The sequence below is a fragment of the Helicoverpa zea genome, chromosome 8 (assembly GCF_022581195.2).
Source record: "Helicoverpa zea isolate HzStark_Cry1AcR chromosome 8, ilHelZeax1.1, whole genome shotgun sequence".
NCBI classification, from domain to species: Eukaryota; Metazoa; Arthropoda; class Insecta; order Lepidoptera; family Noctuidae; genus Helicoverpa; species Helicoverpa zea.
Genome location: NC_061459.1, coordinates 5,084,515 through 5,228,693, shown reverse-complemented (window position 1 = coordinate 5,228,693; position 144,179 = coordinate 5,084,515). Strand labels below are relative to the sequence as shown.

The 144,179-nt window shown below is 36.2% G+C and overlaps 7 protein-coding genes across 10 annotated transcripts; 6 read left to right on the top strand and 1 right to left on the bottom strand.

The window, feature by feature from the left end:
* Window positions 1-13,665: 13,665 nt before the first annotated feature.
* On the top strand, window positions 13,666-21,878 carry LOC124632425 (gamma-aminobutyric acid receptor subunit beta-like). Its single transcript, XM_047167264.1, has 10 exons — window positions 13,666-14,094; window positions 15,811-15,908; window positions 16,626-16,693; window positions 17,460-17,605; window positions 18,378-18,535; window positions 18,996-19,111; window positions 19,317-19,485; window positions 19,568-19,819; window positions 20,041-20,229; window positions 20,837-21,878. Exons 1-10 carry the CDS (start codon window positions 14,009-14,011, stop codon window positions 21,013-21,015), a joined length of 1,461 nt encoding a protein of 486 aa, XP_047023220.1. The 5' UTR covers window positions 13,666-14,008; the 3' UTR covers window positions 21,016-21,878.
* A 1,549-nt stretch (window positions 21,879-23,427) lies between these two features.
* LOC124632240 (sorting nexin-25) lies at window positions 23,428-61,335 on the bottom strand. Of its 3 annotated transcripts, XM_047166999.1 has the most exons (18): window positions 60,518-61,335; window positions 60,135-60,442; window positions 59,879-60,051; window positions 59,554-59,740; window positions 58,480-58,729; window positions 57,964-58,173; window positions 57,527-57,701; window positions 57,075-57,235; window positions 56,501-56,674; window positions 55,873-56,007; window positions 55,619-55,759; window positions 55,391-55,521; window positions 54,864-55,006; window positions 54,421-54,571; window positions 53,917-54,050; window positions 53,250-53,398; window positions 46,878-46,942; window positions 23,428-23,663 (listed from the first exon to the last, which is right to left on the bottom strand). In XM_047166999.1, the coding sequence occupies exons 1-17, from the start codon at window positions 60,746-60,748 to the stop codon at window positions 46,886-46,888; spliced, it is 2,910 nt and encodes a 969-aa protein (XP_047022955.1). In that variant the 5' UTR covers window positions 60,749-61,335; the 3' UTR covers window positions 23,428-23,663; window positions 46,878-46,885. The 3 variants fall into 3 exon arrangements, with proteins under 3 accessions (XP_047022955.1, XP_047022954.1, XP_047022956.1); XM_047166998.1 differs by lacking the exon at window positions 23,428-23,663 and having other exon boundaries at window positions 44,386-46,942; XM_047167000.1 differs by lacking the exon at window positions 23,428-23,663 and having other exon boundaries at window positions 44,386-46,942; window positions 58,486-58,729; window positions 60,518-61,334.
* Window positions 27,166-44,244, top strand: LOC124632244 (low-density lipoprotein receptor-related protein 4). Its single transcript, XM_047167003.1, has 34 exons — window positions 27,166-27,329; window positions 27,601-27,789; window positions 27,862-27,992; window positions 28,216-28,420; window positions 28,875-29,004; window positions 32,001-32,107; window positions 32,278-32,437; window positions 32,649-32,799; window positions 33,014-33,336; window positions 33,475-33,661; window positions 33,784-33,937; window positions 34,025-34,234; window positions 34,381-34,562; window positions 34,765-34,928; window positions 35,123-35,260; window positions 35,345-35,450; window positions 35,654-35,804; window positions 35,886-36,047; window positions 36,233-36,448; window positions 36,621-36,810; window positions 36,934-37,024; window positions 37,112-37,274; window positions 37,430-37,563; window positions 37,667-37,754; window positions 37,844-37,949; window positions 38,040-38,343; window positions 38,461-38,777; window positions 38,853-38,976; window positions 39,053-39,147; window positions 39,233-39,476; window positions 39,556-39,814; window positions 39,924-40,118; window positions 40,292-40,470; window positions 40,825-44,244. The coding sequence occupies exons 1-34, from the start codon at window positions 27,275-27,277 to the stop codon at window positions 40,945-40,947; spliced, it is 5,733 nt and encodes a 1,910-aa protein (XP_047022959.1). The 5' UTR covers window positions 27,166-27,274; the 3' UTR covers window positions 40,948-44,244.
* On the top strand, window positions 47,301-50,208 carry LOC124632243 (vesicle-associated membrane protein 7-like). Its single transcript, XM_047167002.1, has 4 exons — window positions 47,301-47,671; window positions 48,973-49,165; window positions 49,374-49,432; window positions 49,573-50,208. Exons 1-4 carry the CDS (start codon window positions 47,468-47,470, stop codon window positions 49,963-49,965), a joined length of 849 nt encoding a protein of 282 aa, XP_047022958.1. The 5' UTR covers window positions 47,301-47,467; the 3' UTR covers window positions 49,966-50,208.
* Window positions 61,336-61,485: 150 nt separating the features above from the next.
* On the top strand, window positions 61,486-63,435 carry LOC124632241 (pyridine nucleotide-disulfide oxidoreductase domain-containing protein 1). Its single transcript, XM_047167001.1, has one exon. The coding sequence runs from the start codon at window positions 61,877-61,879 to the stop codon at window positions 63,290-63,292; it is 1,416 nt and encodes a 471-aa protein (XP_047022957.1). The 5' UTR covers window positions 61,486-61,876; the 3' UTR covers window positions 63,293-63,435.
* Window positions 63,436-65,467: 2,032 nt separating this feature from the next.
* On the top strand, window positions 65,468-72,167 carry LOC124632320 (vesicle-associated membrane protein 7). The gene is made up of 5 exons (XM_047167110.1): window positions 65,468-66,034; window positions 66,121-66,349; window positions 68,682-68,749; window positions 69,196-69,441; window positions 71,905-72,167. Exons 1-4 carry the CDS (start codon window positions 65,831-65,833, stop codon window positions 69,352-69,354), a joined length of 660 nt encoding a protein of 219 aa, XP_047023066.1. The 5' UTR covers window positions 65,468-65,830; the 3' UTR covers window positions 69,355-69,441; window positions 71,905-72,167.
* A 2,671-nt stretch (window positions 72,168-74,838) lies between these two features.
* Window positions 74,839-141,908, top strand: LOC124632692 (proton channel OtopLc). 2 transcript variants are annotated; one of them, XM_047167635.1, is made up of 10 exons: window positions 74,839-74,923; window positions 75,831-76,168; window positions 114,444-114,698; window positions 118,421-118,573; window positions 128,467-128,584; window positions 129,801-129,912; window positions 131,530-131,709; window positions 132,898-133,058; window positions 133,902-134,064; window positions 138,024-141,908. In XM_047167635.1, exons 2-10 carry the CDS (start codon window positions 75,945-75,947, stop codon window positions 139,028-139,030), a joined length of 2,373 nt encoding a protein of 790 aa, XP_047023591.1. In that variant the 5' UTR covers window positions 74,839-74,923; window positions 75,831-75,944; the 3' UTR covers window positions 139,031-141,908. The 2 variants fall into 2 exon arrangements, with proteins under 2 accessions (XP_047023591.1, XP_047023590.1); XM_047167634.1 differs by having other exon boundaries at window positions 74,839-75,100.
* The last annotated feature ends 2,271 nt before the right edge of the window (window positions 141,909-144,179 follow it).

The following is a 144,179-nucleotide window of genomic DNA, read 5'->3' as shown; positions in this document are numbered from 1 at the left end:
CTAACTTTCTATCTAATCCGAACTATAAGCTAACCCATTTACTCCATTGCGGTTTTGAAATTCCTGGTTTAAGAAATTCTATCTTCATTTTCTAAAAAGTATAATATTATATTATCTCGTTTAATTTTAAAACTACGTTTAAAAATGTCACTGTTCTTCCACCACTAACCGTTCAACAGGCTGTCTTTTAAACAAAAGGAAAACAAGACATTAATATGACGTTGCTTTGTAAAACATTTTAAAATTCCCGCAGTCTCCTCTTGGCTATGTTACGGCGTCATTTTACACAATATTACGCTAAACTTTATTTTCTTGACAAAGGACGAAGTGGGTTGTATGAAAAATATGAAAAATGCAGTTGAGGTAGACGAGGGGGGTAAGATTTATTTCCTGTACTTAAATAAGCGGTGCTGCATTCAGGTGGCAGTGAGGTGTGAACGTGCGGGAGTTTCTCAAGAGCAGTTCAACAAGCTTCGCCTCGTTATGGCGCAGCTATCGGATTTACAAGAGATTTTAAAGTCTCCGGATTAAGTATGCTGAATACTGGGCCGTGGAAAACAGTTGTTTGGCTCATCTGGCTCGAGCTGTCTGGATTTGTATTTACATTTTTAGTACCGTGATTGTTCTTGTGTTAAATGCTAAATAGTACAGGTCTTTCACTTACTATCCAAAGACCCTGAGCAAGTGACTTAATTAGAGATGAAATAAACAAAATCAAAACTTTACAGTAAGGCCCAAGTCCATAATCGCTGGCAACTTTCAAGTCTGAAAGAAATCTAACCTCAGTTCTATAAATATGTTACCAGTTAAAAGTCAGCTAAGTGATAATGAATCGTTAGTAGTGGCTGTTGACATTGACTAACATCATCTCAGCGGTCGATAGTTGGCAGCCCGTCAAGTTTGCCTCGTTTTGCCCTTGCGATAATAAGTAGGTACTGAGCGCAGCCTCGATAGAGACGTTACCTTTACGAGGACTCATGTTTTCATACATTATCTTGTCGTTGGCATATTTTGGACATATAATATTGGTTAGATTGATGAGTAGTGGATTTTAGGAACGGATGTGAAAGATCACATAGAGCGGCTTTCTATGTCAGTTGTTTTATGTGTCCAATAGTTAATGTTCTGATCTAGTCGTATGCTAATTTGATACCAAATACATAAAACTAGGAAAAAGACAATAGTATAGCTAGTAAAGCTAGACTATAAAATGATGATGTCACCTATTTAAATTCACTCAACACTCCAACAACAAATCCATGTTTATTCAAAGAATTGATATTTTAGTGACACCTCGTTTCGTCACCGAGTAAGGAAAGGGCTCTCGTAAATCTTCGGTCTCTTAAACATGTAAGTCGCAAGTTGAAAGGACCTTTCGACACGCATCGCCGGTCGCGATGAGCACGGTGGGATGCGATATTTTCACTTACCGTGTACCTATCTGTGACGGGAGATAGAAAGTGCTTTATTGAATCGCTACACAGTGCAATAAGCGTAAGTGACGTGGACATTATTATTGTTCTTAATGCACGCAAAAATATGTTTCATTACACATGCAATACATCGTAGTAATGTACAAAGTCGAGCTTAACCCAGAGTTGAGTTCTGTATTAGCGAACCTTAGAGTGATAGAGAGATTCGATAGGAAATGGTAGGGGACATTACTTATTATATCAACATAATGAGGCAATGAACATCTTTCATAGAAAATAATAAGGCGTTAGACTGATTGACGATAAACGTTGTAATTTTTCTATAAATATTATTGTATTTTTTCAGCAAAAAGAATATACGTTTATTGTTCACATGCCAGACAAATAATAATCGCTACGATTTGTTTGATTTAACTATCAAATAAATTAGGTAAATGTCTTGTGTCATGATTTAGTAGACTAGACGTAGTTACATAGTGATTCTGAAGAAAGCCAATTATTATTCTTCTCGTATTTTTTATTCGACGATGATGAATAGAGAAGTCTGTAAGATTTCTTTTGTCAAGATTTTAATAGAATTTAACAGCATTAGGTTTCAAAGTCTAATGATGATTTTATACTAAAATCTATTGGAGATAGTGTCTCTTACGTGTCAATGTTGAAAAGATAATTGGAGAGATCAATTACGTAGGTAAGCAAATTGATGAAAACTTTAACAATATTTTTAAGGAGGTTCGCATTGAAAGTATTGTGAACCGATCAGCTTCTTACATAAGGAGGGTATACTTACGTAGGTTCTTATCTGAAACGAGACAAAATCGTTGAAACATGATAACACTTTTTACTAGTTGCTTTCCTTGTAAGTTTTTTTGCCTATCTACACCTGAACAACTCTTCTCTGTTACCATGTACATTTAGCATATGGATGTACCTAGTACATATACGGGACTGAAAATTGAATGCCTTCATTTAGATAAATACTGCATCAATAAAAAACAAATACATAGAAGCCATATCAAGGGTACCATTTTACCCATAAAATTATCGTGTCTTTTCTTGTAATAACACTATAAACTTCTAAGTTGAGCTAAACTAATAAAATCCTTTTCAAATTAATTTAAAAATCTATTCAGCTTCATAAAGCTAAAAATAAAATTAAAAACAAATCTATTAGGATTTCCGCTCTATTAATTTTTAAGCCTGCATTTTCCGAGCTCCGGCGAAGGATTGTGGGGATACCTGTGTCCCGCGGCGACGCTCGTACACAAGCCGAGCTATGCAAGTTTAAATCCTGAACCGACTCAGTTTCTAATTCAAACACATCTCCGTTTCTAAAAGATTTTATTTTATTCTTGTTGTGCGATAGAATTTATTGTTAGAACAAATATTATTTTTCAATAAAAGAATAAAAACGGGTAATTTAAAGAATATTTACTTTAGTGTTTCCAATTACTCGTTTGAAGTTACATTACATTAAAATCTACATAAATACAAAAAGTTGCAACAATTATTATTAGCCAGTTTTGTATTAGTAAAATGCACAACATCCTACCATATTTTACGCCACAAGTTTATCTCAAAAAAGCTTGAGCCAGACTTTAATGATATTCGCATGACGACCTCTTCATCCCCACATCATATTTTTAGTACACAACTAAATCCGCACGGCACGAATATCGGTATTTGCGAAGCAATCAACAACAAGTAATGTAATAACAAATTACGTAATAATAAATCACGGACCGACGTATAAGATATACATGGGATGTGAGCTAGTACGTTTGGTAATGTTATTTCCCAATCTATCACCGAGGTAGTATTGTGTCCGAGGGGGTAGGTACGTAAGGGGTGAGGTGCGGGAGAACGTACGTAAGGAGTTCAACAATGAGCGATGTATGACATAGGCAAGATTCAGACATATACTTCATTATTGACGAGTTTTAGGAACAAATAAAATAAAAAAATCAAAAGAAAATCACAACCACTTGAATAAATTATAAAAAAAATATATGTATTTGAACTTCAAAATTGAGCTATTTCTTAAATGATTATAAGTTTTTACTTATTTTGTAATTTCAATGCAAATATTAAACCTAAAGTGGGATTTGAATCCAATGAATGAATTAGAATTAGTAATTCAAACTTTACATGCAGTGACCTGGCTGAAACCTCGGCGTCATGAATTTCTTTGTACAAAATAATTTATGAATACAACTTGTTTATACGTAGTCTCATCTATTATTGTGATAAGAAAAAGAGATAGACAAAAAATATAGTATAGAAAATTCTCAATAAGTAATATATAGAGTTTCAAGATTATTATACAATTATGTGGCCACAGAGTTGAGGATTAAGGAGCATCGTAACTAAATTGCTTTGCTAACGGCAAGTAAACGGATTAGGGGGGTTCGTATCATTAAACAGACGCCTAGCATAATGGCTGGTCCGTGCTACCCGGGGTTTAGTCAGACAGAGCGACTGGGAGCGGCTGTATCTATTCGAATGTAGACCTATACACGAGAAACTCCTTGCGCTAAATCTGAACGACATGTAACTCGTGACCTCTTGAATTGAGAACTGTAATTAAAATGTAGGGGTTTTCAATTAGTAAGTTGACCTAACTAATATAAGACAGATATACAAATTGGCAATAAGTGTATTGTATATACAGAATAAACGAAATAATGACAGATTCATATTTCGCCATGATAATGAACTGCTTGAAAATGTTTTTAGTTTCAGTAAAGTAACTTGCTCGTAAAATCGTTTAAAGTGCATCACAAACATAAAGATAACTACAATGTTTATGTAGTTTGAAAGCAAGACATGAATACATTTTTATACGTTAAAATGTGTGGACACATACCGGAGATTGAATCTTCAAAGTAAAGGTTAGCCTTTCATACATTTACATGGCAAAATCTTCATCGTAAACAACCTTATTTTAGAAAAATATGATTCTTTATGTACCACTAAACCTAGCAGAAAATACAAAGTCCGTAAATCAATTTCTATATAAAAATAATTTAGGCCAAAAGACTGTTAAAAGAACATTAACGAAAATAAAATATTCTAAATGCGAAAATGATGTTTGCTAATTACATCAACTTTTTTGGGCAAATATTAATTCAATATTCGTTACATTTTTGGAGAAAATTTTGTGGTAAATGATTGAGAAAATAACGTTGCCCTTAAAATTAGGTTACGTACATACATAAGTTGTCAAAGTATGATGTATGTTGATAGATAACTTCCGAAATGTCGGCTGACCGCAGTTTCGAGCGACATAATTCCGTGGTCAGCAAACAGTAGGTACCACTAACTAATGAAAAATTGACCATCGCAAGTTCGTGATCCGTAGGTTACACATTTGCTCTAATAAAATCAATGTTTCTTTTCACCAGTTTTCTTAATTAAACGCCGAAGTCTAAAGATTGGAAACGCTTCGTCGTCTACGGTTTTTCTAGTAACCCAAAGCTTGAATTATTTTTCTTATATCAAGATTGAAAAACGTAGGTATATTTCTTCCTCAGTAAAGCAAACAATATGTCTTCCTCGTTTGAGAAGAGCCTGTGCCTTGGAAAAGGACATTCTAAATGGCCAATGACGATGATTGTAACAAAAATAATGCTATTTTAACTGATACTCAGATTGGTTAATGTTTGTAATTTATTCAATTAGTGGTTTCAAACATAATGTTTAGCGGTTAAGGGATGCGATAGAGTTACAGGGTCGCGTCCCACAGGCTATCCATTCGGAAACGTGATCATTTAACTCATGATTTTAATTCTAATTTTAGACATTCTTATTTGTTTTATGGTTGACGACAAATTGTTAGTGAAGACAAAAATAAAATATCTATGTTATAAGAGTTACATGTTGAATTTAAAGTTTCTAGATTGAATAAGTTTTTATAAATCTTTTCATTTCTTGACAAATCTTTATCATCTAAAGTTGGCAGAAAACTTGCTTATAAGTAGGTAACATTATTCTTTATATGCAAAAAAACTTGTATAATAGGCATACTAAGCCGACTTACCTACAACGCTTGAACAAACAAAATAAACATCAAAGAGGGAACTGCTGACTGTTAACAAATAAATAAATACAACGAAACGGGAAATCAAAATCAACCGGTAGACTACCAGATAATGAATCTGCAAACACTTTCAAACATTCTTTTATTTTTGTTTCGGTAAAGTCAGATACAACATATTCATATACCATGTGCTTTGTACCAAGTATTTACGTAGGTACTTAGTAGTTGGGAATGTTCGTATTCTTAATTGACTTGGAATCTACAAATAATGGTAACGAGAAAGTTTTATGAGAAACATCAACCTAGTTTTACGAAACAATGGGAAAAGTAACAAGAATGTTTTTTTTTGCCAAAGTCTTTGTTAAACTACGAAATGTGTTAGTGATATTTGGTTTTTAGTCTAATGAAGTTATTTTAATTTAATATTAACAACTTGATTGACTTGCAAAGAGTAATATGTTTTTCATTCAACTTCAATAAAATACTTAAGTCGTGGATTGGAAATTGCGTTTTTAAGTCTGAAAATTAAAACTAAGTTTCGGTAATGTTTTTCCTGTTTTTTTTATCATATTTATTTTCTATAGTCGGTAATAAGATTTTCAGTAATTACTTGAGGTGAAAGGTTCAAATGGTTTAAAATTAAAAGGCGAAAAGAGTCACGTGTTTAATATTAAAATATATTAACGTAAAGGTTTAAGTTGAAAGGGAGCAATTTTAATAAGATTCGTGGCGTGTATATATTTATAAAGGTACGCGTAGAATATGAGGTGTAGAAGATCTTTGAACCATCTTCATAGCTTCATTTAACAATGTGCTACAAGATCAACAAAAATACTTATATACAACTTTATATTTATAAAAGGTTTATTTTTATACATATAAAAATGTATATATTTTTTTCCTTTTTGTAAGAGAAACACATCAAAAACATAACTCATTTCATTTTTGGTGAACCAAAATATTTTGGTCACATCCAAATATAAACGTCTTAATGTCGATATTTTTGAAACCTTTAAATCTCAAATACAAGCACGTAGAAACAGTTATGTGTCGAAGATAGAAACGTCACATTATCGCGAAGCTTAGGCCTTATAGGTTGCACATAATCTATGTAATAAAATGAAGAGTAAAAAAAATCTGTTTGTTTGTACAAGGCTCCAAAACTACTAAACCGATATTACTCTTCTCGAGTAACATACGCTATATTTCTTGAGGATACAGGCGGTAGTTCTCATTGGACGCGGGTGAAGCCGCAGGAAAACGGCTAGTACGTTATAAGGTACAGATGTTTGAAGGAACCTACATCATATCGATTATATTTTCATCTTCGAATATCTTATTCTAATTTCGAGTTGAGCAAATAAATAACAGACTTTCTGATTTGTAATCAAATATTTGTTAGCGATACGTTTCTTTACCATATTACGACTACCTAAGTATATAGGTATATCATAAGCATATATCATAATGATAAGCGAAGTAAGATGGAATCGTAATATAAACAAGAATATCTCAATAGATCAATATTTTGTACGCGAATACGACAGACAATACATTCAGGAATATCATACTTAGATGTGGTATGTATGGACCTACAGTCTAGTAGCTAAAAGCAATTTATACAGACAACCTTTGTATATTTACGTCATTTATTTTTATTTATAAATAAATTGTGCCGCATTTATGAAAGAAAGTACGGAGTTACAGTAATGCCCTTTGAAAGGATGAAGTCCCATCAATGTGTAGGTTGATACAAATATTCTAGAAAAGGACTCCGATTGTATAGTTGGCATAGTTAAAAATTGTTTGTTTCGCAAACGCTAAAGGATAAAAGGAAATAACTTGCGGGGCGTATAACTGAGGCCGGTATTTCAAATATTTATCAACAATCAAAATTCCTTTGTTCAGAATACCTAAATGAAGAAAAGTTTTTCCCTTTGTAAGTACTTGAAGGAAAAATAACAAAACTAGATTTGAAACCCAAACAAGATTTAAAGTATTATTGTATATTTAAATAATAGCGATCGTCTCGGCAGACTTCTTACATTGAATAAGTACCTTAAACAGTTAGGTAAAACTTCCTCGTGAATTTTCATCACGCTTTATGTAGTAGTAGGCAAGATCAGTAGTTTTTGAAATCATCGCAAGCATTCAGACAGACTGAGCAGAAGGCTGTTATCACATTGGTACTGATAAAACCGATTTTTTATTGTATATTTTCTTACTTAAAGGTAAAAAAGGTACTATTGCAGTAACACATTAGTAATGTTGATCTAAATACCTACAATGAAAAGTAAGTAGTTTAATTCCACCTTTTTAGTGCACGTACAAACTATTAAGTCCTGTACCAGTGCTGCTTATTCAGATGAGTTCAACTACACTGAATTTAGACGAGAATTAAAACGCTGACGCAAATGACTTAAATTAGTTTAAATGTACATATTTAAGATAGGACTAGGCGCAGGTGAAAGAGGGTATTTGAATAAGGGAAAAGTTATTAGGCAGCTGCTTTAAATGTAAAAAAAAACATAATACTTAAAAAAAGAACGCTGTTTTATTAGTATACAGAGCTTTTTCGGCAAAAGGTATTTGAAACTAGAACCTATCGCTAAGTAAGTTAATTTCCTTAAAATTAATTAATTGGGTAATTGACTGCCGCTTCTAATGAAAAATAATCCGGCCAACTTCTTCAGTATGTTATTTCGTGGATCTTTTAAGGTTTATTGGTTTTTTCAATTAATGTTTACCGTATAGGTATTATTTATCAAATTGCTTTTACGGAGAAATTTATAATAATTCAGTAGCATAAATTCACATAACAGGGAAAGTAGTCAAACTCTCATAATTACACATTTAATTACCTACACAAAACTAATCAAATAGTTTTAAACTCACTACCAAACTACTTTCAAATTGATTAAAGATTTGTTGGTAATATTGTCAATAGCTTAAAGTTTCTCGGTATTAGGTGCCTATTTAACTATAGTTAGCAAATCCTTAACCGACAAAATAGGCCGTTAATTGTACCAAGAAGCAATTAAAAGTTTTGCCGTCGCTCAGCAAAGCATACCTGCGTTCGCTTGACGACAACTACCGCTCAAATAACTTTAAACATAGTTACGCATACATAGGACTTTGTGTAGTCAAAAGAGCTAATACTTACTTTATATTTTAGTCATTTTAATATGGATATAAATTTATTTGGATAATAATATAAGCATTAGTTTGCAAGCTACAAGTTCATGAGTAGTCAGATAAGTGGTAATTAATTTGTGTTCGGTTTATAATTTGCCGTTGCGGAATAAGGAAAACTTAGATTTTGTTTTAGTCAATTTATGTAAGCAGGTATCTGAAAATGGTGACAATATCCAACGAGTAGATAATTGATAATTGACTAATTCTAGTCTTAAATGCCAATTATGATTTTGTAGTAAGCTTCATGTTGTCAGTCTACTCATGTATTTAAAGCAGTATAGATTATTTTTTTTGTAATATACGGTATAATAATAATTACATTTGCAAAATGAACTGAAAATTATGTAACATAAGACTTATTTTCTTCGAGGGCGTAGGCAGAGACTTTGGTAAATCTGCATTTCACTAGTTTTATGAGTAAAAAAAAACACTTTACTGGTAAATAAGGCACATAAGTTAATTATCTATACTTAAAAGAAAATCGAGAAGTATTCTTCTCATCCTCTTCATAAAATCAAACGTAAGAACAAGGACAACACTTGACTTGTAGTGTTAATTAAAATAGACGATTCAAAAAGGCATTGATTTAATTGAACACTGTTACCTACTTTATTAGGTACTGCATTTATTTTCCTGTAGCATATCAGAGGAACGTTGCTTAGTTTTAAGGACATGTTTATTTATTGGAATTGAGAAACCATTTATTTAATCGCCAGTTATTCATATGACTAGGTAAATAAAAAAGGCGAATTGAAAAACACCAGACGTTAAAAAAGTAAACAAAAGAATCAACACCTAATGCAGAAACTTTGTGAACTTATTCTAGAACTTACCTTAATGCAATGACGGTGATATAGGTGATTATCATTGTTGCAGTGTGTTTATATGTGGGCACGTTATTCATGAGTATGTTTATACGCGATAATTAGTTGTGTTTGTGCGCGCGGCGTGCGGCAAGCGCGAGCGTTTTGTTGGCGGTTCGCGCGCTCCGCGGGAACAGCAGCCTCCGACAGCCAGCACGCATGCGTACTCGCAACGCAACGTACCAACTACTGACCAAATTATTTTCCAGTTTTTTGGCAATTCCACCATGTTTGAGGCCTGAAGTTTTAGTTTTGAGTGGTTGAATATGAGCTTGTTTTAGTTTTTGTGGCTTTTTAATTAGTTTAATAAGCAAAATTAAATCTGTAAAAAGAGTTTTGAATTCAAAGAGCAAACAGGTTGTTTCTTAATTTAAACTAGGGACTCATAACATCTAAACTGAAATTGAAATTGAACATAACAATCTTACATGTCAAATATCTCAATAACATAGGTCGGTCTGATATCTGAAATGCAAAGCGGTCTCCTACAGAACAATGGAGTCCAAATGGGGTGATCCCTAAGGCGCTGGCTGATTGCTCCACTGCTGGACGGGGAAGCTTCGACTCTTCCACCTAATAGGATTTCTCAATCCGCTGAGCGATAGCTGGCATTAAGAAAAGCCTTCGTTCGAAATGTGCACGCGAATAGAATATGTTGAAAAATGATTCGATTGTAAACGTAAGCGGTGTGTGTCGATGTTAGACATAAATGCTTTATTGAATATTTGATGAAACAATTTGGGAATAATGAATTTTAAATGTGTTTTGGGTTTATTGGAGACCTTTTTAACGTAACCTAATATATGTTTTGTTATGTAAAATCTAAGTAAAATGAGATGTCCAATGTAATGTAATAGAGGTACACTAAATTATTTTTAAGTTGTTTACTTAAATAGCTTGGAAGAGTAAGTAGTTTAGTGTTTAGTGAGATGTCTAAGTAAACTGTTTTATTACAAAGACATAAATATTTACTTCTACAGCTTAATTTAGTCAAGTCGTAAAATTTCAAAACATTTTACAGTTCACTTAAACAAAGATCCAATTTCATTTCAATTGCGAAGATTGATTGAAACTGAATTTTCATTATATTGTCTCTGTTCCAACGTTTTATTAATTTCATTTTAAAATTTTCGTATGCTCGTGTCCGTAGCAAGCATTTCCAGTAGTTTTTTAAGATGAAGCAGAAATGTTGATGTTATATAATAGACTTATTTCTTATTACTATGACTTTTATGTGCAATAGTCGGCGTGTAAATAGTATACAAGTTTTCATAAAAATAAAGATAAATAATAACTTGAAATATTTTAAAAATATACTTTTATTTTTAAGTTAAAAATCTTTATTTGACGTCGTATTACGTTAGAAGCTTTATCTAGGAGTTCCATTAGCGCTGGCTGTCAAACGGCGTCTTTCGGCTGTTTTTATAAAGATTTATGCTGATCGGTACACTATTTACCTTCTTATAACAGTGTGTATATAAACCATGTATATTTGCGGAACAAAAAGCGTTGCTTAATATAGCTCTAATCATAATTATGTATAGTGAAAATGTAGTAAGAACTATCGTCGTAGCAACCGTGCTACGAATTGCTACGCAGCGCTACGCATATGCTACGAACGATCTTTCAATACAGAAAAAAAAATGGTAGGAAAAATGTACAAGGAAGTTCAATAGACTTCAATGTACGAACGAAACCTTCTATAAATTGCCATTCATTCGCACTCCAAAGTATTTGGCACGGATATATTTATAAGGCTCGAACCTCAGAGGCATTGCGGATGGTTGAGACGCCTATGGGCCACGTGACCTCAGAAAATAACATACAGCGTTGGCGATTTGAAACAAAACCAACACATCTGTGTGTGTAATGTGCGTCAAGGGACCAACTACTAAGGAAAATCGAAATATCCTCAATTTTCAATCAAAGGACTTGTTAGATGAGACGATTAATTAAATCAATTATGTTCGTGTAATAAACGTTTATTGGTAAATTGAGTAATGGGATCTTATTTGCTGTTAACACGATTCTTGTTTGTTTCATAGAAATAAATCAACGTTTTATTGTTTTGTGTTTGAGAGTAAAATGTGTTTAGCAGTGTTTAGAGATCAATCAATTATATCTTCCATAAAAGGTCTTCCATCATGTTCCAGATTAAGCTAGAAGTGCAGTAAAAGCTAGATTTCTCCAAGGGTTGCCAGTAGCTCTGCATAAAACAGAAACTAACCATATGATGAATAAATGAGTTGAGCTTATCAATGCATCGCCGAAAGGCAAACCCGTGCAGCGAGGAAAATTGTGTGATGATGAAGACTTCATATAATATAGATGAAGGTTCATACATATATCGTGAGGATTGAGACTCGGAATTATTTCATAGAGCTGGTCAGTGCCTCAAAAGTAGTCAAAAGTCATATTAGCATAACAATGTGATAGATAAGTAGTGACAAACAGCAATCAAATTCATAACATTGCTAACATTGAAAAATACAATGTCTGATCCCACGTTTTTTTGGTACTAACTTCGAATTATATTCTAGAACCGCTAGTAGTGGTAAAAAACAGTGTGTATGCGGCACGTCTCCGTTAAATCACCATCATTACGTCGGCCGATCTCGCGGCTCAACAAACCACTACAACGAACATTTTTCAATCCTTGCTAATGGAAGGTACTGCTCATATCTTGGGGTCACGCGCGTGAGAAACTTCTTAGTGAGGCACGACCAAAAACCTGCCAAAAAGATGCTCGTAAAGTATAGAACAGATATTCTATAGACATAGATGGTTTGCTAATGAGTGGTAAATCAAAACATCGGATCATTAGAAGTTCGCGTATTTGGACGCAGAACATTTTCGGCAATCGTAGCACTTCGTAGCATCTCGTAGCAACATCGTAGCACTCCTTTTGATTGCTCCACGATTCTGCAGAGGTCGGTCAGAAAACAACACTCATCATTATTATCAACACTTCTCTTGAAAGCAGTTTAAATATAGCGTCAACACTTGAGTATTCTACATCAATTTCTTTACCATTACCCAAGGATTAGCGATATGAAAACATGTCGGTAACTCAGTCAATCTCTGATATCCCTTATTCGTAAACTTATTCGACTGAAAAAAGATGAGATCAAACGAGATTGGGACACGAATACCTTTAACGTCGATGTAATATGAAAAATACTCGCTGTGTTAATATGAATTTGTATTTGCTTCATAAGCGTTCACGACAATATGGTTGCTACGACTTTTTGGAGTTATTTAATTTTGTTTTATTATATTGAAAAGACTTTGTAAGAAGAGCTCGCACTTAGAGTTAAATTACTTCTTAGAAGTTATTAAGTATTACTTACACTGTTTTACATATTATTAAGAATGGATTTATTGGCTGGGTGGACTGAAGAAAACGGTTTTTGAAACACATGCTGTATTGTGAATCCCACATGACTATCACATGCATACAACTATAATGATGTGACATGCAATGTATAGTGTGACGTCAAAGTGTTTATCGTAGGCTGCGAGGATGGAAGCGTGCGCCGTGTAATCTGCAGGCGGACGCGGCGGCCGGCCTCGCCAAATAACTTCCGCACTCCGTCACCTGTGCCGACACCGTGTGCCACTTTCTGCACCAGGGGTGATGACACACTGTGCCACTTTGTGTACCAGGAGTACCACACGTGTGCCACTTTCTGCACCAGGAGTACCGCACGTGTGTGTCGCCCGCTGTGTGCGCCCGACACAATGCTGCGGATGTTGTGTGCCTGTTGTACGCGTATGTATGCCTGTTTCGGCTTCTGAATTATGTTGATCATTATGTGTCACACATTTTTAGTCGAGATTTAATGTATTGTAATGTGTAATTGAAGGTGAGGGACAGCTTAATCAAAAAAGGTTCCCACGCTGCAGATTTCCATTCACTTACAAAAACTGCGAGGATCTCAGAAAACCTGTATGTAAACGACTTATTAGTTAGATGAAATATTGTATTGATGGAAAAAGTTCTTTCCCACATGTCGCAACACGCCGGTTGTAACGGAAATAGAGAACGGGGAAATACACGCTCCGCGAAACCGAACAGGAGGGTTGCTTCGACAAGCGGGGAAGCAGTACAACCTAAATATACGAAGATGGCAAATACAATAAGCGACAATTACAAGTACATTTTTTCGTACTTTCTTATAGAATAGTTTGTGGCTGTAAGTTGCGAAGTAATTCGCGCCAATAGCGAGTATGTATTCGCGGCGGGTAGCGCACGCGCGACGCCACTCCGCACGCCGCCGCCGCCGCGGCCGCTCACGCCTCACGAATACATCTCAGATCGCGATCGCGATACCTCGCTACTTTACGAAACATTGTCGTGGTACAATGCTGGATCCATGGCCGCTGTGAGACGTGCGAGTGCGAGCGCGGCGCGTGCCGGCCGAGTGCGGTGAGCGCGCGATGCGCGTGCCCGTGCGTGCTCGCGTCCCCGTCGCGCGATGAGCGCGCCCCGCGCCACGCGCTGTTTGCACGCGCAAAATGTTTTTCTGCTGCTGGTACAAGTTCTGCCATTCGCGATTGCACAGTAAGTATTATTGGCAGTATTAGTAGAAGTTTCGATTAAACTTGTTTGCAAATTAATAAATTATGTTAATTTTTTTATATGGGTAATCAAATATGTTGGGTATACATATCAAGCAATCATTTGAGAAAACAATTAAATAGTAAAATTTACAACTTACCTTGCCACAACGAAGTCTCTAAAATAAAAAATAGTTTTAAGTTTTATAGGCACAATTGGTATCAAAAGTTATAAAAGTTTAGCTGTAGGTGTAATCACTGACAGATTTTACTCTAGCGTCATTAGGAGAGCCGCAAATGAGAAAATGATTGACACAAGAGATCCTGCAGCCGTCGGCCGCATGTTCCGCCGCTCGATTATTAATATTTACCACTTTGTTTGATTTCTTTCTTTATTTGCGATAACTAGTAATTGTGTGAACAGTTGTTGAGTTTTTTTATATTAATATTGATCTTCATTACAGCCCAAATACTTACAAATTGAATAATATTGTACACAAAATACTTATCACATTCTTCTAAAGTTTTAAACGTAATTATTAATTATTTTATTGAAACGTACACAATATTTACTTACACATTTTTTTTATATTTCGCGATAAATGTCCTCCAAAACTAGAACCATCTAAGTAATTCACATAAACCAAAAACATAGTTACAGCTCAACTAAAACCAGTTCTTTAGTATTTCTAGCGAATTAATTTAATGCGGGGTTGGTCCGACCCCGCTAAATGCCAATTCAGTTGAAACCCTCACAAATCTCATTTAGATTGCCTTAGTGCCCGTAATTTCATGCAGATAGGCAAATGTTTTAGCAATGTAAATATCTGGAAGATGGTAAGACCCTTCGTATGGTTTATATGGAAATTAAATAATAATTAAGTTACAAAAATCTACCTCTAGCTACTTAGGAATTCATTAAGTTTTTATGAAAATGTTTTTTTTTCAAGAAAATAACATAAATTATTGTTTCGTTATGTTTCGTTCTTTACAAATACTGTAGTTATCGATGAATATTTGTTTCGCTGAAAAGAAATGTAGGAACGTGCCAGGTAGAGGTAAGACTAGGAAAATAAAACTATATAATTTTGCATACTTACCACAATCCATAATTATGTTTTTTTTGTACCACACTACTAGAACGTGATTTATGTAGCAAAATATTCTATGTTAATGTGACGGCTGAATGATAGCCGCATCATACTTTCAAAATAAATAAAGATGCTCTGAAATGTGACTTTATTCCAATGAAGATTTAAAGTAAAATAAGTTTGTCATTAGATGTACTAGTGTAATTTTATATAGAAATAAGTTTAGCAGCTCCAAACACTAAACAGCCATAAAGTCGCTTTTTTCTTTGGGGAGGAATACTTTTTTAAGTACGCACAAAAAATACTTTTTAGTCATTCCCTTCTGGTACTCCAAGCGTGATGTTTTAGGAAAACAAAGCTGCACGATGGATGGATTTGTAATTGTATAAAGTTGTATTTATATGAACATTTCAATTTAGAATTCATTTGATAAAACAGTAGTTTAGTAGTTCGAAGAGAAAACGTAAAGTTGCGTGCTTCGCCTTCCTTTCACGTTTTAAAATTGTCTTTCTTTTTCTATATTACGTTTATCTGTTCCAAAAATCCATTTAATTGGACATTTCTATGTCCAGACTTCCTTGTCCCAATGATGGGCAGGCATGTAATTAACATCTGTTGTATTGTGCCAGGCACGAGCGAACCACCATCGACCGCCTGGAAAACGTGACGCACACCGTCACGCGGATACTCGACGGCTACGACATACGACTGCGCCCTAACTTCGGCGGTAAGAATATTTAAAGTCAAAGGTTTTTATTTCATATAGACCTATTACAGGTGCTTAAGAAACGTCAAGCTAGTTGTGCGGTTCCAAAAAATGGGTATTATGGAGAAAAACCGGCAAGAAACTCCATAGACACTACTATAAAGAAATGTAATTTTGGATGATTACGGGAATATAACAGTCTTGTACCTATATTTATAGTGGCACGTAATAAATACTTAATAACTAAAAAGTTATATGACCAGCTAGACCTAATCTGTGTGAATTAATTTCTCCATTAAATAATAGTGAGCTTATTAAATGGCAGTGCCTGTGATACAAATGTTTCGAAAATGATCCGTTTGATAACTATACCTATTTCTGTTGAAATTCAATCATAACACAAATGGATTCTGACATCAACCACAGCTAGACCAGGGAATACCTATAATAGACTCCAAGCAATAAGGATTATGTGATCATATTTGCGCATTACCTATCTGCAGGCATACATCTTCATCCAATTTGGGACGTGCACTTAATAATATACGCTGTGTGTATAATGCATATGTTATAACGAGGCTGAAGATGTGCTCTCCGACTGCCACATATTACGACAACTGGACCATAATATTGCATATTATATTGAAATCTGCTCCGTAAACTCGGCCCGGCTCGATTTGTCAGCGGTTCCGTTGCATCAGTGTGTTGCTTCGTTGCATAAATGTTATTGCTTTTCAGGAGACCCGCTGTATGTTGGCATGGATCTCACTATTGCTAGTTTTGATGCAATATCAGAAGTGAATATGGTAAGTTATTTTATTAGAAATTGAAATCAAATGACTGAAATCTGATATCATGAAAACCATTTACAATATTCTGTGTAATTTTGTGAACACATTTGTTTGCATTGACTTCATGTGTGCATTAAATCTATCAGATGACCAAACACGCGTCAACACACACGCATTTAACTTATGTAAGACGACGTCAGCAGATTGATTGATAACGCGATCCACTCGAGGATGCTTTACTTGCGGCAGACGTTCACCTCCCGACACCACGACCTTGTCTGCACTTCTCCAGATTTGCTGAGGATGTTTTTTGGGTCGTATCAAGGACTTGTCTCTCGAGGAGGTCGTCCATCGTAATTCATTAAGCTTTTAATAGCTGTAGAAAGGGAGCAAGGCCGCGGTCACTTGACACACATCGAGGGTCGCCGGTGAAAGAGGGGCGGAGTGCTGCCTCAGCCAATCGATGCCCGCCTTTACTTTCTACCGCCACTCGCCGCCTGCCGACGCAGAGGTCACCGCCCACTCACCACTATCTTATACATACATCTCACATTTATAATCACATTTTCATAGATAATGATGTCACCAACTCATGGACATACTACCCTTATATGTTTTTAACAGAATATACCTACTCATATAATTAATTCACAACACTAGTTTTCCCACCAATCATTCGACGTTTCTTCATATCATCTCCGATCATCAAATTATGTGTCTCTTGTTCGTGTCAAGTGGGTCAGGGTTGAATAATCTACAAAGGATTCTCGAACACTTGCAGGATTACACAATAACCCTTTATCTGAATCAATACTGGAAGGATGAAAGGCTGGCCTTCGGTCTTCCGGACGAGGTGTTGACGCTCTCAGGAGATTTCGCCGATAAAATTTGGGTTCCCGATACATTTTTCGCTAATGACAAAAATAGGTAAGAAGTGTGATACGTAAGTACTATGTTACGTTAGCAACTTTCGTTCAGATTGAGATAATTAGTATAAAAATTACTATGTAGACAAATGAGAAGTTTTTAGGAACATTCAGGAGTTTCAGCACCTATGATCAAGATTTCTTCTTCAATTTATTGTAATTGTGAAGCTTTTTATTCATGAGTCACCTTCATTCATCCTTGAAAGATTAGCATAACATTATGCAGTCATTGTATCTAGTACTAGGTCAAGATATCTAGCCGTCATTCACGTTGTCTCCGATGCCTTGACCCAGTCACATCGGGACCACCAAGATTCTATAGCAGGTTTCGAAACATTTCCAAAACTTTGAAATGAGTAATATTTTTTACCAGAAAAGTTGTATGTTTGGGAATAAGTTTATATTATATTTATGAATGTAATGTAAACATTACAGACACGTAGGCACACCTAAATTAATGTGTATGAGACATAGGTTCCCCGTGCAAACAATATGAGTCATATGAATCGAGAGACTGTAATCTGTCAACCGATTTAATGGGCGCTGTCGGCTTTCAGTGGGTCGTGACGTACCTACGATGATTTCATATTCGTACTAGGTGTTCCCCTCACTTTAACCGTCACGTGGGATCTAATAAATGGACGAAATGGCTAAATAGAAGCCCAAAATCATCTCTGATCTCGTCTCTCTGCATAATAAATATAACTAATCTAGACCTTTAGCAAAAGAACACACATCTTTCATGAGTAACTTATTGTATCGTATGTTATCAGTTTCCTGCACGACGTGACGGAGCGCAACAAGCTGGTGCGACTGGGCGGCGATGGGAGCATCACATACGGCATGCGGTTCACCGCCACGCTGGCCTGCATGATGGACCTCCACTACTACCCGCTCGACAGCCAGAACTGCACCGTCGAGATTGAAAGCTGTGTGACTCATACACTTGTAATACTTCACCAGGCTGAGCTTGCCGCTTCGTGCTCGAACATCTCCGTCCCACATCGTGTCTTGCCGCAGACATTACATTCGTCCATAGACATGCTCGAGCTTTGTACAGCCTGTTGCCACTTTTCATTGAACATTTGTGGGAATGTGCTCTGTAACAGACAAATTCCTGCCTTGCCCATTCAAATCATGTCCCCTGGCGATGCAGCGCATTATATGTTTACGTTGGCAAAATTGGAATGATCGCATTGGCACGAGAAAAATGAAGCTATTATACGGTTTGGTAACTCCGGATGGTCTGTAGGGAGCTTATCACACGAATTCTAATAAAATCAGATTATTGCATGAAATTCTGACCTGTTTAGTGTATGTAACTGGTGTGATAAGTTGCCGTAAGACAGACCAACCCGAGGCAGCATGCTAACATATAATTCTGTATGCAGATGGATACACGGTGTCAGACGTGGTGATGTACTGGAAGGAAACGCCAGTCAGAGGCGTGGAAGACGCTGAGTTGCCACAGTTCACTATACTAGGACACGAGACTAATGATAGAAAGGTAAAACTAATACTCCTAACTTTTAAGATTTATTTGGTTCAAAATTTCATTTGGAAACTTACTTTAAAATAATTGTGTGCACGAATAAACCACGACACAAACTTCAAACTTAAACAAGTTGTTAGCGCTAGCATCCAGGTATTGGGGAACAATGCCAAACTTGCATTAAGGTAACCATGTAACCGCGAAACTTGGGACATTCCAGGAGAAGTTGGCGACGGGCGTCTACCAACGGTTGTCGCTTAGTTTCAAACTGCGCAGGAATATCGGCTACTTCGTGTTCCAGACGTACCTGCCCAGTATACTTATTGTGATGCTGTCCTGGGTTTCTTTCTGGATTAATCATGAAGCTACGTCTGCTAGAGTGGCATTAGGTAATTTTACAAAAATATACATTCTTAAAAACAAAGAAGTTATATTTTTGGTGGTATGCCTCTTATTTAATATAATTTTTAGGTATCACAACGGTACTCACGATGACCACCATAAGCACAGGAGTGCGCAGCAGTTTACCCCGCATATCATACGTGAAGGCCATCGACATCTACCTAGTGATGTGCTTCGTGTTTGTCTTCGCGGCACTGCTGGAGTACGCAGCTGTCAACTACACGTACTGGGGGGCACGGGCCAGGAAGCGAGCCAAGTTAAAGAACAGGGACCAGATGTCCACTAGCGCCAGTGTTGAGAAGGAATTGAAAAGTTCTGGAGGTAAAAATATGTTCTCATCTATAGTCAACACAAGGTAATCCACACCATACAATAATGTTGAACATAATTGACCAATTTTATATAAAGATATTTAGTTAAAAACCGTGACTTTGACAACAAACAAAATATTTGCCTAAGACACAGTAAGAAATAGTCCTTTTGATACTAGTAGATATACCTACGTACTTGATACGATGAACTTAATCTTACAATTTGTGCAGGTTCGCGTTCCCCTGAAGAGATAATCGCGCTCCGCGAGTGCGCGGCCAGCACGGGGCGCGTGTCACCCCTGCTGGGGCTGCGCTCGAAGCCGCTGCCGGCCGCCACCGGAGCTCCGCCGTCCCTGCGACTACAACGCGACCACACGCAGCTACGGTATCGGACGAGGCCGCATTCTAGGAACTCCAGAAGTTAGTAATAAATATAAATACGTATATGCATGGTAATTTAGCATAGATGAAGTAAGCTTGATAAAATCATAATAATCGAGAGAAAAGCCAACACGTTTTTAATACAAAAACTATTAGTCTGAATAGTATGTTATGATTAGAATTTGACTTAAGAGCTTCTAATATTTCGCCAGATTTTAGTTGTCTGTACAAGAAGTTTGTTTTTCCTCCTAACGTCCTTCAACGTGACCGTGGTCACGTGTTCTGAGACTAGCAACTCTAGATAGTAATAACCTAACCTTGGATGCAATCTCTTGTGATTGTTTAAAATGACGACTTCCTGGACTATAGTGTCAAGTAATCGGTATCTACTGTGCATTGAACTGATGCGACTAGCACAATTGTTTCCTTATAGACAATGGAAAATACCAGCCCAACTTGAACGTTGTCACCATTGTTGAACTGGACGCCCCACCTATATATAATACATAGAAGCAAGTGACTTGTTGTGAAAAGCCACAAAACCTGACAGGCTTTGTCTAAACGGATGTTGCATTAAGACTGCGCTCATTATGAACCCACTATATTTGCAGTTATTCAACAAATTAAATTCAGTTTTTTCTTGCAGATGGATCAACGGGAAAGCCGAAAGTGATGCACGCCCTCCGGCGAGGCGCCACCGTCATCAAAGCGTCTATGCCCAAGATTCGTGACGTGAATGTCATAGACACGTACTCACGAGTCGTGTTCCCCGTCTGTTTCCTCCTCTTCAACGCCGTCTACTGGGTCTTTTATATTTTCGATTGAATTTTCAAAAAAAGAATGTGTTTTAACTACTACCAATAAAGATATTGTCACCCTACTTGTAACTAATGTAAACGAATTTATGCGTAATGGAGTTATTAGTTTTACGTATACGTGAGAAAATAATTGTTGAAACATTATGAGAATGAATGTTAATATTTTTGAAGTCAATTATTTTTATTAAGTCCCATTCTTGATTTGAAGAGAATTATTAAAATGTCATCTGTAGTTTCAGTGTTATGTCTAAATGGACCATGGCAACAAGCCGGGACTACGCTAGGAAGCAGAAGAACAGATCTGAAAGATATGTATTCCGGCGAAATAAACATACATATAGTCCTACCCAAAGTACGTAACAACATATAATTAACCAGAGGTTATTTATAAGTATGTAAGGAAAGCATGGCTAACCTGTGCAATGTCTTTATTTCTGTTTTCGTATATTTGTGCGCATATTGACGTGCATTGATTTGAAAATGAATTAAATAGTAGTTTTGAATGTAATTAGAATAGAACGTCTCAATTTATTATAAAGAAACTGCCAATTTATGTCTATAAGAGAAAACTAAATATGAATTATCGTTATTTGTTTCTATGTGCTTGGAAGACAAAAGTATTAAAGATGGAAAAGCAATATTTTTCCTCCGCCAACTTGACGAACTTAAAAATAAATTAAGATAAATGTCGTTAAAGTATTTCGGTGTCGAATTAGATAAGTCAATAAAAAAACTTAATTTCCTAATTCAATTCTTTTTAGGATAATAAATGTAAAATAGCCATTTCCGAAATCGTTGTACATAAAATAAATATAGATTAAACGTGGTAAATTATGTAGTAGTAACATTGATGTTTATATTAGAGATATAGCAAGTTATAGCTTATATAAGATAATGTTGTAAAATAAATTTATTTAAAAAAGAAACTGTTTTTTTTTTGCTTGAGACGCCACGTTGAGAGAACCTTGAGGGGTGCATCTCTGTCTTCTGAAAACGAATGAGGACCAAATATCACCTTATGCTATTTTCAGTATCAGAGTGAAGAAAGAAGTTCCCTTAGCTGGCAGATTAAACCGCATTCGAAAAATTGTTATAGAATAAAAACCTACGCAGGTAGGTATTGAGTAGACAGCCGTGTCTGGAAATTTCCATCAACGGAAAATGGAAAATACTTTCGTAAAAATAAAAAATCAGAGGCTCCATCAGAGACAATAAAAAAGTCACTTTCCCTTTTTTGAGTGGCTAAACAAAAATTTTGAATTATGAAAACTATTTTTCAAATTTATTTTTTGGGGTTAAGATAATAATCGACGTAAATAATCCGATAAAAAGATATTTTTAAACGTAGACAATGCTTCGGCTCCGGCTGTACACATATGCCTACAGTACCTCTTTATACCTACATTAGTAGTCTAGATTACAGACAACAGTACTATATAGTGAACACATCATGCCAGCACTTTAAACCAGTGCGGGTATGAAATGTTACTGCCGTATCTGCCGTGAGACACTCAACAGCTGGCCGAAGCTAAGGTGGCAGACTTAACGCCATCTCCCTGTATTTTGCAACACGACTAGTAAAGCCTTCGGATAAAATAGGCTTTTGAGCCCGATCGCCATCTAACGTCGAGCTTTCGAAAGATTTCGCTAGTTCATAAAGGTCGAGGAAAGCTTTGCCCACAACTTCACAGGGCTTTTCTCTAAGTTTAGAGAAAAGCGTTGCGATGTCACTACTGTACTTAATACATATGAAAACCTTCTTTCAATTGAATTTCGAATTGAAGTTTTTTTTTAATTCAATTTATCAAAAAGGTTAGAACCGTTTGAAAGTTTTACAATACTGGCCGTAAATAATTTGAAAAAACGAAAGCAAAGATTTAAAAAAGAACTTATCTAATGGGCGGCAAAATAAATAAATATAAAAGTCAAAAAGTACAATACGGCTTATTTTAGTTAAAATATAAACAATTCGTGTGTACAGAATAAGAATATACAGTAATCAAGTAAAAAATGAAAACTTAGTGATTTTCAGAGTTGTGGTCAAAGAATACATTTTGCGGACATGGTAAGTTTCGGTGTTGATAGAAATTAAAGACTGATTTCCTTAAGTGTTTCTTCACAATTTATTATTTTAAATAGGTATCAGAAACAGGCAGAAATGGTCGAGATTTTAATTAATATTCACCGTTATGTAGATTCGAAAGGCTATTTTGGTGGATGTAGTCGTAATCATAGCTAGTCGTCATACCATGTTTCTTATTGTGTCTATTCGAGGAAATGGTTTTGTGTAGAAACAATTGAAGCCATTTAAATATTGCATTAACACACATTTTTGTTAGCCTTTATGTTTAACGTTGAGCCAAGATATAAACCCAAAACGGGTTAACAGAAAAACTTTGGCAGTGATGAAATTACCAACTATATTTATAAGCACTTTATTTTCATAGAGCTTTATTCACAGTAGGCGATACAATACAAATGTAGGGGAGCGTTGAAAGAGATTTTATATAGGCAAGGTAGCAAGGGGCGGCGGATTCCATTCATCGACGAGGCGCAGACTGCGCGGGGCGCCAGCGAAGGGGAGCGGGGAGGGACGAGGCTCCAGATCACCTAGTACCTATCCCAGTCGCGCGACGAGAGCACATCTGCAGGGAGCTCCGGGAACCAAAAAGAAAAATCAAACATTAAAACATTTTAGTGATTCTGGTGTTCACTGTGTTGTGTTAGCGCTGGTGCGGTGCCGATCTAAAGTTTCTGTGACAACTGTGCGTCCACTACCGGGATATGTCACATCCTTGCATGCGTTAAGGTACCAGATTATTTTGATTTTATATTTACGTGTGATAAAACATATGCGTGATGCATAGGATAGTCTAAATAGAATAGATGTGTGAATATTGATGTTAAATGGAAAGTCTTCAAAAAAATGAGCTTTCAGGACGACATAGTTGTTATTGTGCTGATATTCAATGATACAGATCTGGCCTGCGACTTTGAAGGGTTTTCCACATTATGGTGGAAGATCTGAAGGTTCTACATAGATTTTTCTCATTTGACGTCGTAGCCTGTAGTTTCATGGTCAGACCCGTGGGCGGTTGGAGGTGTTGAGTTTCGAGCTCTCGGAGGGCGCGGGGAGGTGCGCGGCGCGGGGGCGGGCGTGGGCACAAGCCTCCGCGCATTTCACCCCCTCCCTGTATTGATCGCTCAATTTTCAAACGTATTTCCTAAATACTGTCACTATAAAACATTAATATCTCCATGAATTGCAACTGCGCTAGAAAATAGATTCAGTGCTTTTAGAGTTCTGGAAGGTTACATATCAAGGGAGGTGAGTGATACATAGTGTTTATAGGTATATAGGTACAGACTTCTTCGTTAGATGGAACTGAACGTGTAGTCGAGGGCCATGATGGCGTTGTTGTAGTTCTACCCAGAATAGACCATACGTCTAAGATTGCTGCATAAAGTCAATCAAACTGTTGTCACCTATAAGCTTCTTAATTTAGGTTCAACTTGTTTAGCGAAATTAATGCGCCACCATGAACGGGATTAAGCGTTCGTTATTAGCATGTGACAAGGACGTATCAATTCAACCTATTTATAGATCCAAAACGATTTTAATGAGTTTGTTTGAAGTATAAACTTGTAATTAAATCCATTATCCATTCTAATTGTTATCAGCCAATAATATTGTAGGGATAGCATTGATTTGGGATATTGTGAGAATTTGTGGGACTTCTTAAAATGACCGTTATATTTAAACGTCTATAGGATGAATTGAGAACTAGATCTCAGTATTTAAACATACCATAAGGGAACTGTATACATAGGTATACTTAAATATAATATTAGTATTCATCGAAATTCTGATCGAGTATTTCATTAGAAAATTCGAAGTAATGGGTGTCAAAAAAGTATTTTTCTAGGCTTAAAACAAAGCCCAGGACATCCTAACTGCGTAGAATGCGCGGTTTCGTGCGTCGTGAATGAAAACCAGATCAACAAGTAGCTAGTAACATCTATAGCGCATGCGTCTCATAAAATCTTAACAATTTCCAATATGGCCGCTTTATGGACTATGACTTAATTTTTATAGCAACATGGAATATAAACAGAAATATTCCCTATTTATACTCAATCATATGTAATTAAACTATGTTTTGAATATAATGACTATAATGAAAATTTCCATAATGCTACGCGCCTACGTCTTTTCGTAGTTATGTAGTTCGTAGCCATGCTTTCGTAGGCGCTACGCCCTTGTCACAGAGTATGTGTAGGTAAAATAAACTAGTTGATTATCTGGTAAACCTACGAGGTATGTGGTACAGCTTATGCTTACCTACCGTCCTTGTAAAGGGTATGTGATAAGGCTTGCCTAAATCGTAATAAAAACAATGCAAGATGTAAACCTTCGTCGATGCTTTCGTTAAAAAGCTTATTTTTGAGAGTACACCTAGCGATATTCTAGACATTGATCCTGTAACAATACATTATTACTTTTGAATAAAGTTGCACTATTATCTGCAATGTTATTCAAACTGATTGAGGCTTAACGCTATGTGTAGATCCCAGACCATGTATGTTAAGTCTTTAGATGGTTAAGATGATTTCTATAAACAACTAAAACGTGTTAGTTATTATTTATTTCCAAAAGGAATATAGTATCGTCGGCTCATCTGTTTCATGTCTGCCACGTTTCACTTAGACTTTAGGTAGCATAGCTATGTATTTCCAAGCCATTTTTTACTTATCCCAGTCATTGTGGATATTAGCTAGTTCGGAAATACATGATAAGAAAAATCGATTTAACTATCACTAAAAATTTAAATTCTCATTCAGGTAATTAATGATTTCCTGAAACTAGTTTTTCTAAGTCATATGAAATAAGCCTCATAAGCGGTTGTTGAGATTAAAGTTTGTTTAATTTTTGGTTTATAGTAAAAAATAATAAATCCTCTGAATCAATCACATAAAAACTAACCACATGTTTCACTGTCTGGTTGATCCTAATAGAAAAAAAAAAACGCTTTTACATATCTTGATTTGGTTAACAAGGAAAACTAGCTGCACAAACACTTCTGTGGCCTAGCTGCAGAGTTCATTGTGCGTTAATATGATAGATATTACACATTAATTGTATTTGAGAAATGGTTGTGATATCTTTGCAACGCATTATTTATTATTACACATACATAACTTAAAGTAACTCGGCTACTATGTACGGGGATTTCCAAGCAGCAACCGTGATCATGTTTTACTACATAAATAAATACATCATCACCAGATTTTTCTATCGTCTCAGTGCTGGGCACGGGCCTCCTCTCACACAGATGGATTGAGCATTAATGACCAGTGACCAAGCTTGCTCGATAAATTTTGGATGAAAATCGATTTTCAACCAAAAATGCGATATCAGTAAACCGTTCCAACATTTGTGGAGAAAGTATAGAATGTCAATTTCTTCGTTTGTTTGTTGAAACGATGCTCAACATGCTCCGATAAGAACCTAACGTAATGAAGGAAATTCAGGAATAATAATCATTATTTAAGGGGCCAACATGGTGTTAAAATTCCAAAAACCCAATCATGAAAAAGTGCGACTCTGGGTATAATTCATTCATTGCCTACCTAAGTTGAGTAAGATCCCTTCTCTTCTAATACAAGAAAAAATATATTTATGAACACAATATAAGACGTAGGTCCCAGCTCACAGCTGATCTTTCTTACTTCAGTTTTATCATATTGACCTCACACGTTACGTACTATTTATTTATGTGAACCTGCATTTTGCGCACAACATATATACATTTTGTAACATACATACTTATCTACATAAAATGGCACGACTTTTCACAAATGAAGACTTTATGCATGTAGGTATTATACATATGTAGATGTTTTAACTCACAAAAGCGGGGCAAATACAGTGTCTTTGTATGACTCTGAGACGTGGTCGCTACGGAGCGCTCCTGACCCAAGATCCTATAACACACACAAGTATGGCTCATCCGCTTTCGTGAACCTACTTATGCGAACATTAATACCTGTATCTGTAAGCTTACATCCAAAATTAAACGACCTAGCGATAGCACAAAGGTCAAAAAGCTTGCGGTGAGTGAACATGAACATGTGCATCTGTGCGGCAGGGTGAGCACGTTGCGTGGGCTGCGTGTGACACGTCATGGTGGCCCCGTCGCGGGTGACAGGCCGCGCGGCCAACCACGTCACCTAAGCGCCAGGTTACACGCGCCGCCACCACAGCCATGCCTGCGCCGCTCCTCGTGTACGTCACCTGCATCACCCTCCTCTGGCTATGTGGTATGTAACACCATCATTTCCTACTTGTAAACTAGATCCTGTAAAATGGTTGATTTACCTGATCATCAATCCATTATAATCTACTGCCATCGAAATATATTGGCATCTGCTCTTTCCTGGCGTCCTGGAACTATTATAATCGTCAAATAAATTCTTTACATTAAAAATATTAGGTTCTGATTGACAAAGAAATTCAAAAATTTTAAATTCTAGTTCCTGCTGAAATTGCTCTTACGAGCTAAAATCCATGCTTGACCTTATCTTTGAACAGTAGAAGCGGATGATACGTCGCCAGGGTTGGGGCGTGCGCGGCCGGCCAACGGTACTGCGGAGCCGCCCGACCTGCGTTCGCCCATGGGTCGGGTCCCGCCATACCAACCACCAGCTATAGGGCTCGGGATCATACCTCCGCCGATTTATGTGCCGCATAACCCGTATACACGCGTCGAGACATGGCACCGTAAGTTTTACAAACATAAATAAAATTAAAATAAAATGTCGTTGGAACTTACGAAGGTAATATTGTCCATAGACCGTCCGCCACATAAAAACATGCACAAAGTTTCACCCGCTGGCGAAGATCCTGATATTGATTCTCATCATGAGCATGTCATAGAAGACGGTTGTCACCAGCCATGCCCGAAACAACACTTCTCGTGCCAGGTATGTTGTTATACTAAATACTTTGTGACGAATAAGGATTTACAACATCTTCAATTAAATTGGTCATAACATCTCAAGGAATTGTTATTCTAACTTTAATATAAATCTGGCCGCTAAGCAACAATGCACAGAAGCTGTCAGGCAGCGAGTGCTTGAGTGCTATGCTCGAGGGTAAAGTCAAAATAAACTCTCGTTCTCCTTTTAGACAACGATTTCCTCGCAGATATCATGTACCTGTATACCGATGGACAAACGCTGCGATGGCAAGGCGGAGTGCGCAGGGGCGGAGGACGAGAAGGGATGTGCACCAGCTTGTGACGAGAACCAGAACAGAACGCTCTGCCATAGCACCAGCGTCTGCATCAAGCTGGACTGGTTCTGTGATGGCGATAACGACTGCGGCGACTACTCCGACGAAACCGGCTGCGGTAAGTTATTTAAAGCAAGCATTCAGTTTTTAAATATATGCTATCTAAATCAAAAAGAGAAACAATACCAGCATGCCATATCAAAAGGTGCTGTATGAGGAACGAACCACGTTAAAACTACGTGGTCATAACGTGATAGGTGTTATTTCCATATTTTTTTGAAGTTTCTACGGCTTCGATTCTCAAGATATAGAGGGCTCTCTACATACATAGCGTGACCTAAGTCCGGAAATAGGAGAATCCTATCACTACTTTGTCAATTGACACATGTTATCTTAGTAATATATATTTAGCAATCTTCAAAAATGTTGTTTACCAGTGTCTACGTTAGAAATATTTAGATCCCAACGATTGCATAAAACAGAATGCAGTTTTGACGGAACAGGTTTATAAAGTTTTAAACGCTTTGGTAGTTGATTTGATTTATATACAATAATGTGCGTTATTGTACTAGGTGGTACAGCGAACTGTTCAGCGCAACAGTTTCAATGTGCCAACGGACTGTGCATTCACAAGGACTGGGTGTGTGACGGCGACAACGACTGCCGAGACAACTCTGATGAAACCAACTGCACTAAGGGCAAGTAAGTGGCAAGACATTTATTTTCTTAATAGATTTTAGACTTTCAGGGAAGATTTTTCACAAAAGTAGATCACCTAATCTCATCCCAATCGGTTAGGGGCAACGTAGATAAGAAAAACATACAATCGAACATTGAAACAGCAACGGACAACCTTACAGTTTGATTTGTATTTTTAGTAAAGGCATTCTTGTGAGATTGTCATTCAAGAACTGTGTCACAAGACTCCTGATTTTTGTATTTGTTGTGTGATTTAGGTATACTTGCACGCACAAATGCCGCATATTTAGGAGATTGATAGGTAAAATAAACTCAAGTTTATATTTGACTGCAATGATGTTCTTCACTTCACGTGAGTGGTCTCCGATTGAGCTGATCCTTGGTAAGAAAGATAGTGCACAATCAGGGGCTTCCACTTTTCTCCGGAGTATACGCATTTATACCTATATCCATAACCACGTCATCCTACTACAAAATTACAACTAATCTGTATAAGCCAATCGACGTATCGACGCCATCACTTTGAATCTATAATCCCGTCATTCATAAGTAGATGTAAGATGTTCAGCGTCCCCCATAGAGCTACGGTAGTATACGTCTATGGTGTCCCCCACTGACAGATGACGTCACAGGGTATAAACCGCCAGATTAACTGCGTCATTGCCGTTCACGAACCAAGGAGACGTGGCTTACTAGAACCACTAGAACTAAGCATTTGAGAAAACTTAGGAATTTTATATATTAAGTAATTTTTAGTTGCAAAACAACTTCGCAATGATTTTACTTAGCAATTATTACCGATTTATGCAGTAGGTTCACCTAATATCCAAAATAAGTAGTGTTAAATAGATTTCTCTCCTTAGAAAATAATGATACCTTGTATAATAATGTCATCAGCAGCTTTGTAAGTATTCCGTTTTTTCCGAGGCTGGAGTTTCCGTGAGTGGCATAGGGTTCGTATGTTAAGGTATACCTACCGTCCACTAAACTAAGTACTAATAAAACGATAACGATAACGATTTCGAAAAGAACACAAATGATGTTCTCGCCGAAAAACAAAAACAATAACAGATCTATTTACAAAAGTGTATTTTTAACCTAATTAGGTATCGAGTTAACTGTAGGCGGAAGTTTAGCTAGCTACATAGTATATGCTACTAAAGCTGGGAGGTTGGATCCCATCGTTCTACGGTAGCTATGCGTCCTACGTGCTTATGTATTTATAGCTCGTGATTGGTTTGCAGCCCACACAGGGTGCTACAAAGCTAATGCATTGATGTTGATCGCAGATCGTGACTTATTGAGATGTTGATAATATTGCATTCAATGTTATGAATGGATATAGTCTAATAATGCTATTCCAATGATTAGACTAACAACTATAGTTTCTTGACAAGCACGACTCTTTGAAGCATACACTTCTCAAATGGATTTTGGTGAAACTTAGCAGTAAAGTAGCTAATACATTTTATCCATGTGCATGGTTTCCTCGGGAAAGCGAGTAAAACTAGGGGTGGAAGCTAGTGACACCAATGTTTGTACAGTATTCACGTTTAGATCCATCGAGAGATCAAACCCGCAACTGGCTTAGGTATATTCTACGATACATATGTAAGGCTGTATACAAAATCTTTTAAACTGAATTTTCTTACGTCGTTTAAAACGTCTTCAAGAGGATAACCGCACATATAGGAATATAATAACTTATTGCCAATGATGTGCAGTCTTTAATAATACGAACCAGGTTTCTTCAAAAACTAGCAATAAATTGTTTTGTTGGTCGAGAATGTTATGTTACCTACTTAGGTATATACTTTATCTGCGCTTGGTAGGTACTGACTTCCTACGTACTTTTATACATAAACATCCGACTTATCGCTTTATTTTGATACCAATGACATAAATAGGTCTCCTACTTATGATTCATAACCTTTCAATCAATAAACAAAAAACACATGCCCGTATAGGTATATTTTTAGAACTTATTTTTCTAGATTTTCATAGAAACATTTTAATGCCCATATTTATTTGTTCCACGGACATTAAGCCATAAGCAGTATTTCTACAAATGCAGTATTGCGGTAGGAAAGACAGAAAACTATCATCTAGAACAGTCCCATAGACCATTTAAAAAGTTAAGGCGGGACTTTCAGGATTTTATTTTACAGTGCTCGCTACGGGCTGTAGCGGTCGGTAGATCAATACGTCGGGGCTGGCGGGTAGGGTGCGCGGGGCGAGGGGCGACGGGGCTGGGAGCAGGTTACCATGGCGACGCCTACGCTCCCTGCGTCCCTAGAAGGAGACTCGCCCGATATATCCCAGTTCCGTGGGCGGGCTCATTATAGAACAAAATCATCGACGTGATTAACATTACTGGTACGCCTACAGCAACTTAGTGACGCTAATGTGACGTATGAACGAGAATAGGTTTTCTTTTTACTGATTGACAACAAAGTAACTGTCTACTTATAATAACGTTAAATGCTATTTACGGGAATCTAGCATAATAAGTCTTTACGAGATAGGTACGAGCACATTTTAATATTAGGTGCCCAGTATGAAACAAAGTCGAACGTCCATAAAGGTTCTGTTCAGTACTCGCGGAACTTTCTGGAAGTTGATACGGTTTCAAAAATTAACCACGTCTTGTCCTATCAAAGGTTTCCTTGTAGCTGGCAGTAGTTTAACGTCGCTTCCTCCTAAACAATTTTAGGAAGTATGCCTTTTTGCGGTTTTGATCTACAACATTAGGAAGATGAAGCACATGGTATCCATATTTTATTTGCGCTTTACCGAAATAATATCGCAGTCTTCTCTCGTCTACTTTCAAAGAAAGTAATCTTAGCCAATCTTGATGATTTTTGAAGTAATTAAGATGCTCATGAAAAAATACCCACGTATTTAACTCACGATTGCATTATTGTCTTTTGCTAGGTCATATACAACTGCTTCATTTATGCACTATCGTGGTATTGCACAGTTTATCTCCTTGTACACAGATGTCGAGACAACCAGTTTATGTGCACGATCGGCGAATGCATTTCGAAGCACTGGCGCTGCGACAAGGAAGCTGACTGTGCTGATAGCTCCGACGAGACAGACTGTCGTGAGTATATCAACGTTTTATCTATGCCACAGTCACAGGTTAATTTAGGTAATGAGGTTTTATTAATATGAATAAACAATGTTTGAATAGTGTCAAGAGTTTCAACTTTATTCTGACTTCTTTTTTATAATCAATTCAAGATTCTTAAGAAAGTAATGCTTTGTTATCAGCCGTGGATCTAATCCGTTGTGGCGAGAATGAATTCCAATGTGACAACAAGAAGTGCATTCGTAAGGACTTCCAATGTGACGGTGACAATGACTGCGGGGACTGGACGGACGAAGACTCTTGTCCGATGCTACCTGGTAGTTGCAATGCTGGGGAGTTCAGGTACCTACATGACTAATTCATATTTAAGAATTTTTATTTGGCAAATAGTTGAATATTGCAAAAATACACCCAGCATAGTCCACTATAAAAATTGATGAAAATGTTTGTGTTGTTTTGATCAGCAAAGTAACGCTTCACTACTTTTAGCCATTTACAGAAAAAGTTCATTTATTTACTCACAATCGAACACGTATGGACGTTACTAATACAGATGCAGTGACGGCAAATGTATCCCGGATCGTTGGCGCTGTGACACTGAGAGGGACTGCGCGGACAGCGGCGACGAGCTCAACTGTGAACCGAACTCCATGCGCAACTGCACCGATGACGAGTATACATGTGCTGATCGACGATGTATTCTGGTAAGTGGCAAAAGATATAAAGGTATCTAATTGTATATAAAACATATTCGGAGGTATAACGAAGTCATCTACATAGATGGAAACTCATCTTAACCCTCACGAATTTATAACAGCAAACAAATACATTTTTAAAAAGCACCGGAACTCTCTTGATGGAATGTTCTTAAATAATAAATTGGTTAAAGAATATATGAGTGCCTTCTTTTACAAACAGAAAACCTGGCTCTGCGATGCTGTCCGTGACTGCACGAACGGTGAAGACGAAATGAACTGCGAAGTACATTGCGAAGAAGATCAATACACTTGCAAAACTCAAGACCATCTTATAAGCAGCGCATTCAGGAGTTGCGTTAACCGCAAGCATGTTTGTGATGGCATGAAAGATTGTCCCGAAGGCGATGATGAAGATAGATGCCCGGTGAAGAGAGCTTGCACTCCGGAAGATAAATGTGACCCTGATATGTGTATAACGACGTATGACGGACATCAAGCTTGCACTTGTCCTTTGGGATTCCTCTTGGACTATAACAATCACACGTAAGTATACTGAATATATCAACATCAACATTTTACACAAGTATAGTTCGAAAAGATTTGAACGAGATATAGGTATTCTCAAAACCTTTAACATGGAACACTTATAGGATACATACTCATGAATGTTTTCCTTTTCAGTTGCCGCGACATCGACGAATGCATGTACGAACAGGATCCTGTGTGCTCTCAAACTTGCTCGAACACTGTTGGAAGTTTTAAGTGCGGTTGTATGACTGGATATGTTCTGAGGCCTGATGGAAGATCTTGTAAGCCCACCGGAGAATCACCTACGTTGCTCTTCTCGAATCGAGTTGGTATACGACAGGTAAGAACATTGAAGCTTTGAAGATGTTGGAAGTCAACAAAATAAAGAATTAGGAATTAAAACCTACATACAATAATATGAAAATGATACGAGTATAAACTCTAAGTGAATATTTTGCACAGGTTTGGCTAACAGGGGATAACTACATGCCAGTAGTGAAAGGTCTTCATAACGCCGTCGCTTTGGATTACCATTACGAGAAACAGCTTGTGTTTTGGACCGAAAACAATCTTCGAGTTATCAGAGTGGCTCAAATGAATAACAACAATTTGACGGGTAAGTATACATTTTCTATTAAATGGCTGATTATAATTTGGCAAGTTCCAGAAGAATATTTTTAACTTAATTTTAATTTCTATGTAGATGTTATAAGATGGGGTCTGGAAACACCAAGTGGAGTGGCAGTCGATTGGATACACGATTTGCTTTTCTGGACGGATTCCGGTACTCGAAGAGTCGAAGTCACAACGCTTGAAGGAACTCAGAGAGCTGTCATTGCTGCTAATGATTTGGATAAACCGAGGGCTATTGCTGTACACCCTGGCGATGCTTTGGTGTTTTGGACTGATTGGGGTAAGGATCAACGAATGAAAAATCTACATAAGCACATAATAACAAAAGCCTTTTCTTTCCAGTTGTTTTGTGTCAACAAACACAACTGAATACAATCTTCAAAATTCTCCATGATTTTAAAATTAAATCTATTGAATATTTTTTAGGTCCCAATCCGAAGATAGAAAGAGCCGATATGGACGGCAGCAGGCGAAAGAGCATTATTGTAGATAAAATCTTCTGGCCTAACGGACTGACTATCGACTACACAGAATCTAAGATATACTGGGCGGATGCTAAACACCATGTTATTGAGAAGTCTTCGTTTGATGGGCGAGATCGGAAGAAGGTATGATTCTTATATATTAACTTACTCTATTTGAATATCTTCGGTATAAGTACAATATTATCGATACAGAATAGTTTTCTTATTAGCGCGTTTTTTGTATCTTCTTTTTTATGTTATGCAGACATACAAGATTAAGCAGTTTTGCTGTTCATAAATTGTATGTATTTGCAGTTTTGTTTTCACGCATTATTTCATTATTTAGGTAACCAACAAAGGTCTCCCTCATCCCTTCGCGCTGACACTGTTTGAAGACGCTATCTACTGGACTGACTGGCACACTAAGAGTATCTCCACTGTCAACAAGAACACCGGCATGGGCATTCAGACTGTTCACGCTGGCTTGAATGTTCCTATGGATATTCATAGGTAGGTTTATATTATGTAGTGGTTCTAGCTTCATTTCAGAACAGTCCGTTTTGTTATTTGAATCTTGATAATTAAATAATTAAAGGTTCTGACAATAACGCATCTATCAAGGCAGCCACAACTTATGCAGGTGTTTTTCTCATTATTTCATTATAACACTTAGAAAAATTCTGAATTTTTATGTATTTCAACAGCTACCACCCACTGAGACAGATCAAGTCCTACAAGAACCGTTGCGGTACCAACAATGGCGGTTGTTCTCACTTCTGTCTTCCGAACAGCAACGACCACTCCTGCCGATGTCCCGTTGGATTTAATTTGAATTCTGAAGGGTGACTTAAAATTCCATTAATTGACATTGGTTTAAATAATAAACGCTCTTGTAAGAGTTCTAATTTTTACATTATTTCTTACAGCCGTATATGTGAACAAACTCCAGAGAAACTTCTCCTGTATGCAAGAAAGAAGGATATTAGATTAAAGCAATTGAATCCAAGGAAACAAACCGACTCTTTAGACATGGTAAGTAGTGAGTAGAGTCACAGTTTTGCAAAATTGATTTCGTGCATCACCGTAAATGTATCATGTATTAATGAGGGCGTGGCACAAAACACGGCGACTTTAAATATTGCGCTTGATATTTTCGCTTATTATCATGTGCAGTAGCTAATTTCTGTCGTTACAACACCTTGTACTGGTACTAAATGTTATTTTTGTAAATACAGGTGATTCCAGTTGAGTCGATAAAATCAGCCGTAGCGTTGGACTGGGACCACAACACCAACTCCATATTTTGGACAGATGTGGACAAAGATACCATCAACCACGCCTACTTAAATGGATCACAGCAACGTGTCATTGTGGGGTCTAATTTGAGTAAGTTGATAAAGATTTTCAAGAACTTTACTTAGGCTCATAGAAGATTTTTTGATAATATTAAAATATTTTTTCTTACAGTCTGGCCAGCGGGCTTAGCATACGATTGGCTGACCAACAAGTTGTATTGGACTGATGGTGGTACCAATAGGATTGAAGTGGCTAATGTTGATGGCAGCATGAGGACTTTACTGGCATGGGATAATATCGACAAGCCGAGAGACATAGTTGTGGATCCTAAAGGTAGGGTAACAAAAATAATGTACCTACATCTTGTACTAGTTTTACTCGATTATAATAATAACTCGGAGGTCATCTTATAAATTAGCAGTGAAGCAAAAAGAGACAATAAGCGACCATATAGTTGGCTTGAATTAAATAATGTAGTCAAATTCAGATATTTTATTTTTTGGATGTCTTGGTCCTAGGTGGTGTAATGTACTGGTCGGACTGGGGAACATCTCCTTGCATCGAACGCGCAGACATGGATGGTGGGAATCGACGCAGGCTTATATTCGGCAACATGACCTGGCCTAACGGACTGGCTTTAGACCTTAAGAATAGCCGCATCTACTGGACAGATGGAGGGAATCAGACTATTGAGTATGCTAACTTGGATGGTACTGGAAGAACTATTCTGATTGGTGAGTTACAAATACATAAAATGTTAATTTAGAACGATATTTATTGTTATAGTTAGAATCCTTAAAGATGGCAATTATTGGATTTCGTTTGCGAAACCTATATTAGCATCATATACCTGCGAATTTCACAGAGGTTCAACACACATGATGTTAATTTATTTATTTCCCATAGGCCAACACCTGCCTCACCCATTCGGGCTAGATCTATTCGGCGACGAGGTGTTCTGGACGGACTGGGACACCCAGTCTATACAAGCGGCTAACAAGTATACCGGCAAGAATCGAAGGACCCTCGGCGCGGGTGTGGCTGGTCTGATGGATGTACGGGTCTTCCATAAGGAACGGGTTTCTGGTATCAACCGGTAAGGTTCCTTAACATAATATACAATTGAATTTTGTTATGTCTGTTGAAATAATGTCTGTTGAAATGGAGTATTATTGCAAAAAGAGTTGAATAATTTATTTAGCCTGTACTTTGAAAACAGATGCGGCAAGAACAATGGTGGATGCTCACATCTATGCTTGTTGAAGCCTATGGGAAAATCATGCGCTTGTCCTATTGGAATTAAAATTGGTGTAAGTAGCATCAAAGACTTAATAGTCTGACAAATATTGCATTTATCATTGAAGAACTTTACCAAAATAAAGTATTCACATTTACAGAAGGACGGTAAAACTTGTGCCGATGGACCAGTGAACTACTTGATATTTGCTCATCGCGTGGACATCCGAGTGGTGTCATTAGATGTTCCCTACCTCATCGATGTACCACTCCCACTGCCTATCCTCAAGAATGCCTTTGGAGTTGATGTGGATCATAAGACAAGTAAGTTGTAACATCAAGTATTTATCTCGTTAGCGACAATAAAATTACAAAAGACAAAGAAGAAGAAAATATAACTAGTAGGATTCGGATAACTGAATTCCTTGAATTATCAAATATAACTAACAATCATGAAGCTAATAAAACTGCATTTTCAGGCCTCATCTACTGGACGGACACTGGTGAAAGGAAAATTCAACGAGCTAACAGGGCTGGCAAGGACATCGAAACTATCATCGGTAAAGGGTTGCATACGGTCGACGGAATTGTTATCGATTCCACTGGTCGCAAGGTGTGTGTTTGTTTCAATTGAAAATATAGGATTCCTAAGTCCCAAGAAAAAATATGTTTGTTGTGTAAAAGACTTTGATTCACAGGAGATGTTTAATTTTCAGATCTACTGGACTGATGGCGGTAGAAACAGTGTTGAAGTAGCTGAACTCGATGGCAGTAACCGCAAAGTTCTTGTATGGACTCGTTTAGGTAAATAAATACATATGTACCTATCTAAAATAAAAAATATCACACTCTTGATAAAATATTGACCTAATTATGAAATTGTATTGCCGCAGATTCTCCTCGCGCCATTGCACTGCACTACGAGTATGGGTACATGTTCTGGTCAGATTGGGGAACATCAGCTAAAATTGAACGAGCCGATATGGACGGAAAGAACAGGTAAAACAAGTTTCTTGTTAATACGAACATAAAGCTTTACTGAAAAACTGAACTAAGTTACTAATAAAATCTATTTTATTACAATTTAAGGCGCGTCATCGTCGACAGCAACATCAAGTGGCCAAACGGTCTTGCTATCGACAAAATTGAAGGTCGTCTCTACTGGAACGATGCTAAAGTCTTGTCCATAGAAAGTTCAGACTTCAACGGGCACGATCGTCGAACTATACTGAGCAACGTCCCATATCCTTATGGCATTGTTATTGTGGGACAACATGTATACTGGACTGATTGGAGGACTCAAGCTTTGCATAGAGCTGACAAGGTCAACGGCAAGAATTCTATTATCATCAGGAAGAATTTGGAAGGACTTATGGATATCCGTGCAGTTCAGGTACACAATTTTGAATTGATTAGTTTAATTTTAGATAGGCTGCGTTTAGACTTCTCAAGCTTTCCTAGAAGTGGTAAACATAAACAACTGGAATACATGATTGATTTTTCTTTTTAGGGTGAAAGAGAACTTGAAAATGCTTGTGGAAATAACAACGGTAGATGTTCACACTTATGCCTGAGATCTCCTCAAGGCTTCACATGTGCTTGTCCAACTGGCTTGCTGTTCAATAGCAGCGACCCTAAGACTTGCAGGAAATACCCAGAAAGTTTCTTATTCTTTGCCACGAAGACCAGCATTGCACTCATTTCATTCGACACTCCGGAACAGTGGGATGTGGCTTTCCCAATCAAAGTGCAGAATGCCGTTGCGGTAGATTTCCACTGGGAACGCAAGCTTTTGTTTTATACTGATGTCGATATGGATGTAATCAGGTAACTAACTTCAAAATTCACAAAAGTATCATTTACCTAGATAGAATTAGAAAATAAAGTTATAAATAATTTCAGGTCAATAAATATGATGAACATGAGCGAAACGAAGGATGTCATCAAAGGCAATATGGGCATTCCAAACGGGTTAGGAGTAGATTGGATCGCAAATAACATTTATTGGACTGATAACGAATACAAGGTAGAAAAATATGACAGCGAAATTCTCACATAAGTACCAAATAAGAATCCGCATTAAAACCAATTTTTCATTACAGGTTATTGAGGTTGCACGGTTGGATGGATCTTCTAGGAAAACTTTGCTTAGCAATCTAAGTGAACCTAGGGCATTAGCATTGTTCCCTGCTAAAGGGTGAGTAGAAAAGATTAAATAATTGCCAAAACATATTTATTCATCTTAAAATATGAGGTTTTTAATGTAATTGTTATATTCTCAGATACCTTTACTGGAGCGATTGGGGTCAAACTCCTTGCATTGAACGAGCCTTCCTAGATGGCAGCCAACGCCAAGTTATAGTGATTCAAGATGTTGGGTTCCCTAATGGTATAACGATCGATTACAAAGACCGGAGGCTGTACTGGACGGACGCTTTGAGGCATAGAATCGATACTTCCGACTTGAATGGACAACATCGAGTGCAGCTTATACCAGAAGCTAAGAATCCATTCGGAATGACTCAGGTAGAACTTCATTTTCTTTTACGGAATTTGGTCTTATGGTTTCTATTTTTCCTGTACTTATAGAAAATTTCTATTGCAGTTTAACGACTACATCTACTGGACTGACTGGTACAAGAAGGCTGTAATGAGAGCTGACAAGAAAACCGGAAAGAACGTAACAGCTTTGAGAACTGACTTGGAAATGACAATGGAAATAAAGGCGGTGTCGCCTGATAAGCAACATGGTTGGAACCCTTGCAAAGAAGATAATGGCGGATGTTCTCATCTCTGCTTCTTTAGGGAACACGATTACATTTGTGGTTGTCCGGAAGATCCAGATTTGAGGCCTTGTTCAACTGGTAAGAATTTCGGACCCTATGACCTATTACGGGAAAATTATGTACTCTTGTTTAGACTTCTGAGGTCTCAAATTATTTGTGTTACTTATTTTTCATTTCTTTTTCTTAGTGCCCAAGATACGTATAAACAACAAAATGCCGGCTCACTACCCCTCGTTCTACGACTACACGGACATACAAGAGGACAACGGTATACCGCCGCTGCCCACTGCCGTTCCGGACACCAGCACTGGCGCCATCATCATTATGATCGCGATCATGGCCTTTATTATACTGGGGATTGTGGTCATTGCTTTCGTTTGTGGTAAGTTAAGAGCCAAAATGGTAGATTAGGTAAAACAGATCAACTCTTATAATCTCAAAAAAGGGAGAGGAGATATTGTTCTTAAGTTTTATTCCTTCCCTTTTTTGCAGTCCTCACTTGGACCATTACATAATGCCCAGACAATAAGAGCTTATATATTTTCTTCTTCACAGTGAAAATGAGTCGGGACCGCGACGGAGACCTGAAAGAGAATTACCGCGACTCAGGGGGCCACATTTCGTTCCACAACCCCAACTACAGCTGCAACACCGGCGCTAGCGGCGGCAGCGCGGAACAGCTCGAGCGTCGACCCAACCGCTTCCAAGGCATCTTCAAATATGACAAGAACCAGGTAACATAAATGCATTCAGATTCCTCTTTGACTCTATATTCAGCTGTGTATTTTTTTTTATTTATTCAAGTCCTGTTAAGTTTTAACCTCTTTTACCGATACTGCACTAGGCTCCCACACTGAACTGAGAATGGTCTCAATGGGAATTCGCAGCGTTGGGAACCAATGCGATTTACTCCTTGGTGTCGGGAATCAGTTCGCAACTTCACCCTTATACATTTTTATTATACGACGTCGCACCACAGTTTTGTGAGTGAGCCGTCTTATCAAAACCCTCTTCTTGAACGAAATAAAACTCCTTTTTCAAGTTAGGTGTACAAGGTTGAGTGTGTTGGTAATATAAGAGTTTCTCAGGAGCGCGTGACGAACGTGTACATCCCGGAGGGCACGAGCTTGTTGCCGCCGCCGCCGCCGCCGCCGCCGCGCCCCGCTACGCACGACGACTTCGAACCCGTCACGTTACACTCGTACGCTTAAACTGACACCAACTCGCGACGGAATTATTGCGAACACCACTGACTTATGAACAAGATATCATCTGCCAATGTTCAATTTTTACACGGAGACGCGATATTGACACTACAAATCATGCCATTTGGTAGTCGTTTTCTAAACTCACGTTACAGATTGTGCGATGTCGACTTCAGTCGATTTCTGAAGCGCGGGCTTAGAAAATAATTCTAGATGACATTCTAATTCTCGCAAGCCGCATTTATCCGCGTGCCTCCGTTTACAAGTAAGACATTAGACGTTAGGTGCGTCAATATCCACATACCATCAGTTTGCGTCATCAGGTTCATCGATTGGATTACGCTATTGGATGAAATATCTCCACGTGAGAATCCTACGCTGTAAATACTGTGGCTGTAGCATTAGAGTGCTAGAACTTTGTTCACCTGATGACAGATTGATGGTGTCTTGATTTGTTGCTTTATGTGGTCATCGAACCAAATTATTTGTAGAAAAAGACAAAGAAACAGCACAAATAATGACTTTAATGCTCCAAATAGCGCATAATAATGTGCGGATTAATTAATACCCTTGGACGATTTATGCCAAATCTACGAATATGATCTTATTAAATGTTAACATTAGGTTAGGAACATTACCATCATTAACAAAAGTATGTGTGAAAAAGCGATTTAAAAAATCAATATTTTGATTTTTATTCATCATTCTGATATATTTGTCAATTCCAGCTTTTATGAAAGGGATGTCAACTAGGTATTGTAAGATCACTACGTAGACAACTACAGTGGGAGCTGATCTTTAAATATAATGATTATATTACGTATCTATATCTACTTAGATTAGATCATAGGTACTAGATGGTACAAGTGTAAAGTTACAATACGTCATGTCAACATTCCAGTCGTTCGATAATTATTCCGTCAAATCACTCATGAATGTTATTTGATAGGGAGTTACACATACTACAATATTTATATGAGATATGATTATTGTTATAGTTGATAGGGATAGGCAAATGTTTAGATGCATAGCAAGTCTGGACGATTTCTTGTCATATGTAAATAGATGTATCTATTTGTAATAAATTTAAAGGGAAATTCCCTAGGTAATATATCGCTGGACACCACCCAAAGGGTGTTTGTAAAGTGGAACTGCGGTATCATGCTCCACCTGGCGGCACAGTACAATACTCGCATTTACTCAAAAGGGGTATTGTGTGCCGCGGGTAGGATCTAATCTCAGCATGATATCGAAGTGCAAGAGGAAAGATAATAAATTCATTAATATTTATTATTTTTGTACAAGTCAACTGTCGTTCGTTTCCTGCGGCTCACGGGGAAGACCGATAGTGACTTTTATACTATAGAACAAAGTTATATCTAGTTACATCGTAAGGATACATGTACCGAGGTTTGGGATCATGTGCATGTCCATGTTGCTTATAAACGATATCCTAAATTAATGTTTACTCTATTATATATAACGTTTAATTTAATTTGTAACGTATCTTAAGGCACAAGCATACGTTTATAAGTAATAGGACACGACCGAAAGTTTCTTTATAGCGAGGGACTGATTGCTGTAAAGTGGTATCCTGACCTCGATTACGTTGGGTGCAGTTAGCAGTTTGTACTATAATAAATACGTAGTAATAAACACGGGACATTTATACTATCAAATGAACATTCCAATAATCTTTTGAAATCCAGTTCTTATCACGTTTGAATACAATCCAATCTTAGAATAAATTCACCAGGTTTATAATGGTGACAATAAAATATCAGTGTAAATAGTTAGTTTTAATTACCAATTATGTTGACCGACCGAAATGATATTGTAAATAATAGTTTATTTATACTTTGTACGTTACACGAAATGAAGCTGATTTTACGTTGAATGAACGCCCACCGACGCGGGCTCGCCTCACACATGTTCGTCTCATATCAGAGTAATTCATTTAGTACCTAATTAGAATTAATGTTATTGATTAAAAGCTTTTATTTTACTCTCTAATCATTTAACATCGATAATAACGAATATCGAAAGCCAATCTATTTACACGTTTTTATTGAAATTATATTTTATTCCGTTACATAACTGGCAGAATGACGACATACTAACTGGAAAAAGTATAAAGTTTCACAGGGTGTTTTAATCTAAGGTAGAATTAGGACGGACGTCAGCGGATACAAATCCGGTAAACAAATCTCGATATTGATCTAAAATTCTTTAATCAAATTACTTTTAAAACACCAAATGTGCAAAGGAAAAATATTTTTCCGACTTTCTAAATACCTACATGTTTTTTGTCGATATGAAAAATGCGTTTAACGAAAGTTCCTTTTTTTGAAATGATAACCACAAACAAATGCATTTAGGCAAAAAGACTTTTAGTATCGAGTTTATGTATATTTAATTTGATATGTATAATATTTATTTACTAATTTATTAAGTATACGTCTGTATGTGTTGTTATAAAATGTCTAAGACTACTCAAACAATAATAAAGTATAGTATGTTTTTTATATTGAGTTGCATAACTTTCTTATGGGTACTAACTGCATATAATTGAGATATCATGCAAACAATCCGGCCTGTTTCAAGTTACTAGATTACCATGTCATACAATATGAACTACAATAAAATGTTTTTGACTCTTGCAATCCTCTTTTACGTCGGTTAGTTTTTTTAATATTTTATGTAACAATTTCCAATTATGTCTAGATGGAGACGATAAACATCCATTCCAATTCTCGAACGAATTAAAGAGGCTTGAAAGAATTATTTCAGATTCCTAATGTTTCATAATAGTTTTAAGATATATTTTATGTACATTGTTTTGTTACATAGCTCGTAAGGGATGGGAAACTAATATAGTGAGTGCTGTGATACCGGATGCTTTGAAAGTTGTAGTGTGGGTAATCAGCGATGGTTATAATATTATATACATATATAATTATTATTATATATAGATTATTTTACGTTACGATATCCTATCGTTTACTTTATGTCATTGTAATATTATACGGACAACAAGACACCAAAGATAGTCAACAATAAGTGTGATGTCGATCCTCATGGTACAGTCTACCGAGAATTCTAAAAAACAAGTGCTTTGTGTGCCAAAATTTAAAATTTTCAGTATTTTAACAGGCATGATTGGTTCGGAAATTAGTATTATTAAATTAATAGTTAATTAATTAAACAGCTTTTACACCTTTGAAGCCTCCTTTTATAGAGGTGTTAAAACTGTTGTCAAATTTATTATTGTACTGACGTAAAGAATAGAAATTATCCCAATAACGTGTTTTTTTATTTACCAAACCTGCATGCAAACCTACGCTTAGTAACTTTATTACTACGTGTAATTACATACGCACAACCTTTTTTAAGAAAAAAAGGGGAACTCCTAACGCAGATTGAGCGATAATAAAATAGATAATATAAAATACATGTACTAGTTTATTTCATATTAACAGCACAGTTACATACATACTCGTCGTTACACTTAGTTAACAACATGAAATATAACACTTAATAGATATAGACAATAGGTTCACAGGTTACAGAAGAACCTTGTTTATCTGATGTCACATTAGGTAAGTTTGGGAAGTGTCACAAAAGGTGACAAGCTAGCAACATTATGACATCGGCAAAACAGTGACAGAACAGTTCAAAAGGATGACGTCAGATAAACAAAGTTCTCCACATAAAAAGGTATTAAAAATAGACAGTTTTACATAATACTTTACATGAAGTAGGTACATCATTAAAAAAACTGCTAAAATATAAATTAGTTTATCATAGATTAAAAAGAATTAAATAAGGTAATGTCATGGCAAATAAAATAAGCAAGTTTTGAACAACACTTATTAATGTGATTTTAAGTCACACTGTATCTATTTAATTCAAACTTTCAATTTATCTATCCTAAAAATATTTTTGGTAACATAATTCGATAAATTAAAATTATTTTTTGTCATGAACTAATATTTACAAATTAATAAGATCTACTCATATCACTTACCAATAAATTCATAATTATTTTTGTCATTCGATATAATCTTACAACTTTTTAAATACTTTATGGTCACACTTTTACACGCATTTTCAAGCAAATAATAAAACCTTTAGCACTGTCATTCAGAATGTAAAAGTACAAACACCAACCAGGTATACATATTATTTAAAGACAAAAAATCTGGAATTGACGTAATAAACGTATAAAATCTTAGACCTGTTTGTACCCAACTGCCGAAGAAGGGTAGTAAGAGTAATATTTGTAAACGTATTAATAGTAGAAAACCTAGGGCAAGTGTGTAACAAATAGTTTATGCTATGCGTTGGAAAATATAATGCTAGCACAAAATCAGTTTTAAACTGCTAATATCTATACTAATAATTTTAAATCTATCTACATTTATGTCACTTGGGATTACGTACATTGGAATTCAAATAAAAATAACGTAGGACTAGAAGAGTGGGAGGTTTTTAAAAGCTCCATAAATATGTAAGGAAAGCTAAAGAAAACAAACAACCTTCAAAATACACTAAGAACTTTCAGTACCATAACCTGACAAAAAGTATTAATCCTTTTTTAAGGGTTTCTGGATCAATGTTTGAAAAAGACAATGGAAAAACTAGATCTTAACTGAGATTTCTAAGCTGACGGCATTTGTCGAACTTTCTAATTATATCACCTACCGAACACGTGGTACCTATTTACCGAATTAAACCTGAATTTAACTAATTATGTTTGTTACAACACCACAACCAATATAAAGTATTTTATTTCACACATAATGGAATGCACAACACATGGAAACTTGAACTAACCAAGTCGCTGAAAAAAATAAGGGAATGCCCGTAAACATGCAATACAATATGGCAATTATGTGATATTTCCATAAATGTACTTCTACAAAAAATGGCTTTATGTACATAGTAATATAGAAAAGTTGTTTTTTGAATTGATCACCTTAGTACCTGTATTAGGTATATTTAGAAAATTCAGCGACCCAAGATTCAGGTACGTGAAATACTTTTTAAAGTCACAGATTTGAAATATCGACATAAGTTTATTTAAGTAGACATTTATAGTTCGATGCATGAACTTATATTACCTCGTTAGACGTGCATTCTTTGGCACAACACTAATAAACAACGTAACATTCACAAAAATATAAACTTTTTTACATTTGTCATCATAAATTAGCGATTAGCAGTAAGCTTAATTAATGTAGACTAAACTACAATTTTATAAATTAATCAGAGTATATGTTAGGCGGGTTAAAACTAAAATTCTTTCCTCAGACGTCACTGGTCATTCGAAAGTTGTTGATGTACTAAGCAGAAAGTATAAATAGTTATGAAATAAGAGGGACACAGTAGCGCTATGTTATCTTTATGTTAATCGAGGTATATGGAAAAAATCATGAGATCAATATATTATTTCTACCTACTAATCTTACGGTTACTGTTCCAATACGTTAGATATTGATCTACCTCTAAATGACCATAAAGACTGGCAATTCATGATTAATTACAAAACTGTATTATTTAACATGCAACAACATTAAAGAGGCAACATTTTTGAAAGATGATAAAAAAGTTCCATTCTGAGAGTCACTTTTGGCCATGTTTTTATATGTCCTTCAAATAACGTTGTTACATAAAATGTATAATATCAAGAGCAACATTTTCAGATCTGTAAAGTTTAAAATTGGATTCGAGGTTTCAAAAATGGTGATATACGTTTAAAAAAGATATGTGCAGTCATTTCGAAGTATCCAACAAGGTAAAGACTTATTCAAAGTTAAAGGAATGCCTCTTGAAGAGTAAAATATCGTATATTTTCGGTGTGGGTCTCCTTTGGATGTGATCCCTGTAAGATTATAACTACACTTTGATACATCTATTGTCATGGCTAGTCTTACCTACAGAGTTATTGATAGCGTTTGAGCTCAGGGAACACTTCTAGAAGTACCAGTTCGAACAGCTCCTGAAACGAAAAAAAAAAACACCATTAATTACACTTAGGCTGAATGATTTATCGCGCAAAAACATGAAATTAGTCCGAAATAAGATAAAAAAATATATGAACAAAACATCTCTTTACACCAATAAACAATTCTTTCAATCTTAATTTGGCGAAAGAAATCTTCAAACATACATAAAGTCCGTTGTGGACGGGCTACACGCGGTCACCACGTCTTCCGCACACTTGTCGCGTCATTTCACATATATCAACTACAAGCGGCGACATTTTTAGCGTGGAAGGCGCACATTTAGCTACATAATGACACGCCAATAATTTTAGATCGCGCGGTATTTGTATGATACGGAGGCGTTTCGCGTCGGACTGTGGAGTTTATGCCAGTATTATCAGTCGCGGTTTGCAAGCTTGTTGCGGTTAATCTTACCGCTTTGTTTTACGAAATATTAAATCCGAATTTTATATGGTGACTTATGAACAGTGAACTACAATCTTTATTTAACGTGTCTATTAACATTTATATCAGTAGAAATGCCTATAGTATTCAGTGCAGTGAGTTATGACAGGAACATAGTTGCGAACTTCGCGTCCTGCGATGGCAACTTTACAGAGATTGCTGAGTGTGTGCTGTCTAAGTTGCCGGCGTGCAACAATAAGATGACATACTCACATGGAGTATATCTACTGCACTATATTGCTGAAGACAACTATCTTTATTTCTGTATTACAGATAAGGTTAGTACTGAAATTACCTATTATTGCTATTGATATCCATCTAATAAGATGGGCTTCAGCTGCAAAAATGCTGTAATGCATAAACTGTGGCATGGTAAGAATAAACCATTTAGTTTAGATTTTTAAACTGCAAATATTAGTCAATTTCTTTGTCCGATTTTAGTTTATTTTTTGGGGAGCGGGAGAAACATTTAGGTACGTCTGAAAAACGCCTGTGAATTATGCACCGTAATTTAAACACCGATTATTTTGACAAGCGGAATAATCAATAAAAGTCAATAATATTTTCGAATACTTAAGTTTGAATTCATGAGATCAGTAATACGTTCGTACATTTTTATTAATGTTGTTTGTCAGCAAACACCCACTCAAAATATTATAGACATACTCTATTTAAACGCAGCTCTATTTTCGTAACAGAAATCTCGATTTCACATATAATTTCTGTAATTTATCAATACTTATTTATTTTCGAAGCCATTTAATGGTTATTTGCTTTAGCAATTTATTTTTATAGAAAAAAGCTATTTCTGTTTATATTCATTCATCGCGTTGGTTCACGACCTTCCTAAGATAAATACCGTATGGTGAAAATATTTTCTTCTGTTTATGAGAACCAAAATATTGTAGGATTGTTAAAACGATAGTTAAAACATTCTGATTAATCAAACTTGTATAAGATTTTATTGGTAATAAACGAGCCCTCTTCCATTTAGACCAATCTTATCCAGTACACTTCTTATTCCGAACTCACCCATGATCGTCTTATATTCTATGAGATAATGAGCGTAACGCACCGAGAAAAAGATACACTAAAAATAATAGGTTAACTAAGAAAATCATAATTGAAATACATCAAAGTAATTAGTAACAATTTAGACAAAATTAATTAGTAGGGACAAACCCGTACGGTGGGCTGGTGCCAAATATTTGTAATTGTCTTGTCACTTGTCATTCGCAGTAGTACTAGGATATGGTTGATCTATGAGACAGCTGTCAATTACAGGCTCAGCCGAGCGCAACGTGGCCGGGTCATGTTCAGAAGCTGGCTACTAATTAGTTGGATATGCTTCTGTAACTACCGGTAATACGGAGGCCATATAATATATGATCAAGAAGTATTCCTTGTGGTCAGAAAATAAATTGATTGAAAACCGACGGATACCGTAATCGATATTCGACCTTCTTAAACAACCAAAAAATATCGACATTAAGTTCATCCACCATGTTCATTAATATAGTATAAAAAAAGTTTTAGGGGTACCTACATGTTATTCAATCTGCATACTTTCAATATACAGCTATGCCAGCGATCGAGAGCATTTCTGTTCCTCAACGAGATACAACGAAGATTCATAACAAGTAAGCAAACCATGGAAGACTTCACGACGGTATTAGCCAACGAAATGTATCGATACAGCGAAGATTACAGCACTATTGTCATAAGGAAAGGGGAGTTGGATGAACTTAATAGTATTGGCGTTGGATGCAGTGGTAAGGCCAGCTTTATTCTTAAACATGATATTATTTGTTTTCTGAACTGACCAGATTTTTGTTTGATGGTTGTCTAAATGTCCGTAATTACTTTATCGATGATTTGACATCAATTATAAGCCATTCATTGGCTATATTTTCGTCTTTAAGCTGAGTTCAAGACTACGATGATTTTTTAAATTCACGTGCATTCATTTATGTTTTCCAGAAAGTATTCTCGGAGAGAAGATTTTATACATAAACAATCCAGATATTATCTCATACAGCGTAAGTATTACTTTCAGACGCTAAACCTGTAATAAAATTCAGTTGTTCGAATTCTCTATGTTATTATCTAAAGTGAAAAAAGCTCAGTTTATACGCAGTTGCAGTCTACATAATCTAATCCTGATCGTTTATATTTTCAGACTGTGACGCACGTGAGCGCTACTCCTGGACTTTTGTCGATATCAGGCGTTTGTCCGACTCCAGAAGGAATTAACGTTGCCAACACGACTTCACAAATAATTCTGACATCAGAAGAAGCATCAGACAAAACCAAAGAAGTCAGAACAAGTCTAACAACAGACAGAATATCAAATGCGCCTCTAAATACTGCAAATACGTCACTATTAAGTCCCCTTAGAGAAAATGTACCAGTGATCAGTCCTAGGTTATACATAGTAATCATAGGCGTGATAATGTTAGTTATAGCCATGTCTGTGTATGCGTTAGGACCAATATCATGTGTAGTTGTTACGGGTATCGGAATATATTCCTTGATACGATCTTATGCCAATTCTAAAGATAAATTGGAATAGACTGAATTTGTATGTGGAAAAAGAAATTAATGAAACTATTGGATCCGTACGATAACTAGACGAATGATTTTTGTTAAGAAAGGCATTTATTTTTAAGCTTGCAAAGCTCTTAAAAAGAAGGTTCCAGTCTCCTTCGGGTTCTATAAACTTTTATTCTGATGAGTTTGTATGGTGTAATAATTTCAACAATATATGCTGTTTGAATGATTTCTAGCGACAATAAAATAATGGTGGCGCTGAAAAGCAGTTTCTATTTTATCCCTCATGAATTGGTCTAAACGCTAGCATATATTTTTTTCCCTTTAAAAGTATTTTTACTGTCAACAAAAACGTAACTATTCCTTCCAGCCCAAAGATATTCATACTATGTGAATAAACGATTACAGGAACGGAAAAAAACTCCAGCAATATTTTCGAACCTAGGCTAGAAAATCATAAATACTAAAATCTAAAAAAAAATATTTAGAACAGTGAAAGCGACACTGGATGCATGTAAAGTTGCCAAAAGATCGTATTTAAGTCGGTCACTCAAGACTGATACCTGTCTCTCTAAAAATATGATACCTTTGTAGTCTGACACTTATGAAGATTGATCTTACTCAAAATGTTAGTAGGTACGAAAGCTTCGCAATGTTTGCAAGACACGTACGAAAATGACTGCACATTGCATGCTTACAGATTTCGCACTGTTTGTAAACGTATCTAGTTCAGCTAAAAAAAAAACATCAACAACTGCATTTGGGAGCAAGTGTTTTATTTTCAGTGTGCTAAATAAAAAAACGCATTTGTGTCATTGCGTCGTGCTCTCATTTGTTTTTTAACGATAACTGTTTGTTTATTTATTTTTAGTTTTCACTCGTTATGAAGGGTTGACCAAACCTGGTCCCTCACCGAGTGTCAGAAGTCCAGGCTCAAGGTTTGCCAAAGAGCGATGGAACGTAGCCTTCTAGGTATTAGACGAACTGATCGTGTACGAAATACCGACATACGTTCCAGAACGGGAGTCGCTGATGTGGGTCGAAAGTCGGCAATATTAAAGTGGAACTGGGCCGGACACGTCAGCCGAATGCATCCGGAAAGATGGGCCACTATCGTCGCTCAGTGGACACCTCAGGATGGACACCGCAGGCGGGGTAGGCCCCGGAAGAGATGGCGTGACGACCTTGACGCCTATTGTCGAGACTGGTGGGCTCGGTCGAAAGATCGAGAAGTGTGGAAGCAAGATGGGGAGGCCTTTGCCCAGCAGTGGGACAGTATGGGCTAAAAATAATAATAATGAAGGGTTGAAGCTCTTTAAAGAGGTTCGTGTCTAAATAATAGTGACACGGGCCGATAGGGCAAGGCTACGTTTGGATCGGTACTCCTATGAGTGACCATCTATGTGATGGCATCAGCAAAAACATCTTTGGTAGAGTCACCTATAGGGCATGCAATTTCGGTAAATTAAATATTACCGGTAAAAATTCGGTAATTAAAATATTTTTACCGGTAAACCGGTAAAACGGTAATTTTTGTATTTTTTTAAAATGTGATATTATATCAATAAGATTGGGTAGTCTAAAAGCAAAACATTATTAAAAATACAAGGTGGTAAACATTTTTTGTGACGTGGGCCGTAATAAAAAAAAAACATGTCAGTACCATCCGTACGCGATGTCGTCGACAAAATGCAAGAGAAACGGCTGCGATGGTTCGGCCATGTAAAAAGGAGACCACCTGAATACATCGCCAATGTTGTGTACTCAATCTCAATATACCCGGTCAAAGGCGCAGAGGCAGGCCGAAACGGTGGTGGTTGAGTGTCGTAATGAATGACATGAAAATCTACGAACTCGAAGAGGAAGATGTCCTGGATAGATTGGAGTGGAAGAAGAAGATACGGAAAGTGGACCCCGTCACAAGACGGGATAAACGCTAAGAATTACCATGAAAAAAAATTTTTTTTTTCATTGGAGCCCTTTTTTATGGTAAATCGTAGGCATTTTATGGACCAGGGTCGCGGTAACTCTTTCGAACAATCCCGCAGCCCCGGCAGGCCTTGGCCCTGCGCGTGGAACAACTCGGGCCGCCGACACGGGTCTGTTGTCTATGCAGACGGAGGAACGATGAGCCACCCGGACTCACCGTATACAGACCTACGGTGGCCGAGAGTCGTCTCTCGATACTCGGCGCCCGTGGTGTCTTCCTGGTCCACTACAGCGGCTGGGATGAGAGGTGCGAACTCGCAGGCACTCCATCGTCTCCTTCTCGAGCATAACTGCTTCGCAGAAGGAGGCGACGGCTTCCCATTCCCTCTCGCTCCGAACCATGGCTTGAACCAGGGCCGGATGCGAGAGGTCGCTGCTGCCTATTGGCTTGACGACGACACGGCGATACCCTTCCCAGACAGTGCACACCTAGACTGTGTGCTCCACCGTGTCCTCAGAGCTGTCCGCATGGAAGTAAAGTAAAAGCCCTTGCTCAATAAGGTCATAGAGTAGGTAAAATAAGCATAAGCTACATTTTTACCTAATAGGAGCTGACAGCTATGAGGAAATTCAGAATAACCGAATGAATAAAATTTGTTTAGATATTATAAATTAAGATGAGAATGAAGATTTGTATCTAACCTAGAGATAGTTAAGGAGCCACATAAGTTTACTTTCCTAAAAAACAGCAACTTTAACACTCTTACAATATGTATATAATGTATGCAATATTACATTATGTTCAGGCTACATAATGAAGATTTGACGTTAAATGAACAATTGCTATATATTATCACAAAAACGTAAAAACCGGTAAATTACCGGTTACATATTATTTTTACCAGTAAATTAAAAATCGCGAAAATGGGCGGTTTTACCGGTAAAACCGAAACCGGTAAACCGGTATTGCATGCCCTAGTCACCTATCAACTTATGCGCTACAAAGAGTTTGTTTACTGTGTATGAGGATGCATAAAGAAGGTAGAGTTAGACGACAATAGTATATCCGCTGTCAGAGAGGAATGGAAGTGAAAATATTGCGACGAGCTAGAACAAATTATCAATAGCATCGGGATAGATCGAGATAGATCGTGAATATACCTTTCAGTAGGTACGAACGATAGATTACTACGAAGGTTGACTGACGGTTGCATTAGAAGATATAAAAAAAAATACTTTACATACATACTTGCACACACAAAGTTTCAGCCTTTATAATATAACGAAGGTCTGGCAGTCGCTGGCTCTTGGTCTAGGAGAACCATATAAGTTCTAAATGGTATAACATTTACATATGTATAGGTATGTAACACTTACATAGAAGAGCTGCTTGTTGTGCGTGGTGTTCTGCAGCGTGTAGAAGAGCTTGTGCGCGCCGCGCGCCGCCGCCTGCGCGCCCACCAGCGACGACAGCGCGTCCAGCACGCTCTCGCTCAGCTGCTGCAGCGCTAGCGTGCGCGTGTGCTCTATGATATAAACATACAGGATTCAATATCATTTCCAGTCTTTAATTAAAACTACATCTGTGTAAGACTAAAAGATTCTCGCAAGAAAACTAAAAGGATGCATTTTAGATTTGGAAAATATCGTGCGTGATGTTACGCCTGATCACTGTGGTTCAATATGCTACAGAATGAGGGCGCTTACGCAACAGCGGTTGGCCACTAGGCGGTTTGTTTCATCGGTCAGCCACGGCGAGATCGCGTTTAGCAGTTGGACCGCTCGAAGGCGCGTGGCCCATGAGCAAAATGAACGGGCCCTCGAGATATCTTGTGTTATGTATTTTTACTCCCAAAAGCAACGAAAGAAAAATAAAAAAGATTCTGAGGTACTGAATTCATCCTTTACTAGAAATACGCAACTAATTTGGCCTACTCATAACACGTCGTGCATACTTCTGTGGCGGCTCGCCACTGACTAACCGCCAGTGTACATACAAGATGGCGACTAGCCGCGATTAAACACATAAGCAAAATCTTCTCACCTTTATCTTGAAAGTTTCTATTAGAGGTGTTCTCCGACAGGGTCCCGCCCGGCCACCATGACTTCAGCACCACGCTAATGTAGTAGTGCAACATTTGTTCCGAGAACAACCACGTCACAGTTTCTTTGATTTGCCTGAAATATTTTGACAGGGTAAAAAACAAGTCTCGTTAGGTATGGATAAATCGATATCGGAAATAATATTCAAAGACATATTTAAATCGATACTCTACTATCGATATGATCAATAAGTTTCAATTAAGTAGCTGATGGATTAATAAAATAAAGTTTCTGGTGAATTTTACATTTAATTTTAAACATAACAAATAAGAACTCCCATCTAAAATTATAGCACTAACCTAGTGTTGTGTATATGTGTATCGATATTAATGCACTATTTACGTATGTCGAACACTTCGCTCAGTAACGCGTACAGCGGCTCCGCTATACTGTCGCGTACTTACTTCTGCCTTGTACACTATATCTTACTATTTATATAAGTAACCTGTTAATAGTCCTGCCGTATGTGATCTGCACGAAGGTGACGAGCGTCTTCCTGAGCCAGCGGAACACGCCGCGCATGTCGAACACTTCGCTCAGTAACGCGTACAGCGGCTCCGCTATACTGTCGCGTTCCTCCGCTATGGCGCCTGCACCTGATCACGTTCGATATAGAATAAGTTTTATGTATTAGGTCACCGAAGCACATGCTATAAACAAATATAAAGCGCAGTACTAACGGAGCAATTTTTTGTTGACGTTACTATCAACTTTTTAAAAGGTTTATGTATGGCAAAGATGCTTAAATTGCGCAACTCTAATTTGATAGTATATAAAAAATTAGTATAGTACGTATGTATAAAGCTAGTTGCGGCAATAGTTGTTCCATTTGTAAAGCCCCTAAAAAAAATATGTGGTTGAATAGCATGGAAATTAATCTTGACTTACCACGCAGAGATGTAGTCATAGCTTTGCTGGAGTTATCAGCTCCATTTCCATCAAGATACAGCGATATTTCGTCCTCATCTGCAGATAAATGTGTGAACTGTTCCTTCTCTTGCGAAGATCTAGTTGTCGCCTCACTACTCGTACTAAGGACATTACAAGATGGTATTGATTAAAATAATAAATACATGAATAATAATAATTGATTAGAACAAGATAAATGATTATTTCATAATGACATTTTTAGACTATGGATACTAAATGCAAACACACACAGAAGTGGCAGTTTTAGTAGAGAGAACGGATGCTTTGGAGCGAATATTTCTATTAGTTTCCACTAGCGGTTTCGCCCGCGTCATTAAGCAAATACGTGCACGTGTTTTTGTATTGATAGTTTTGATAGTACCTACCAGTTAGAATGAGCGTTAGTTAAGTTTATCAAGCATTTCAGGTGGACTGTATTAGGTTTGGAGAGTCAGTTGAAACACTGACCATATTCTTTGTGGAAGTTGGATAATAAATCTTATTACCTCTTAAATAAAGTTGAAAATGAAAATTTATTCTTCTTTGGTAAGTCACCCTGCTTCAGATACTCCGAACTAGGGTTAAGGAATGTGTATAAAGCTTCACTTTGGTTTAGTCTGTCATCTTCTAAAACAAACTGAAAATACATCGATTCGATTGTATTCATGTACAAGAAAAAAAAAATAGTAATAATTTTCTTAATAAAGTGTAAAAGTACAAAGTGAAAAACTTACTTCTAAATATTTTTGTATTAAAATCTTCGCTTTTTCTAGAGAATTCTTGTCGTTCTTTCCAAATAGAAACTTAAACGAATTCGTCGGTAATTCTAAATTCTTCAATTCTGCACACATAGGCCGCAATTTTCGATGTAATTCCTGAACATTACATACGTGAATTATTACATAAATAAATTTTATTCCCGATACACCACCGGTAATTCACAATTACACAGTATATAACAAAAACAGTAACACGACTTCGTAAGTACCTGAAATTCGTTCAAAGTCCTGAGAAGCACCCATCCTGTAGTAATCTGTTCTGGTCTATCGTCATCATTGGCAGCCTCTTGTTCGGCCATATGTACCACTATGACAAACTGGGGCGGTTTCGACTCATCTATAACCTGGTACAAAAATATTAAAAGTATAAAATATATGAATTAAAGTACTGTACAATGTGTGCTACTATCCTCACCTTTTGTGCTGGCTAGAACCAGAAATGTGAGTTTCGTTTTAGTTTGCAGGAAAAGTTTTTCTAATACTACTACTTCTACCACTAATATTTTAAATTAATTATTTATATCGAAAATTAGAAAATAGTTGCTCTATTCTCAGATTTTCAACTAAATTGTATTTGTATGAAAATTCTGTTCATGCACAAAATTGTGTAATTACAAAGAAATTTAACACATATATTAAAACCTGTATAAGTCTGTAACTGTAGTACTTAATGTGAATACCTATGGTATTCATCGTTTTGGATAACCCCTCTACTATTTTTACCGAACAATGTTACCTTCAACTATATTTAAATACACCCTTCGAATATGTTTTTCTAGAGCCTTGATTGAAACTTTTGCAAACCAAATAAAAAATCTGTCTACAAGCTCCTCTTACCTCAGCACTATGCACGGAAGCCCGCCACCGTCCGAGATGTTCGGCCCAAGTGTCAGTTCTAGCTAGATGCGCCTCCAATCTCATCTGTTCACCCGCTAACTTCTCCACTTCATTCGCTAACATGGCGAGAGCTGGGGATTCAGGTTTTAATGATGCACGGAGAGCTGCTAATGCCTGAGAAAAATGTTGACTAATTTTGAGAAACTTCAAACAATACATGAATGAAAAAGAATTCGATAAAATATTGAAAGATGAAATATCGATAGTTATAATTATCGACTTTTACATATCAAAGACAGAGTACATAGCTTATTTGTGTCATATGATATGACATCAATGCCTCGTGTTTTCTGGAGAGATAATTGAAGGAAGAGCAATCCATGGACCATAGTATGTTTAACTTGAGAATTGAACTTAATAGTGATGCCAACAAATGTCGATAAAAGTTACCCAATCGGTGATTACTACACTTTGATTGTTCAATCGAATGCTAGACGGTTACACCAAAGCCGAGCCCAACATTGTTGAGAAAAGGCTGAAGAGATTATGTAGTAACAAAAAAAATAATAGGTACCTGAATCTTATTATTATGTCGTTCCTGTAACTCATCGAGCTTTCGTCTAGCGTAAGTGGAGTGCTCAGTAAGGTGTATGGTGCCGGCTACGCTTTCCGCTGACGATACCGACTCGTTCGACAGCTGTCGGTCTTCTATTGGCGATCTGTCTGATGTTATATCTAGGAAGAGGACAAAAATACAGGTTAATTAAACGGGTTACAAAGTAGGACATTCTGATATGAAGCTAATTTTTTTGAAAAGGTTGCAGTATGTTATGGCAAAGTGTAAGCAAAAGGTAAGTCTCATACAAAATCATTCAAAATTGACAACAAATATATTCATCTACTTGGATAACTTAAAGGAAGACTTTTTTCTAAAGGATTCAAAATATAATTTTGAAACTGCGTTCGACAAGCAAAATTAAGGGGAATAAACAGCGAGAACTATAAAATGAAATATATCTTCAATACCTTTATTAGCCTCTTCAGTAGCGAGTTCGGCGATCAGAGCAGTATAGTGATCGCTCAGAAGGAAGGAATGATAGTATTTCTCCTGTATGGTATCCACTACAGTATCTTGAACTTCATAAAACACTTCTGGGCCTTTATCTCCTAGTAGAAACGCTTCCATTCTTTTTCTAGTGTCCTAAAATTTCAAAATAGGAATTCAATTTTTTTATGCCAGTTATCATCCTACTTATCCTACTTATATTATAAATGTGAAAGTTTGTGAGAATGTATGGATGTATGTTTGTTATTCAATCACGCAAAAACGGTTGGACCGATTTCGTTGAAATTTAATATGTAGATAGGTGATGCCCTAGATTAACACATAGGCTACTTTTTATCAACACATCACGCGGGCGAAGCCGCTGGCAGAAGCTAGTAGTCGAATATTTAAAGCATACCTTATCAACTTTAATTTCCGCGCTAGGCGATCTAATGTAAGTATAAAATATTTCTGCGCCGAGCTGATGCCAGCTACTCCTAGGACTGTGCCTCAACTCTTCAACAGCCATCCAGAAGCCGACCAGACCTTGAGAACACATCGTCTCTAGAAACATGGCAAGATATCGCCGACCAGTCACACTCTCCATTATTTTGTGTAAGGGAAGAGTCTGCAAGGGATATAAAATACCTTTTAGTGGCACAAAACTCTTATTAAAATATTATATGAAAGTGCTCAGATGCGTTTTGGTTTATATGTGTATGGAAATAAGGTTTAAATTAGTTAGTAGTAAGGCTCGCTTGTAACTACGCTGTGCGGTTAGAATGCGCGCAAGTCCTTTACATTGTCAGGTGTGAATGAATCATCGTCGGCTCAATTACCTACATTGATTACCGCAACTCTATATTTGTATCCAGATCGGAAGTATATTTGAATTTTTATATAGTATAATAAAAGTGTGATACCGCCAATATACCTTTACCTTGCTATCAGACTCCACGGTCGGAAACGCGCCATCCCAACCAAGCTTCCTAAGGGCCGTTTCACACTCAGCTTTAGCAATAGTCAGCTGATTTATATATCTCTTCAGCTTTTTGGCATCAGCTATTTGTTGCCGACTGACGTTTTGTGAACCGCTTTTTTCTATGACCTCTATGTCGACGCCTTTTGCTCGTTTTACGTTTTGTAGAGTAGTAGCTTGCATTATTTGTGTGACGATGTCGTAACTGTAATGGAGAACAAAAGCTGTTTACTACAAACTGCAGAAGCCGGATGAACGCTATCTGCGGTCTAATAAAGTAGGTTAGCTCTCACTATTGGAAACCGTTATCAGAAACAGATTTATTTTTATCACATGTGACGAATGCGGAGATTTGACCCGAATCGTGTTTCTTAAGAAAAAAATACACAGCTGATTGTATTTTTTTAAATTGATGAATACGACTTAATTCGCATTAATCGAGCGTAACATATTCAAGTGTTGCGTAATGTACTAATTATTTTTAACAATTTCGGATAGCAGACACTTATATGATACTATTTATCTCAATATGAATTCATATTTTGAATGAGAATCAAAAGCGTCGGAAAAACGACAAAGGCATTCACTCAATGTATTACATTAGCAACAATACTGGTTTAACCTAGAAAAAAAATTGAGAATTCGAAAACTAGTTTGATTTTTTACTTAGGCAGGATAGTCTGCTAGCCGCTCACGAGTTATTAAAATGTTAAACGTGTGTCGTATAATGAGGTTGAATATGCAGAGATAAATAATCAATAAGGAAGTTTAGCTGAAAATTATTATTATTGTTGGACTCATTTTTAACGATTTAATTAAACAAACGATCATAATGTATTCAAGAATATTACGTAAATCATTATTACTCTTAACATGCGACAAAATAGACAAATAGTTTACGACACTACACAATCAAATCAGATACCATAGATTTTATCAGATCTATGAGTCCTTTGTAAACAAAGTAGCCCTTGACACATATAGTTCATTGGTCAGTGAAAGTAGTAAACATTATGAGTGTTTACTCACCGTAACCGCTTCAGTGTGTCGACATTATTGCAGCTGTTTATTAGACGGATGTAGTCCTCAAATGTTTTAGCGTACTCATGAGTCCTTACATGCATAGCATCAACCTCCTTTTGAGCCTCAAGATACTGGATAATCTTCTGGTTTATATAGTCTGGTTCAGTGACAAGGTCTATTGCTGGCTGTAAAACTAGAATGGTAGAAGAATTAAATTATTTAATCAATTCCTGCATGATAAAATGAAGCATTGCCTAATTTGGTATAGATAGCCTGGTCTATCTTGCCAGTTAAGCTCAAATTCAGTGCCAAGTTTTGTAATTCAACTTACCTTTGCAAGCCAGTATCTCTCTCATGAGGTGTGTGGCAGGAGCCAATGAATAGCACCGAGGCATAAGGAACATGATGATCAGTTCACTGATCTGCCTCAAATAGTGCAGTTCCGTGTCTGCAGCCATCAGGTGCGGGGCCAGAGCAAACACAGGAGGTTGATTCAGTTCTAATCTGTAATATTGTAGTAATAAGTGGTAAGTCATGCTAAAACAGCAACTTTACAAATCAACAGTAACACAAAATCTTCAACTTACGCACAACTCCTGGCAATTCTAATCCTTTCAAAGTGCTGTGTGATCTTAGTCACCATGTCACTGGCCAGCAGTTTCTCAGCATCCACACGTAAAAGTCTCTCGTACAAGTTCTGCACTGCACCCCACACATGCTCCTTGAACTTGTCTATCACTGGCTCAGGTTTGTGAGAAAGCTCTTTCAGCCAACGAGCCACAAAGTCTCGCAACACATAATCAATTAGAAGCTGTAGCTGACTGTCTACAGTGCGCCCAAATATAACAGGCAAATGCGACTTCTTGGTCGTGTGAGGCCAATTAGACTGGTCTTCCTAGATACAAAAAAAAAATTAATATTTTTATTCTTAGTTGGATCTAAATAATGAAAATAATTTCACGAATTTTACCTTTAACGTCTCCTCGATTTGACGAACTTCTTTCTCGACTCTTTCCAATAAAAATAGGGAGGTTTGATGTGGAGAAGATAACGATACATGGCCCCAAAATGTAAACGTTACAGCTCCCAACACTAGGAATATTGTAAGAATAAACAAATAGACCAACTTCCATATAGGCGGACAATACCACAACACGCCCACGCACAAAGGTGCTACACAAAGTGAGATCAACCTATACATGATTTTCGCTCAATTTAAGAAAACATTTACACAAAAAAAGTAAACAACTAATATTTTTCGTTTGCTCGTAATTTACAGTTCACGAAGCTACTGCTTCAATTAGAAAATGATCCTACTGCAAACTTTGCAATTCATTTTGTAGTTTCATTTTTTACTTGTAATTCAAACGAGATTTCAATTCAGTTTTTAACAAATATATAACTCGCTTCAATCTCTCTTCCGTTCATTTTGTTATCAGAATTCAGAACTAAGGAAGAGATTCTGTCATTGTCATGCATGAAACTGTCAAAATATTCGATCAATGGGTCTCCCCCATTGACATATAACCCCACTCCCCAGCTGAAGGCGAAAGAGGCGAAGTAATTATTAACTATAAGGGTAATCTATGGTTGAAGGTTTAACTTGACTGGAGAACATCGTATAGATTTTGAATAAATAGTTTTAGCTTTTGTACTAAAGTCCATCTCACGAAAGAAGTCCCGCGGAAAATTGTGGAACTATATATTTTTGTACGTACATTGGCGCTGCGTCTGCGGGACTTCTTTCGTGAAATGAACTTTAGGATAGTTTTCATTTTAATTGTAAATATTTGCAGTTCTGTAATTTTAACAACATAATGATATAACTATGTATTTTGTTCTGTATATCTTTGTCTTATAACTTTTTATTTATGGGTGATTTAATTTCTACGCCTGGTAGCACTCATCTGTCATCTGTCATACATGTAAATGGAATTTATGGAATTGTCAAACAAAATGTCAACTGTACAAAATATTTGGAAACCCCGTACTCTTTCCTGCGGGTTTTAATCATTGGTTTTAATCGCTTTGATTGACTTGAAGTAAAAGATTTTATTATCCTGATATTATATTATCAAACGAATGATGAATCGAGAAATAAATAATGTTTAATTCGATTTTAAACTTGTAGCACTGATGCAATAGCATAACCTTAGTTATTGTTGTGAAATCAATCAATCAATAAGAATTTGCAACAAGTATGATTTCAATTGCAATCTGAATCATACTAAACTAATCTGTTACGTCATTACAATCAGTGTATATGTTAACGTGTTTGGAGCACCAACTGCTGATTTTATAATATCTGTTACAGTTTGTATAATTGAAAATGTCTGAAATCAGTTCTACTTATTTAGTTGTTGGTGGAGGAATTGCCGGTGTAACTTGCGTTGAAACTCTTGCCATCTTACATCCCGAGGAATCACTTACCATAATCACAGCTTCTTCTCTAGTGAAAAATGTAAGCAATGTTAGCTTTTTTGCCAAAACTATAGTAAAATTTGATGTAAATGAAACAGAGGCTAGTTCCCTGATGAAAATTCACCCAAATTTAAGGATTGTGTTTGATTCCCTCAAAAATGTTGACACTGTAAAACAAATAGCTTATACTCATGCAGGTGATAAGATAAGTTACAAAGTGATGTGCATTTGCACTGGTGGTATACCTAGACTAATCAGAGATTCACACAAAAGTAAAAGAATACTTGGAATAAGAGATACTGAATCTGTTAAAGAATTCCAGGAAAAGCTGAAAATGGGTCGGAAGATGGTTATAGTTGGTAATGGTGGTATTGCATCAGAAATAGTACATGCCACGTCGGGAATACAGAAAGTTTGGGTAATCAGAGATGACTACATATCAGCAACATTTATTGATCCTGGAGCAGCAGAATTTTTCCAGAACACATTTAAAAATAAGGAATCACAGCCTCAAAAAACAGTTTTAAGACGGCATGTATTCTCAGAAGAAGATCAAGTTGTTTCTTTGAATAAAGATTTAAAATCTGCTGCCTTAGGCCCAGATTGGTATAAAAAGCTGGAAGGCATAAAAGATGACTGTGGTGTTCAGGAACTTGAAATTGTGTACAAAGTTGAAATTGATTCGGTTGAAGAGACAACAGGCAAGGAATATCCTCTTGAAGTAGTGCTTTCAAATGGTAGAACTATTGAATGTGATTTTGTAGTATCTGCTACAGGTGTTGAACCAGCTGTAAATTTTGCATGGGATAGAGAGCCAGATAAAGGGCCAGATGGTGGTTTAGCAGTAAATGAATTTCAAGAAACCTCCATCAAAAATGTATATGCAGCTGGTGATGTTGCTCACGCATCATGGGATCATGCACCACATTGGTTTCAACTGAGGCTGTGGACTCAAGCTAGACAAATGGCAGGGATGGCTGCCAAAGCAATGTATGGCAAAATTATAAATGAAGAAGTACTACAAGATTTTTGTTTTGAACTCTTTACCCATTGCACAACATTGTTTGGATATCAAGTCATTTTATTGGGGAAGTATAATGCTCAAGGCTTAGGAACGGATTATGAAATTTTGTTACGCATGACACCTAATAAAGAGTATATAAAACTTGTGCTTCAAAATGGAAAGTTGCAAGGTGCAATATTAATAGGAGAAACAGATTTAGAAGAGATGTGTGAGAATTTGATTCTAGATCAGTTAGATTTGTCACCACTAGCGGACCAACTGCTGGATCCAGATATTGATATTGATGATTATTTTGATTAAGATTTATGTACTTGTAGTACCTATAGTATTTGTTATAAGATAAGTCTGAATAAGTCATTGATAAGGTTTGCTAATCTGTTTATACTATGATAAGCTAAAGGAACTAGTGATAAATATTTATATTAAAAAAAACTTTAAAAATATATCACATTTACTTAATTTTTCCTTACCCCCTTAAATACTATCTATAATCAAATTAAATAATGATTAACTTAATTAAAACTTTACATGCATGCATGACATTCGATGGTGTTGCCACTTTCACTCCTTAAGGGACATCACCAAGAAAAATTGGAATTTAAAATATAGGGACTGTTCTTTAAAAAAACAAGTTTTTATTTTGTTGAACTTCATAGCTGGCTGGGGCTCTATAGGATTTAATTACGTGGGTTGAATGCCTACGGGAGCCAGAGATGATGCGAGATAGCAGTCAAGCAAAAAACAACCATAGACATAATATTAGTAAACAGGACTGCGCATATAAACCCAAAAAACGAGCCGAGTGAAACAGTTAGTACGGAGGCTGTCTGTCCCTTTCTAATAGGGTGACTATGAGATTAAGCTATGTGAGACAAATCCGAATTTGCTAAGATTATTAAACGCAGATTGGTATTGAAGTTTTAACTTACGCAGTTTGTGACCTTAAGATACTTATAAAGGCTTTTAATAATTAGCGGGAATTAGCAGTATAAAAGCAGGAAGATTCGAAGTGAAGACTGTTTTTTTTTTGTATTTCTACTTCATATATAGACTGCTGAGCCATTTATGTCGCCTTTCTTCATTTTTTGGGAAGCTATAACAATAGTACAACAGTTTTAAAATCCATCACCCATATTTTCACTAATTACAAGAATTCATGGGCACCCTAGTTGTTTGGTTTACGAAAATGTTATTATTAGCTAACCTGTGGAACGATATATTGCAATCACCATAGGATTCACTTTTACAAGTATAAACGCAACACTTTTTCACCATGTAAATAGTTTAAATTGATTTAATACAAAAATATAAACAAAATTTTAAATGCTGATTACGCGCCAAGAATGTTCAGGGTTACCGCTAGAAAAAAAAAAAAAAAAAACAAAATAAAAATTTAAGTTGTTTATGTTTTAAGAATAATAATTTATATAAATAATTTATTCGTATAATAAATTAATGCGATTTTTATTAATTTGTTGACTTACAATTGTTAAAATAAGATAAAAATGTATGTGATTCAATTGTTTTTTTGGGAAGACAAAACTGTTGATCACAACATTTTTTTATGCTGGCAAGGTGTTAGAAAGAGACAAACGGCCTCCATTCTAACTATCCCTCTCGGCTCGGATTTGCCTCTGTGTATTATGCAACAAAGGAGATGGCCAAATTTTCATAGAAAAAAAACCCAGAATCGACAGCAATGAAATGGTTACCAATAGGTTCTTTATGATAGACCTTTGATGGTGCCAAAAAATCCAGACTGAAATCCATGGGGTATAGGAGCTATTTCATATTATCGCAAAAATAGGTTATGTTGAATATATGTTGATTTTAAAGATTTATTAACATCAAGGGACATAAAAAAGCAAAGTAAACTAACATTATACAAGCCACTAGTAACAACCCCATAGTTTCAGAGTTGGCCTGGTGATTAAAAGGTCTTGTATTTAACCACTCCAGATACGATTAAGCACCGACCTTACCTACTTGGAGAGGTTTCGCAGTTACATGCAACCTTCACAACTGGCTATGAAATGTTTTTGGAGAAATTGTCTTTGAAAATCGCGCCATGTGACATTGTCAAATATAACAAATGACTTAGCAATGTAAAACGGTCCAATCACGAGTCTGCATTCAACTTCTAACGAACATCAAACAGTAAAAGTAAACTTTTTTGTGAACTAAAATCTTGATCGAAAAAACGTTATAAAAAGAGAACCCCATGGTTTTTAGATGTTTTGAAATACTTTTTAAAATCCACAAATTATACTGAATCCAATCATACATATGAAGTTCCTGTCGACTCTGGGTTTTTTTTTGGCCATCTCCTTTAGTACCTTATTGCGTTGGAATAGAGTTCAATTTCGTTTCGTAATATTTCGAGCGTGCGCAATCTTGTTTATTATATTACATCTATGAAAACAACTCTCTTTTTGCATAGCGAATTTGGAGTTGGTCCAGTTAAGTAAACATAGTTCATAATTTGAAGATTCTATTTTTAATTGATCGTCAAGGTTGCTCCTCACGCCACCTTCCACTTGCAGGATAATTTTAAATTGTAGGTTGGTAACCCCACAGTTAAATAAAATTTAATTGGTGAGATTTGACGTGTTTCGTTCGTGTTTGATGCGCGCATTGTTTTTTAAAGTAAAAGGACATTTATTCCGTCTTTAACTTCGTTCAGTGGCTGTGTTATTTGCAAAACCAATATACATTGAAGCTAAAACCATTCTTTTTAAATTTATGAATGTATTGTTAAGTGCATAAAAAGTATCATTATATTATTTGTATCGTGTTCTTCTTTGTTTCTTTTACGATTCATCGACGTAATAGTCCAAAATGCCTATATTATTCAGTGTTGTTGCCCGAGGCACAGTGGTTTTAGCGAAATTTGCAACATGTGCGGGAAATTTTACGGAAGTTACGGAACAACTGCTTTCCAAGATACCGCCCCATGATGATAAGTTGACATACTCTCATGGAAATTATCTGTTCCACTACATTGCGGAAAACAAATTGGTTTATTTCTGTATCACCGATGATGTGAGTATAGTTTGTTTATAAATTTACGAGTTAGTATCGTTTAGTTTCCAGTACATTTCTTTAATTACTGGTATAACTTTCCACAGAAATTCCAACGTTCGAGAGCATTCTTATTCCTCAATGAGATCAAAAGAAGATTTACGACGGCGTTCGGTGACACGGCTCAGACAGCTATCCCTTATGCTATGAATGGAGAGTTTGCACGAGTTCTGGAAACAGAGATGAAACACTACAGTGACTCCAAAGATCTTGACACCATATCAAGGGTTCACGGAGAGTTAGATGAACTCAAGAATATCATGGTCAAAAACATAGGTAAGTTTTACTCTACATACATTTGTTTCACAAAGAATAATGTGGCACTATCTGATTGTTGTTCTTAAAAGCAATAGTAGGTACAGTATGTCATGGCCACAAAGTTTGTAATGTATTTGACATGCTTGATAGCTCAAATACTCTTCCGCTGTATTCTTTATACAAATTAATGACTAGTCCTACAGATGTTAATAACAGTTTAAACCCTCTATAGTTCAGTAACACATGGCAGTCCCATTTAATTAATTATATTTGACCTAACAAAGCAAATAGCCCTAATTTATTTGCATGAAAACAATCAATTAATTTTTCTTCTGGTATTGATAACTCATTGTTTCACATAAATATGTTTATCAGCCCTTATCTTTGGTTTGTGCACTGCGTTATATACCTACCTATGTACTACATGTATGTCAATGACTGTTTATGTGTTGTGGCTATTTATTTTTAAGTACATACAATGAAAGTATTTTATCTACCCTCATTAGTTCACAGACTTTGTTTATTTACCTTTGTGCAGCTAATGCTAATTTCACCCATACTATCTATTTATGCTAGTATAGTAAAAATCCGAAGCTACTCATTCTTTCACTACTGGGCAGATAGACAATCCCCAAGTAACATTGGCTATATTTACCAAGATAGGTGTGAAAAAGCAGGATAACATGTCTGTGATATATTTAAATTACAGTAAACAGATCTAAATACTTTCAGTTTATGGTCATGAAATGTGATATGATACAGTGACCTACTTTTTCCTGTAAAACCTAGTAGATTTGTCTAGATTTCTCCTTGTAGATTCAATAGCAATACTTCATTAAAATTCATAGTAGCAAACAGTATTGTGAATTATGTACTTGTATATTAGTATTGCTACTTTGTGAATGAATAGAGATGCTACATTTGATTGTTATATGTAGACTCAGTGGGAACAGATTTAAAATGTTTTAATGGTTGAGAGTACTGACTACGACCTTACAGTTTAATGATCACAACATTTAAATACCAAGCTGTTTCTCAGGGTTTCATTTGCATTCCAGGTTAACCACTTCACTGTCCACAATATAGACACAATAGTTAAACAATAATTGTGTATCACATATGACTCATGGGACAGGGAAGTTATTAAATCCTTCCTATATAAAATACTAGCTTTTGCCCGCGACTTCGTTCGCATGGAATAGTGACTTCCGGCATATTTTTGGTTTGACCAATAGATGGCGCTATATGTCCGGAATAATTTTTATTTTTGATTATTTTTTTTTTTTTGAAATAAAAACTATCCTATGTCCTTTCTCAAGTTCCAAACTATGTCTGTACCAAATTTAGAAACATAGAAGAAAAGACAGACAGACAGACAGACAGAGTTACTTTCACATTTATAATATTAGTTAGGATTTGTAACTCAGTACAATAGTACAGTTTACCAATAGTGAAATAATTATTAAAATTGTTACAGTAGTTTTGGAGTCATTAGGGTAAAAACAATCAAAAAAGGGTTTCTTCTTTATCATATTAGTAAAATATATACAAAACTTTTGTATCAAAGATTAGCATAGGTATATTTAAGGGAACAGAATATGAAGCGCGTGATTTTATGCATCAATGTTTAACTAAGCATGTAATGCCCAGTAGTTCCCAAGGCTCAACAATAATTTCATGTAATGATTCACTCAAACCCGAGTTAGGTATGATTAATGTAATCAGTTCTTACTAAAGGCATGATTCTTGTTTCAACTATAAACAGTAGAATAACGTCATATTGTTCTGTTTTCTGCATTTGATGTTTAGAATGCATCCAATAAAACAATAGATTTGGGGATCGATTGTACAGTCAAATATACTATGGAGAATGCTAGAACAAAAACCATTCATTTGATTGATCTTATCATAATGACTCATAGCCACGTTTATTTCGTAATGAATTAGGATTCCGTTAAAGAATAGAAATAACGCGCCATAGAGTTCTTACAAAGTTGTGGTACACTTTAATATTGGATATTTAAATTACTATTCTTTAATGATAGACAGTTAAATAATGCCATGGTCATAAATAAATATTGACTAACACGTTTTATTTATTAAAAAACGTTATTAATAAAAGCATCATTAGCAAATAGTCTTGTTAATGTTGCTTTTTTAATAAAAATATTTTTCAAAATAACAATTTCAATTCTTTATGTGGCTATTAAATAACAAGACTAAACAAACTGGTAATTGTAGATACTATTATTTCTAAACAGCAAACGACAAACAAACCTACTTATGCAAATTGAAACTAGTTTTGAAAGGAATTTGTTGAAATAATTAATTGTTCTTTAATTAATTTCAGATAACATGGCAATGCGCGGCGAGAAATTAGAATTACTAGTGAATAAGGCTGACAATTTAGCGACAGGCGTAAGTATTAAACTGTTAATACATATTATATTCTAGTATGTAAATTATGGTTGGCCTTCGTTGGAGGGAGGCCCACTTTAGAAGGACTGACATTATGACGATTATCCAAATTATTTTCTTACTTCATTTGACTATGAAATTCAAAATAAATAGTAGTAAGTAATTTGAAAAAGATATGGATTCTGGCACAAAAATGCATATTAGTTATTTTGCTAGAGCAGTAAATGCCCTCTTGAAGTCAATTGCCTCAAGTGAATAAATCTTTCTCTGATAAATTGAAGTTCAAATGAATGTAAATGTGACAAAGACTTGCATATATGTAGTTATTAACCTCTAATAATAAACACAAACACAAAGCTTATATATTTTTATATGTTTTCCTGTTTTTTATCAGCGTTCTCTAAAATACTATGTATTAAATTGATTTTGTATGGTTTTATTTTCAGTCCGTCTCATACCGAACAACGTCAAGAACTCTGCAGAGGTCGCTATTTTGGAAAAACGTGAAGATGTACGTGATAATGGCGGGAGTCGCGGCTGTCGCGGTGTATCTCATCGGCGCCATGGCTTGCGGTGGCCTTAAGTGGAGCAACTGTGTCGCCTAAACAGGCAATTATTACTGCAGATATCAAATATCATCACTGATAAACTTAATACCGTTTTATGAGACAATTTTGACGAATAGATTGTTCTGCATGAGTAACGTGACCGTTTATTTTTTGACTCAAAACGGGACATTGTTTTATTTAGGTCAAATCATAGGTAGAGAAAAAAAAGACACTTTTGTAATGTTATTTATTGAGAAAAAGTTAGTTGGCTTAAAAGTTACGAATCACAAAATATATGTAGGTACCCAAAATGTTTAGTTATATTTATATTTATCGGAAGAACAAATTTTTTTTAATATATCTGGTGACGATTTCAAATAAGAATGAAACTCCTGGCATGTTTTTTTTATATTCACCTTAATTATCAACATCGCCTTTAGAACTGAAATTTGTAACTGAGTTTTCTCAGATGTCCACAATTTATTCATAATAGAAAATACTCTTTCTACTGGAGCATTTGTAGCAGGCAAACATAAAATATATTCAATAACAATACAAAAGTTTTCATGCTGAAGATTATTGGCGCGAAAGTGTTTGAATATTTCCACCCAACGGGTTTCTGTGGAAACATTTAAATTATTCCATTCCGTTATTTTTTGTGATGTAATGTAATTTGAAATTAAGGAAAATTCGTCAAAAACTTCAGTATCTTTATTACAGTCAATATATTGCTTTTCAATTAATAAATCCAGAGATTTTTGAATGTCTTCCCATGTGGGAACCTTTTTTAAATCTGCCCAATAAAATATCTCCATTTCTTTGGTAAGAAAGGAAGTCCACTGCTCCAGATATTCACGGCTTGTTTTATAAAATTCTGTAGCCGTCCTTTTCACAAATTCTTCATCAATATTAGTACCACTATCTTTCAATTTTAATATTAATTGACGGACCATAAATGGAAGAAACTGATTGGTCTGTTTCTGAATTAAATTGTCTTTTAATTGATTGATTTCTTTTGCAGCTTCTATTGCCGATACAGTCTGACCTTCAAGTTTCAAGACAGCTTGATGAAAACTTGCTGACTGGGCGTGTAAAAAATAAAACCACAATTCTGATGTGGGATCTTCAAAAAAGATTTTTAGTAACTGGGGACATTTTTCAATACTCAAAAAGTAGTTTTTTAACGGCTGATACATTTTTAAAACCCTCTCTAAAGCAGGCATAAGAGCAAGCCATCTGGTTTTGCTATAGCCGAGCATTTGTTGATATTCCGTTTCAGTTTCGGCACAAAACTCTTTTAGAGCTTCAACTCGAATCGTATAGATATAAAAAAATGAATATATCTTCACAATAACGCTTTCGTAATCTACGGGTAGTCCATCTGCAGCGGATTTTACTGCATTGTGAATAACATGGGCTCCACATCCAATACCTATTAATTCTTTTTTCAGAGATGATTGTAATTTCGTTAATACATTGTTAGTTCCTCGCCTAGCTGCACCTCCGAAATTGACGTTGGCATTGTCCCCGCAAAATGCTACGACTTTTGCTGTCAAATTATTATCTGTCAACACTTGGCTTAAATAATTGACAATGATGTCAGACGTTTCACCGGGTTGGTCTTGTAAATCTAAAATTTTTACTTGCACACCTACGTAAGGTTGAAAAAAGCGCACTACAATGGGGTATATTTTCTTGTTACCGTGGTTTGACGCGTCGTTTAGTATTGTAATGCAATTGCACTTATCAAGGTCATCTTTTAATTCTTTCATTGCTGTAGGCGTCAAAACATTTACTACAATAGCTTCTGATTTCGTACGCGCGCATGTAAATTTGGGATCAAAACATGATTGAATCAATTTCGATGCACAATCATTAGAACGAAAACTGTGGTTTTCTTGTACCGTGTGATAAGCCCAGACGCCTTCTGCCGCGGCGATATCCAAGTCCTTCAAAGTTGGCGCGTCCGATTTCTTGAAAAAGTTTAACATCGTAGAACTCGAAGCCGCGGCACGATCGGCATTTTTATGTTTGTCAGACTTTAAATGCTGTTCAATATCACCGCCACCGCTGTGGGCAACACTAAATTCTGTACGACACTTTTCACATCTAACATCTGATGGAGTATTTATTTGCTTGATAAACGGATATTTTGCTTGTAAGCTAACATTGAACGAACACTTGCGTTTCGGCATTTTAACTTGTGATTCCAAACCAAAAGAAATTTAAATTATTTACTACACAAGCACCAAACAATAACAAAACAAATAGCGAGAAATGGGCAAATGAAAGTTTTTCAAGCAATAGTCAATAAGTCAACAAAACACGAGCGATAATTATTATGAGTTGACGTCTTGGCCACTATCGGCTGTCGCTGCGTCGACGACGACGCGGTCTCGCTCTCGCACACCGCTAGCTCGCGTCCGATTGGTGCGGGCGTCACATCGCGGCGGCGGGCGGGCGGTGGCCGGCCGTCGGCTGTTCAAATTTTCGCGCGGTTTCTGAAAACGGGACAATTGTGCGTCCCACAGTCCATTTCGGGGACACCGGGACTCGTAATTGTAAAAAGGGACAGTCCCGTTCAAAACGGGACGTCTGGTCACGTTATGCATGAGTGATGGTTCAAGCATCAATGACCATATATAAATGACTAAGCATGGGCGATAATAATACGCTCTAGATGTCTTGAAAGATGATTTAAATTATTTTTTATTTCATTGAGACTTTGGCTGCCTGTAGTTGTAAAAAAATGACATCAAACTTTTTTATTCATTATTAATTATTTCATGCAAGGTTTTGCATATTGTAAAATATAAACCAAAAACTTATCACGGGAAAAATGTTTAGAACATGATTTATCAAACTAAAAAGATTTATCATTTTAATTCGAAAACTACATGATAGGTCTTCTAGTGATTTGATAAAATAATATTATTTAAAATATTCAAGAATGTCTAAATAGCTGAAACCAGTATGGCGTCACAATCAAACTGGTTGCTTTTTTACATTATGTAATATGAACTTCATAGTATCCTTGATATTAAATATTATGTAGAACTGACAGAAATTAAAATAACTTGTGGGAAATAAATTGGATTTACATGACAATTAACATAGTATAAAATAAATCAAATTTTATCAGATATGAGAGATCTAAAGATAGATTAATTCTTTAGTTCTCTTCTGAGTGATGGAAACTACCTGAGCTGATTGTTAGCTCCTTTTTCGCTCCATAGTATAAATACTTCAACTAATTAAGGCATGTTTAAATATTCATCATGTGACATTTAAAACCATACTCGATACACATTACATACATTATCACTCGATATAACATCTGTTCCAATAATGGAGTATTTATTTAAATATATTAAAATAAAAGGTCTCATTTACTACCTACTTAGCAATTTTCGCGACCAAAATATGCTTTATCATGTCTGCTATCTGGATAAAATTATTCAATTTTTTGGCAAAGACTACCTGGACGTCATATTTGTCTCATAAACCTTTATTAAGTGACACGTTAAATAAATTGAAGTAAGTAATCCTAACGTTTGGTGTCAGTTGATTCCGATTTAACTAGCGCTAAAAAATACGTAAAGCAAAAACGAACTGCAAGATCCAAAGTTTAAATTAGTTCCAGTCATGTTGAACTAATTTGATTATAAAATAAACTTTTGGATTGAATTTTGTTGAAAGGGTCGAACTTTTTATTCCGAAATGAAAAATTTCATCGTCATTGAACATCTTCGTTTGACAGTCGTTACGGGTAGACAGAAGCCTGTAAGTCTGACAACCAGTCTTAACTAGCGGTATTAGGTTGTCTGGGTAACTGGGTTGAGGAGGTCAGATAGGCAGTCGCTCCTTGTAAAACACTGGTACTTAGACTGGAACCGATCCCAACATACTTAGTTGGGAAAAGAGGATGAAAATTTTCATCGTATTGGAATAAAAATGTGCCAATGATTATAGTAATAAATATTTCCGTGCGTTACACTACGTTTCAAATTAAAGGGGTCTTGTAAGTCACTGTCACTTGAATGCACGCCAGTGTAGACGTTGAAGTATTAAAATTATATGTTTTTGGGAATTCACGTGTTTCAGAAACCGCTTCAAGTAGTGAGACCATTGATGTTTCGAAATTGTCGGATTTGTTTCGCACTTCGGAACTATAAATATCTTAGATAATATCGAAACATTTTTGTAATTTCGAGTTTCACAATCGTTACTTAATAAATAAAAATAAATAAAATAGTTTAAATGTTTTGATTAATTAGCTACGACATGGGCTTATTTTGTCTCAATTTGTATTTTATTATTTTTATTAATTTACACGTTTATAGGATAAGATCATACCAAAATACAATAAATCCAGTAATTCAGTTTTAATACAATAATAATATTGATCAATTGTTTGTTGAAATATTTAATAGGATTGGAGTATTGTGCTTAATTAATAAGATTGAGTATTTGCCGCTTAATTTATCTTAAATATAGGGTTGGCAAAAATTTAAAGTAAGTTCCAAATTATTTAAAGTATTTTGTTTCATTTAAATATAGTTAAATAATGAACTTAATTACTATTCACGAGAAAATTATTTGGGACTTAAAACAACCCTTAAAATATAGTTCCAACAGAACAATAATTAAAATGACAAAAACGTTACTTGCATCTCATTTCATTCAGAACGACGTATCACACATGCGTTTAATTAAAATAATATGTAGAAGATCTAATTACGAAGCATGTACTTGTAACTATACAAGGTGTTGATTTGCATTTGTGCCATAGTTCAGGAGGAGGACATACAATACGTAAATAATCGATTGGAATTACAGTAGTCGGGAAATAATTAATATGCACTGCTTTTTTTGTCATTGTAATGTCGTGATATTTCAGAAGTAAACCAATTTTATGAATGAAATTTATGAGTGATCGTTGCGTATGCTTTGTGTTTGTGTTTGTGTGAGGGTGCCACACGGTTTTAAGGCCAGTAACATACGCGCCAAGTTTAAATAAGGCTAGATGACATTTACGGAATTCCGGAAAAAAATTAAAGAAAAAAAATTATGTACAATTTTTTCTATTGATTTGGGTCGAGAATCATTAGCATAATTACCTCCTTGAATATGGCACGGATGCAAATCAACAGCTTGTATAATAGTTTGTAAACTTACCTATGTTCCATATACTTCACCAAACATGTAAACAATTATTGTTTTAATAAAGACTAAAAGTATTGTGATATTGAGTGTATAATTGAATTATGTAAGTATAATCACTTGTTTGATATGTATAGAAAGTATGTTATAAACTTGTATAGGTTACCATAATTGTTTTATTTTGAATGAACCCCGCGTTGGCATGTCGGCCGGCGCTAATTCCATCTAGTTCCTGTTCCGATAATGTAATGAATGGCACCGTTTCCCGAATATCGTGTCCGGGTGCCTGCGAGATTGATCCCGCGGTGCGAGGGTGCATCCCCCGCCCTTCCCGCGAGCCGCGCTGCGTTCGCTGCGAGCGGCAATCGCGCGCCAACCTCTGCCGCGGGAGGGCGCCGCCGACGCCCGTCGCGTTCCGAACCACGCACGTGCTTACCCTAGTACAACGTTATCGTGTATCGGTGTGAGTGACTGCCCGTTGAATTATTCCGTGTCAATACGCCTCCGCCTCCGCCGGTGCGATGCGTGTCTAGCATACGTATCGCACGATTGGCTGTCGTGTGTAAATGAATATGTTTGTTCTTGGGCATTATTGTTGTTCCCGAGGGATCGGCGGCGATTGATATCGCTCACGGATGTGGTATTAATATTAACAATAAACGTGCCTTATCATTATTATCATTGAATTCTGTAAGAACGACCAACCGTTCGGCGCAAGATTCTTGTTAGAATCTATTATACTTAAAAGCTTTGAAATTGTTATTGTTATCAATATGGTCAGCAGTGCGTATAACAGGCTAAACGAGGGGTCCAAGGATGATTGATATTAATATTTATAATCCGGCTTGAACGTATTTGTTATTAACCCTGTAATTTATTGTACCACTGACCAAAATAAGAGCTAAGATGTACTCGGTACCGGAGATACATATTCATAACTTACCCGCCATACAAAGCGGCAAGATTTGATTGATAGTACTTTCGGTCGTTTCGGCTGTCGTATAAGTCATTGAAAAGAAGCCGAATGCGAATACGAGTCACCGTTGGGAAGTCTGACGCACACAGATGTGTTAAACAGCATGTGTCGGTGTGCGTCGGTTATTAGTGGCACAGGAAGCGGTGTCGATTTTAGGGAAGGTTACACTAGGAACGGTTCACAGGTCATTGTTCTTTTTACGTCGAACCGGCATTTTAGTGGCGCGACAAGATAAATTGCTATTGTTTGTGTTCGAGCCTTTTTTGTTGCGTCGTAAACATTAGGGAATGTTTTTATTACTTTGAAAGTCCGAACAACTTAGTTTTAATTAATTATTTCCTATATTTAAGTACAGCAGTAGTGCCCACGAATAAATTCTAACTTTAATTAAAAGTTCGACGGTCGAAAATGGGTTAATTGAGCTTTGGAAATGTCGCTCAAAGTGAAAGACGGTTCCGATTCTGCCTGACTCTATTCATGTGAAGGATGAAGGAATAGTGATACGAAAATGGATGACAGTTCACCGGATCTGTCGCTGAAACTGCGACGGGGGTCGAGCGACTCTCGGGAGTCCTTTTATATGGACTTTGCGCAAGGTATCGACTCGGACATCGAAGAGGTGACTACGATTGAGCGCGTGATCCCTGAGCACCCGGGGGGCCGGACGGAGGGCGATGCTGATACGCTGGCGACGCCGTCTGGTCTCGAAGAGGCCAAGGAGCTGGGGCAATGGTGCGTTTCTCTATTTTATATGAATTATTGTGATCCTCCCCTCCGTTTATTTGCCTATCTATATTTTATAGCACAGAGTTAGGGTGTGCAGAGTGTAACTAACTATATCTGACAGCAAAACATTGATGGATATTTTACACGATGAGTAGCGCCAAGTTGCAGAATGAAGAATCTTGACATGATTCCATGATTTGATTTGAACTTTGTACCCGAATTCCTGTTTTGAATGAGAAGCAAATCCTTATTACTTACAATCCGTTTAAGGCTAGGTCACACCACCTACTCTAAAGTCTTGTTACCTACCACCAGGAAATCTCGGTTTAATTACCGGTTTAATTACACCTGTCCTGTATTTTGTTTACACATTTAACACGTCGAGCGATTTGAAGAATGCTGCATAAACGGTATCTATCAGCTTCACACTGATTAATTGAATGTGTGACTTTAGGACATGCTCTATATGCCAAGTGTCTGAAGGTTTAGTCATCAAATTGTTTAGGAAGTCACCACAGTCATAGGATTCGGATAGTCACCTTGTATTCACACATTTGTGTTCACAATACTTTTTTGCTGACTCTAGATGGTATCTATTGCCTACCTGTCTTATAATGTGTAAATCTCAAAAAGTGACTGTAAATAATTACTTACCTACAGTAGGTACATTGGATTCGACTGCATAAATAACACTATCTTTTGCTAGCGGTTTCACCCGCGACTACGCGAAGCTAACACACCCAATTCAAAAGTAGCCGTCCTCGATCGGCTATCTAACAATGAAAGGATTTTTAACCAGTCCAAAGGTTAATAAAATAGACCTTTTAATGAAGAAAACCATCTTTACAATATTTAAGTAAATTAGTATAAAATGTGACCGTAATTTCCGTAATTTCATGAAACAGTCCCAAACTCTCGACAGCACAATAACACTGCTATGATCAGTTTGTTACGCACATTTGCATAATTATGAATGACTATACCTTCATGTCCCGTGTTCACACGCACGAGTTATCCTAGGTAGCCATTATAGGGTTAAAGCTTTATTTCTATTCATGCTCTACCTTTACCCTGTTAGGAACTGAGGAAGGTACCTCATTTGTCTTCATCACGAGAGTTAGATTGAATAAAGTGGGTTTCTTATTTTGTGACTAAGGTGCAATATGAAGTGGGTGCCAGAAGCAACAATTTTTTTTTTGTTACAGTTCTTATGTACTGTCGAAAATTTACAACATTACCATATCAAACATCAAAAGCATTATTCACAGTCAAACTTAGACGCCCAACCAATCTGTCCCCCTATACCGTTGTACGGACTTATAGCAGTTGTAGACAGTTGTTTGGGCACTATAAACTTACGTGGATGTCTACTAAATACGCACTTACGTTAGCAAACAAAGCAGTGCAGTAGGAAACCCGAGACGGTTTGTCTTCAGACGGCTGGTCGGTTACTAACTGCCAAGTCAGACGTCTAGCCTGCAAATGCCGTCTAGTTTAGTTTCCCTCACAATAATTATGAGATTCGCTTAATCTACGGAACGGGAACAATTAATCTAAGTTGAGCTAAACGTTGTCTTAAGTTTCAGGCCTTAATGTCGGCAATTAGAAGAATCACTAAGTAGCTTGAGTTATAAAGCAATTATTTTGTCTTTATCTTGAAGTAAATCTACCTAAAAAGGTGTTTTGTAATGAGTAACGAGCAGCGGCGGCCCTAGCCATTGCGAGGCTACGTGCGGCAGGTCTATGCGAGGCCCTTTGTCCTACGTGAAAAGTATGTGTTGCGAAAGTAAGCTGGTGTTTTGATTTAGCTAAACGTCATGTTTGAGGAGAAATGCTCAAGTTAAACAAATTAATAAAATTTAATTTTACTACAGTTTATATTTAAAGAATCACAAAATTAACAAATATTAAAATGATCTGATGCTTGCGACTTCTCTTAAGACTAAAAAAACTAAACTAGACTAAAAAAAAAAATCTTTAATTAAAGCAGAATAATGGAATGTATGTGCAACGTCATTTTCGATCGAAAGAATAGCAAGGGCTGAAAGGCGATCTTGTGTCATCGAATTCCTTAAACATGTTTTAATAATTTTAAGCCTCGAAAAACTGCTTTTTCGATATGAATATTTTATTATTCGAATTCTCAAGACTATTTCGGTAGTGGGATAAATTTCAGTTAAATTATTTTCTAATATATATTTCAGCACCGAGATAATATTCAGCTCTTCGTATAACTGATTCAGGGCCGTCTCTAGCTCATGTAGCGTTCGGGTGCAATCATGACAAAAGCGCCCCCTATGTATTGAAAGATTATGACTTGAGTAGTTCGAACGTCGTAAATAAGAAGTTTCATACGGAAACTAGGAGTTGTTTTCTTGTTAATAAAAGGACTTAAAAGCGGCGCTACCGTCTAGGTTCAGTTAAAAAAGGATCGATGAAAAAATAAATCAAGTAAAATTTTGAACTTTGGGTCACTAAAGCACCTAAACTTGTATAATAAACAATAGTGCAAGGTGAAGTCGCGAGCGTAGCGAGCGCGAAAATTTTGAGGTTTGGGTCACTGAAACACCTAAACTTGTATAACAAACAGCAGCGGAAGGTGAATCCGCGAGCGTAGCGAGCGCAAAAATTTTGATGTTTGGGTCACTGAAACACCTAAACTTTTAAAACAAACAGCAGTGGAAGGTGAAGCCGCGAGCGTAGCGAGCGCGAAAATTTTGAGGTTTGGGTCACTGAAACACCTAAACTTGTATAAGAAACAACAGTGGAAGGTGAAGTCGCGAGCGTAGCGAGCGCGAAAATCGTAGTTTTGGGACATAAAACTACTCTAATCAAGTTAGAAGGAAAGGTACTGCGAAGTGAACAGTCGCGAACGTAGCGAGCGCGAATTTTTAAATTGTTTGTTTAAGGACTCTCAAATTAAACTCGGAATTAAGCACAAATAAAAAGAATTCGTGACTGGATCGAGAGCCAGTGGTTTTTGTTACTTTGGTGCCAACTTTTTGTTAAATTGAGGACTCAAAAAGTAAACGCAGAATGAATTAGAAGTAAAGAAAAAAAGCACATTTTTTTTCTTGGACCAGATTTATATTTTTTTATAATATTTTTTTTTTATATTAGTGTGGGTTGTAGCGCGAGGCCCTCCCAAGCGCGAGGCCCTGTGCGATGGCACAGTTCGCACACCCCTAGGGCCGCCACTGGTAACGAGCGTAGGTAGATAATATTGCAGATGCTTCGATCTTATCGGATTTCCGAAATCGTCCGTTGAAACCAATTTACGATTGTCAATAATATGTGGGTCGGTTGGGTGTTTTTCTATTCTGCATTTAATAAGTCATTTCTACTAATGCAGAACTGCAAATATTTATAAGCAGTCGATACATATCACGCATGACGGCATTTAATTAAACCGAATAGCAAAATGTTAATTATGACTTAATAATTGACATTATGCTCTTTGCTGCAGCACTGAACCAAATTAATGACTGCTATTTGCGTTGTATAGGGTTTATTTTGGAACCAGACAGTATATGGTCCTACGTAGGTACATGTTTATTACCGCATTATTGTGCAGAAATGTTCGCCATCAAGTTTAACTGGTGTAAGAGTTTTATATTTTGTCTTCACAATGATAAATTACGATACTGCTAGGTGCTGACTACGTGAAAAGTTAAAGGAACGAACCTATATCCTGCAGATATGTTTGAGTATTTGTGACTCACCAAATAAAACGTCACAGTCTCCATACACTTGTGCGTAATTGTTGAACATCTACCTACCGACAAGCAAACACAAGCAAAAAGGGACCGGGATTTCGCGGGTCAAACATTACATGTACGACGCAGTAAAGTACAAAGAAATGAAGCGGAACACAAAATGTGTGTCAACGGGACCCGTCCGACGGGTTACTATGGCTTTCTCTCGAACACCCCGGGGTCAGATAACAGAGACCACATGTCGTGCGGTTGCACCCGGCTGCCTCAGTAATCTGTCAAGCATCGAGTTCTTAGAAACTGGGAAGTTGTTCCACAACTTATAATTATGTAGGTGGCATTGTCTAGTTGTTGCTAGACATGCGCCTATTCTGTGTGTGTTATGATATGTTTGACACATTTTGGGAAGATTTGACAGGGGTGGTGCTAAATGTGCTAAAACCTATGTTTGTTAGAGGATAGAGGACGGTGGGCAGAGATGGGATTACTTCAAGGTTACAATGGCTAGAAAAGTTAATTATCTAAGAAGGATGTGACAACAAATAGTATTAGTTTTGCAGAAAGAGAATCCTTAGGTAGGTACTTTAATATTCTACAAGGAAAAATGTCATAACTACAAGTATAGAATTCCAAAAGCATTTGAGTCTGATTGGGCCACTTATGTTTGTCGTTATATTAAACGAATTGAACCTATTATGAATGTCTTTTCGATTATGGAATAAACTTTTATGGTCAAATTAGTATCGGCAGTAAAACGTGATGATCATCTGGCTGTTTCGAGAGTAAGCTGGCGGCTTATATTGGATTTTAGAGGCTTAGCCTTGTTATTTTGAATTACACATACAAAACTGTCTTATGATTAGAAAATCTGATTACTACTGTAAGTAGCTTATTACTACCATTTCTTTATTTTTCTTTTCAGGAAAAGATCGTAATATGTGTTTTCTCATTAACAGATGTTATGGGTCCCATACAAAAAATGCCGAGTATAAGTAGGCACATATACGAATGAATACGCAAAAGAACTCATAAGTACATTCATATGTATAATGTTCATAAAATGTAACGGTCGGAGGTGGCGCTACCACCAAGTTTGGCATCAAATTACCGTCGTAACGGGAGTAATATACTGCCTTCACGTATTAAGGTGATGATCGGTCGGACATGCCTCATATTAACCCAGTTTTCATTAGATAAGTATCTGAAGCATAATATTTTGGAATTTATCACTCGAAAAAATAAGAACCATGGCGGACAATATTGCCAAAATAGAACTTAAATATTACAAAATTAGTGGTTGAAAATAAAATAAGTCTCAACGCAATTTCAACTTTAACTTCTCTTAATAAAAATGTAAAGCAATATCTACGTCTCCAATTTGCCAGGAAAATAAAATATAGAAACTGCAATATTAGTTATTCTGACTAACAGCATTGTGCTGTCTCCTTTCCATTTAGACGCCTCGCGCCCGTCGGTTTCCCCCACAGAGAATGAACACTGAATGAAACCACTCCGCGACTCCGCAGTTACAATACTTTTAACACTTCCATTCCCACTTTTCGTACGGAACCGTAATAAAGATACAATGCTCCAAAATAGACAACCGTCGTCGTTGGAATTAAAAAGCGTGAATGCCGTCCTTTAATGACTTTTTTACCGTCGCTCGAACTGAATAATTTTGTCGTTTCATTCCAATCATTCGAGAAGGGTTTTATTAGGGAGTCATTTCATTTTATTTTCGAACGGTACCTACATATAACTGCCAATTTACAGTCCTTTAAATAAATGAAAAAGGGACGAATTTAATGAACAATACTATGTGAAATATCGTCTGTTCAAACCCCTTGTTCGTTCTAGACCGAGTTCAAAGCTAGTTATGCCTTTGTGCTTGTTTGCTTATAGTGCCTTCAGACTCTCATAAATATATGTAGGTATGATAGTACCTGCTTCCTTTATAGTTTACGCTAAGAACGTTCGAATATTCGCTCAAAACACGGAGCTTCAGTGTTTTCCTTTGACTGATTTTGATATTCGACGATGCTTAAAAATTTTTGCAATAACTTATGAAAAGATTTTTCCGAAGTTTCAAGCGATACCCGATAGTCTAACAATAGTCTGCAAAAAAGTTTTAAAATTAATTCTTTTCATGTTTTTGTATACTTACGAAAATATATTTTGCCGTTATTGAATAAACAAGGAAAGTTTCGTCAACTTTTGCCCAAGACACACTAGACGCCAACCAGTTTGACTTTGGGGATAAGGGTGCTACAACTTTTTTCAATGTAAGCTTTGTTAAAATATTGATCAATCAATTCTTTGCAACAGGGGTAGATTAAAACACGTATCGCTAGCCATAAATCAAGTCTGTAACGACGAGGGCACGTTCGAGGGAACATATCTGTTTAGCAGTATGACGACGCACAAATTGTTGTTAATGCGTTTTACATTTCAAAATAGTTCACGAGCCTACACGTGTTGTGAGGGTTTTACCAAGTTTTCTGCGATCTCAAAATGAAGCACCAATTTCTAAGTAACTACTTACCTACTTATTGGAAATATGGTTATTTATTATATAAGCAAAGTAAGTGATTGAACTCTGTGGAATATTTGGGGAGTACGTTATAAAAAGTAAAAGTTAAAATGCTTTTTGTCCCATAAGTAATAAGTTTTAGATATAAAATATTTTACTAACCCAAAATTAATAAAGTCTAACCGCAACGAAATGGTGTTATAGCCACTAAAAGTTGCCCACACGGTGGCTACCACACACTCGATTATTTCAACCAGCTACGGATCGTGACCACAACACAGCAAACAGTTGTCAGTCATTGACTTTTGAACATCAAGTTTCGCGGCTCTTTTGGTTAGTGTTACACTGTTTAATATGGAAATATATGAAATATAATATATGGTTTATTTGTTGTCATATATTTAGATAGCTTTGTGCTCCATAATTGAGACCTGGGGCCATTAAACCATGGTAGACCATTTAGTAAATGGTGACTTTATGATAGTCAAATGTCCTGAAGGGCAAAGTTATTCTAAGAGTTTTAATAAAGTATGAAGTAGTTTCTCTTGTTGAAACCGAAGTGGCTTTGTTTCGTACCTACCTAAATAAAGTACACAATCTGTTATTGGTAACAGTTTTCGATGAAGCCTATTTACAAAGGAAGCAATGGCTAGTGAACAAAGGCTTTTGCCTACAGAACTCTGCACGATTATTCGGCCTTTTACAAACTTGTTAGTGACGGGTCGTTACTATTTGTGGTGTACCCCCGACTGCTAGCTAGTTTCAGTTTGTGGCTTCGCCCGCATAAAACTTGTACTTTTCTACTGCCAGTTTATGGTAATTATTTACTAACTTACATGCAAATGGTCGACGAAACTCTGAGCCTATAAAATTGAAGTCGGCGAGGAAAACTTGCATCCGAATTGAGAATTTCTGAGGCAATAATTTGGACTGAGTTTCGTGTTTACTAAGCAGACTCAGGAACAGAGATATTTAAATTAAAATTTCTTCTAAGAAGCGTGTAGAGCCAGATGTTGGATTTCGTTTTAAATCTAAGTAGGTCAATACTTACATTGCCCTATGAATCCCATGATTAAACAGATTCGAGGAACGAGGAACTACTATATGAGTATTTTTATTTACGATCAACATGTGGAATTGGAAGTATGTTCTTAGGAAGATCCTTTAATTTTATGATAGTAGAAGTGTATTCAAAACTCGATTAAAAGTAGGTACATTTCCTGAAGGGAATGTTTTATATGTAGTTCAGGAAGTTGCAGTCTAATGATGCACATGACAGTATGGCTATTGTTTGTAGGTAGTTAGGCATGATCAACGTAAGCTCTCCCATTCCCACAAAACCTTGCATGCTATACTACTACATACATACATACAATGTAAGTAATTTACTGACATTGGAGACAGACTAAAACGTATTTTTTCATTTTGTTAACCAGTCACCGCTGTGACATATGGACAGGCACGAGCCTGAGCCTTTGTTTTCGCTCGTTGGGAACATGAAACACTATTTTGTTTGTAAGCTTTAGTTCCACTCGTAGATAAGGCACAACTGCTTCAAAAGCGCAGGAAAATAAGAATAGCGAACTTTTGGAAATGGAACAACGCTGCATTCGTTTGTTTGATACAAAGTTTTTAAAGTTCACAATGGAAACGAGAGAATTGAAGAGCAAAAGGCATCTGGATTAAAACATTGCTATAACTGGAGTCACATAATTTCCACTGCATTTTTCGAATAAATGTAACTCAAATAGCGGAAAATTCTGGAAATGTGTAGAGCGCGTAAAGGCCTTAAAGGCAAGTAAAGGCTTTAAGCTACTTTGTTGGCAGTATTTTTTTTAAGGGACAATAAATAGATAAACCATAACAGAAGTGTCATGAAACACTGCCACAAAACAGTTTCTGACATCAAAACCTAACAATAACCCGAAATTCGATCTTTATCCCCAAATATCCCTCACCTATCTATTAATTGCCATGTCTACCACAACAAACATCAACAACATCCACCGTTCAATTACCGACACATGTATCCGCCAATAGGCAGAGCATTGTCGATATCCGCGCAAACACTTGAGCGCGTCGTGCGACTAATTTCACGGCGGTCCGCGCCGATGAGAGCGCTTTAAATCACCTCGTTACGGCTGCCGTTTGATATGAGTTACGTGCTAGGTTTAATTAGAGCTGACTTATCATGGGTTAGTAGGCAGTAGTTTACTAAGTACTGATTTTAAACCAAAATTGACGATGGCCGGTTTCAAAATTTGGGATTAGCTTTTGAAAAACCCTCTGAAAATTTGTAAGGTCATAGCAAAAATACACTATTTCTTTACACAATATATTCTAAAAATCAAAGGGTCAGTTGGCTCATTACGTGCTAAGGATTTGTAAAGATGACGGAGTACTTAGCTATACCTATCAACAATATAAATGGCTGGCTATTATTTCCGCAGACTAATAGTTCAAATTAAAATCGAATCCGAACCGTACCATGAAAATTGAGTAATTACAGGGCAATGGATAGTACCTATACATCTGCATAGTTTTATATATACATAGAACAGCCACAGCTATCCGAAAATCCAATGCAATTCTCGCCTATACGCAAGCAATTTGCATCGTCAGCTTTTTCACACCGATCCATTTCACCGTATCGCCGACTAAATTGGAAGGTGAGTACCGAGCTTTATAATCAGTCAGTGGGAGAACAGGTTCATTTACATGACGAGCTAATTCTACGCTGTGTACACGAATAATTGCTGTAGTCAACTTTAGAACAACTACGGCGCAAAATTTCGTATTGTCGTGGAAGCTTGCAAATTGTTCCTGTATTTTCTTTGTTCGAATTTCCCCTGTTTACGCGACACGCTAGGAAGTAGAGGGGTAGAGGGTGGCGAGGGGAGGCAGGAAGGTTAGACATTAAAAGAAAGAAGCTCGGGATTGCAGGTGTTTTATTGCGGTCCGGCGCTTGTTATGTGAAACCCTACAGGTTTTCCCTTTGCATTTTTTGCGATACCTTTAGTTACGCATATTTCCCTTTCGGTGTCCTCAGGTGCACGTGTCCAGTTACGAGGATCACATAAAACTTTTATTAACTTAAGCTGGACTTTTATAGTTGGAAATAAAAATGGAAATTCCACTAATCCTACTTTTTAAACTTACTGAGACTTAATCCCTGCATTTGCATCTTCCACTTACAGAGCCATTAAGAAATCGCAAAACTTCCAAACAACCCTAATTGTCCATACCACAAACTCACCTTCATTAAAAACTGCTGAACCCTACAGAATTACGGCAGCATGAATATTTAGCAGTTATTTGCCTTCCGCACTCTGGACTGCTCAAATTGCACAAATAGTTGCCAACGCCCGCACCGATATTAGCATAAAATGAGCTTTTATTATGAGCATGCTAAGTTAGCAGACGGCCGCGGTAGACCGCCACATTGCCTCTAACACATTATAAATGTGTTTAATATTGTGAAGACACGTTGCCAGGGTTTGGTTTTGATGCACGTCTCGTGTGGTGGCTTCGGGCTTGCAACTGCGATATGGTAAACCTTAGGGAAAATAAACGATCGTACGCTTGTGAAAGAGGTGTCGGTTAACAAAAATATGTAGCCGGCTAAAATACTCTTATACCTAAGTACCTATGTAACACTTTCCTTCTTACAAAATAACTTTTTCCCAAATCTTTTGTAAGGTAGACTTGACACTGCTAAGCAGGGGCATATTTCTGTGTACGGTCTATTTATTTGGGAGTATAACAAAAACGATTCCCTTGAGTGACTTTTACGATTTGCGTGGGATGAAAAAACCGCTAAAGGTTTGTTCTTTATATCCCAGGTCAGCGAGGAAGGAAGTTATTTACGACGTACAATACTTTAGGACTTCGTTCAATGGTTTTCCGGTGGACTATAAGGGTATAAATTAGGATCTTGTATAATATGCTTAAAGAAATAATTAGCTTGAAACTGCAGATTGAGAAGATTTTTTTTATAAAAAACAAAGTCCAACTAACTGATCCATAAGAGCTTAGAGAAGTTTCCAAAGTAATTCTCAGAAAACGATTTCGAAATCAAGAACACGCTCATGTGCCTTTTTTCCTCACCTTTTCCTTATCCAGCAAAAAGGAAAAGTCTACCAAATGAATCTTAATCATTGGACGATCCGTCGAAACGACGACGAAGTTAACTTAGGGGTGGAAACTTTTGCACAAACTAGACACAACTTCTTGGTCATCGCTCTAGGATTTTCTTACCTTTTCGACGGCGAAAAGTTAGTCAGGAAACTGTACAAAGTCCACTAAGTAGTCCCACACTTATAAAATCAAGATGGCGTTTGAAAAAATACACCCATAAATAAGACATTAAGTACATTTTTATTTTGCATGAGAGCCTACTTAAAAGCTGAATAACAAGCGGGAACAAAACAAGACATTCGTGGAAATGTTCTAACTTTGCTAATAAAGCCAAGTTTGCCAGGAATTGCGTAAACTAAATTTGTTGGAGCACCGTGACCGCATCATATATCTCATTTGTTTCATTTGCCACGGTATCCAAATAGCTTGAAGTTCTCAATGTGGTCCTATGGTTGCCTAGGGAAGCGTTGCTTGTTGCGACGGAATAGGATGGTCGTAAAATGTCTGCGTACAGAAGGACCACTTTAATAATTCCACGAATGACCTGAAATCTTGGTAGTGGTTAACTCTGCTTTAGTGGTTCACAGAACAATGTAATGAGTCTGTCTGGAATCTAATGGGTACATCAGGTATTCATAATCATTACTGGCAGAACAAGTACATATTCAGCTTAATAATTTTCTACGAAGAGATTTATTGGTATTGATTGATCTACTATTTGTGATATAAGGATTTAATGATATGGCGATAGTGGACCTTCTACATAGATCTTATGTAGTGATATCGTCTTCGCATCTTGCTTGGGGCTCACTGGCGGACGAAGGAACACATCGCAACAGCTGCTACTGCACCGACATAATATATTATTTACCTTATATTGGACGTTTTATTGGACAGCATTAAAAATGAATCGTTTATGTAGCAGATGCCTTTTACTTTCTGTTGAAATGGTGCTTGTTTTATCTTTAGACAACTTCCGAGCGTATAAAGGTTTATGATGACTGAAATATACGCTTCAAATGTGCATTAAGCAATGTATCTTTACTTACAATTAATATAACTTAACCTTAATCTTGTAGAGTTATTTAAACCTTTAGCATTATTCCAGAAATTATCACCAATTGTGTTTTTATCCAGTTTCCGTAAGAAGCTTCAAATTAAAAGCAGGATTGTGTGACAAAGGCGGCGTTTATTCAATCCACTCTTACATTAGGATTCCGAGTTGATCTTGGCAGCTTAGCTTACCATAAAGCGATATTCTTGGTCGTCGCTTGCACAGCTGCCGTTGTGATTATTCAAATTTCTTCAGCTTCACGTTTAAGATGCCGCGAATAAATAGATATAAAACCAATGTAGGCTTTACTGGTTATTTTGTTGCGGAATAAATTGTGCATGTTTCCAATTCTTGTTATATTAGGTATGCTACGACTTTATTTAGCTTTAGTTTTTGTCTGTTCGCTATTTTATACCTATTTTTATTTTGACGAATTCGATTCTCGTTTATAATATTAAATAGTAATCGGATAACTTTACGAATGGAAAGTGGTAGGTTAGTATACAATTGATTGAAACATCAAATTAAATGTATAGAATTTTTAAATCTCCTATAAGCTTCCATAAGCTCCTACTTACCAAAACGCACACGTCGTTTCCATTGAAAAGCGATTTGTCTAAATCATTACTATTAAAAGTCACGGCACCAGGAGCCGATAAGAAAATATTACTAAAGAACCCTTTAACCAATGGTTATTTACTTAGTCAACTTTGTAAGGTATTAAAACGTTCATCATGACATAGAAAAAAGGTATTGTAAAATAAATTGGAATAAAATCATTCATTCATATTTTCAATCAAGTCTGAATTGTGTTGACTCACCGTCATCCATTTTTAGATTTTATTTACGATTTGCGAACTCTGACCTTCTCAGCTTAAAATATTTGTTTTTCGACAGTCGGAAGCTTTGGCCCTACATCTATTTTAAGATGGGGTCTTTAATTTGTCAAGACATCTCTTCCTAACAAGTTATTTACAGATGGGTAATCGGAGATAATTACATGTTTTTAGAACTGTTTCAGTGATTATATTATATTTAGCGGCTTAGCAACAAAAAATGATGACACATGCTAAGCCAGGAAGGGTGTGAGTAAAAATTTGGATTTCAATGAGTCATCATTGATGAATCACACCGAATAGAATCTTATTACATAATGTATTCATAGCTTTATAGGAAGTGCTAGACCGGACGATGTTCCGTTTAATAAAATTTTGTTTATATGTTTCTATAACAAGAAAGTATAATTTATGTCTTGAGCGTTCTACTTTTATATCCGATCATATCAGTATCCGGCTGGGTCTTGATTTACTTACATGTACCTACATACCAAATACGAGTCCTTATTTGTAAAAAATAGATTTGTATGGAAACTGTCCCCAACTCCGAAGTTGCCTACAATTTGCTCAAACTTTAATTTTGGTCCTTCGACCCGGAAATATCCAACTCATGCGTAACCACAACTATTCCCGATACAGTCAAAAATAATGTAGTTCACGGCCAAAAATAACTTTTCGTACATCCTCCCCTATCATGTGCCGCCTCCATATTTTAGTCAACAGGCTATCAGGCGTCATAAATCAAACATTGTAACGGCGTACCGCAGGGATCTATTTATACCAAGTGACTAGGCAAAACTGTCCCTTGTATGGTAATCCTGACTTCTTTTGAAGCGAGATTCAGTAATTACCGGTAAACACGGAGCGGCGCGGCAATGTTGACTTTGCGGTTTTAATGACGACACAAATTTATGCCCAAATCAAGGAGGCAATGGATGTAGGCGGTATTTTGTGCTGTTGTACAATCAACGACAGAGTACATAAATGTGATGTTGTGTATAATTGAGTTTTCCGAGATGGAATAGACAGTTCGTTAACACTTGAATTGAATTATTGACTGTAGCTTCTTTGCAAGCATGTAGCTTAACAATAAATTGTAAAGCAACAAAATCCAGTTATTAATAAATAAATAAATAAAACAAAGATTCACACAGTAAAATAACAGAAAGATTCGGAAATTCTATTGCTTTTCTTCCACTCAACTTAAGTCGTTGTTATTATTATGAAGCGGATAACATTCGCCGTGTTTATCTGTTATCTTTTCGTCGCTTGAATGAATAATACATTGCAAACATTGAGAATAAACAATCGTTTCACAAAGATCATAAACCAGCAATCAGCAAACTATAGAAAGAAACATTCGTCATAAACCTGCTTCGAAACTTAATTTCGAACCGAAAGGCCAGTTACAAAATTAAAAGTTCTTAAATCTGTTAACATAAAGTTGATTATTATATTTTGACAACGGCCCCATACATGTACCTAATGTTAAATTCCTATCTCTGATAAGCAAAACAAAAGATAGATAGAATATTGGAAACGGCCGTAAATACATGCAAAGAGCATTTAATCCTCTTTATGCCTCACTGTAGCCCGATATTTATTCCACAAATAAAATTATTATATTCCCGTATAACTCTTCGAATCTACTTATCCGGAACCAAATGTTTACGGATAACATAAAGTAGAATGTGGATAATAAAATGTTGCTTGAGGACCAATTTTATGTTACATCAGATGTGATACAGGATCATTTTGTGTCAGGGTTTTAGCATGCGAGTATTAGTTTTTATGATAATAAATGAGAGAGAAGCTTAAAAAGCTTGCTACCTGTAGGTAAATTTTAAAATTGTCTAGTAGAAACGAATTTGAAACTGAATAACTTATTTGTACTTTTTTGCGAACGTTGTCTTTATCAAATGACTCCCCAAAATGGAGGAAGTTCTCAATTCGGATGTTAGTACATATTTTTGTTATGAAATTATCATTATCTATCATGAAACTTTATTCTCCTTTTAAATAACCTTTTTTTACACAAATACGTGTTTATATTTTATTGTATGGTTGTTAATGCCGTAACGTAAATTATGTCGGTGGAGAGTAAAACAAATTGCTAGTAAGCTTATCAAATATTTTGGCCCATGAATGTTGTGTCGTAATGCAACTGCGATTTCAAAGTGGTTAACCTGATCATCAAAACCGAATTGATAGACAAAACATATTGACCCAATCGGTTTGCCAATTAATTGTGCTGTGATGTTCCTACTATTGTGTGGTTTTCATAACCATAGAGGATACAGGACACAATGTACAATAATACAGGAATTGTATTCGTCTGACGAGAGAAATATTGGGGAGGGTGATGTGAAAATCTGACTTGAAGCGACTATAATGAGAATCTAATTCAATTTAATTCCTTACTTCCTTCCCAAATTTCTTCCAAAGCATTCATACATCTTCAGGACGTATCTTAAAATTTCCCCGATTTTTACATTCAAGTGACGTTGATGTTTCTTGAGAAAAATTACGAAATTCCTGTCACGTTGTAATATCATTTACATATAAATCTTTCTTGAGAAATGGTTGTCTTTTGAGCAGCGGTAACGTTTATTCGATTTTTCTCGCTTGAAACAAAAGACGACTCGGTATTTTGATATTCCGTTTGATACAGACGCGGACATTGTTTCTTCTTCAAGGACCTCGAAACAAAATTGAGGAGATTAATTGGAAAAAAGTTTAATGGAACTCTTTAAATAGAACTAGAGGTTATTTGTTTGTAACCGATACAGTATTCTAGTGCTTTAAGAAATAACGAGCATCTGTTTGGTGGAGTCCAATAAAAGTTTTCTTAATCAATTTTCGTTTATTATTTTATATACTTATTTTTTATTTAAGATTTTCTGTCTACTTTTACTCACACCAATGAAATCAATTTGACTCAAAGCTATGGTCACTTGTCTCCTATTTTAAGAAGTAGAACCCCTGTGTGAAATGTGAACCTATTTAAATGCAATGTATCTCTTTATATTGCACGCTTAATCATATACTGACCGATTAGTGTTTCGGTCAAAGTTTAAATAAGTGTACCAAGAAGTTTATTTTAACGCCTTCTTTCGGCCGATCTCGGAATTTTTTCGATATCTTTTTTCTAGGCGGAGTTAGACCCATATCTGTCCCTTTCGAACTCAATCGTTTCGGCAAACTTTTTTACGAGACAGAGACAGATATCAGTTTATGACTCATTATCATAATAATAAGAACATACATTGAACAAAACACGGACTCATTTCAAAATATGTCACCAGTATCAAAATCATACTTCATAATATAAGGACCCATACCTTAATAATGAATATTCTTTAGTTATGTATTAAATAAAACACGGACTCATTTCAAAATGTGTCACCAGTATTAAATCAATGTAACTATATATTTTATATTAAACTGACGCATCTTGAGGAACAATTTTTTTAACCGATTAATTTATAGTAAAAAAAAACTATATTTCTTTAAAATTATATTCAAATACAATAACTCACTTTATCAACTATCCCTACAATACATTACTTCATTATATAAAGTTATTTTCTTTGAGTAATAAGCCATTTTGTAAGGTAAGTCAGGTTGCCTAAATCGTTTTTAGTGATTTCTTGAAAAACATCTTTTTTTAGTTATGTCAGTATATGATTAAGCGTGCGATTATATATTCTATTCAACTAGGTACACAATACAATGAAACAACTATGTTATCAAAGTTGCAGACCAACCTCTCTCTTTATTCCACTTTGAACAATACCATAGCGTGGTGTATAATTTAAACTTGGGGGTGGCAACAGTTAGATCTGCATTGTTCACGTCCAGGCCAGGCTATCTCGTTTATGCTAATACTTTCTAACAGATTAAAGCTTCGGGGAGAATTTGAATAGCGTTCGTATTAGCTTTTGGCTGTTCGTGTATTATTTGTGGTTGGGTATTTAGAGTTCTAGGAAGCTGTGTCTGTATATTACTGCGATATGTTGTATAATTAAAGCAGATAAATAAAAATCCTAGTCTATTCTTAATTGCTGCTTAATATGCTGTTGGGTTTGTTGCTCCACTTCTTCTTCCCAGCTAAAACACATAGGAAGTGGTGAAGGGTGGGCGTTTTGGGGCTGTCTTATGTAAATTCCTGACGTTCAAAAAGTGTTGTCTTGCAGCCAAGTTTGAATAAATGTTTTTTTGATTGTTTCAAAATATCCTAAAATATAAATCGAGATGCCGTTCAATTTTGGCACCAAAACAATTCTGAAGTCTCAAATATTTGCGAAGAATTAAAATGTTCTGTTTATTAAAATTTTCCACATAATTAATGTTTCGAACCTCAACATTTTATCACATTTGGAATAGGTAACATTCTTGTGTTAGGGAAGACCTCGCCGATCGATGGAGGCGCCCTCTCGCGGGTTTATGTAGCGGAAACCGAGTCGCCCCACGACTTGGCTGCGCTGTGCCGTCAGCTAACATTTGCGTATAGAAGGACCACAGCTTAAACTTTGTAACCAGCTCAGGTGATTTAAGTTAGTGTAAACCATTTATTTGAACATGTCAGGAGATGGTTAAGCAAGAATTTCTCTTGTCATAGTATGGCATAGTTTATTATGTGGTAATTAATTTTTGAACTTGAATTTCAACTGTATAACTGCAGTTTATATGCTGATTACGAACTGTCAATAATAAAAATAAAAAGCATGAACAAAAAGTAGATGAGAATATACATTTAGCCAAAATATCTGGTGATTTTATTTTCCTGTTGTCCACGATGGTATGTTTATTTGTAGACTGATACTTCTGTTGTTTCTGTTTATTGACTTCACAAAAGGAATACCCGCAGAGATATAGACAATGTTCTATTGTTGGAACATTGGCTATTTATAAAGAAAAAAGTAGCTTTATTACTTTATGATAAATTTTGTTTACAAGAAAACTTGCCTATTTACATTTTATTTAGCTTTGATTTCTATGTAACATTCATGTTTACTGTGTCGTTATGTTTGATATTTTTTTTAAAATGAAATCGGTTGTTTTATATAATTGCCTCTTTCTCTTATTAATCGCACAACACAAGTTGCTTCTTTTTTCTTTTCTCGAATAAGTATAGGTACCCATAAATTAATAATGCTTGCACACCACAATAACTTTGCTAAACAATTTACAAGATGTAAAGGTCAAATCAAATAAAATAAAATATTTTCCATAAGCAATGTAGATCACAGCAAGCAAATACATTTAAAATTGAATTTTCCAATTTGACGAGTACGACAAATTGGTTCGTAACATCCCCCGCTTGAGATGGTTCGATAGATAAGGTGTCAGAACGGCTCACCCCTACACAATGATTGGGTCAATGTTGCCTCACTGCTTATCTTCGCTTTCCACATGACCGGTGGAGATCGATTCAGTCTGCACTTTGATAAGGTTAGCTGCTCTTCGTCTTAAAGGTATCTGAAAGTTTGGGTCGTCTAGATTTAAGTTGTCTGTCTGTGGAATACAATATATGATCCATCTGTTGTTTTTTGACGAGAGATTATAATTTGACAACATTAGCTTTATACAAATTATGTACACTACAACGGTTGTATCGATGTTCGTTTCTCCTTCGTGCAAAAACGACTGTACAGATTTGGATAAATCTTGCCAGTAATGTAACTGATACATTGAAATAGGACATAGGATTTTTCATCCGAAATACAAGAGGGTTAAACCGTATGCAGAAGCTAAACTAGTTTTTGTATGAATTTTATTAAAGCGTATAGTGAAAAGTAAGGACCGTAGGACCAAAGGACCATTTTATACAGACTTGATTAATATGATTGAGTTTGGGTAGAAAATTTACATATAAATAGTTCATAAGTCAACAGAGCATTAAATTGGTATCATACCTTCTTGTATGATAATTTTGTTTTAAAATATTTCGGCATTTGTGAACTGGGCAATGTAAACGAATTAGTTTTACTATAAGTTCTTTAAAAACTATACATGAATAGGAGGACCAGAAAAAAAAAATAACCAAACCGTATGGCATTAGTAACCAAAATACACTTTTTGTTTTGTAATACGTACGTTTAGAATATAAGTTCGGAATACCTACATTCATAAATGCCATTGACTTGCAATATATCAAAGATAAATTAAAAAGATGTCGCCTCCTCTATTCACGTGAACAAAAGGAATGTAATTAAGAGCACATTCTCATAAGCGCTTAAAGATGCCATTAATTCCTTTGATACTAAATTCCATCGTATAATGAGACGGAATAGATGCTGAGATAGTCCGCATTCAAGTAGCGGTCTATAGATTTTAATAATTAACTGCATTGTAGCTATTGAAAGAGTACTTGAGACATAGTTGATACCTACGTAAGTAGGTAATGATATGAGGCGATACGATTTTGTTTTCTAAGTTATTGGTCTTTCGGACAACAAAGGTGAGTTCGTTCCTAGCTAATAATACATAAGTTTTAGTAAAATCCAGTATCAGACCATTTATCCAGGAAGGTTGTATGTAGGTATTCTACTTTTTATCCAACTGCATAATGTAGTTCCCACAAGATGCAGGAGAAACCGATGGTAGAAGCTAGTACCTACATGAATAAAATGTGTAGGTGTATTGGACAAATATGAGATGTAGGTGAGTAAAATCTGGGAGGCCATGTGAAGGAATTAGATGTGAACGATATGAGACGTTTGATTTCACGTTCACTGGGCCGGAATCTAGCGAGCCTATGCTTCGGAATATTTTGTCGAAAGGGGAGACTTTCAATTTAAAACATGACTTGAGATGCGCGTTGTATATTTTGATATTTTACTTTGAGGATTAGAACGCGAGTTAAGCAAAATGAGAGGTGTTTGAAAAAAAAAAAAACACATAAATACTATTGTTCAAATTGAGTATAAACACCAACGAACCCTTTTGCAAACGTGTTGTTAGTTAGAAAAAGGGTGTGCATTTTTCGGAACAGTCCAATAACAGGTCTGGGCAGACAGACAGACATGGCAAATTATACGTCAGGGTATCTTGTTTTACTACCAAAACCAAAAAACTAAGCCTTTGGGATAGCGGACCAACAAAATGGAGATTGTTTTTTCTATATTTTTTGTTGTGACGGCTTGTAATATGTCGCTGGTGAGGATTTGTAAAAGGAATGGTTAATCTCTAGTTTGGATGGTTGTTTTTGAAGTGGGAACAAAAAATCGTGTTGCATATAAATTTACTTATTTATCAACACACTGGTTCAGTAGCTGTGTAAGTCAGCGCAGTAATTCCAAGTAGGTAGGTTCATACTCTGTTACATAACAGAAATAAAATCAAATGAAACAAATGAATGTTACCGTTCCATGTTTTGGAAGTTGATAAAGGGATTATGGAGTCAAGCATCTACATAATATAGGACCCGCTAATAATCCAGAAATCCGGGGAGTTTAAATTGAAAATTTTGGCCGAGGGACACGAATTTGATGGGACGCAGAAGCATCCGTATAATTAACGCCTCGTACTTCATAAAGCGGAGATTTTTTCCCCTTTTCTACCCTTATCCCGCGTGCATGCTAGTGCTTTGAGTGCGTAGTTATATTTTCATACGTTAGTTGAGTGAACATTTTCAAGCGCTTTTAATGTTCATTTGATTAAATGTCTGTTTAGGGTTCTAATTCCCTACAACTACCTGACCTTGTGTGCCCATTTAAGGCGACGAATTGGTCAACAATAATTCCATAACCGGCACGCGCATCTAAGGCGCCAAAAGGGGTCGGAGCGTCTGAGCGGGGCGAGGATAACAATACGCGCGCTAGCTTATAAGTAAAAGTCGTAAGCGACAAAATGGTTTTGTAATTTTATTATTTAGAAATGATAATTTGATAAAAATTCTTTCTACAATTTTAAAGAGTATGTATATACTCAACTACTAAAAAAGTTATGAGGCTTAAATCGGTCCCGTTTGCCCATAATATGTGAATCTCTTTTTAAAAAGAGGTATGTTTGATATATTTTTCTCTGTTATAAAAGTTACCTAATCATGTTTCTACGTCTAACAAAATAAGGTTTATATCATGAACTTTCGGGTAACCAAGTTGTATTTCGACCCGTTTTGTATTTACTGAGAAAAATTGAGATCCTTGGCGCCAAAAATTCCAATTCGTCCTCTTAACTGTTCAAGGTACACAAACCATAAATAATGTTTTTAATTTATTTTATTTGAACATAAATTCTGAACATTTCTACTTAATAAAAAATTACTTTCAGTAGGCTGAATACAACCTTTCGGATACAAATTCATCTGCAGTTGACACTTTATAGAACGTTCAGAAACGAATTAACGGACCATTATGTCCGATATTCGTTTTTATTTATCTGACAGCTTTCATCTAGAAAGCCAAGGGCTGACTAATCTAAATAAACAATTAGTTCGACGTGGCATGGGAGTGTTGACACTTTACGTTTACAATCTGTGAGAAATTGAGGGGTGTGAACTTGTGAACTACGGGTTCCTTTTAAAAGTTGATAACTGGTACGCTCCAACGCATAAGACCAAAATATTAAAGTACGCGATAATATTAACTGAATACTTAATTTATGATGAAAATACAGTATATTGTGGTAAGTAGGTATTTAAATATATATAGTGATATTATGAAGACGTGTCGTTGAAAAAAAATTTTTTTTTAAAGGCTCTCTGAAAAAAAAAAAAATAAGAAAGAGATAAAATATTAATTAAAGCACATTTCAACATCATTATTTGTTGACGTAATAAAATAAAGGTCGTAAAAAATATGAAAATACCTGTAATACGTACCTGCTAAATTTCAATATGTGTTACGAGAAGACATTCCTTTCCCTGAATCTCAAACATCTTACATTACAGTGCAACCAGCTGCATGTGTGAATGAATTGAAGCGTCACATCGTAAATATTTATGGGGTCAGTTAAGATCTCGAAAACTACGCTGTTAGTGGGTTTAAAGTGTTAGTGGCGCAATCAATGTCACTTCACATTATAGCTGATGGCTCTCGACGTGTTTGTGGTCGGACACTGTATTCTGAACTTAATTGGAACTGAAACAGTGAATAGTGAATGCAGAAAGTGTTTTTATGCATGGGAAATAAGTTAGTTTGGAAGATCTATGTTCAGAACCTAGGTTTTCGAGCACGTATGTGGCATTTTTTTCACTTTTTGAGTACTCAAACTATTTATGGGCAGTACCTAAGCAATCAAATGTTATACTTACGTTAATTTAAAAGGTTACAAACCATAAAATCTCATCGTACTTTTAACATAAATTAGAATCAGTAAAGTACAAGAATTTAATTAAAGATACGATCTAAACTTACTTTAAGTTTGGCTTCGCAAAAACTGAGTGGGTCGAGACCTTTACTAAAACAATTCCTTAAATTTTCGCGTTTTATCTACCAGATCGCGTTGATTGATTTTCGCGAAAAATACTTTGTCTCCCAAACCTTGTATAGGCAGGTGCTTTTTATTACTCAAGTCCATTTATCTTGGTCCTTCTGTTATCGGGTCTGTAACTATTACTTAATTGACATTTAGACAAAGGTACACGCAGATGTCTTGGCCATGTCCATGAACCTGATTAATTGTCCGCACATGTGTGTGACAGACCTTCTGTGAGAAAATAGAGAATACTATGTGAGGGATAATATCGTAGGACCAGATTCGAAGCTAGTCTATTTTGGTCCCTGTGATATATTAGCGCCTGTAAAAATAAATCAAGTGAAATATGAGCTACAAATGTAAGGGGTTCTTCCTCCATTTGTTGTTGTGGAAACCACTTTAGAAGCAATATGTTGGAACAGCGTATCGCTTGAGAGGTTTTTGAGTTACACGTTTTAAATTAATAACGTAAACAGTTTCTAAAGCAGTTTGTTTATTTGATTTTGATGTGGTTTATCGATAGTTTGATTTATGATTTTCTGCACAAATGAAACACATTAACTTTATTTAGCAAGTGTAGTTATTACGTTATCTATATTAATTTACCACCATACCACATCAACATGCAAGAAATCACTTCAAACGATGTAAAAAATTATAAAATATTTATTAAAACACATTTCAACATCGTAATATTTAGGCCTAATGATGCGACGAAATTAAAATTAATTAATTCCGAAAGATCAGACACACGCGACTTTAATTAGCGCTAAGGCTACACGTAATTAGCTCTCGTAGGTCGTCATTAGTGCGATATATGGAGGTGAGTGTAGACAGTCTGGGTGTCGGGCAGCCATTGTATGGTCGAGGGCCCTGGAGACATCTCGAGCGTCGTGTGTGCTACGCCTTATTGAGTTGTACGGTTGTATGCCGCTAGTTTTGTGGAGTACGTGAGACGTCTGGCCCACGTTTGGGACATAAATTCCGGATTATGACCCACCACTTCTGTAGATTAGGGCTTTAAAAGGGATCTGTTTGGGTCTTTATTGATAATTTTATAAATTATGACGAAGACATTGTTTACAAGATATGAATTGATGATGAAGTTTCCATCGTATGTTGGTTTTGAGTTTCGAAGACTGTTTGCTTTTTACGAGTCCTGTAGACTATAAAACATTGAGGAGGATATACAAAACATTGATATCTGGTCAAAGACAAGTACGGAAGTTCATCGCACATCTACACGAGTAGTGGTAATTTGCTGGGACGGCTGAACTGGATAAATCATTATGTAAATATCCACTTGTATTCGTAACGAATACATCCGTCCGTTGCTGCTAAGCGATTTATGGGAACCTCGCAAAATAACCTAAATAGAATAATATCAACCTATACACTGAAGAAATAGGGTTCAGAATACATTAATGGAGGTTCAAAGGATACCCCGTTTGAAGCAGGTCGCTTGTCGCCCTTTGAGGAAGGACTCAAAGTGATAAATACAGCAAAATACCTTCACAAAATTAAATATCGAATGTTTTTCTTTATATATGTTTCGATACAGTCAACTGTACGCATAGGAGTCGACTATGTGTGAATATAAATAAATGGAGGGAAAAGGCATGTAGAGATATAAGATAGTCCTCTTTGAATGCATTAATAAGTAGCCATATGACAGTCAGGATTGCAAGATGTGAATGGCATAGTATACCTAGGTAAGAACCTATTGTCAAATAACATCATCCATAACTCAACATAATCTATGATCAATACAGCAAACTACACAAAACCAAAGATTAAGACGGCTAGACAAGCGGCAATCTATATTTAAACGTAGGCACTAACAGCGGCATCCTCTTACATTGTACACTTCCTTGCTCACGGCAGTTACGTCGCCTCCTGCAGGATGCATGAGCTCTATAAAACATATATTGACATGATGGAGCACCTCTATTCTGGAACAGCGGTAATGTTTCGCGAGAGAGCAGTAGTATTTAGGCTGTGTTCAAACCGAACTGTCAGCCGCTGAATGTGAACGAACGTTAAGTAGTTTATTGTATTTCCATATTGTTCACATCATCACATCTAACCGACAATATGTTATTACGCTATACATGGACGCCGACTTTCGGCGGCTGACAGTGAGTTTGATCATGGTCTGACCATTTTATTTTGTGAGCAGTGGACACTTACTTTCAGTCAATTATAGATAGCTGTCAACTGCATATAAGACGCGGTGGCACTACTCTGTAGGATAATGTATAGGTATAGTTTGGTAGATGTCAGTGTTGTTGAAAGCTGTCGACTAGTGTCGACCCTCTGTCCAGTAATGGTTAATAATTAACAATTTACCTTCTGAATAACTTATGTCTTGTAAAGTTGCTTACCGATGGTGGTGAGGCATATAAACTAGTGTCATTGAGGTATATAATTTAGTATGTCAAACCCTTCCGTGTCTCCAAATTATAGTCAGCAGAATGTTTCTACTAACAGATAAAGCAGTTGTTGAAATACTGAATTAACAATTTCAAATAGAAAGAAAAAAAAATAAAGGTACCTAAAAATTACTTTCCTGCTCTTATTCAACCTTCTAGTTCTGCGCATAAAAAGATAATTTTCCCTTCGCACACAGAATAGGGCTCTTCTGTCCGTTACAGTCGTCGCGAACATCTGCGACTTCGTGTCGTTATAAATAAGATTTGTAGCGGCCAACATCTCCCACTTTACGATATGCAAGCAATGTTAGCTTTGCAGGAAATTACCTTGTTCTAAGGAGTTCGTATTATACGAGTATTATGTTAATCAAAAAATATATGGCTAGGTAAGAACAGAAGTAATCCAAGTAGCATTTTTTAAAAGTTGAGATATTCATAGAAATGCGTTTTTATGAATATCATAATTATGTTGAGCACATGATTTAAAATATGTTTGTTATTTGATAGATATAAACATAACTCAAACTTTCATAGCTGTTTTTCTTTAGTAAATGCAATTTTGATAAAAATATTGATTTAATTGTAGAAAATAGCAATATTTGTTGAAATACAGAAACGTAACATAAAAGAGTTTGTTTGAAAAAGTACTGAATAGCACTTGGATTACTTTTGCACAACCTCACTTCATACTCAAAAGTTCCAAAAATCGACTTAGCTCCATTTTGTCAAAAATGTTACTTGGATCACTTCTGTTCTTAACTAGCCATATGAGTTACTAGCACAAGTACCTACCACCTACTTATGAAAAGATATTTGCGAAAGTACCTGGTACTTATTTTTTTGTGAGCACCTTCCAATCTGTTACAATTCCTTGTCTGTTTCTCCAGTTATCATCAAAAATCAAAATAATTAACATCAGGACTAGTCATTTCCCTTGCTCACCATGAACTTATAACTTCCGAGCCCTTAGATGCACGTGTCCTGATCACGGATTGAGTTGTCTCCGGCGCATTGAAATCGACAATATCCTCTGCGCTTCCCTCGTCCCCCTCCGGCCTTCGATCGACTCCGCGTGACTCCGACATGTGACATTCAACCACATTCCAACTCTTCACAAATTTTCCATGACGCGATGTGCGAATTTGCCGAGATTTCACTACGTAAGCTCGAGTGCTCGAGTGCTTTTATCGATTACTCGATTTGGATACATGATTGATATGGTTCTGTTGCTTAGCACCTACACATTTTATATATTGAAAGTTGTTGTTGCGTATATTGGTAGAGAACTGTCGGCCAATAGTTTTTCGATGAAGATATTCGGAACGAGGGCGAAACTGCTTGGGATGTATCTAGTTTAAATAAATGCCGATACAAACAGATAACATTCAACAATAAACTTTAATTAATTAAATCAAGGCACTACCTACACGCCACGCTTTTAAGGAACTTAAGGACTTTAAATAATTACATTCTAAGCACCTCTTTAAAACTGATTAATCTTGTTCTCACAATACCGTGAACCTTTCCTCCCAAGGATTTGGGTGTACTTGTGTAGTCTATGTTTAGTTGTCAAAGGAACCAGAAACGTCCCATAACCCTGAATAATTTTAATTTAAATGCAAAATACGATCCTAAAATACGTCTTAAAGTTTACATATGCGTAGTTTGATGAAGAGCTATTTAGTTTGCTTTATATAGTGTGATGTATTTTAATTGATGAAGATTTAAAGCACCTTTCTGAAAAAGGGCATTATATAAGTTTAATTTTAAGATCCAGTACAAAATAACGGAATCTTTTCTACTTATATGGGGAAACATAGATTCAAGCTTTGCAGAAATTTTCTCGGCTTTCAATGTAGACATGCAAATTGTATTGTTTTCCATCTTGTTTCAAGAACTCTTTATGATACAAAGGAATCCGAACAAAGCTGCTTCAAACTTTTCAAGTTACAAACTATTTAATATGCACTTTAATTACAAATCAAAATTGAAAGTTAGGTATCACACATCATCTTCCTGCCCTGTTCCCAAGTCATTTGGGGTCGGCGCGACATGTCTTTTTCTTCCATTCCTCTCTGTCAGACGTCTTAGTTACATCCACTCCCTTCTGTTTCATATTCTCTTTCAGGCAATCAATCCATCTTTTCCTCGGTCTACCTCTGCCTCTCCATCCATCCACATTCATTCATTTCATTCCTTTCACATTGAAAGTTATCACACGTGACAGCTTTTAAATCTTTGTATTACAAAGTTTAAATTATATATTTATTCACAATATATTTACATTAATTGAAAATAAAATAAAATAAACTTATATACAACTTAAAACTAATACAGTGCATAAAGTTTAAATTGTATGTTGCTCCAATTTTGATAAAACATGTAAGTGCTAACCACATCCAGTGTACCCTACTATCCGTCAGTTTAAGTTAACAAATTGATATGGTATTATCGTTACGCCGCGGGCACTGCCCATTTGGCCCCATCAAGTGTCTATTTACTAATTTCGCCGGAGAGCCGGTGTCCTGCCCTCATGGCTGCAATAATAGCACTACGAAATTGCTGCAACCCAGCCGAGTATCATTGAGTTAGATCAGTTAATCCCCTCGGGTCGGCGGTTAATTCAGTGTCTGCACTGCGCTTGCGACGAATTTGCGTGCTTTGATTTTTTCTATCACTCATATATGACACTATGAAAGCTTGTAACTAAAAATGTCGTATCAGATAGTTTATCTAGAAATCATTGTTAATAATAACAATGTTCCTAAGAAGTTGTAAGTGATTCGGTTGCATGGAGATAGTTTCAACAATGAAAATTACGGAAAATGGCGTCGGGTGTGAGGCGGGTAAGAGCGACGCGGTGGTCGTTACAGTACAGCCAGACAGGTTAGTGGAGGAGGTTAAAATAAGGAGTTCGTGCTACCTTTTTTAGTGGCGCAAATTACCTTTTGGAAAAATAAAACAATACGCAAATTAAGCCGCTTTGTGCCGCGAACACAGACGAATGCACTCACTATTTTTGAAATATTTTTGTCTGCTTTGCATTCACAAATAGGATAGATCTCATCTCGCTTCACATTCAAAGTGAATCTGAGTTTCAATGATAAATTGCTAGTATACCCTTTCCGCGCCATCGTTGGTGATACAACTGATACAAATTCTACCTACACAGACAAAACGACAGTTCAGTAACATCGATCGGTTTACAGGAATAGTTTGCATTATTAAGCGCTTCAACTGTTCTACAAACTATCGATTGTTTTAGTTTGAAATAAGAATAGCAGTGATAATCTTTTTTTAATGGACAACACTAATAAAAAAAAAACTGCTTCAAAATAAGGTTCCAAGTTTCGAATACTCTAATTAATGCTTCTCAAAAACAAAAACATTTGAAGTTGGAACGTGCGTTCCGACACCCAAAAAGCATGCATGTGTTTGTAAGTGACCAGCATTCCCTGAGGGCTCGTACCGTGCCGTCGACTTTTTAACGAGTTCCAACCTAATTTTGTAATTATTACTCAAATATTTTAATGTACGGTCGCCATCCGTGCCGTAAACGGGTGTAATACGGAAATTCTACGTGCTCCGAGGCGTTAGTTTACTCCGTTGTTTACTTTGGCTATGCTCTGAATAATAAGTTATGCCGGGTCTACGTATAAGTTGGAAACAAAATAATGCTCATGTTTGTTGGTATAAGTTTAAACTTGTGTTACTATTTTAGTGTAAGGAGTAAGTATTAAAGTAGAGCGTGTTAAAATAGTACCTAACGGCATGCATTTCTGCACCTGAGTTTTATTATACCTGCAATGCTTCCTTGGATTTTTTTACTCTTTATAGAGTAGGTATTACTCTTTTACTCTTTATAGGTACTCTTTATAGGGTAGGTAGGTAGTCGTGGTGGCCTAGTGGGTAAAAGGACCAACCTCTCAAGTATGAGGGCGCGGGTTCGATCCCAGGTCAGGCAAGTACCAATGCAACTTTTCTAAGTTTGCATGTACTTTCTAAGTATATCTTAGACATCATTGACTGTGTTTCGGATGGCACGTTAAACTGTAGGTCCCGGCTGTCATTGAACATCCTTGGCAGTCGTTACGGGTAGTCAGAAGCCAGTAAGTCTGACACCAGTCTAACCAAGGGGTATCGGGTTGCCCGGGTAACTGGGTTGAGGAGGTCAGATAGGCAGTCGCTTCTTGTAAAGCACTGGTACTCAGCTGAATCCGGTTAGACTGGAAGCCGACCCCAACATGATTGGGAAAAAGGCTCGGAGGATAGAGTAGGTATTAGAATTATCTACTATTTCGTTTAGTGTCAAAACCAAAGCTGTACTATGATCGTCTTCCTTAACCTACAAATGATATTTAAAATATTTAGGTCAAGTAGGTAACCGGTACCCACTCATAAAACATCCTGCGCCTACACTATCCCATGAACCATGTCACCTTGTTCACTAACAAACGTGATAATCTGTGTCCAAACTTTAGCTTCCGTCACGCAACATTAATATGTCACTTGTTAGTTCACTACCCATTATACTTAAGCTAAGCTGACTTATGTGACCGATCCCAATATTCTATCCATCTGTGGGTTTAGATACCAGAGATAGGATTTTGACATTCCTTGTATGGGTCTAATGTCAATTTCTATCTCAGAATGTCCGTTAACAGATACATAGATGCGTGTTGTAATTCAAAAACAGTTGAATGTCGGATACGGCCTCCGACTGCCCCTCGCCCTATTTCCTGCTATTCCTTTAACTTTATAAACATTGTTCGTTCTAAATACGCGGGGTTATTGACCTCGGTGTTGACAGGGGTGGCCGCGATTAATTTTAAAATGCAATGGTATGTGAGCGTGGCACGCAACCCTACGTGAGATAGTGATAATTATTTAATAACGCATGCGAATTTGGTAAGCCTTGTTAATTTTGTGTTGTTTTGGACGATTTGTGTTGAAGTTGTAGCATTTAATTAAATTATCGTAATACGTTATTTAACATGTGCTGCCACATGATATCATGACATTTTTTTGCCTTTGTTAGGGTTTGACTTTGTTACTGACAGGACGTTAATAAGCATTGTAGCTTCTAAAAAACTATGGCTCGTTGTAGGGATTTCGATAAAGCAGATACACGAATCAACAAAAAACAAACTGTCGGATAAAGATGCAGAGAACTGAGCAAGTCAAGAAAAGTTTGTCACAAAAAGGACTTGCACAGGTTTCCAGCCAGGAAGTTTAAATGAAAAAAAAAAAACTATAAAAGATAAAGTTACCAAAGAGTCTCGTGTTCACTGACAATCTCTTTTGCTCTATTTTTTTTAGATCTGTTTTGTAGGTAGAAGCTTATTTCAAAGTTATGAATATAAGATGGTGTTGACAGTATAATAATGTACGTAACGTTGGATTACATTATTATTTAAAAAACGTTCCTATCACATGTATAACAAATAATACAAACTTCTTTTAGAAATAAGTAGAGATACAATTCTATCAATATCTTTTGGCAAATCTCTGCAAAGACCAGACGCCCTCATCACGCAGTATGTTATCTTTCGTCAGCGAATTTCACATTTCGTATACTTAGGTACTAAGCCAAAAATTTCCCCTTTTGCAAGAAGCTTCCTTTTATAAGCGTTTTATATTTAATTGGGTTCTTTAAGATCTTAAGTGGGATGCTAAAAGGATCCAAGCTTCTGAGAGTTTGCAGCGTCCAGAAAGCCCCTTTCAAATATTTTAATATTCATAACATGGGAAGGTTTTACCTGAAATTAGAAAAAAGAAAGTTTAGACTATGTTCTTTCAGACATTTTTTTCTTTATACATGTAGAGCACCTTTCATGTTCATTATCGTGCTTGTTTTCTCCGAAGGCTTAAGTAGACGTCTTACCTAACATATCCAGTTACACCTAGGTAGACCAACTGAGACCCTACTCATTTGATAGGATACTTCTTTTAAAAATAAAGGGGAGTTTCTTTCTTCAGCTGCCACTGAAAAAAACTGAGCAAAAATAGAGACTATTAACTCAGAACCACATGCTGACATGGAGGTATTTACAACTACTAGACCAACGAGGAAGCAAAGCTTTTCATAGTTTACTACAATATAATGTATTAATAAACAAAAAAGTAAGCATATTAAGCACGCTACGTATGAAATATAAACAATAAACAAGACTAATGTTTTGTTTGCATGTTTAACGGATAGGAAAAGAATTTAAAAGCTATTAGCTGATAGGCATATCTGCATTAACTCACAGGCTGAAATAAACTGTATGTGCATTAAACTAACCGGAACCGCCATGAAAATAAATCTGTATGCGAAAAAGTCTGCCAATTTACGTGTAAACAGCAAGGCAACCAGTTCGGTTCACATCAAAATCGTTTATTTTCCAAAACTAGGTAGAAGATTTACAATTAGCTCCAAACTAGGCTAGCTTGTATTTTGAGCATATTGATAACGTGTCAAAATTGACAGACACTAGCATGAATTTGATGCACATACATGCGCTTACGAATATCAGCAACTCTCTCACACCTTTGGCAGGCAGAGGCGAAGGCAATTAATGGCGTTTCCACTTAGTTAAATTCTAAAGCACGTACATATTTCCCAGGTATGTCTTCAAGTTCAAAATAGTTAGTAACGTTCACAAATTGCCTTCATACAATCGTGCTGGTTGAATACAATAGATCCATCAAGGAATAGTTAGTGCCTAATCCATAAATGGCTTCTAAACGTTGGGAACGTGTCTTAACCTTGGGTCACGGAGTAGATGTCTTCGACCATGTGTAGAAGTGAGAACATACTTGTATCGCAAAGGATAGATAAGAATGAGCTGTTCTCATACGGGGAAGGAATGAGGGTTAATCGTCACGCTAGCTGTGAGCGGAATAGCGATTTCAGACTTTAAAGTCCAGGTTTCCTTCCTGAAGATATTTGCTTAAATTTTACTAAGTCATTGATCATCCGAGGTACACATAGAAAAAAAGTACATTTAAATTAGATCAACCTGTGTTCAGGCCACCACGACTCCAAATACTTATTAGTTTTATCTAAATACCTTTTCTATTTTACCTTCATATTTACCGTGATTTATCTTCAGTCGTTTAAAAAGTTTGCTCGTGACCGCTGAGTGATGCTGCGGTAAAGTTTCAGTTTTTTCGCTAAACCGTGAGACTATATTTTTTTTTTCATTAATAACTCAGTACTATAGTGTAATGAACAATTTTTGTTACTCCAGCAAAGAAATAAATGAGAATAGTGTGCTGTACTCCAATCACAGTGCAAGATATCGCGACTTTCTCACCACAAAGCTTATCTGCGACTGTCTTCTAAAAACACATTCTTTGTACTGTCTTCGGTACAAACAAGACAGGGTTGCGTGGAAATAGAAAAACGCGGAAAAATGTGTGAAATGCTCTCTCGGTGTCGCGCGACGGGTTTTTTTTATTTTTCTATTCTGTGCATATGAACAGCCGTACTCATGTTGCCTACAATTTATTCAGGATTTTACGGATATATATTTTTTTTTTATTTCCAATGGACGCTGAATTCTGTTGTGGGATTTGTCGAGTTTTGAGAGTTTTCGGTTTATTTATTGTGCTGCGAATATTTTATGGTCGTCGGGATTTTAAATTTAAATGTAGTGTTTCATGCAAATAACGTGCATTGCGACTTTTTAATTGAATGAAAACAATTTCGTATCAGAATAAATAAAAGTGCTGCTTTTAAAACTGCACATAAACCCGATGAATAACGCTCGATTAACCAAGGATAGAATTCCTTAGATCATCTATACGCACTCCGCTTTGCTTTCGTAAACAAACCTAAACACCACTCAGCCCTTAATTAGATATTGTTTAAAAATTCATCTCAGAACTCTTTTATATTCTGACTCATGGACGGCCTTCTGTAAACAATCTACTGAAACTGGCCGGATTACGTTAACCTTTAAAAAGGAAAAAGCGTTCCAAATTCAAAATACGTTCAGCGTGAAAGTAGTCTGGTTGTACAGACGTTCATTGATCACCGGGCAGCCGGCAACTTGCCAACGAAAGGGAACGTATACTACGATCCTGTTAACAATTTCACAGGTCATAAACACCTCGAGGTTACCACTCAAAATTAGACCAAATTTCTGTAGCGATAAGATACAGAATTGATTGTTTTAGCAGTGGCCGTTTAAATGGCATGAAATTGGAAGGTGTTAGTATACAGAGTGTACACATCTAGTATCGAATAGTATTTGTAGCGGTGCTGAAAGTTGGGCGAGATTTTAGATAGCATTGTTCGGTCCCATTTATGGTTAGAACTTAGGAGTTTCTAATACGCGATTAATCATTGTTATTGTTGTTGTTTCCTTTGTAGATTAATGGTTTAATAGATAAGTACAATAAAGTGTATTTGTAAGACGTTTAATAAAATACGGAGGCAATTTGGGACTCTTGTTATTGTGTTTCTGTGGGCGAGGTGAAAACTAATTAATTATTTTGCTGGCATTATGTCTTGTTCTTAAGTTTCTTGTAATATCATCACAGGTACTTACAGTTTCATGTTGGTCTATTGCTGATTGCTGGTGATGTAGTTTATTATGTACATCCTAATATGTACCTACTGTATCACCGGGTATATAACATGGCTTGGCAAATTAAATTGCTATCACAGTTGTTCCATATTTTATCTTAATGTAAAATCGGACTAAGTAAATGTAACTGATAAAAGGATAAATTATGACGACCCACTGATATTTGTATGCTTTATTATAATCTTGAAAATAAGATTTGCAAACCAGAATTTTATTAACACAGCAATCTTTAACGTCAAACAATAATTGCTGATTACCCAGCACTCTGGCGTTTTGAAAGCGCCCAAATCCGATTTCAGTTTAATAAGACCACTTGAATTTTATTGTATTCGAAATCGATACGGAATCGAGTTGGAAGGAGGATTCGAGATGCTGAGACACCAGACTATGTAATGGTTCCGTGGAGATTCTGAAATTAGTTTGACGTCGTACACTGGAGAGCTGAGAATAAGGGCGAGTTAGGTACGAAAACTGAATAAACCAAACTATAAGTTAACATCCTCGGAATTACATGTATAAATACCTAGTTGAAGAAGGAAAAATACAGTTTTTGGAACACTTTTTTTAATAGGCTGTTATTAAGATCAAGTTTTATTAGGCTAGTTGTGTATTGTAACCGACTTCAGACAGCTGTCAAGAAATATTGCGGTAAAAATCTAGTAACCGGGGTGGAAATTCAATCTAGTTTATCTTACTCAACAACGATGCATTAGGTATCTCAATCAGATTAATCAGCTTTGATAGGTTGAATAAGATTCATAGTTTCACCATCAATATTGTCACTTTTGTTCCGATTTTTTGGTCTTAAGTGTAGTTTCTATCGTCGACCATCTACCATTAATATTTCAGTGCTAATGGGATCCGTTCTCCGTTGGTTATTTTCTTGCTTCACTATAATAATGTAAAATACGCATCGGCTTGTTTTGAATTTTAATTTACAGCACTCTTTATTATGGACGTGATAATTATGACACAGTTAAAAGATATAATATAGATACGTGATCTTGATTATGATTTCGAGTAGAGCTGCCCATTGACTACCTATCTCCCTGCAATGGTACTGCCCGCATATTATGCAAACACGAAGTATTTATTGTCCTTATTACCCAGTAAGACTTTTTTTTTAAGAAGCATTAAAATAGTTTTGCTAAACCCTATTTTACACATTTTTAATGCAACCTATTTTTGTAAAATTTTATATATGTAGGCATAAATGCTTAATGCATATACTCTCACAAGAGCAAATACAGATACACGCCTTTACATAATGACGACATTGTTTTGTTTCCTTCATATAAAAATCACCTCTGTTGTCTTAACCCTCCAGCTCTGCCTCAAGGTAAGAAAACATATTAAATCATGTCTTACATCATTGATATTAATATTGTGATAGAAACAGGAGTATTATGGGTGTCAGGTAACGTGAGCCGAATTTGTTCCGTGTCATAGTTTGATTGATGAGGTGTCTGAGCTTAATACTAAAGAGGTTGCCTGTCTTTCGTTATTTATTTTTGATACGATTAAAAGAGTGATACAAGTAAGTTGTAAAAGTTGATCATTGATTATATGGTCTATCAATATTATTTACCTACGTTCATTGTTTTATTCCAATGACATTATAGTTCGACAAAATCCGTTCCGATTGAAATCCTCTATTTGTTAGCGTAAAAATCAAAATACACACAATCGACGGTAACGGAACACGGATACAGAGCTATTTTTAAATGTTGGTAAATAAATTGGGATTCAACAAAATAACTCAAACACGGAGCTTTTATTCGAGCGCCATTACAATACAAACAAAAGAATCTCTGAAATATCGTTATCCGTGGCATTCACGCAAAATCCAGATGGTATCATATATTTGATGCACAAGCAATTTATTTTGATTTACATACGTTACATTCACATTTGAAGCGCACAGACCAGATGGACGCAGGTATAATCTCGTGATCCGCAAGAGGCGAACATTGGTTTGATTAAAATAAACGCTGTATGTAATCCGAGGTAAACCATTTACGCGGGAGACGGGACAGGAAATCGAAAGCGGCCATATTGGATGCGGAAATGTGCGACTGGCGCCCATCTCCAGCCGGCGACCGGCGGTGATTCGATTTGTGGCACTTTCGGTACAGGAACGAACGATTCTTGGAATTATTTAATCCGTTTACATATTCGATGTTTCTGTGTGGATTGTCCTATTTCCAATTCTATTATTCTATCATTTCCATTTCATTGAACGTAGAGAATTTTTGGCGAAACTAAAAAATAAAAAGTCAGGAAATATTGATCAAGATATGCTCATTCTTTAAGGTCAGAGGGATGAGATATAAAGCTAAGTCGACAATCGGATTTATAAGAATATCCGAAATATTATAAGAAGAGCAGAGCCGAAATTAGAAGTCTAAAAATAATACGACTAAGTTATAATAACAGAAACTAATATTCTTCACAGGTGAATGAAAATCTTTATTAAGTTCCAAGCAAATACAGGAACTATAAAATGCCATAACGGCTTTAATTCAATTCAACTGCACAGTAAGATATATTCATATGCCAAGAAAGTGCCTTCGGAACTTCCAATAGGAAGTCTGAAGAAATTGAGATTCCATACAAGTGCTCTGGAACTTCATAAACTATAAAGTTCACCCGTATTCGCTCACGTTATCGGATTCTCGGCACGTTTGCAGACCGTCCATTTGTGAATATTATGTACCATTATTGCTTAATACAGTTGCAACGTGAAATATGCATTTTCTATGGCATTTTAATTCAAAATGAAAGTGCTACTCTGAATATTTTAACGATGTAAGAAACACTCTATCTGTAAAGCAGTTCTCATATTAACTGTGTAGATAAGTTAATAGTTATGAACTGTAGAAGTGTGGGTGGGTTCGGACCTGTTTGGGGATTTATTCAAACTATAAACTGTGCAAAAACTACGATTATCGAGATTTAGATCGAATTTAATTTGAAAAGTTCGGAAAGAAAACGTCTGCAGTTCCAATCCGATATCCCACCTAATACCTGCAGAGACGCCAATTTCAGAGTGTAGAGATTTTATATAAAAAAAAGTTACTACAAAATGTCGCCAGACGAAAACAGAAAACTGTACTCAAAAGTTCATTGACCCCGACGTTTTCCGGCCAGAGACAACTGTTGGTGCTTATCCCAAACGTTTTCGCGTTTAATAATTCACTTAGGGATGGAATCTTCGCGTAGCTACTCTTGATAACTCCTTGTAAAGTTATCTTTCTAAATTCCGTAGTCAGCATGATTCTTCATGAAATTTGAGCCGCGGGAGCTATAAATTTTTGTCGGATTTTCCTGTACCCGTATTTGAGAGTACATAGAGCGGCGACGTGCCGTAATGGTGATGAATTTGGAGGATTATGTCTCCATTTTGCTGACACGAGCACATAACCGCGAGGCACTGAGTTGTTCAAAATTGACACTAATAGCTACTTTACATATCCATTATCTACTTACATAGGTATTATGACACTAATGTGAAGCGGTTATCATTTGGAACTATAATGTAATAATCGAATTATTATAATTTGAGACATAATTAGTCTTATACATATGTGAGCTTTATTATTTCTATAAATATTGATACTATAATGATTTTTAGTAAAATAAGTATCTACTTACCTATAGGTGATTTCTTTATGATCGTTTTTCATGTGCATGTGTGAATCACAGTAAACATGCTCATTGTCGACTATACGATGAAATAAATTATCCCCAAGATATCTTATAGCTACTTGTAAGTTGTAGAAACTTTCTTGGTAGTAAGACGAAAAGTTAGCTTTTAATTAAATGAGACAGGAGCTTCCTTAATTAAAACAGAGAACTCGAAGAAGTGGATAACTAAAGTTTTCGAATGTTTTCCACATAGTTTGTATTGTTTAGTGACGTAGTAGAACACAAGTTTTTTCCCATTAGTCTTTGTTTAGAAGAAGAGTGAACTTTTATGGTCAAGACAAGTTCCTGATTAAAGGAAGTGCAGACTCGGAGATAAAACATGAAGTTAGAATAAGATTGTTGGAAAAGAAAATATTTGGTGAATTTTTATATTCGTTACTATTAGTTAGGTACCCTACATACATTCTTATGCATGCATTAAACATATCTGAATTTTCATCGCAATCTTAAATTATTTTTGTGGTCTTCTAGAAATAATTTATTGCATACAAGATCTTTGAAACTAATGACTAGATTTTGGCGGTAATTTAATTACATGTCAAATTCAAACTCAATTTTTTTTTATTTCAAATAGGCCTATGAAAGCTCTTTCGAAACGTCAAAGTTAGGTGCACGGTTCCAAAGAGTTGGTTTCATGGAGAAGAACCGGCAAGAAACTCCATGGACACTCTTTTTAAAAGAAAATGTAGGTAATTTACATATTTCATACAGTTTTCTATCTAGTCATGAGAATGTTATACAATCCAAATTGAGCTAAAAATGTATTAATAAATTATGTGTGTGTATACTAAAAAACCTTTTATCATTCGAGGCTTCATCCGTCTAGCTGGCACAAAGATCTAAGTTAGCCAACGTTTAGTGCATTAAGACAGCTAAAAGCAAGACTTCGCTGTAAGGAATACCATTAAGCTTCAGACTGGCATATTATCATACATTAACTGTTCTGTGAGCTTCGCGCATTATTACCACGCTCAGGTATGGAATAGGAACAAGAAAAAGATGTTTAGAAGTTTAAATTTAATGTTATGAAGATACTACTTATAAATTGTTTTAAAAGAGTTCTTCCAGGCCTTTTTGAAATAAACTCTTTTGACTTTGAATTTTAATCAATATTATAATCAATGTGCCTTGAAATTCCTAATGATAAATGATATTTGGACATATTTAAACATCAAAATAATTATTAAAGATGTTCTCTAAAAACTGAATTCTCATTCTCTTATAATACATTTACAAGGGACTTTTAACTGATTACATTTTGGAAAAATAATGAGGTAGACCGTTGACCAAACTACTCCTTGCGGGGAACAACTTCACCTGTGCTGTGTACATTGCTAATTAAACTGCCTCCGGGGTCTTGTTGTCGCAAGCCCGGCTGGCCGACTCTGTGCCAATACACACATCAACTGGCTACCTAGGCATCTGTAAGGAAACCTCTGGCAATGACGGAGTAATTCAGAGATGGTAAAGCGCATTGTGGAGTACCCAGACACAATACAACATCGTATTTCTAGCGGATATTGTTAACATAACCTGTTTAAATCTCCACATATAGGGAAGACTACCAAGGTTTGCAGTTCTGTTCATAAGTATCCTTCCCAAATTCCCCATATTATCATCATCATCTACCTGGCTTTTTCCCAACTATACTGGGCTTAGCTCGCCCATATTCTAATTTATATGATTAGGTAGATACCATATGGCGAGATTTACCAGGACAAGGCAAGCTTCTATTTCGCACAACGCTCAATCACCAATTTTTGATGCTGTTCATTAGTTTAATATGAGATTATTTTTAGGTGTTTATTTATGTTAATATGTATATAATTAATTCTGTGGTTTTAAACGTTTTTTTCTATTTTGTTACAGTTGCTACTCAATCCCAGCCAACAACATGTCAGGAGGCTCTCACGTCTCCCGCGCCACATTCGGCGGAGCTGACTCCGAGATATCTGGCGGCAGTGCTCCTCCACTTCCGAGTCCTGCCTCCGCGGGGGCTGCGCTGGTGTCCCCAGAGACGCTAAGCCGCCACAGTAGCCCTCCGCCCCTGCCACCGCACCCGTCTCACCAGCAACCGGCACCTTCTTGTTCTTCACATCGCGTGCATCTGGAGTCACCGATGAGGTAAGGAACATCTCTTTTGTACAAGAAACATCTACTTCTATAGGTACAATTAGTACAAAGAGATTTCCCATTAGGTAATTTTTCATGCCAGATTAAAATAGTCGTTATCTTATCAGAAACCACGAGGAGAATCTAGTTTTAGGAAACTTAACATTAACACTAAGAAAATACTTATTACCTAGTGTTACAATACATGTAGGTATTAGTGCTGAACTTAACAAAAGCATGGTACCTTACCATGTTCTCGAAAAATGTGGTGTTATTTTCCATTTTCATTTTGATTTACGAGTTACTTACCTTCAGCTACAGTGTTGATAAATGCGCCTTAGAATTGAAAGGACATATTTATGGTGAGAATATGCAGCATATATTTCACATGATTTACTAATAAAATTATGTTGGCAGCGCCTCTTCATCGGGTCGCAGATGCCGCTCTGATAAGTTATTACGTTAATTAATTTTGCGCGAAGTAATTTCCGAAACAGAATAATTTCTGAAGGAAAACATCTTGAGGAAACCTGGACTATAGTCTGAAATCACCAACCCGCATTGAGCAAGCGTGGTGATTAATGCTCAATCCTTCTCCATGTGAGAGGAGGCCTGTGCCCAGCAGTGGGACGATAAAAAGGCAGTAACAGTAATTTCCGTATAACGTGATTTTATGTCCAACCTTCTAAACTAGAGCTTGAAACATTGCCGGTGTTTCAATATTCTAACGAAGGTATCTTTACCTGCTTCGTTTAGATTTCTTTGATCTATTTCCTGTATAACATTTTCTCGGAAAACGTGTAAAAGCTTGTTCATATTTAGGATATCACTTCCTAGAAGTTTGTTTATTCGTGGCGGAACTGTATCCGTTTTATGTACCCGGTTGATACAAATAGACATCGTGCCAGATCACTTTGAATCTATTCACGAAACTAGAGATAGAATTTAAACTCAAAAGCAGGAATCGCCCTCAAACTTCAAGTTCAAATAATGAAGAACGGTTATCTCAGGAATTGTTGGAGAAACTTGTCTGTAACAAGAACTATTTAGTTGTGAAGTAATTGTTTGGAAGCAATGCATCTTCCTTTACCAGTTACGGAGTTTTGAAAACGTCAAAAGTTCTTGACGGAACTGCTGGATGAGAAAAAGCTTGTTATAAAAAGAAAAATGCATCTAGAAAATGCAGCATTTTATCCGAAGCAAATTCTGATTACGAATGATATAAAATGAACGTTGCGCTACCGAAAAAGATTAAAAGAAAATCTCAATTGCACATTTATAAGCGTTCCCGATACCTATAATGCAGAATGGCTGCAAAACGAAAAAGAAATATGCACGTAGGAATTGTGTACATAATGAACATTGAACAGGCCCCAGGGGATTGAAAAACTGTAACCCTTTACTGGCCACAAATACTGTAACACGAAACTGCGTGTTACAGGCGACCGTACGATTAATGTTTTAATTTTAAACAAGGATTTCGGGACAATAGGTTTTCTTTTGTTTTGTTGTGCGGTACTGGACAAAGTGTTGTCTACCTTAACCACTCTCTCTGGTTGAAAATAGGGAAGTTGGGAATGAGGAGTAAAAAGGAAAACAAATAATTTTATGTGAAGTAAAGTAATCAGAAATAAATATTTCTTTAACGGATCACCATGGTGATTAAGCTCATGATTTGAAAATTTTCACGGAACTAGAAATGAGACTTTTTATTTGCCTTTTAAATAAAATTGAACACAGAATGAGGGTGGAAATGTACAGTCAACTTCAGGTCAGTGGTAACAGTTTTATAGGAAAATCGTGCTTATTACTATGGCGTTAAGGTGCATGACAGTTACCACTGATGTGCGGTCTACCGTACCAAAATACGCCTTAATTTGGTCAGTGGAAGTATTATTTGGTTAGTTAGTCGGGTTTATTTGGAAAGTCACTGCGTTATTTGGACAGCAAAGAGGGGCCACCAAAGAGGGTTAACATACTTCCGTGGTAGTTCTCATTTTGAAATCTTTTGTTTTGCGACTGCAAGTTGCTGTCGGCAGTTAGAAGGGTATAGAAGCTACATGTCAATTATACCTTCGACTCATGAATCTTGTGTTGTAAGGTCTTACATGAAGAAAGTCAAATGGTTTGTTAGAAAATACACACTATTGCTATTGTAAGGTAGTCTAAGCAATAAGAATGAATACGATAACTGTTTTCCTACATGAAACAATTATATTCTTCGCCTCGAGAGTTATTCTCATACAAGTAGGTATTTACAGTAGAAATTACGAACTTACACACCGAAACGTAAACAGTAAGAATGTATTTTTGTGTAAAATTGCCCACGGAAACGTTCTAAATATATGTGTAGGTGTGTTTAACTTTGTCGGTATCGATCGCGGTTACCATAGAAGTTAAATAATTAAAGTGCCGGTTCCTAGTCCTACTTTAATAAACTGGGTTGTTTTCCTTGCTTGTAAGTGTTTCAGTTAAAAAGCCGACTCATTTTCATTTATTTTTGACGATCTGTTCTGAGTAAAGTGTATACTAATAAAAAAGCTGAAGAATTTGTTTGTTTGAACGCGCAAATCATAGAAATATTTCGTCAGATTTCAAATAACTTCTTCAGTGTATGATAGCCCACGTAGCAAGGAAGGCTATAGGCAAATTTTTTATATGGGCGTGCTAAGTAATTCCCACGGGATGCGGGTGAAACCACTGGCTGAAGATAGTATGAACAACGTATATAAGTCTGGTGCTGAAATGAGTGGTCTGCTCGTGAGTCAGTTTATTACAGGCACAATTGTTAAAAGCTTTCTCGATATATTTAAGAGCATTTTCACAAGTAGGTACATTTTATTGCAATTCACAACCCATGTAGATGGGGCCTTCCTTACACTCCTATAAAGTGTAATTCGTACATGTTAGCTCATTATGGTCATTATATCTCTATGGATCGATATACATTTTTGAAAGCACTAAAAACTATTTTGCTGCTTTGGGACATACAAACTTCAGGGACCATTCGTTTTTACAAATACGTACCTCACTCAGTAACGTGTTTCCTTACAACATCTCCTTAGCACTGACTGCATTATTCAATGAAATACAAATATAACCTACTCGTAGGTACATACCTATTTCATGAAGAACGTACTGGAATAAGTTTAACTCCGTTGCAGTAATCCGTGCCATGCTGTCAGAGATTTACTAGCTCGTAGTATTTCGCTGTCGGATTTGGGGAATAAGCTGCGTGTACTTAATTGTATAGTTTCCTCTTTATAGTCTACGTTGGCGGTCTCTAACTAGAGTAGTATTAATTCTATGTTTTTGTGCCTGTTTGGAGAGCATTTGCTATTGCGTAGTATTGTTGCAGATATTCTTGAACGTATTAAAATCGATCACCGCAATTAGAACATTGCCAGTATAAACTCGATTTGTATGGTAGGTATAGACACAATCGAGGTTGTCTAAATAAATAAGTAGACATGGATGCTTCTTCATTATCTCAAAGATGAATTTTTATAATTACCTATCTATATAAGTCAAGGCAAAAAAATCCCAATTCTAAATGTTACCTACCTTAGAAGTATGATAATAAAACTATTGAATAATCCCGATGTTTCGGATTCTTTAAAGCATCCATGGTCACGGGCGATACACGATAAAATCGGTAAAAGTATTTTTATGTAACTGTCTAATATACGCGTAAGTGTCAGAAATAGGTGTGAATTTATTTTTTCTCCCCACAGATTATCAAGTCCACCATCCATGTCTCTGGGCGGGTCACTGTCTCTGCAGCCGGTGCTGTACGGGCCGAGTGGGGCTGCGCACGCGCCGCTGCCACCGTCCAGGAGACTCTCCCGACCTTCGGCCGCTATACAGCATATGCACGTTATAAGCGCGTGAGTTTGTAATTTTTTTTTTTTTTTTTTTAAAGTAGAGGTCAGATTGGCTGCGCGATTGTTCTAAAGAGTTACCGCGGCCCTGGTACATAAACGGCCTACGAAGGAACATGATGGGTTTTAGTCAGTAAGAGTCTAACACTCGCTCACCGCTGCTAACCCACAGCGGGAAGGGTCATTTGACGATTTCCCATCGGATAAGACTGTAAATATGTACATGTATGGTTTTGCCAGGGACCATGTGTAGTCAAACGCCATTGACGTACTATTGAATATTTTCATGAATACACATTTTATTACGATTATTGTTTTTAAGAATTTAGGCAATAATAATATACGTGGAAAAATTTTACAGTAGGTATATTTTTTTATATTTAGGCGATATCGTATGTATGCTGATATTTTGACGTCAATAACACTATATAACAATTTGTTGTTGCAAACACTATGTGACATCATAATAGTGTATTCAACTTAATACAGAAATTGCACTTGTCTTGAACATTTCAGCCTGACATTCCACTAGCGCTCCATGTTAATTCTGATTTACGGGACACAACAGTTCAAAGTTATATTTCCTGCAATAAATCAGTCGTGTTCGAGACGAAGGAATTGTATTAATTAAATTATAAGCATTAATTGTAGCGGGAGCGCTTCGGGAAACTATGTAGTGTATACTTGGGAACTATAGGAGCGACATGGCTAATCAGGACTGTTTATAGAAGGATTGTTCAACTGAACTGCATTGCCTCAACTCATTTAAATAGGAATAACTCTACTCATTTTAAGATCACAGAAGAAAACCAAATAACAGAGAAAACGGAACAAAACAAAGAGAACCTTTGCAATTTTTTTATATATATTGCCCATCAACTTACTCTACTCGTACTCTACTTTACTCGTGTAAATAAGTTTATATCTATGTAGAATTCAAAAACAGTTTATGAATTACTATTTAAAAATCGAACATCAAACAAATTATGTATATTTTTCATGTAAATCATTACATTACTCTCAGTAGAAACTAATGAGAAATCCAATAACGCGAGTCCCTCCAACTATCGCAGCTAGAGGAAAGAGGAAATTATATTAAGACGCCATCGCCAATTTGCCGCGTTCGTTCTACACAAGAAATTCTCGCTTTTACCCACGTGCAGTATACGAGCTTGCATGCAATCAGTGTCCACTATTTTGTATCTTTATTTCTTTTTGTAAATTTCAATTTTCTCGCAGTACGGGTAATGAGATACTACTACATATTGAATTTATTTACTTTTATCATAACCTATATTATATTATAACTTTAACTTACATTATGATTAATTCAGTATCCAATATTCATTCTGGTTTACCACCATGATTAATCAAGCAAAAGTAGATATGGATGGTGTGATTTGAACGAAGGCATTCAATCATTTTTCAAAAATGTATAGAGTAAAATTTCCCCACAATTCCACACCACTCTCCCATGTGCTGCATTTGAGTTAATAAATGACCATTGAATTCGAAAGCTGGCGAAAAAAATGTGCTCGAGCCAATCATTGGTAGGGCGTTGAAATTACCACAATGAAAAATGCTGGTGAGAGAGGGAGTAATAAATTACAAGAATGCGTAAAAGCTGGCAACCCAGCGCTCATGGTGTGCCCCTCAGAGACTTAAGTGCAGACAATTCTTTCGCTCAGGTAATATCGGCGTTTCTAGTCGGAGGACGGAGGTAATTTGTAAAGTAGCACCCAAGTTTGGGAAGTAAAGTGCTTATGGGTCTGAAGTATTCATGAAAAGAGTGGTCAAGAAACTTACATAAACTCGTTTGGTTCGGCCAGTATTATATTGTATTGCCCAAACATATCAGTCAAAAAGGAATATATTCGCAAAAGTAGAGCGTGAAAATATGAATATCGACAAATTAAAACATATTTCTCAACACTAGATTCACGATTCGCGCTCGCAAGGGAAATTGCATTTTCCCTCTGAATGTGCACTCTAATGAAAAGCACTCAGAGCGGTGACACAATGTAGTCTAGTGCTTGGAAATTAACAGAGGTACACATTTACATAGCTGCCATCTTGAGTGGCTGTGCTTATTTACGGACACGGTGTTTGAGCTCTGTGTAGCTGGAATACGTTTCTGTGTTCCGTGTAATAAACACAAAGAACCGCAACGTTTTGTAAATTCGCGCCGAGTTTATTGAAACAGTGTTTGTTAACTCAAAAGGCTGTCGAGTTTCGTTGTGAGCCAATTAACAACATTTTACATTGAGGTAATTTTAATATATGTATGAGTCTCAGTTTCCAACGCCTGTGTTTTTTCAGAATTCATTTTTTTATCCGATGTATTGAATTTCAGATGTGTGATTGATTAAAAACGCCCAAACTCGTAAATGTCCAAGCACTATGTTGACGTCACATAGTATGTTAGCATAACACCTGACATTCTATGTGACGTCAACACAGAAACAAACACACATATAAACGACGTTTACAAGCTCATCCTACTGGTATCTTGATTAAAGGGAATAGAACAAAACAACGTTTCGCCGAACAAAGATGTCGAAAACCAAAGGGGTGAGCTGTCTGTAGTTGACCTAATTTGCAAATTGACTACGACGTTTGGGGTAATTGGTGGAAATTCTTTTGTTGTTCAACAGATAAAGCTTTTGCTAAATTATTTTGAAAGCAATTGTTGTTGCTTTATTCGCGAATTTCTGGAGTTATTTCATCACAACGATGGAATAAAAATGTATCACAGGATTTTGTACGATTAAAAATGAAAAACGAATGAACGTCAACTTTTCCTATTTTCCTACATAATACTATACATATTTTATTACCAGATGTCTGTCTATCATTTAAATGATGTAAATATACGTAAACATTTCAAATAAATATGTATTAAGATATATTCAGAAAGAGGCGAAACTTCACCGCAAAATGTGGGTTTAAGTTTCCAGAATATTCTAATGTTGATTACGTAATGTTCGAAGGATGAAGCAAAGTTCTGGTTTTATTAATTAGGATTGTTGATAAGCTTTGCATAAAGGGTTTGTGTGAAAACTTGGTGATTGCAGATTCTCCTGTTGTTTGAAATGGGAGGAGCTTAAAAGTTTAGTAATTATCCCTCCTGTTTTACCGCGGTAGTCACACAAGACTTTGCAGCTCATTTTTCATGAAGATAATGTTTGTCTTCGTAAAATATGCGGAAAAAGTTTTCGCAAACTGTAGGCAATACGTCATTTATATTTTTAGAAAATTACAAGGTGCCTTTCCCGGTACCATTGATGTAGGTGTCTATCTGTTAACGTTTTTGTCACTGGAGCACAAATTCGCTTGATACACTACATGTTGGTATAGTTTGACATTAATTTGCAGTACATTGACCATAAGAGTCAAAAGTAATCTTCTAAAGTGCATTGTACCGTAAAAGTCAAGACAATCATATACGCAATTCACCCCCTACGCTAGTATATCCGCCTCCGCCTAACCCATGTCGTCATAATTTTAGCAAGTCTATAAACAGGAGGCATATCATTGTCGGGCGCGGAACCGTTGCAACAGTAAGTAGGCACTGACGATCGCTGTGGGGAGCCAATAACACGCCGTCACCATGGCAACCGTGCGTGCTCGAGAGGGTCCCCTCCCCCCTCAGGAGCGAGCGCTTACGGAAACCAGAATACCGAGACATCTCCTTCAAAGAGCAAAACTTGAAAAATCTTCTATCTTAAATCCCAAATCAGCAACGCGATGGGTCTTACTTTTCTGGACATCTATTATTTAGTACTTTTGGTACCTCAACGTTCTTTTCTCAGATATATTGGTATCACGATTATCGTTCGTCAGCTATGGATTAGATTTGATTCAAACAAAGTTTAATGTTTTGACTTTGATTGGACCAGGATTGTTGGATTGGAAATTCAATTTATGTTCCGATTTGAATTTCTGATTGCTTTTCATATTTATCGGGTTTTCAATAGCTGTCCTATTTATTAAACTGTAGAGTCCATAAAGAAGTATTCCAATACCATCCAATATTTCCGAGATATCTAGTCGAGTCACAATTCATTAAACGAGTGCCTTTCAATTGTACGGAGATGAAAATCAATTTAATAAATGAATATGGAAAATTCTTGCAAATATCCTTTAGAATCCCATGGAGACAAAGTAAAAGCTTTGAGTGACGCTGTTTCGATTTTATTAAGGGAACATTTTTTGGTAAAATCTTTAAACGTCCTTGATGCAAATGGAAGCGGCAGACCTTGAATTAGTATCGTGATTTCACGTCAACTTCACTCAAATAAATACATTTCTCGTGTAAAATTTTGGGGAAAATAACGATAAACTGAATTTCATACGCGGGTATTCACATTTTGCAAAGACATTCTACCGATATAGGTACGTACTCAGATCAAAGAACGTATCTATTAATATCACTTACAGCACTTAAACATATTTGGCTTATTAGGGGATGCAGATCCAAACAAGTCTTTTGTGCAGCTGAATTACAGCTATTGTGATACTAAGTTCTATGTTGTTAGATTAGATAGCAGTAAATGATGTAGGTGTGCTTATTACATTTCGTGAAAAGAACTCTGAAAATTCTCTGACTCACATCAAATGAACGTATAAGATTTGAAAAAAAAAAAGAATAAAAAAATATATATCTGAACAAGTAAGCCTTACTTGGTTTACAGAACTTGTAAGTAACACAAATAAATTGTTACCAACTTTGCTTATCGCTCGCTAACAGCTGGACTATCGCCAACTCGCACTAAGACTGAGATTTCCAATAAGTTACATTCAACAATAGTCTACCGACATCAGTTTATATTTTATTAGCTAAAAAAATAAGTTATTCAAGTTAATATGTCAGTTAGACCCATTAAAATTAAACGGTAAAAATGTCCGCCGCTGTTAATGAAAGCTCAAATTTTAAGCGAATGTTAAATTACGTTGTAAATATGAAGTAATTAGTGCGGCGCGCCTGATTTCAACGTGCCATGACTGTGCATTTCTATATTAGGTAAATTGAAATGTTTTTCGCTTTTAAAATATGAATTTAATTACATTTCGGGACAGGTGTAAAGGGCTATCTTGCTGAATACTCGTTATGAAATACGTAATGACTACTAATTGGTTTCCAAAATGGCTGTCGGGAATCCATTTTGTGCTTGGTGTAAACGACTTTTTTATTTGAGTTCCGAAATTTATTCATGACCCTTTGCAGAAGCATAACATATTCAACCTAAACATAACCTATTTATATTATCACTGTCAACAAAAAAAGCGAACATATTCGGACCACAAACACATATAAAATCATTTAGATATGTACCAATGTCATAGAGCTCCAAAAAGCCAACCTAAACCAAAATGATACCTGAACGTAGATAAATAGAAATAGATTCAAAACGTTGCTAACACGCGTCAGCACTAATATAAGCGGTAATTGTCTCGACAAGACAATATCTATTGCCTGGCTATATGGATTATCTGTCTGTTCCTAATAGATTATCAAACTTGAATGATCCAGTCTAGAGACTATAGTATCTTGCTCAAATATATAGAGCAAACAGTTTTTTTTTGGGAATAAACCATTCTCCTTCTTAATCGTACGGAGTTATTTATCTAATAGTCTATCTTTAGTCCTTTTATAACCTGTTATTTATTATCAAGTTTTAGTAAAAGTCGTGGTGGCCTAGTGGGTAAAGGACCAATCTCTCAAGTATGAGGGCGCGGGTTCGATCCCAGGTCAGGCAAGTACCAATGCAACTTTTCTAAGTCTGTATGTACTTTCTAAGTATATCTTAGACACCATTGGCTGTGTTTCGGATGGCACGTTAAACTGTAGGTCCCGGCTGTCATTGAACATCCTTGGCAGTCGTTACGGGTAGTCAGAAGCCAGTAAGTCTGACACCAGTCTAACCAAGGGGTATCGGGTTGCCCGGGTAACTGGGTTGAGGAGGTCAGATAGGCAGTCGCTTCTTGTAAAGCACTGGTACTCAGCTGAATCCGGTTAGACTGGAAGCCGACCCCAACATGATTGGGAAAAAGGCTCGGAGGATGATGATGATGATTTATTATCAAGTTTGTTTTATAAGGTCACTACCTGGTGGTATCTGAATAAACAGACAAAGTTGCATATTAGGGATACCGTAAGCGGTTCGTGTTTTCAATCCCCAGAAAACTGACATACCTTCTAAAATACCGCAGATATAAAATGCAAAATATATGGAAAATAAAACGAAGAAAATGGGTCTACGTCCGCGAAAGTTACGATGCCCCAACAATTTCCTTATATTATGTGTAAGTGACTAAATTCTGTTGGTGCGGTGGTTGTTAAAGCGAATGATTGCCCGAACGTTTATTGGACGTAATAATGTTTCAGCTATTCTAGCTTTTTACGATATGCGTTTTATTATTTTAGGCTTACTTGTTGCTCGTCATTATTTCTTCATTTATTTTTTTTTTATTCACCGTAAAAGTTGAAAAAAGAACAGCTAGGAATATTATCGTAAGTGGACATTTAGAGCAAATGAATGTACTTTAACTTTACGTTTATGTTTAAGTCGGGCGATAACATGTCCGAATACACTTCTTTTTCTATTGAATTGCCTACAAAAAGTAGTTTTAACGTCGGCGCTCTCGCTAATGTTAGCATTTGTGGCAAGAAATGGGTAAGATTAGTTTCTATCACCCAACTATTTCCACTACACAGCTTTCCTACGTACCATTTAGGATTACTGGATTTGCTTCAGCTTTCCGAAATCTAGTGAGAACATTTCGGAACGTTAGTTTCATTAGTGAATTTCGAGTGCACTAAAATTGATTTGGAGAGATAGTAATTCAATTAATGGCTGGAGTTTCTAAGCTAGAGTTTTGCGATAAATCATGTCTCCTGGCTTTAAGCTGACCACATAGATTTCGAAATGAATGTTCTTATGAGCGACATAATCTCATGAGTCATAAATCTGCTCTTAACAGCTTTTGTCTCTTCGTAAATTGCAGTCAAAATTGTATTATGACATGATTCCTGTATTTTTCAATTCAATGTGAAAGTCTAGCTTTAAAATTGGAGCTCTAAAAACCTTAATTTACAAGGATTGAACACTCCACCCAGTTTTGAATAGCCCTACAAAGTTCAGTAATAAAGGCTCTAGCTTACCGGATCTCCCAGTGACACCGTCATCGCGTCATCCATATTTATACCGACCCGGTTAATCGGATTCACCGGGTACCCGGGTAGCCGCTAAGTACTTGTGCTTCAGTTGATCTGGGTAAGCTCTTCAATGATGGCGTTATCTTTATGGTCGACATTAAGCACGGTGATGATGGTCTGGCTTGGTGGATATCGGACTAGTTCCTTATTTGAATATGGTGTGTGGTATATGGTATATTATGTAATGAAACGTATGTTAAAATTGAGATAGCAAAGCAAAAAAATAAAAAGCTTGCATCTCATTGATTTGGCTGGTGGTACTGATTTTTAGAATTTTATCAAAATCAATAATAACCATCTCCATCTTGGCTGGTTGTGCTTTCAGATTTTTAGTACCTACATGTGTGTCTTTGTATTAGGTCTGCAGCATTGCAAATATTTCACTTGGAGAACGGCAATGCGGGTTTGGGATTCGGCAAATACTAATGTGACTTTAGTAAAGTCAGACAATTTTTAAGTTTGTCTTAGAAATTGAAGCTAAACATCATGCATAAACGTAAGTCTAGATTTGCCAATCCGGCTTAAGTGAGTGTGCTGATCAAGTTTTTTCAGCAGTGGGAATTTTATGTCTGCCTTATCATATACTTAGAATCATCTCATTCATTTTTACTACTTATAATAAATCAGTCCGCCGCTGTCACTTTAATTATGACAAGATGTTCCACACTCCAACACCCAAACCTATCACTGTAAACTTGTTTCTTTTTAATATTATTTTTAGTGTAGCGTCCCATAAATATTCTAAGATAAATAGTTCCGTATCTCCATTAATTCTTGTCTACGATGCTTGTGGGAGTCGTGCGGTCTGGACCAAGACGTTGTTCCCGAAGGTCCTTGCTCGTAAACACGGAGTAAGGAAAGATGCGGAGATGCTATAATGCAGGTAGGTCAGGCTTCTAGGGCAAATTCCCACGGTGAATATGACCAAAATGATGTGTTACGAGTGACCTAATGAGACATGTCGATATGATATGTCGACGACTTTTGATATTTCAAAAATTGTCGGGTCGAATTAAGGCGTAGGTATAAGGGTGAAAATAGTCACGTTCTTCGTCTCGTTGTTTCGGCGATTTTTCGTTATGGCACCTCCGCTAGTCATTTTGTTCTCCTTGGTCGTAAAACAAATAGAATGTGTGCTCGCCTGTACTGCATTGTCGCCTTCTAAATTCGATAAACTATCTTGTGTTATGGCGGGACTGTGTTTGAGTTTCGTGTTTGGGTATTGTTCGCTTCTGTTTTAGAGAATGCGTTTCCGTTTTATAATAGGTATATGTTATGTATCTTGTATGTAGCCAAAACTTTCGAAATATATTATATGGAATCTCTAAAGATCACATAATGTATGTATGTGATATGCAAATAATGTTATGTATGAAAATGATAATGAAAATTTTGGGATACGAGCTCATAAATTATAGCGATAAAAAATCACTCAGTGTTTGATTATACGAATCCAAACTGGACTTACAAAATACTCCTATAAATGTGGGAATGTGTAGTAAAACAGGTAAGTACTGTACAGCTACCCAATCCTATGGGAAATACAGGTGTATTTTAAGTATAACCAACCTTAATTATGCATGATCGAAGAAAATGGAGGTAAAAATCTAAACTGATGCATTCTCAAGTTCCTTCCTGCTCGCATGCTAGCAGCTAATAATGTGTTTATTTAGACATAGTAAGAAAATACGACATTGTTTATTATTAACTAGCTTCCGCCTACTTCCCGCACTCGGAAAATCTAGTAGTCTAGTCTAGTATACATATATGTTATTTTGATGTATATGCTTTATTAATAGTACTACCTTTTCTGTTCAGCCATTAAGGCGTTATCGATTAACTATATAATACAAATATCCAAACTAACAAACTTTCACATTTATAAAATTGCTAGGATTTGTAGCATTATTGTAATAACATTAGAATTACATAGCGATTAACATTCATACACTGATGGATTATGTTATTGTACTGTTGATTTGCCTGAAACTTTCAGTAACGCATAATTTGAATTACAAATAAGCATCCGGTGTATGAAGTGGGGCCGCCTTATCTTAGCCGGAGGCTGCATTGTAGAATTAGGAACCTGTTATTAATATTATGTTATTGCTGTTTTGAAATTAAGGATCACATGAGAAGGGAGTGAATTTGAGTATATGAGCATTAATACAGGGATAAAGAAAGGCCTATTTGAATGGGTAATACACAATTATTTCTAGCTAATTCTTCTTTACATACAAAGTAATTTAATTATTTTGAAAAGTATTTTCGGGTATTCCCATTTCGTATCAGGTTCTTACTGAGAACGAAGCGGAACAATTTAATTGCGCACCAATACACGTATGTTATACAATCTTCCACAGAAATCTTATATTACATGTAGAAAATGATATTGAACATAAGTTAAGTATACATAGTTGTTTTATTCAACAACCAGAAGGAAAACTTTGTCACATTCAGACAAAAACGTATTCCTCGTAAATATCCTCTATCCTATCCTCTATCCTCCCGTCACCTAGTATATCTCCATGCCATATTTCATCTCAATCGGCTTAGCAGTTTAAACGTGAATGTCGAACAATCAAACAAAAAACTCACTCTTTCGTTTCTAGTTATGAGAAAGGAAGTACATAGGTAAGGATTGTTTCTTATACACATTATATTTTCTTTGTCCTACCAGGAGCGATGCGTTAGCAACAACCCTGTCGGCACTCTATGGCAAGCTGCTCGTGGTTATGGGTATAGCTTTCCCCATGGCTGAGGTCATCTCCACATACATTCCACCCTCCTTCTACGAGGTAAGTTATGACGCACTGCTCAAGTGTCCCCCTTGTCCCCTAATGTTTTAAGAAGCTGGAATGTCAAATGATGTCACGCAGCCCTATCTATATTTGTACGTCTGGTTTAGTTGATTTCTCTAAGTTTTCGAGTGAGTCATTATAATAGTTCGTAAAAGTCCGGGCTTGGTTTTAATTACTTTAGGAAATAGCTGGGCTGTGACGTAACAGAATTTAATTTAGGTTTGTAAACTACAGTTTCTATGTACTCAATAATTACATGGAACAAAATCAAACACTTCATAAGTACCTATTCTAAAATCAATTTTCTCAGTCCTCGCTTCTCTTCAAATATTACTTCCATCTTATGAACAGAGGCTCGATAAATGTTTTATAGAATCCAACCTATAGGCACAGCACGAGAACCCATGATTATCGATTATTATAATTAATTACCGCCCCATTTTCCTACCGTTTATTGTAAGCTGGCCATAATGGTGGGCGAAGCTGAGCGCCCCTGTCCAAACAGTATGAATATAAGTTATTCATAAAGCAGGTTAAACGCCCCAAAATATATTATGATAAGGGCAACACTAAACACGTTGCGAAAACATAATGTTGCCATGTTGTTGTTTGCAGAATTTTTTTTTTCTGGCAACGTTTAAGAATTCATTAATTGAAGAAAATTTTGTTTTAAAAAAGGAATGAGAGTCTGAGGCGTAATTGGAAGATCGCTTTTCATTAAAAAGCAATTAAATTTGCAACCTTCGCAAGTTTTAAGTTACAATTTGTAAAGTGAAACCTAAGTTAAAATTAAATTTTGTTACACTAACGAGACTAATAATAATTACGCTGTAAAGATTGCCTATATTATGTAAAATCGCAAGATTAATTAAATCTCTGACATCAAAAATAATTGGGTCGCTAGTTCATTGACCTTTCAGGCTGTTTACTTGCTTTCGTAGTCAACAGGTGATTCCTTCATCAATATTACTAATGGATATTAACTACCGAATAACTTTGTAGTAAATATTATTCATGCTACATGATAAAATATAAGCAAATAAGTACATAGGAAGTGGTGAATGGTGGGCGTTTTGGGGGTCGGCTTAAAATTGAATTTCGAAAACATCAGATTCTCAACTCACTTTAAATATAGAATGTTTGATCTTTTGTTTCGTTTTGGACAAAATGAAAGATGTTTTTTTATTCTATTTGTGGTTTGTGTTGTTACCAGGGTTTCTACCTATACCTGTACATCGGCAGCATGGTGTTCCTTCTCTACATGTATGCTGCGCTCGCGAGGGATAGATCTAAATCTTCGGCTGCAGATACTGCTGTGGTTGCAAGTTAGTAAAACACTACTTTTTACACGCTACAATTCTCGTGAAATACCTTTGCCGTTCCGAAATTGGTTACAAGTGACTTCAAGTGATAAATACATATCTGAATTCAGAGCTTTGTGCTAAAGAAACCATTGTGACTTTAACGACAAGCCTACATGCAAAAAAGAACGGCTTTGTTCAAAAGTACTTGCAAAACCAAAATATAAAATTGACAATATTATAATACTCGAATTTAGAAGTGTTCCATTTTTGAACATAACAATCATTTTTAAAAGCCTTTTACTCCAGTTCCACGATAATATTCAGAAATGGAACAGTTCTGAATTCAAAATCATGAGTCCTTGCTATTGGCTCGACGAGTGGCGCTTGATTAGACACTGGAAAGCCTTCGTTGGCTCAACGGCGTCAGGTTTAAATTGCATCATTACCATAGAGAAATGTTCTAATAGAAAGAGGGAGTTCACTATGCCTCGGGCGATTCACTCCCTCAAAGACCAATTTGTATTTTTTTTTTGGTTTTCTTTCTGATTTTCCAAGTGCTACGTCGAGATGTGTAGCGCTAAAGTTATCCTGTGATAATGAACGGCTTTTGTTTTTATGCGAGGGTGTGTCTTTGTAGTGTTGCTTCCTTGATGGTGAAGTAGGTATTTGCGGCTGTTGTTGCTTGTTGCATAAGAAATCGAAAGTTATTGCCATTTGCTGAATAGTCGTAATACAGTGAATATAAATGTAAACAAATGTGAATATTAAAAACGTTTGCATTTACAAGAAAACTTCAAATATTTCAAAAATTTTGCATTATGTAAGAAATCCTTTTGATTCGACAAAATACAAGCAAACGTTTCATCCAAACAAGCTTTATCCTAAAAAACAAGCAAAATATAAAGCGGATTCGTAAAAGCTGAAATCGGGTAATAGGAACACGGGGCTATGTGACGTAAGCGCACTCGATTTTTAAAACTTTTCCTTGTTTTTGCCGTGTATCCTGCCTTTATTTTTGCTCCTTCACGATCATAGCCGTGGAAACGGACGGGGTGATTTTTCTTTTTTTTTGCAGCCTTGCGATTTCACATTTTGTTATTTAAATGACGCGGAAAGCTTACTAGAGGAATGACAAACATGCTAGCTAATGCGTTAGAGTGGTGCCTGTTTCACGGATATTTTATGCCGTTGTTATGATTTTTTGCACCATTCCTCTTATGACCCGACCCTTTTTGTGAATTTGTGATAAGAGCAAGAATTTCCATTTTTGGCGGAGACTCGTTAAAATATTTTTTGTTGTTACCTTTACCTACGTACTGTGTCCACTTCAGACAACACTTGGAAAAATAATAAATCGAAAACATCGTGCATTTTTCTTCATCAAAACAAGATAAGTATGTGCAGGCACTTTAAATCAGAATCTAAACGAATATGTTCGTGCTAAAAATAAAAAACATCGGTGATGCATATACTTTCTCGTAATTGAATTATTTTTTCAACTACAACGCCATGTTAACACAAATCCAGTACTGAGGTACACACTAACATCGTTACACTGACATCCATTAGGTACAACATACATACTTAACTATATTGCCAGTGACTTTTGTCCACCTAACAAGCAATTATCTCTTCCAGAATCAGATTCCAGCTCGTCCCCCTCAGAGTCCGACTCGTGTTCCTCTCGCACGGAGCGCAGCACAGCCACCACAGCACACATACCACCTCAGCTGGCTGCCAAACGACTGTCTCTGGGCTTCGCGTTAGCAACCAGAACCCATCATTATGGCAGCTTCTATTTGAGGATGGGGGCCGTTGGTGAGCTTTGTTTTGTTTTAATTGAAAATTAAATTCTTTAAATAAATCCTTTTTTTTTCTACTAAATGTAGGTATACCTCCTATACAATTTAAACTATATTATTATACAAGGAGGAAAATAAGCTTATAAGTTTACATTGCTTAGGTTTGTGTTTTTATTTCGATTTGCCATACATACTTATTAAAAAAATTAAAATAACAGATTTTTACTTTTTCACTCAAGTACCTAAATAGTAAAACCTAATTTAGCCCAGAATAAAACAAATGAAAAGCCGCGTTCAACATTTGTGTGGCAGTTAGTGACTTCAGATTGGCTTCAAGCCGTGCTGGTTTTTATTACAAATGATATGATATACCTAAGTGATAAGTTCACTAACACCTCTTAATTCCGTACATTAATCCAGCTAGCACACGTTTATATCGATAACATAGTATAATTGTTTTGTTAAATCGATTCGAAGTGTTGAAGCAAATAGGGGCGTTTAGCGAGCCTTTGTCGGAGTCACGGATTACTTGCTAAGTGAGTTTGTACGAAGCCCAACTTGGTGTCGGGGCTTATCTTTGGAGCAGAAAGTCCCTATTCGTAACTAGGCCGGATAATCTCGTTGTCTGTACGGCTGTCCTGATTATGTTTGACAGTTTCGCTGATAGTTTTAGTGCTATGCAGAAGCTGATTGTTGTTGCTGAAAGTTATACGAACGCCAATTTATTGGGTACTTTTGTTATAATATTCTGAACCGTTTGATAAAATATATTAGGTTATAATTTTAAAATGTCTAGGCTACCTAAAAAGTTCCATCCTCCGTACTGGGTCACTACATTTGCCCTTTACCAACAGTACGTCATCGCGGCTGTGACGTCTCAGACAACGTCATCAAGAGCGTCATATTGGATATTTAGGACCGACTACGAGACCTGAGAGTTTTACGGCACTGAGTGTAATGTACAGTCAGAATAAAGATCGTACTTCATGTGATTTTGATTAATACTTAGCTAATGTCTCACAAGATATTCATAGGATCGCTATACTTATCGGAGCTTGAATTAGATACTCCCGCGTCACTAAATTATTTAAATAAAACAAAAGCATAGCTAGGTTCTTTTTCTAATTTTCAATAGCATTAAATAAATATTATATTATTATAGAAGTTGTATTCGAAGTTTGAATAAGACCTTCTTTCTCCCCAGCATTCGGCATCGGCTCTATGATCTACTCGGGCCTAGAATTCGGCCAGTATTGGGAGCTGGAGAGGAACACCAACTGTCACAATGTCCTGCTGGCGCTGACTCCGGCCACCAGGATGGCGTTTATCTTCATACAGATGTACTTCATCTTTCTGAACAATGAGGTTTGTGTTGTTAAGCGCCTATTGTTATTGATGGAGCAATTTGTTTGTGTGCTGATGATGAAAGACATCATGCAAAAAAATTGCATTGGTGGTAGTTGAGTCAGGGTGAGTCAGGTCACAACAATCTGTCCATAAAAATAATTTTATAAAAGAACAATATAAAAATTAATGACACCTTGATGAAAAAAAATGTTACATAAACTCTTGAACATCACTTTTTGTTCCACAAATCAAGCTTAACACTTTAAGAACAAATCTTCTACAGCCTTAAATAAAAAAGAATCATTTTCCGAAACACAATTTTGGCACACATAAATTGTACTTTTATATTTGGCAAAAGTTTGGTATAACTTGCGGAGTTTGCGGCTAACCTAAGGTTTCAGCCGCGCGCTGTTACACAAGTTTAGTTATTTCAGATTGTTAGTGAAAAGTTCTCTTTGTTTTTTGGTTTACGAACACATATTTTAAGTCTGAAAAGAAAGTGAATTTGAGGGCGTTAGGCTCAAATGTGCCGGGTGCAATGGTACTATTAACTTACAGAATAATTATCACATGACAGAAATTGGTATTATGTCGATTCATTTATTTAGCGCTGCTTATTTATATAAATTACATACTACATTGTTCAACAAAAACGAGAAACCGAGTGACTAATTTTGTCTTTCGAATAGAAATGAAATGAAAATTTCGAATGGAACAAACTACCAGCAAACATCAAGCAACAGAACTACCCATAAATCATTTCAACACACAAAAATCCCATACAAATAATCCATCAATTAAAAGCGACCAACCACTGCCTAGACGGGCCATTACCATTTATCACCATCGCTCACGTTCCAGATGAAAGTTTACAAGCACAAGATAGTAGCGCGGTTCGGTCTGATGCACATGGTGGGGACGAACCTCAGTGTGTGGCTGAATGTCCTCGTTCAAGAGACGAAGCACGAAATCCTGACGTTCTACGATCCCGAGAACAAGACTATTGGACTGTCGCATAGACTTGGTAAGTTGAATAATATTATATGTGCCTATTAAGCTTTTGTCAAATGGTTTTAGGAGTAAAATCGAGATATTCAATAGAAGTTAATGTACCTATATTATTTTATCACATAATTATGCAAAATAATAAAACGTGAAATACATAATTATAAAATATAAAAATAAACTTTTTGTGTGTGTTTGTTGTGTTGTGTTTTTGTTATTTTTCTTTACATGAAATCGGCCAGACTTGACTTTATATCAAGAAGTTTGGACCCTATGACAATCTATTCATTTTGTAACACAAAAGTGATTTGTTACTACAGGGAAATTAATTGATATGACTCATCAAATTATTCAAGCATCAGGAGTCCCTTAAGCAGCAGGTGTTTTTATAACATTAAAAGAATGGCAGGTGGCTCTCGTGCTGAGCTTAAGTTTTAAAAAACAAGAGCTCCGTGTTTTTAATTTACTTTGCTCATTAAATCTCTGAAATATTAACGTCACTTTAAAAATACATGCTGTTATAATTTTATTTATTTGGGCATATTTTTCGAACTTAACACCCTAACAATTCAATTACAAAAAATGTCACATTATGTACATAAAAAGTAGATACAAAATGGGAACCCCAAATGCTCTCTGAGTACAACATATTCAATAAGGTGACATAATAAACACATATAAAAGTAGAATGTCCTGTCGATTCCTACATTGTCGGTCCGGTGGTCACACTGAATGAAGTGCTCTGCCCTGCCTATAATCACGCATTGTGGCGCCAATCGATAATGTGTACCCGGCTTTATTTCTACCTGTTATTGTGTTAACTTCGTGTAGCTGTTAAACAAATTGTTTTTGTTATGGGTTAAATTTTAATGGGTGTGAATTAAATGAGATTCATTAGGGATATCATCATTGTTGAATATATCTACCTTAATATTATCTCCAATCAGTTTCAAAGTCAAAGTACATTCTATCTATTGATTTTATTTTCGTAGTGTTCTTCTGAACTTTACTTTTATTTAAACAAATGAAGTATTCTTTACATATACATAACACGTTTTCGGTTTGAATTGTACAATATGCAACATAAACGATAACTAGATACTTAACTTAAGTAGTCCATCATGCGGGCTCACTGTTACTTGCCGGACTTCGAAATTTTTGGGTCTATTGAGTGAATTCTGAGTTCCGTTGATAATATTGGATCATAGGACTATACAAAATCTATAAAATGATTATTGATTGATGATTGAACATTTCCTTCTAATGTATTCCTGGATCAACACCATCATCTGTCTAGAATTTCTCGACTAAGATGGGGTCGGCTTCCAGGCCGATGCATTTATCCAGACGTCGGCAGTTAAAAACTTATCTATCGATATTTATCATATACCTACCCCAGTCCATAGGCTATTTTAATGTTTGTCTTATTCCCAACAGAACACAAATCGTAAAACAAAACAAAATCAATTCTCCATGGGCCTGTTGGTCACTCAAAACACCTGCAAGCCGTACACAAAATTTCCATAACCCAATAGCAGCAACACTAGATCCCGTGATAACATTATCCCCTTTGCCTGTTTTCCAATAATTTCCTTTGTGTCGATATAATTGGATTAGTCATTGTCACTGAACACTCGTTCCGACGGAATGCCGTCATCAGCTTCACTTTGATACAAGTGTTGTAGTCAATTGAGCGATTCTGATTTGTTTGTGTTAGTTAGGTAGGTTTGTAGTGTTACATTTGTTGGGTTAAAATATGGAAAGTAATTTATGTAAAATTAAATTATGTTGCGTTCTGCTAAGTATATTTTCCATAAAACCCTATCAAACCTATCAGGAAATAAACTTAAGATTTGATAAAACCGTACAATAATTACGCTTCTTGTTGGGAAGTCTACGCTATCTTTGAGAGGAAGTTAAATAGCCCGATGCTTTATTTGTGATAGATTATGTAAGATGACCACTGCAAAGCAATAATTATGCCATAAATAGACTCATCTTTACGTAAAGTGCTTCAAAGAAACATAGACTCTATTACTATTGATAAGTAAACAAATTCGTTCATTCTAGACAACAAAAGTAACAAGACCTATGCCACCGGTCGATTAGCAAAAGGCTTAGCAAACATGTTCGTTCTGCAAACTAAATTAAAATCAGTCTAGCTGTCCGTGAAAACCGATTGTCAACCGTCGAGTCACGTGTTCTTTTGTTTTTTCGGCAAAGGGTCGTTTTGGTTAGGAATTTCATTTTGTAGACCATTCAGAAACCCGTACAATTTTTGTTTTCAAGTCTAATAAACTTCAGCAAACGATTTTTGAATTAAGTCTAGTGTATTCTCTTCTAAAGCGTTGTTAATTATATTATCAACGAATTTGCAAAAATTGTTCGGTCGTAATTCTCAAAGGATTTCGCCTGAAGTAATCCTTGCAACCCCGACCACTGCGGGCTTTATTATTTGTGGCCTAATCATCCCTTTGTTATAATTTATCCACTTTTAACCCCTTCTGCAAGTATTAACGGGTATTTTGTGATTATTTTATTATGTATCGTACTGGATTCGTATTTTTAAACGGTTTTATTTAGCTCACCCCGTTTGTTTTATTATTTATTCTTGGGTCAAATTTAGTAATTCAAACACCCTCTTCCTGTCAACCGATTAATCTGAAATTTTGTATACACCTTTAATTCCGATGACAATACAATATACTAATATCAATAACATTGTAAATCCAACATGGCCGCCGGCACAAAATGGCGGATTACATATTTTTCTACAACCCCCTCAATATGGGTATCAAATGAAAGGGCTACACAAGTAGAATACTGTCAGCAACCCCAGCGGGGCCCAACAGGGCCAAGGCCTGCCTGGGCTGCGGGATTGTTCGAAAGAGTTACCGTGGCCCTGGTATCTACATACAAGGCCTACGACGAAACTTAACTGTTTTTAGTCAGTAAGAGTCTGGCACTCCCTTACCGCTGCTGACCCAGGGAGGGGTCACTACTAAAAACTAGAAAATAAAAAATCGGTAAAAAAACTTTTAAGTTAAACGGTTTTATCTTATGTGCACTGAAAACTAGAAAATAAAAAAATAGTTACTTACCTGTCAACCTACGTAGGTGGTCCCGGTCATATTAGACTAAAATAAAAACGTAAACTATTTTTTTATTTTCTAGTTTTCAGTGCACATAAGATAAAACCGTTTAACTTAAAAGCTTTTTTACCGATTTTTTTTAGGTGACTCATTTTGAGAACCTTTCTTCTTTTTTGATCACGGAACGTAAACGTAAATTTCGAGTAGATCTTGTGAGGAAAAAAACGAATTAAACTTATCTCGAAAATAATATTGTCTATTTATTATAAGACACCAAAAAAAAACACTTTATTTTAATCGAAAGAATATTAGGCACGTAAAGCAAGCAACGATAAAAAACGGCACAAAATCCTACTTCACAACCGTTAAACCTATCCACTCTATTGTACTAAATATGGAATCACCACAAAAAATATGATCGATTCTATTCTATTTACAAAACAAAATATAGAAATACCATAATCCTAAGCAGATGGTACAGATTTTCATTTAGAATTTCCCTCATCATCGGGCAGACGTCGCAGAGGCATGTTGATTGCGTTCCGTTCCACGCGACCCTCCCGGAAGGCATAGTGACCCACATTCCTCAATCGCCGATCGAAGATAATAAGTATTGGATGATCTAGCTATGTCATACCTAATACCGTTTGCTCTACTTAAGCCGGTGTTTATTTCTGGGAGGATCTATTTGGGCTATCTAATTTATTCGATCGTCATGAATATGTAGGCCTTATTCATTACGATTGATGCCTTTTAGGATTGATTGATTAATAGAAAATGTTTAGTGGTTTAACCTGAGAGTTGTTTATTACCTAGGGTTTGATTTCGTTAATGGGACTTCGCACAATGTTACTAAGTACTTATTACTGCTTGTTTTTGATTTCAGCATTCCAAAAGGCGTTCGCATCATTTTCGACCGACGTGCCACCGTCTCACCCAGCTGCCGCTCACCTGCGCGTACCTAGAGGACTTAAAGGCCCTCACCATATCTTCGAGTGCCGTCGAACCAACATCATGGGCTCCCTCGTTCAGGACGCCTCTCCGTTCCTCTTCCCTTGCACCATCGAGTATTCTCTCATCTGTGCTGCAATCCTCTATGTCATGTGGAAGAATATCTCCAAGTACCCGTCGAAGGATGTAGCAGCGGCTATTGTAAAAGCACGTATATTAGAAGGTCTGGCCTACAAGAAATCCCCACATTTGTACAGCGTTGACTGTGCAAGAGCTCACAAAGGCCTCTTCTTCGGAATATTAGTTTTGGTACTAACTATAATATCGTTGATATTGTTCTTCGTATTAGTATCAAAGAAAGATTACGCGACTCTAGCAGTCGTTGAAGTCAATGTTTGTGAATTGGCTTTGTATGCAATGACAACATTTGCTAGTTTAGCCGGAATGGTCTGTGTAAGGAAACTGAAGTATGATGGTAACCGAAACCTTGAACTGGACAACATTCTTCTCGTAGGAGCTCAAACTGGAATGTTCATCTATGGCACATTCACTATTATTGGTGGACATTTCACGATAGAGAAGAACACAATACTAATATTGATTACTGCTCTGTCGTCTTTAATCCAGACTACCTGTCAAACCATGTTCATTCTCGATGCGAGCCGAAGGTCAGCGAAAACGGCTGAACAGTTACGAAAGAAGCCTGGGAGAGAGATAGTGACTTTCCTATTGGTGACCAACTTGGCTATGTGGGCGATAAATACTCTTGAAAAATCTAGAGCGGAATCTCATCCAGTCCAGCTTCACTTCTACGGTTTATGGGCGTGGACGATCATAACCCACGTGTCGATGCCTCTGGCTATCTTCTACAGGTTCCACTCAACGGTGTGTTTGTGCGAGATATGGAAACGGGCGTACAAGATGAAGCCCGCTTACATGTAGCGACCGGCTCGGAGGTACTGGAGCACAGCACTGTCTTTCAGAATGTGAACTGTGGTACTTTCGGAATCATACTCGTAGACAAGTGGTAGTTGGATGTTAGTGCCATAGTCTCAGATAATCTGTGGAAACCGCTGCAGTAGTTAGAGGATCATAACTCATACAGTATCCTACCTACTCATTAGATGTAGATCGGGTTTCATCTCTCCGGTTTCCACATTAACCGCATCGTTTGAAAGTTGACTGCTGTAATGTTAAGTTATTGTATTAAAATATTTTAATGTGTTATTTATTTGTAGCTTTATTATACGCTTTAACTATCATAGCGGAACTGATACGTTGAGTCGCAGTATTTCACAATTAAACGGGTTGGATTTTATTGATTTTAGCGCTTTATATTTAGATGTTAATTTTTCAGCAAGTTTTAGTGTTAAATGTATTGTTAATATTATATGTGAACCTATTAATGGATAAGTTATGTGTTCATATTTTCATCTTGTTTACATAGCTGTATGTAGATGTAGGTAGTGTGTAAGTATTAGTAGAGTCTGTATACCACATTCCACTTTATAGTAATCTCTCAATTGCCGAGGCATAATGATTATATTCACGCACTTTGATTCAAAATGAATGTCTTCCATTAGGTTACGTTGTTTTATACGATTTGTTTTACAATATTTATTCTTTTTCTGCTAACATACAGCTACATATGCAACATGCTGCATACAGCGTGTATTATTCCATAGTACAGAGGGAACAATAAATTCTATCGACCTATTGATATTTTTTTGAGGAATTTTGACATAAAAACAATACATTGGTTATGATAATAAAGTACTTTTTACTATGAAACGCGTAATAGTCTGAGCAGATATTAGAGATTTTGTAGCGGATATTTTTGTGACGAAAATGTAGTAGTGTCAGTAATTTTGGATACATTTATATCTATGTAGTAGCAATACCATGGACCCAGTAGTTAGGCAAAATGTAACACCAAAGTCGTAAGAATAAGAAATTTTTGGAGCTTATAACGTGAGTAGTCCATTAAATATTCGTAATACAATAATGTTCGCCAAATGGATGGTAATAGATGAGTTGCATGACGTTCGATAGTCTATAGACATAGACTTAGTGATTTCGTCCACTTCTTATGAATATTTCAATAGGTTTTCAAAGACATTTACGATGATTTTGTATAAATATTTTCCTTTTATATTATTTATTAGATATTTGAGCTGATGAGATGTATTCATCAAAGACTATCTTTATAGATTTTTATAAATATTTTATTGTACACTGATTTTTAGACGCATAATCTTATGATGTTGACACGCCTGATGCAGCAGTTTCTGATATTTCACATAATATTGATATAAAACAAACTTTGATATTCAACCTTTGTTGATCAGTTGTTGATTGCTCAAGTATTGTATGTAATTTGCTTATTTAGAATTACATAAATATTTTATCTGGAAGTACTTTTGATAGACAAAGAACGTTTCTACTTCTTGCTTGCGTTAGAAAAAATAATAATTAGTTTTGAAGGCTCTATATAAATATTTCAGGAATACAAAAAAGTTGCCATACTTTTTTTACTACTGACTTGGAAAGATTTTTATTTAGAAATTGTATCTAAAGTACTTTTTCAAGTAGTTTGTTGAATGTTGTATGATATAATATTGTTTCACTCAAACTAAATATTGCTTCGCATAATAAGTCGTAGTTTCTGATTAATATTTCAGGAAACGAAACAAATAATTTTGAAGCCTTTTGTATATTAGTGTTAGAGTCCTTTATACTTTTTATATAATATATTGTGTACCTAGCGTCAAGTATGTCCTAGGTGCATATTTTAAGTACATTGAATACTCAACAAGAAATTTTTAGCTTTAAATAATAAATGTGACATACCAAATTTATACCTACTTATAAATTATTGTAGAATAGGAGCGAATGATGCGATACGGTGTACCTATTTTGGAGGAACTAAACAATATTTTTTTTAAAGAAACATTGAGTATAACCGCATTTTATTGTAGATCTATTTTGATTTTTCTCAGGAGTAAAGATTCCATGTGAAGGTATATACATAGAAGTATATATTATGAAACTTTTCTTTCAAATTGAATAATAGTTAATGAATTTGTCATATTTTATGAGAGCTGTATTTTCACAGTAGTAAAACATGCATATACATTTTAAAACTTGAAATAAATACTCATTTTTTCATATTTATTTTGCTTAGATAGCGGTGTAGCAGAATAGACCAGATATTGCTCGCATTTTGATATTTAAATGTACAATTTTAGAACAGTGTCTATATTTCTAGCAGTTAAAATCTTATGATCGTGTAATAACGCCTATTTAAAATAAAATCACCCACAACACCAACAAAGGTATGTAAAAAGTAAAATAACTGTGTAGAGTAAGGTACATAATTATATACTTGTTTTAATTTATATTTAGGATAGTTATTTGTCATTTTCACCCATTATACCAAATATTCGTTGAAATATCCTTTATGTTAAGACGGACAGCGGCATTTTGTATCATTTTTTCCCCAAATTATGACATGCCTTCGAACTCATATAATTATTTTAAATTAAAATAGTCCTCAAAAATAAAATTTTTATCATTGGTATTTTTTCCATGCGTTAACTTCTTTCGTTCTTAAATTCAAGGAACTTATAATTTGTGGGAAATCAGATTCAAATGTCATTTTGTATAAATAAAATAGTGATACTAGAGTATTGTTTTTAATTATATATTTGCTATTTATTTGTTTAGGAGAAACTGTGAATAGTTTGGGATAGCGGTAAGATTGTCTCCTTGGATGTTTAACGTTTACAAACAAATAAAACTTTCTCGAAATTATCCTGAATATTGTTGTTTTATTGGTTCATATAAGTTTTAATGCAATAGTGTCTGTTCTACTCAATTACTAGCAGGGTATTTTGGATCTGGAAAAATAATTAACCTTACCCTCAACCCTGGGAATAAATATTTGTAATAAAATAGAAGTAAAATGTAAAACACATGAACAATTCATGATCGACAGCCCAACAGAATCCGACAGTAAGGAACTAAGGAGGTGCGTGCTTCTATGAATGGTCTGCGTCTTTAGTGGTGTACTTCATGCTTTGGTTATTGACAACCTTGACTGATTATACAAATCGTAACGTATTGGGGTTGAATCTGTTGATGGTTTAGAAATTATGTGATGTGAAAGGAGGGATCGCTGTGGCATTGACCATGCCATGGCATTACAATTTAACTGGTGCTCAAATGTGTCCATGTGAAGGAACAAATAAACAATTTTGTAGGTGCGTGGTATATCTCGTGCTTCAGAAAATCTTTTGTGTGTTCGTTAAAAATTGTTTAAGAGTGTGCATCTAAACGCTTATAAAACTGGCGGATAACCTGCTAGTGTGGTGCAATAGACACTGCATACAAACATATTGTGCATCTTTAAATAACGTTTTTGCACATTGTGAACTCAGCTACATAGAAAATGATACTATAAAATAGTAAATCCACTTAGGTACTTATTTCTTCATCACTTTGACAGTGTCTACCTACCAATCTTCGCATAACATTTGACAGGCCGTTCCAGTCAACGAGTGAAAACTGTTCGAGTGGCGACAATTTGCTGGCTCGCCTTATACGCCTCCGTTAAGTGGCTTGCCTTACTGAGAGACTCTCACCGTCCGTCAGGTTTGGAAGACTGGATATCTCACCAGTTTTTGTTTGTTTGTTTCTGTAATAGAACGATTTCACTGATATTATTGATTGGTGGTGTTGAGGAAAGTGGTGTGGATTAATATGGCTGACTTTTTTATGTTCGTTCTTGAGCTCTTTATGTACCAGGGCCGAGGTTACTTTTCGAACAATCCCGCAGCCCCGGCAGACCTAAGATGGCTTTTTCAACATGAATGCGAAAAGGAAACTTCTAATGATTATATTATTCAGCGACGGGGCTGCTTTTGGTTACAAAATAACTTTACCTACTGTGGAGAAGCGCAATTTTTTTAAGCAGGTATTTTAAGGTGAAATGGGATCATCTTATTATTCCTCGTGAACGGGTTGCTACTGATAGACTTCATGATGTAGGTAGAAGTGCATACACATAAAAAATGAGTGAATGAATAAAGGAAAACGCACATTCACAGGTATATTCGTACCACCGATAATATCATCGTCCATACAGTATTCATGAGTTTGTCTTCGCAATAAATATCATATTACGACAACATAGTTATTAATTAATGGCTATTGTCCACTGTTGTCCCACAATTAGGTCACATAAAACGCACATAATATGAGATAACGGTGTGATAGTGAGAATTAAGTGAAAATGAATGGCTAATTATGTTTCATGAGTAATTATTGTTACTTAAGGTGTTATTGAGTTGTTTGTATTTGCATATCGAGGAAAATATGACACTCAAGTTTCTATGGATATTGTATGATGATAGGTTATTTCCATTCTGATAAGAGTGCCGAAATAAAGCTGTAACACCGTCAGCATTGGATACAACGTCGCTTGAACGTGCTAATGTCATAAACTACTGGACCGATTTATAAAATTCTTTCAGTGATAGTTAGCCCATTTATCGAGGAAGGCTATCGACACTTTTTAGCCGGGGGCGCAGAGTTGAACTAGCTCTCACACGTTCACGGGACATGGGTGAAACCGCTTGCATAAATTGGTATAGTCTGGTATGGTTATAGTCTTCAGCTATTACTGTGCAGTTCTTATGTCATCACATCACAGGACCTAGACAAGAATAAGTATTTTTTGACTCAAAGACCTAGGAAATAAATTCGACCTAGGTCTGTACAAAAATAATCCGTCTAGACACAAATAAAGACCATTTTTTTTAATGTAACAAACAAAACACAAATAGCAGCAACTACTCAATGTCCAGTAAATTGGACTGTGACGAAATAGGATAAATGAAATGCGTGGCGCATCCAAATGATGTCAATGTCGAACTCGTCTTGGCTATTTAGGAGATGCAATTGTTGTAGGAAAGACAGTTATAAGAAAAAACTGGCCAAGTGCGAGTCGGACTCGCGCAGTAAGGGATCCGTACCATTATTTATTTATTTTATTATTATTTATTTGACGACCTCGATGGCGCAATGGTCA

Excerpts from the sequence above, each read along its gene's own strand:
- LOC124632241 (XM_047167001.1), top strand. The coding sequence starts at position 61,877 with ATGTCTGAAATCAGTTCTACTTATTTAGTTGTTGGTGGAGGAATTGCC.
- LOC124632320 (XM_047167110.1), top strand. The coding sequence starts at position 65,831 with ATGCCTATATTATTCAGTGTTGTTGCCCGAGGCACAGTGGTTTTAGCG. Across the intron at positions 66,035-66,120 it reads ATTTCTGTATCACCGATGAT|AAATTCCAACGTTCGAGAGC; the intron begins GTGAGTATAGTT and ends AACTTTCCACAG. Across the intron at positions 68,750-69,195 it reads CTGACAATTTAGCGACAGGC|TCCGTCTCATACCGAACAAC; the intron begins GTAAGTATTAAA and ends TTTTATTTTCAG.
- LOC124632244 (XM_047167003.1), top strand. The coding sequence starts at position 27,275 with ATGCCTGCGCCGCTCCTCGTGTACGTCACCTGCATCACCCTCCTCTGG. Across the intron at positions 34,563-34,764 it reads ATGGGCGAGATCGGAAGAAG|GTAACCAACAAAGGTCTCCC; the intron begins GTATGATTCTTA and ends TTCATTATTTAG. Across the intron at positions 39,477-39,555 it reads ATCCATTCGGAATGACTCAG|TTTAACGACTACATCTACTG; the intron begins GTAGAACTTCAT and ends TTTCTATTGCAG.
- LOC124632240 (XM_047166999.1), bottom strand. The coding sequence starts at position 60,748 with ATGTATAGGTTGATCTCACTTTGTGTAGCACCTTTGTGCGTGGGCGTG. Across the intron at positions 59,741-59,878 it reads AGAGATACTGGCTTGCAAAG|TTTTACAGCCAGCAATAGAC; the intron begins GTAAGTTGAATT and ends CTACCATTCTAG. Across the intron at positions 54,051-54,420 it reads TACGGCAGGACTATTAACAG|GCAAATCAAAGAAACTGTGA; the intron begins GTTACTTATATA and ends AAAATATTTCAG.
- LOC124632692 (XM_047167635.1), top strand. The coding sequence starts at position 75,945 with ATGGATGACAGTTCACCGGATCTGTCGCTGAAACTGCGACGGGGGTCG. Across the intron at positions 118,574-128,466 it reads CATATGCACGTTATAAGCGC|GAGCGATGCGTTAGCAACAA; the intron begins GTGAGTTTGTAA and ends TTGTCCTACCAG. Across the intron at positions 133,059-133,901 it reads TCATCTTTCTGAACAATGAG|ATGAAAGTTTACAAGCACAA; the intron begins GTTTGTGTTGTT and ends CTCACGTTCCAG.
- LOC124632243 (XM_047167002.1), top strand. The coding sequence starts at position 47,468 with ATGCCTATAGTATTCAGTGCAGTGAGTTATGACAGGAACATAGTTGCG. Across the intron at positions 47,672-48,972 it reads ATTTCTGTATTACAGATAAG|CTATGCCAGCGATCGAGAGC; the intron begins GTTAGTACTGAA and ends TTCAATATACAG. Across the intron at positions 49,433-49,572 it reads CAGATATTATCTCATACAGC|ACTGTGACGCACGTGAGCGC; the intron begins GTAAGTATTACT and ends TTATATTTTCAG.
- LOC124632425 (XM_047167264.1), top strand. The coding sequence starts at position 14,009 with ATGAGCGCGCCCCGCGCCACGCGCTGTTTGCACGCGCAAAATGTTTTT. Across the intron at positions 17,606-18,377 it reads TTCGCTAATGACAAAAATAG|TTTCCTGCACGACGTGACGG; the intron begins GTAAGAAGTGTG and ends GTATGTTATCAG. Across the intron at positions 19,820-20,040 it reads GGAATTGAAAAGTTCTGGAG|GTTCGCGTTCCCCTGAAGAG; the intron begins GTAAAAATATGT and ends CAATTTGTGCAG.